The 124384-nt window shown below is 42.7% G+C and overlaps 4 protein-coding genes across 7 annotated transcripts; 2 read left to right on the forward strand and 2 right to left on the reverse strand.

The window, feature by feature from the left end:
• Window positions 1-5942: 5942 nt before the first annotated feature.
• On the forward strand, window positions 5943-17832 carry TP53INP1 (tumor protein p53 inducible nuclear protein 1). Of its 3 annotated transcripts, XM_084201378.1 has the most exons (5): window positions 5943-6061; window positions 9155-9436; window positions 9963-10314; window positions 11968-12001; window positions 14363-14532. In XM_084201378.1, exons 2-5 carry the CDS (start codon window positions 9325-9327, stop codon window positions 14378-14380), a joined length of 516 nt encoding a protein of 171 aa, XP_084057504.1. In that variant the 5' UTR covers window positions 5943-6061; window positions 9155-9324; the 3' UTR covers window positions 14381-14532. The 3 variants fall into 3 exon arrangements, with proteins under 3 accessions (XP_084057504.1, XP_084057502.1, XP_084057503.1); XM_084201376.1 differs by lacking the exon at window positions 11968-12001 and having other exon boundaries at window positions 14363-17832; XM_084201377.1 differs by lacking the exon at window positions 11968-12001 and having other exon boundaries at window positions 9966-10314; window positions 14363-17832.
• An 11569-nt stretch (window positions 17833-29401) lies between these two features.
• Window positions 29402-41520, forward strand: CCNE2 (cyclin E2). 2 transcript variants are annotated; one of them, XM_084211145.1, is made up of 11 exons: window positions 29402-29502; window positions 29598-29706; window positions 29886-29945; window positions 31972-32123; window positions 33872-34007; window positions 36050-36196; window positions 37439-37534; window positions 38243-38377; window positions 39035-39146; window positions 39791-39945; window positions 40316-41520. In XM_084211145.1, exons 1-11 carry the CDS (start codon window positions 29489-29491, stop codon window positions 40415-40417), a joined length of 1218 nt encoding a protein of 405 aa, XP_084067271.1. In that variant the 5' UTR covers window positions 29402-29488; the 3' UTR covers window positions 40418-41520. The 2 variants fall into 2 exon arrangements, with proteins under 2 accessions (XP_084067271.1, XP_084067272.1); XM_084211146.1 differs by having other exon boundaries at window positions 29889-29945.
• An 89-nt stretch (window positions 41521-41609) lies between these two features.
• On the reverse strand, window positions 41610-62958 carry INTS8 (integrator complex subunit 8). The gene is made up of 27 exons (XM_084211130.1): window positions 62778-62958; window positions 61383-61557; window positions 59350-59490; window positions 58854-58925; window positions 57618-57669; window positions 57206-57388; window positions 56546-56653; window positions 55740-55895; window positions 55100-55200; window positions 54619-54760; window positions 52790-52860; window positions 52483-52658; window positions 51497-51630; window positions 50781-50891; window positions 49916-50117; window positions 49248-49369; window positions 48061-48245; window positions 46649-46682; window positions 45933-45989; window positions 45786-45847; window positions 45017-45135; window positions 43756-43859; window positions 43103-43153; window positions 42377-42450; window positions 42236-42300; window positions 42096-42139; window positions 41610-41825 (listed from the first exon to the last, which is right to left on the reverse strand). Exons 1-27 carry the CDS (start codon window positions 62905-62907, stop codon window positions 41709-41711), a joined length of 2988 nt encoding a protein of 995 aa, XP_084067256.1. The 5' UTR covers window positions 62908-62958; the 3' UTR covers window positions 41610-41708.
• A 3951-nt stretch (window positions 62959-66909) lies between these two features.
• Window positions 66910-107006, reverse strand: LOC311151536 (neural-cadherin-like; the record flags this gene model as incomplete). The annotated part of the gene is made up of 32 exons (XM_084202044.1): window positions 106862-107006; window positions 106179-106404; window positions 104659-104863; window positions 104181-104292; window positions 100867-101116; window positions 99820-99962; window positions 99303-99475; window positions 98785-98953; window positions 96893-97063; window positions 93429-93601; window positions 93177-93344; window positions 91999-92248; window positions 90625-90752; window positions 89243-89429; window positions 88978-89121; window positions 87061-87344; window positions 84512-86129; window positions 82545-82638; window positions 81596-81780; window positions 80786-81018; window positions 79577-79854; window positions 77677-77891; window positions 77255-77382; window positions 76293-76420; window positions 75957-76089; window positions 75694-75874; window positions 72723-72889; window positions 71831-72095; window positions 70492-70672; window positions 68812-69065; window positions 67756-67910; window positions 66910-67326 (listed from the first exon to the last, which is right to left on the reverse strand). Exons 1-32 carry the CDS (start codon window positions 106989-106991, stop codon window positions 66910-66912), a joined length of 7545 nt encoding a protein of 2514 aa, XP_084058170.1. The 5' UTR covers window positions 106992-107006.
• Between the last annotated feature and the right edge of the window lie 17378 nt (window positions 107007-124384).

Genomic DNA, 124384 nt, shown 5'->3' on the forward strand with positions numbered 1-124384 from the left:
GTGTGTGGCTTTGTACCCTGAAAAGACTAAGAAATCTTTCAAAAATAATGGTAATTTACACTTAGATGTAATCTTATAGTTGAACTCCAAGCACATCTAAGCATATGATATGATTCATAATACTTGGTGCTAAACTGATGTTGCTAACTCTATTGTAACTTGTCACAACAGAACAAAGATAGTGAGCTCTATTTTAGGAAGCACATGAATCATGGGAGAGCCAAAAGGAAACAAATGGATCACTGGTGGGACTAAAAATGCCTCAGAGATGTGAGCAGTGTGTCTGCTGACTCTGAGGTTGTGCAGAAAAAATTCAAGGAAGGGTTTTAAGCATGGCTAGCCACACAAAAAACACCACATTTTGAGCTGACAATTTAAGGAGGAAGTCATCTTGCACACTGTCCGTCCTTCCTATGTGATTTAAACAAAAGATATGATACAGACAGACACTGCTTATTCTCTCACTGAACATTATCTGACAGTCTTTAAAAGGTAAATCCAGCTGAGGAAAATAAATTATATGACGAAGGCAAGTTCCTCCAAAACAATCTGTATAAAGCAGACTTCCCTATACATTGACTGTGGAGTGCTGATCATCCTAACATCACCACTGAAAAGAAGTACAAAAAAAATGAAGGGTTAATAACCATGGTAATAACCCATCAACATCTGAAGCGTGCAAGAATTTAATAAATGTAACAAATGCATGTTCAATGCCATAATCAAAAATTCACAGGTCATTTCCCCTTTGGATGTTAAGAACACTTTGCTTGGCTGTGTTAGGTGGGAGGTTTGCTTCTGGAAAGGCTTTCTAATCACATGGCAAAGAAGAGAACAGTAGAAGAGTATTCCTGGCTGTACCCAGAGGTACAATAGAGTCTTTTATTACTGAGTGCTGAAGGAGAGGACAGGTTCAGGCAAGAATAGTGAAAATGCACTGGACTTCTAGTACAAGAGAAAAATATGAGAGAGGACAGACAATCCCAATGGAAAATATTTGATGAATGCCTCTGGGCTCAGGAGAAAAATCATTCCCATAATGACAAGAAGAGGCATCTGGCTCTGGCTCTCTGCTGGCTGCCATTGCAGTACAGCACTCCCTACTGTGATGCCCAACACGCTTTAGCCCAAGCTAACAATTCAAATGCTGCCACTGAAGGTGCTCTAGAAAAAAAGTTATTCAGACCACTGAAATCTGTACTGACTTTTGAGAGGATTTTTATTTTGACAAGAAGAAAAGTGCAGCTAATGCTTACCATTATTTTTTCAATCTGGCTATGATTTATAATGGCTTCATGCCAATGGCAATTTGAAGGCAGAGTTGTACCTGGTTTTGCTCTCAAACAATACAAAAAGCAGGATTTGTGTTTTGACAGTTTTGAAGGAAAATGTGTTTTTTCCTAAAATGCACTCTGCTGAAAAGGGCAACAGATTGCCTTAAAACAGATTGTTTTAAGATAATAGTTATTCTGAAAATGGAATCCCTCAACTTTTTCAGTCTGTCTTAGAGGATCATATCCAGTAATTTCTGCCTCCTTGGATCTTGTTCAGCCAAATCATGAGTGTTCTAGTCATGTCTAAATTGGATTCTTGAATTTGCTGAATTCATGCTGTAGAAATACAATAACAGGTCTCTAACACCTGTTTTGCATAAAAGTCTGGAAGGGCCTGCTTTTACTCAAATTGTAATTTGCTGTTTGGGAAAATAGCGTTAGAAACTTGTGACTTATAGCAGAAACAATCAATCTATCCGTGACTTATAGCAGAAACAATCAATCTATCATCTTGAAGCCAATGTTGCAGAAATCTTTGCACTAAATAAAGTCAGGGGGAAAAGAGCAGTAATGTAAGTGCCTGTTTTAGTTGAGACTGATGTTTAAATCTAGAAGTCCACTTCAAAAATGGGATTGACATTTGTACAAGCACACAAATGTCAGACTGTGCTTTTTTAGGCTTGGATCTATTTAGACTGTTCATGTTTTAAACAGCAGGTTTGAAGTGTTTGTACCTAAATTTGGACAGAAGAGTTTGGACTCTTTTGAACAGTACGTAGTATCTTTTCCATAGGAAAAACAAATAAAAAATCCAAACCAACACAACAGTATTTCATTGTGGTTAATCATAAACTTGAGATATTTTTTAAATTAGAAACCCTGGCTGTTTCTGTATAATGCATTCAATAGGACAGACCAGGATCTATCTGACAGCTGTGATCTTGCAGTATCACACAGAATCTCTTCCCATACAGCACAGGAGGTTCTGCCACAGCCAGATGGAAGCTGTAGGGCAGAAGGTTTTAGACTTCATCTTAACCAGAGTTAAGTTCAGAGTATCAGTTTATAACTTACCATTAAACTGAAACTTCCATTTTGGTAGCTGTGCTAGACTGACCTTAAAAAAATGGCACACATCAGCAAAGGTGACTGGTGTGGAGGTTCCTGTACTGCCAGGTTTTTTCTGTATGGGAACAATGGGTGTGTTTATGCAAATCACTCAGAGTGATATCAAGCTGGTTTTTTACACATTGTTTGGAAAGAATTCTTATTTATCTTTGTCTGGAGGATATATCTTGTCCAAAGTTTAGAGGGAGATTTTTTTTTTAGTATGTGCAAGCTCTGTTTGGTGTGGTTCTCCCTCCTGCTACTCAGTATTTCTAATACTGAGACAGATCTGCATTCTCACATAGCCTTGAAACAGGCACGGCTGTGGAGTAGGGCCTCTCCAAGAGGCACAACACATGGCAGTGCTTTGTTGTAAGCTCAATGCACTCATTGTAACTCACAGGTCCTGTGGTAGGAAGGTCACTCTCTACTCCATGGCTAGACACATATTGTGCCTGCTAAATGCTGCTGTAGTATTTCATCGCAGTGGGAACCCAGACAATAGGTCATGCCTTGCATTAATGTGTAGGATCTTGAAAAATCAATACAATTCAAATAACAGGGGACTGCTGCCCAGGCATTTACTGTTCCCAGGACACACAGAGCAGCAATGGCTGTGCCATTAAGCTGCCACTGAGCACACAGAAAGTACAATGTGCTCGCTGCTAACTCATACCAATAAATCCAGAATCATGCATGGGCACATGTTATTGCAAATACGAATGGGTCTCTTCCTCCAGACATCTCTTCAGAATATTTTCTGTAATACAAATATAAACATCAAATTCCTCAAAGGAAGGCCAGCTTCTGAGTAAATTTTTGTGTGCAGCAAGTCCCAGACCTAAGCAACTGTATCTCTTTTGCTGAAGGCCTGCTCTAACAACCATTAGAATCAACAGAAAGGCTAATTGATTTGAAAGGCTTTGGATAAAGCATCTAAGGCCACAACCTGCACTACTGCAATCACCAGAAAATTTATCATTGACCTCAGTGAGTGCAGGATGAAATACCTGGGCTCTTGCCCAGCAGGTATTTGAGTCCACACACATAATTTATTTCATTATAAACCATTCATATGCTTAAGTACTTGTCAGATATGGAATAAAAGTGTGATGGTTGCCAGGCTGAGAAAGAGAGTAACTATCAGAACTGCCTTTCTCCTGCCAACAGCAATGATATTTGGGAGAAAGAATAAGCAAGTTCATTGTTTCCACCATTTTGTTACAATACAGAATTAAGAAATAAGTGTAATGAAAATGGAAGAATTTGAGAGCAACACTACAGGAAGAAGAGAGCTTCTATTCCTTCAATTACTTCTCAGGGGACTTTCAAAAATATGAACAGTGACTTTTTATCTTCATTAGGAGTCTGTGTCTGAAATACAACCCAAGCTTTCCTTGGGCTTGTCTACACTGGAAAAATACATTATGTTAATTGATTAACATTTAATGCTTAATATAACAGTCAGTACAAAGAAAGGCTAAAGCTTTGACATTTTTTGTTGTTGTTGACCCAAGGTAACCCAGCTGCCAAACATGACAGTTCTTGTCTACACTAAATGGTTTGTATCACCTTAATGAACGTGTTCTAACACAATGTATTTTTGCAATACAGATTAGTCCTTTGGGGCATTTATTCTGTACATTTAATTTTCTGTCTCGCCTATCTTGAATTTGCAGATATGTGCTGTTTCTCCCCTCCCCCTTCCATCCTGAAGCCACTATCATTGAAAATTGAAGAGACTTTGTAAACATTCTCATTTCTTGCTCAACTTATAAACTGAAAGTTCAATCAAATATACTATTTGTTTATATCAATTGATAGTGCTGATGTTATAAAAATAAAGTTGATCTTTTAATTCAGGAACTGCTAGTTCTGCATAGAAAAGTATCATCAAATGCTAGCTAATTGAAGCTTTTGCAAAAATACTGCAGATTGTACAGCTAGGCAGTCTCTTGGTCAAGTCACACAGCCTATTCAAAGCCACAGGAAGGCACTCTGCAGCATTTTTCCAAAACCTACTTTCTCTATTTTGTTTTACATACAGAAGCTTTGTCTTTACAAGAAAATGAAGGGGGGCGGGGCGGGGGGAAAAGAGAAAGGAAAAAAGTAGACAAAAAAGATATCATTAAACATTGAGGTTACAAGATCAAGTTTATCTGGACTCTAGCAACTGACACACTCGTGCTGCACACATAGTACTTTATTACAAAATGCTATTATTTTGTAATAAACCAAGTTCCACAGCACAACTAAAACTGTGAAATATCCTAAATTGCTAGGACATGTTGCATGTAAAATGCTGTTTGCATACATATCACTGATTGATTTCAGCTTCTTCTGAAGGACACAGGTCTTTGCCCATCCAGCACTCACTGCAGTCTGAAGTGACTGTTAACTTTCTGATATACTCAGTTATATTAAGTCACTGAAGGTGTGCAGCACAACCACACCAGCTCTCCTCTAAAAAGATGGGGTAAGTGACCTAATGCATGAGTTTTCTAGGGCTTTACATCTGTGACTTGGTAACTTTACAGCCCAGCTAAGGTGCTTCAGCCTAATAAATGTTAAGAGAGAGAGATGTGATTCTTCTCCTATACTCTGCTCTCCTAAGACCCCACTTGGTGTCCTGCATTTAACCCTCAGCACTGGAAGGACGTGGACCTTAGTACAAGAGAGATATGAAGTTCCTGGAGCAGGTCTGGCAGAGAGCTACAAAATTGGTGAAGGGACTGGAGCATCTCTCTTATTAAGAAAAGGTGAGAGAATTGGGCTATTCAGCCTCAAGAGGAGGCACCTGAGAGAGGACCTCATCCATGTCTATCAGTCTCTGAAGGGAGGGTCTCAAGAGGATGGACCAGGCTCATCATGGTGGTGCCGAGCAATAGGACAAGAGGAAATGGGCAGAAACTGATGCACAGAAGTTCCACCTGAATATGAGGAAAAACTTCTTTACTCTGTGGGTGAGTGAGCATGGGAACAGGCTGCCCAGAGAGGCTGCGGAGTCTCCCTCACTGGAGATATTCAAGAACCATCTGGTCACAATGCTGTGCCATGTGCTCTGGGATGGCCCTGCTGGAGCAGGGAGGTTGGACCAGATGACCCTCTGTGCTCCCTTCCAACCTCACCTGTTCTGTGATTCTGTGCCCTGTCGGAGCAAGTTCAGGGGAGTGACACCAAGATGACTGGAGGGATGGATCACGTCTCCTGTGAAGAAAGACTGAAAGAGTTGGGATTGTTCAGCCGTTAGAAGGCTCCAGGGAGACCATAAAGTTTTCCAGGGTGAGGGTGGTGAGGCACTGGAACAGGTTTCCCAGAGGATCTGCGGCTGCCCCGTCCCTGGGAGCGCTCAGGGCCAGGTTGTAGGGGGCTGTGAGCAGCCCGGTGTGGCGGAGGTGCCCCTGTGCAGGGCAGGCCGTGGGCACGCCGCCATGGGCCCCCTCCTGCCCGCCCAGTCCTCCACAGTCCGCGGGGGCGGCCCGAGGGGCGGGGCCCGGCGGCTCCGCCCCGCCCCCTCCGCGCCCCGCCCGCCCGTCACGTGCGTTAGCGACAGACGGCGGCGGCGCCCATTGGCGGAGGGGTGGGGGGGCGTGGCCGGCGGCCGGTCCGTCAGCTGCGCCGGGCCCTGACAACAAAGGGCTCCGCGGAGGCGGCGCGGGCCTGGGGGTACCGCGGTCCGGGTGAGTTCGCTGTGCGGGGAGCTGCGGGCACCGGGTGCGCTGCCGGTGTCCCGGGTGGGATGGTCTTCCGCGGTCTGAGCGGTGGAGACCAGCAGCGGCGGAGCCCCCTTTTTTCCGTGCACCCATCCCGCATTCTCTCCGCTGGGACGGCGCCGGGGCCGGGGGCTTTTGGCGATTTCCCGGCTGTGGAGCAGCCGGAGGTCTCGTCCGTCCGCCCCCCGGCCAGCCTCGGAGCGTGGCCGGGGAGGTGCGCAGCTGCTGCGGCTGTGCCGGGTCAGCCCGCACCGCTGGCCGCGGCCGTGTGGAGCCTCCTGGCGGCGGTGGCCGGGGATCGGCGGCTCGGCTCTGACACCGGACTGCGCTGGGACTGGGAGGTGTCTTTTTGGTTGTGTTTTCCTTTTGTTTAGCACATGCCTCATCTCCTTTGCTAGGTTAGAAACAAAAAAAAAAAAAAAAAAAAAAAAAAGGAAAAAATACTTCATTTTATTGCAGAGATACTGTATTGTTGACATTCATTCGGTGTGTTATCTATAACAGCCTCTTAATCATTACCGTAGCTGAGTCAGTTGTTCCCAGGCTTGTGTTTTCCTGCGGCTGACAGTTCCTGACTAAGAACCCGAACGCCTCTCTCGGTCTCTGTCCTGTTTTCCTCCCCGTACGATGGTCCTTGATAACAGCCTAACTTCTCTTCTGCTGTCTGACTTGCACAATAGCACACAAGCATGGCCTTTTTAAAGGCGCTTGTCCAAAAGGATGTCAAAGCATCAACCGCTTTCTAAATGTGCCGTGGTTTTAAGCCCAGCTGGAGATGAAACCAGGACAAAATGATTCAGATGTTTTTTTGGATCCTCCTTGGGGTGGGGGAAGGGAAAAATGGGACAAACTGCTTTTGATCTACAGAAAGTCATTTGTGGGTCAAAAGCTGAGGTTTGTTTCGCTCACATTCTCAGGAACAGTGATCTTTCTCTTACTTGTTAGAGGGTAATTATTTCATGTTGCTGTGATGCCTTGGGAGCTTTACCAGAGGAGTGTGAGCTCTCATGTTGTTCTACTCTGCACAGAACAAAAAGACAGCCTCTGCCTGAAGGTACCTCCAGGCTTGATCTAGGAAAGAGGCAACACACGTGTGTGGGAGTACAGGGAAAGCCAGTGCTCATCAGCAGCCACACAATGGCTTACTAGTTAGCCTAAAGAAAAAACAAACTCATTTTTTCATAGGCCTGGTGCCAGGAGTGAGTTAGGGAAGGATGTGGAAGGTGACTGGAAAACTACAGACTTGAAGCTTTCACTTAGAGTTCATTTCCTTATCCATAGTAAGCTCTACCTGTAACTGAAGCACTCAAACCTCAAGAAGGTGCTTAGGAACACTGTAGGCATTTGGCATTTCCTTAGGTAACCATCCAGGGCTTAGCAGCCTTAATGTTAAAAGTGTTTCCTGCTACTAACCACTGAAAGTTGAACTTTGCTGCAGTTTAAATCCACTTCTGCTTGCTCTGGGTATAAAAGAAGGCAATAAATTATGTTTGACTCTTTTTTCACATAATTGAACTGTTGTTCAATTATGTTACATAAATGACTACTGTTATAATTTTTTCCTTCCCTCTATTAAGCTTTACCATTTTTAAAATTTTGTTGATTTTCTTTAGACTTCTGTTAATTTTTGTAGCTCTCTTTAGGAGAGACCTGATGTTTCATTTTCAAGTGTGGTCCTTAAAAATAGACCTCTATCACTATTGCAGCTGAGCCTGTTGTTTCTAGTCATGTGTTTTTCTGCAGTCAGTAATTTCTCTTGAGCATAACTTCTTGAGTTTCACTGTACCTTTTCATATTGCTCCTGAAAACTACTTTAAATTCTGCTTCTATCCTTCTGTGCTGTCTGAATAAGGAGGAAGCTGCATAAATGTGTGCTGCATGGAGCAAGTGTTTGTCCTTACCTTGAACAAGTGGGTGATGGGGTCTGGTTTCCTGGGATAAGATGACACAGGAGGCCAAACGACTCCTTAGTGTGGCCTGAGAGTTCTAGGGTGAAGCAAGGTATACTGATCTGTATATAAATAATATTCTTCATGGGTTATATCTTTTAATATCTGGGTTTGTCTACTGTCATGTGTCTGGCTCCCCTTCTGAATGCAGGTACTCATACTGTCTTACATGGATATATTCTTTCTTATTTAATTATCAAACAGGTACTTAATCTGTAATAATTCTGACCTGCTGTGATGATTCAAATATTGCTATCGGCAAAAATAACTTGTTAAGTTGGTGAATATTTTCCCCATAGTTTTTGGTTTTTCACCTGCTTTAATGGCTTCTATTTATTGGCTCATACATAAATATCAAATGCAGTTCTGGGGTGTTTTAAACATTCAATTTCTTGGTACTAATGGGATTTTTCATCTTAACTGCCAAATGCAGAGGTCAGGCTTACAGTAACCAATTACATGTAGATTTAAGGGAGTGAATTGAGAAATAACCACTGGGTTTAGTTAAACATATCCAATATTTTTCCATGTTCCTTAGACTTAGGATACATGACTAGTTGGATGGTTGCTGTGACAATGATCTCACTGGTAACTCTGTGGTGTACTTTGAACCTGAAGACAGGATGTGCCTTGCTACTGTGTTAACTTGCAGTCAGGGTGGAACAGAGGAGAAACACTGCTTTGGGCTTCCTGGGGAGCCCTCACAGGGGCTCCTTGTGTCAGCAGGGGAGATGAGTTGTCTGGAGCAGAGGACATGCCCTTGGTGTCTCTGACAGGGAGGAAGACAGGGAGGGAGCTGGGGGAGTGTAGACACAAGAGTCCTATACACCTCCTCCCTTAGGAGAAGGTGGGTGGGACTGACACCTAAACAGGCCTTTTTTTGGGGAGCAGGTCTGAGACAAAGGCAATCAGCTCCCAGGAGAGATGTAGGATTGTGGTTTTTGTATGTGTCTAGCTGGGAGGGGATGGCAGATGCCACTGAAGCTGCCTCTGTTCAGGGAAAAATGTTCACTGGTACCTCAGACTGCACTAACAAAGGGCTTCTAATTTGTTTCCCTAGGGATGTTACCTGTGGTTTTGTCATTAAGATGCTTGTCATCATTTTTTACAGGTTTCACGTAAACTGTTTACAAGTCATGCTTTTGCATGTCCTGTACCTAAGCTGATAAAGCATCTATGCACTTTAATCTCAAGTCTGTGCCACTCTGCTAGTAGTGTGAGCTGTGCCTTGAACCTTGGATATAAAGACCTACCAGCCAAAGTCTTGTTCCTGCCTTAGTAATGTTCCAGAGGTTAAATAACATGCTCATGGGAGAGATTGATAGCTTGTCCAGCCAAGAGCCAGAGTTCAGTGAGAAGGAAGATGACGAGTGGATTCTGGTTGACTTTATAGGTAAGATGTCTGTCAGACTTAAGTTCTGCCTTTGTCTTGCTCTGGCTCTCACTTGTCTTACTTCCATGTGAACAAACCAGTAGCTTGGGGAAGCTTTATCTCAGCAAAACCAGTGTGGGATTAGAGTGTAGGGTGTCTTCCAAACAAATGTTACATGTTGTGTAAATTGGTGAGAAAAATGATGTCAGGTTTATAAGCCTGACACAGGTTTTAGCAGAACTGCTTGTACAAATAAAATCTATTTGACTTATTTCGCAATTATATAGCTTTACTGATAACAGTTGTTCCACGTCTAACATGTCTTGTCTGGGAACTCCCTTTTCCCCTCTCCTGTTTGTAAAAAGTAAAAATTTGTCTATGTGCTAACAGGGCTCTTTTTTTTTTTCTTTTTTTTCTTTCTTTTTTTTTTTTTTTTATTATTATTATTTCATATCCCCTTTCTGGCTGTGTGCAACTGTGTTGTTTTCGACCTTCTGCTATCACCACCATCCATGGTTCCTCTCCACTGACGAATGGTGCCCTGCAGCAGACACTTGCACTAATTGCTCTGTGGAGGAAGCAGACCTTGTTGAAGCACCGGCCACGGACAGCTCGCCCGTCTTCTCTTGTTTATCGTCTCCCTTGGAACACTTGCCGGAGGCCAGCGAGTCCTGCTTCATCCAGTTTGAGTCATGTCCTATGGAGGAGAGCTGGTTTATTACCCCTCCCCCATGTTTCACTGCAGGTGGATTAACCACTATCAAAGTGGAGACCAGTCCGATGGAGAACCTCTTAATAGAGCATCCCAGCATGTCTGTGTATGCTGTCCACAACACCTGTCACGGCCTTAATGAGACTGGATGTGGGGATGAGGAGTTTCACAGCCCAGGTAGCCCCAGGTATGTCTGAATTCTCTTGTCAAGGAGCTCTGGTGCTGAAAATATCTGGTTTCTCCTTGATCAGCTTAGACACTTAATACTGAATTTTCCAGCTGATTTTAGGGGAGGTGAATAAAGCACACAAGGTGTGTAAAGTGGTCAGGTGTCTGCCTCCTCAGAAAAATGTTGTACAAGATGGCAGTGTTGGCAAACAGTTGGGTAAGCATTTTGGCACTGCAGTGGATATTCACGGAGTCTTATTACTCCCTTGCAGAGTATGTTCCAGTCCTGTGTAAACTGGTGGCAGTTAACTGTATAGCCAGTAACGTAGATATGAAAGCACTTTGCCCCTTCACAGCTCTGCATGTTTTTCATAACTGCTAGTCAGTATTCTTTCAGTCACCTTGTGAGATGAAACATAGAACTTTAATGATCCTGCCAGGGAAGTGGCTTTGGGTTTAGGTGGGAGGCGTCTATGTTTGGTTTTTTTTTTTTCATTCCTCAACCTAGTGATAAGGACAGGATTAAATTTGCCCACAAGTGGCTTGTGGAGCAAAAGTAAACTGAAAGATTCCACAAAACTTAGTCCCTTCAATGTGAAAATCTGTGCTGCAACCTTCTACTTTTAGCAAAGTGTGTGCTTTTGGGTCCTAAAAATCTGTCCTTGTGGGTTTATTGTAGAGGCATGCTTGCCATGCACTGCCATTCTTTGGTGTTGGTGTATGCAGCTATACCAGCATAGTAAACATGGCTGTATGCAAATAGAGGATTTCTTTGCCATTACGACCCCATGCTTGCCTGTGTCTGCATTGGGTTAGAGATAATTGGGTGTTTTGTGAATCCCAGTTAGTAACAGACTGAATTTTCACACCATCTAGTTCTCAAGTTTAGAAGCAATAGTACTACAGAAGAAAATCACCATATACTGTGCTTTGATATATGGGAAAAAATTAGTATAGCACTTGAGTTGCTGTAGGTAGATGCCTGTTGACTGGTCCGGTCAGCCCCTTGCCATATTTAAGATTTTAGCTTAAAGAAACAGGTGACTTTGAAATGACATGCTGCTGTATAATGTTAAAGTGTAGTGCTGATACTATTGATTTTGGTGTGGGATTTGTTTAATTATTTGGGGTGGACAGTTTATGATGTTAAGCATCAGGGTCTAGTTTAAGTTAAATTGGGGGAAACTGCAAGCAGACAGCAGCTTTAAAATGAGGGTCTGAAGGAATCTGCAAGAGGGCTGCAGGAGATGCCATAGCAAAAGACAGTAAGCCACTTTATCTAAAATACCAATTTGCACTGAATAGTAACACTCAAGAGTTGGATACTGACTTTTCAGTCACTTGAACCAGGGATCCTGATGTAAATTCAGCCAGAGAAGGATCCTGTCTTGTGTTACACAGTACAGTTAAGCTGCTTCAGTGGCCAGGGAAGCTAGAGGTATGCTCTTCAGCTGGTGTGTAATTAAGTTTCTTCACACTCTGTGCTGTTGCTTTGTCAGAGGATCTAGGCTCTTGTACAGGGTCTTTTGTGTGACAACTGGGGTGAGACTTAAGTCTAAAGCTGAGGTAGACTGCAGAATTTGGGTACGTTGGTTACAGTGATACTGGAATAAGTTTCAAAAGCTGTTATCAAGTCTCTAGTGGTTTAATGGTTGGCCATTTAATATTGTAGGGCCAAGAAAAGCTGCTTAAGGCACACTGGCACAGTAAGTACTACTGTTTTGGAACAGTGCTTTTTGTTTGATCAGGCTGCTAGCAACACTGCTTCCTCTAGAGCCTTGTCTGCCAAAGCAATACTGGTTTTAGGACTAACCTTTGTGCCAAATGATTACTTGATCAAGCCTAACTACATCTGCTTTAACAAGCCAAAATGCTAAGTGCAGAAAAATTACTGAAATGATTGGATTGGGTGTCTGAAGCCTTTAATGTTTCTTGTGAGCTGTGGTTGTGTAGCACAATGAGCAGGACACTTCTGCTTTCTAGCAAAATAGACACAGGAAGCGCAGCAGCGAATGTATGTAGTGATGGGCTGGCTTAAGACACAGCCCCTCTAAAACTCCATTTTGACAATAAAATGGAGTCTTATCAACCCTGTTCTCTCAGTGCATGGAGCTCACTAGTGCCAGCCTACCAGATGCACCTAAGGTACTGAAAGGCTGCATTTTGGAAGGGTATGTGGCCATTTAGCTAATCAAACCACCTCTGTTATCCCAGTGTCACTTTGATGACAAATAGAAGAGTGTCAGTTTGCAACCCATTGCTGGAAGGGTATTTGATTGGGGGGGGGGAGGGGGGAAGCTAAAGTATTTTCAGCCAGCAAGTTTAAACCAGTTTTTCTCCTTTTGTGGAAGAAATCTCTTTTTTCATTTTAAATTCCTTTCAAAGCAAAAGGATGTTGTATAAACTTCCCTATTTGTCAGATTAGTCATATTTTTCCATAACAAAACCACAACAGTTTGTATTAACAGTTGCTGCCCTTTGCTAGCTAAGGGTATACTTAGGAAATACAGGTTGCAATAACTGTGGTATGGCTTCCTGGCTCTGGAAGAGCTTTCCCTAGAATGGCTTCACTTGCAGTTCCACTCTGTTGGATGCACTAAGGGATCACTCCACAAGGAAAATAGTAGTCCCATATTTGCAGGTACCCTCATATAAATTAAACTGGTGTAATCTGCAAAGAATGTATTTACAAGGCACTGTGAATTGATTTGTGCTTGTTACTCCCTTACTTTTTGCTTGGTATTTCAAGTGCTAGGTTTAGGACAATATCCAGTGAATAAAGAGGGGAAGACCAGCATGTCACATATGACTGTTCTGCAGTCTCTAGTCTTCAGTCAGTCATATCAAACTACCCAAGGATCCAAAAGCAAGATTAGGATATTTCAAATAAGAAAAAAGTAAAAGGGAGGGAGTATTCCCTTGATAACAAGGAGTATTTCTCTCTGATGTAGAGTGGGAGGAGGCAGAAGAGCTTACCTTGTGTCAGGCACCTGCAGCCTCCCAGAGTAAGGCTACGAAGGGTGTACCATGGGCAGGGCAGACCTGACTTATGTCTACAGAGACATCATACAATAATTGCAATTTAAGCTCTTCCAGAGGAGCCTTTATGCTAAAGTCATGCTAATGTTGAAAGACAGACTTCCCAAGAGACCTCTTGCTCATGCCTGGGCAAGTTCCTGGTCTTGCAGACATCTTTCCCAGGTACCACTGACCAGTTGACAGCTGGTTGTTGGGCCCTGAGTGGGGAGAGAGAAGGCAAGAAACTCTGCTGCCACTGGTCTCACACCAGCTCTAGCACTCAGATTAGGGTTTTGCTTTGCTTTTAAAATGGCTAAGCTATTTTTAACTTTACTTTGGAAGTTTCAGGAAATGCCAGTGATTGTTCTGTCAAGTAGGGAAGTCCTTTTTCAATATGTCAGTCGCTGCTTGCATAGGCTGCTGGTTTGTTTTTCACTAGTGCATGATTAAACAAGGGTTTGCCAAAACTGCTGACTCACTGCTCATGAAATTTAGGGGGCTGGTTGAGGAACAATCCTTCTAAGTTATTTTTCATGTGTGTCACAACTGGTCTACCTTTCAATTCCTCTGCATGAACATTTTGTTTGGATTTACTTGTGTGGCTGGCAATTGAAATGCACTTTTGTTAGTGTGCTTCTGTTTTCAGGCTGAACCACCTATGTTCAAGATTATTTTAAACCAAACTTTGCCTAGTGGATAACTCTCAAGTCTTCTAAAGCTGAAGCAGTGTGACACACATTGCCTTATATTTCTGATCTGTATTGCATCTTGGGCTTAGGGAGGTGTGGGGAAGAAAGAGCATGGTAGAGTAAGACGCCGAAAGTCCTAAGGCTGTGGTGGGGCCCTTACACAGAAAGTGATTTAGCAGCACTGCACATTACTTACCAGTGTGGTAAGTGGCTTGACCTTACCTCAGCCCAAATGTCTGTCAAGGAGAATAAGGAGACCTTTTGAAGTGCTGGATGCTGGTGTCCATGTTCTACCCTTTGTTTTGCTTGTCTTTCCAATGCACCTCAATGGTGACTGATACCTCCTTGTTACATTTCTAGACAGGAGGCCCGAAATGAAACGGGACAGCGTGTTCACTGCTATGTCACGGCTCTTGCTACCAGTTCAACTTTTCTGGAAAAAAACAAGAGCTTTCGTCCTACCCACTGGATAAAAGAACATAATGAAAGACACTATCTCAACAGGAACAGTCTCCGTCGCCAAAACCTTACCAGGGATTGCCACTCTCGGCAAATCAAGCACAACGGACTGTTTGTTCACCAGCCTTGCCAGCGTCAGTTCAATTACTGATGGTTCTTGTGGTTTTAATCTATGGTCTAATTGTTTCTTAGGTTGCTTTTGTCTTCATGTGTAGGTAAGTGTGGTCAATCTGAAGCCGATTGTCAATCCCTCAAACACAATCGTAGCTAGTGTTCATTATTTCCAAAAGACACATAAATCTCCAAACATCTTGCATCAAGTTCTAAATGTTGATGTTAAATATCAAGTGTCTTGGAAGCCTATCAGTACGATAGTTTGTGTGCTGTTTTATAAACTTTGATGTATAAATGGGTTATTAGTTGGTATTTTAAAGAAATTTAACTGAGATGGAAATCAGTTACATTTTGCATTAATCAAAACGAAGTTAGAAAATTTGAGGTTAGCCACGTGCTTTAATGACCAGTACTTGACAGCTTGTGTATCTGTCTGTATTCAGCATATATGATTACTTTCTGACAAGGAAATTCTGTAGCTGCCAGTGGATATTAAATAGCTGGGCTAAGCTGTTTCAAGAAGGACATCTCATCTAAATTCCTAGAACTTACTTGTGTTAGTGGGGTCTGTGTAGGTGTGCTGGGTACCTCATATGCATATTGAGAGAGGGTTAAACGTCCCACCAATATTGTTGCAGTACAATATGGCACCGGTGTTACAGATGTAGTACCTCACAGTGGAGTGGGAAGAAAAGTGAACCTTTGGGTAACTTGCAGATGCACAACACAGAACCGAACTGGGCTTTACTAGATAAAGTTTGAGTTTCTCCATTTCTGTCTTTGAAGCATGTATTTCCCCTACCCTATCTCATTTAATCTCTAGTCTAGTTAAAAGAGAAAGATGGTGGATTGACCGTTCTTTTAATCCTATCAGTAGCTGACTGCTCTTCAAAGAAGTCAGCCTGATGGACAGCTATTTCTGAGCTGCAAATTGCTATTAGATTGTCTCATATTCACAGATTGAGAGTAGCTCAGAAGTAGCTAGAAGGAGCTTTTATTCTAAGGTGTCCTAATTTTCTCCCTGTTTTCTCAATGAAAAGTTAATGGGGCAATCCACGTTAATGGGGACTGGAAATGAAGGGCAGTGTGAGGCAGGGAGAAGTGGATGCTGAGCTAAACACAGTGATAACAGTGTATAAAAATTGATCAGTCAGCCATGGTTGTTCTCCTAGCCCACTGGAGGCAGAAGGACTTAATAGCAATTCCATGGGCCAACAGGAAAGAAAAGCCATTCAAAAGTATCAAGTAGTTTTCTTAGGAACACTGAGCAAGATGTTTTGGAAGTTGGCAGGCACTGCCAACTACAACTACAGGTAAAGTTCACCTGTTAACAAAAGCTGTTACACAGCAGCCAGTGGTATGCTGAACCCTGATAGATCAGTCTGGGAAGTGGATTAAATGGGAATGGAAGTAAGGAAGCAGAAATCTTCAGTGAAAAAAGGGCGGGGGGGGAACCAAAAGTAAGTTTATCTTCCTTTCTGCCAGTGCTTAATGTGACTTGCTGTTTTCCCTTGTGTTTAGTGCCTAGGGCATTACAGTGTTAACTTTACACTCAGCTGTGTCTTCCAGTAGTCTTTACACAGAAGTTGGTACAAGGAGTCATGTGAGGAGTCTTTGAAATAAGACAAGGTCAATAATGTGACTAGTTCCAGTCCTAGGAAGTATTTAAATTCAGCCAGATGCTTCAATTTCACTGAAGCAAAACCCCAGCAATTCAAATTGACCTTGATGTAGTGGTACTGTTGTGTGTTCTGCAGCTGGAATTGTTGTGGAACCTACTTAGCATACAGGGAACAGCATTTATAACTTATGTTTCACTGCAGATGTGCTGCTTCACTGCAATTAGGATTGTCACAAAGGGACGTTGAAAATAATTAAATGTACAAAAGGAAGAGATGCTTTCCTGGATACACTAGTTTTTTGGGGTTTTGTTGTTTGGGGTGGTTTTTTTTGTTTGTTTGTTTGTTTTTGACAAATTGAATTCACATGGACGCTGAAAGAAAACAAAATTGGTCACACCATGATTTTCCAAAAGAGATATTTTGTTACTGCTGTTTTAGCAGTATGTGCCCATGTCCATACAACAATTCTCATGTGGTCCAAATACTTTGGTTTATCTGCAAATAGCTGTAGTTTTGCCAGTCTTTTATCTGTTCACAAGTATTCTTACTTGCCTCAGATTATCTACCTTTATCACTCCAACTTTTTGTCTAGCTTAAACTTCCTTATCCTTGCTGCCAACTTTCTAGCTCAGGAAAATTCTTTGCTTTCCTGTATTACTTTTCTTTATATAAAAGTAACTACTTTCCTTCAGCTTTAATTTTCTTAAAGTGCAATGAAGGAAGATGGAGTCTCCACCACCCTGTGTTGGAAGGAATAAGTAATCCCTTAACTCCTAATGGGGAGGTGGAGCTGAGAGTATAAGGCTCCCAGACATTAAAATGAGAGCCTTGGTCTGTTCTTCTCAGTAGGCAAGTTAATGCAACTTTAGACTGCTCCTAGAATTGGGAGATACTGATCTTTTTATACTGCATTACTAGATGACTTTCTGGTGATGAAAACCTATATCTTTCAGGATATAAACTATTTTGTTGCACAAAGCTGTGCTTCTCAATTTGTAATATTGGAAACCGTATTATTGTGTGAGATAGTACTACATCAATGGCTTTTTATTAATTTGTTTTACATATTTATGTTGGTCTAGCCCTGTTTTGTGCCTGGAGCTATTGGGCAATTAGATTTGTTTTGGTTTACTGTTTTAATAGTGAGCTGTGTGGCTTTTTATATGGTTTTTTGAATTGTATTAAAGTGTGTGTTTTTTCTTGTAAAAGTGGAGGCCTTGCACTGTCTCATACTGATTGATATTCATGAATCTTGCTGAAATTGTATTTTCATATGTGTTGGTCAATGGACAGATTTGCATTTTAAACTGTGCCTTCTACACAGCAAACTTGAAGATTCAAAAGGGACATTTCAGTTGGGATTAATACTGTACATCAGTCTATGCATACATGGCAGCTTCTCTCCAGAGCCACTTCTCTATTTGTAGCAGTCCTTTTGATATGGAAGAATCTGTGGCTCTTATTTTTAATAGTTTAACACAAGCTGAAAACAGACAAAATACAGCACTTTGCCAAAAAAGGTAGCATTGCTTAACCAGTGTGTATTTACTAAAGTGATCTTGTGTATTTTGTTTTCATAGTGCGTTCTGCGCACTGTGGGGAAACATGATCTTAACTCTCAATAAAAAATGGCCTATTAAATATTGTCAGTCTGTTCTTTAATGTTACAGGTTAATGAAAATCCAAATACCTGAGCATCCTGTTCAGGTGGCAGGTCCAAGTGCAATGTCTCATTGCTTGCTCCTGTACAGCAGTTGCTCTGGGACTTGGTTTGCATTGCTGATCGGGTGACAATGTGCATCCAAGCAGTGCGGCACATCTCTGCTGACTGCTGTCTTTCCTGACCAACATGCAGGAACTCTGTGGGTGAACAGGACAGAGATAAAAACCACATGTGAAATGTGCACTGTGGGGGGGAATTTTTTCTGTATCTTCGCTGAACCTCTCTTGTTTCAACTCAGGCCCCACTGCCTATCATTTCCCTGCCATGCACCACCATGAAAAAATCTGTATGGAAAGCTGCTGGTACAGGTATCCTATGAGGGGGCAGAGACCCTGTGCAGATGCCTAGGGATGGGGTTAGGGAAGGCAAAGCAAAGCCACCTGCAGCTGAACTTGGCAAGGGATGTGGAGGGGACCAGAATCCACGTGACAAAGGACATGGAGAAGGCTGAGGTACTCCATGTCTTTGCCTTGGTGTCTACTGCAGGACTGCAGGCCCCTCATGCCTGCGGGAAATGTGAAAGCAATGAGGATCAACCCTTGGATGAGATGTCTCAAGGTAAGAAATGCACCATACACAGTTTTATGGGATGCACCCATAAGTGGTGAAGGAGCAGGCTCAGAAACTCAGAGCTTGCTGGGCTGCATCAGGCAGGGTGTTGACAGCAAGGAGGAGGGAGGTGATGTTGCACCTCCACCCTGGGCCAGTGAGACACATCTGAATGGCATGTCCAGTGCTGAGCTCCCACTACAAGAGGCCATGGATGTACTAGAGGGTATCCAACAAGAGGCTAGGGCATAATAGGATTGAAGACTGAAATAACCAGGAGAGGATGAGAGCTGGGATTGTTTTGGCTGGGGAAGAAAAGTCAGAGGGGATCTTTTTAAGGTATATAAACAGCTGAAGGGGGCAATAAAGGCAACAGAACCAGACTATTCTCCAGTGGTGCCTAGTGAGAGGACAAAAGGCAGTGTGTGCAAGCTGAAATACAGGAAATCCTTGAATGTAAGAAATGGGCTCAGTGATCTCCGTGTTGTTATTATGGCTGTTTCTGAAACTGTATGAATCAGTGGGGATTTCTGCCTCCAGTCATTGAGGATCCTTGATCTCTGTGGCTTTCTGAAGATCATGGAGATTGCCCTTGAAATGACATCAGCCAGCTCTCTCAGCACACTGGATACCAGCTTCTATGGATTTGTAGGGGCTCAGTTGTTACGAGTAGTTCCTATTTAATTCTCACCCAACAAACAAGCAGGGTGACAAAATGATCTATTTAACTGACAGCAGTGAAAAGGTATTTGTGCAACAAGACATCCATCTTCCCAGAGCAAGAACTGAGTAAAATCTTTCCCTTTGAAATGTAGATTTTGTCCTGTACATTTATCAAAGCAGCAAGTCAATGCTGAGAGCTGTACAGTATTCCTCAGGAGAAGGTTTGATCAATTATGCTTGTATTATTGTATCTATACAGATAACCTAACATAGTTAAGCTGATAGGGTTCCTTTTGGGGGTGCTTATTTCACACCTGATGCAACTTTTAAAATTTAGCTTGGACAGTCTCCAAAACTCCACAAACTAGTGGTTTTTTGTAACTTCTCTGTGCTGAAGCAAAAATGTTTGTATGAAGGGTTGCATTAGTGTAACTATTGGCTTAAGTTCTCACTTTACATTCTAGCTTTCTGTCTATATAAATCCTTGTATGTCTCTGATACAGTGCCTTCAATTGTGTTAAATGTCAGAGAGAACCATAATTACTACTCTGTTTTCTCATCAAGTAATTCAGTATCTGCTTTCTTTGTTTCATTGACTTCTGGTGCATGGTTATAGCCACAAAATATTGTGACTGTTATTGAGTGATACTTGCAAGGAAGGTTTGGGCTTTTTGGAACATGTAGGAATGACTCATCAAAAAAACATGCTGATGCTGCTGTGGCACTGTTGTTCCCATGGTGTGGTCATGATATGTCAGTCTTAGAGTAAATGAGACTGAACTGAGACTTAACAGGATACATTTTGCAGCCAGCTATTTCTTGATGAAAATACTGTTCTGGAGTTACTGCTGTATAACTAATACTTCAGAAGAGTCTTGACTTGTTCAAAAGTTCTGTGGGCAGACTTGATAGCTCAACACTCAAATACCTTAATAAGGGAAATAACTATTGCAATTTCATGAGTAAGCTAGGGAAAAGGAATAATAACAACAACAAAAACCCCAACAAATAGATAAGAGTAACAAAACTAGGCTAGTGTCCATGAGCAGGGTTCAGATCTCAGCTTGCAGACATGGGCTGTGCCATATGTCTATACTTTTTTCTCTATAGATTTCAAATTGTTGTGTCCAAGCAAGGTGACTTGGGCAGTATAATAAAAAAATGCCATTTTGCACAAAAATAGATCTATCAGAGTGCTAAAAGAACTGTAGATTCCCTGAAATGAGGCTGTACAGAGAATCAGCAGCAGAGAGAGGTGGAAAAGAGAAGGGAGGCCTCAGGCTTTTGGGATATGTGATTATCGGCCAAGAGCTGTCAATTTTTGCAAGGTAAACAAAGGAGATGAGATCTTGATTAAGAAAGGGGGGACTGACATGGGCAGAAGTACCCCCTTGTCTACTCCTAGCAATGGATTTCCATTCTAGCTCTTCTATCTATGGTGTGAGACTGAGGAATGATTGATGGGCCAGAGCCAGAGGTCTGAGATACTGTAAGGCCAAGTGCTGGATCCTTCACTTGGATCACAACAACCCCATGCAGTGCTGCAGGCTTGGGGAAGAGTGGCTGGAAAGTGGCCTGTCAGAAAAGGACCTGGGGGTTCAGGTTGACATGTTTGCATAGTTACAGGCTCTTTGGGAGGGTTAGACATGGCAGAAGAGGTAGGGGTTGGCACTGTATGTAATGGAAGGGATGGAATGTGTGGAGCTCACAGTTGGCAATGGCACAGTTGAGAGACTCTGGATAAGAATCTAGGGGCAAGCAATGTGGATGTCACTGTGGGAGTCTGCTATAGAGCTGTCAGGCAGGACAATGACATTAACAAATTATTCTTTCAAGAACTAAGGGACACTTCCAAATCAACTGCTCTTGTCCTTATGGGGAAATTTAACCTGCCAGAAATTAACTGGGAACATCACACAGCTGGTACAACCTGGGCCAGAAAATTCCTAAAAGATGTGGACAACAATTTTATGGTACAGGTACTAAGGGAGCTGATTCAGAAAGGTGCTCTCCTGGATCTGCTGCTTGCCATCAGAGTGGACGTTGTGAGCAATGTGGTGACTGATGCCATCTTGGCCACAGCAACTACAAAGTGATTGAGATGACAGGAGGAAAAGTGCAGGAAAACCTCACCTCTGGGCATGAGGAGAGCAGACTTCAGGCTGCTCAGGGAGCTAGTAGGAAAAGTCCCCTGGGAAATGTTTCAGTCCTGGGGTCTGTCAGTGCTGGTCACTTTTTAAACATCACCTCCTAAGGGCACAGGAGCAGCAATTCCCCAGTGTCAGAAGTCAAGCAGAAGGCTGGTTTGGTGAACAGGGATCTTCTTTTGGGTCTAAGACAAAAAAGGAAGGTGTGTGCCCAGTGGGAGCAAGGTCAGGTGACCTGGAAGAATACAGAGATGCAGCTTGCCACTGTAGGGAAAAAATTCATGCAGACAAAGATCAGTTGGATTTGAAGCTGGCCAGAAATGTGGGAGACAGAAGTTTTTTCAAATACATTACTGGCAAAAGGCAGCATAAAAATAACATCAGGCTGTTACAGGATGTGGATGGGCACCTCACAAACAGGGACATGGACAAGGCAGAGGTGTTTAATGCATTCTTTGCCTCTGTCTTCAACAGAGATGATGGACCAAGGGGGTCTCAGTGCTCTGAGCTGGAGGACCATGGCCATGAAAATGATCAAATCCCAGCTGATCCTGAACTTGTGCAGGATCTACTCCTCTAGCTGGATCCCTAAAAATCTATAGGCCTGATGGGATTCATCCAAGCATCCTCAAAGAACCAGCTGATGTCATCGCAAAGTCTCTCTTGATGATTTTTGAACTGGGAATCTGGAAAGTCACAGCTGACTGAAAGCTGGTGAACACTGGCTTGATTTCAAAAAGGGCAAGAAGGGGAACCCTGGAAAATACAGACCTGTCTGTCCCACTTTAGTGCTGGTAAAATCATGGAAAAGATTATTCTGGGAGGTATTGAAAAACACCTCGAGGTCAATGCAGTCATTGGTCCCAGCCAGCACAGCTAAATGAGGAGAAAGTTCTGTCTATCAAATCTGACTTCCTTCTGTAACAGGGTAACCCACCTCACTGACCTAGGAAAGCCCTTTTGGATTTCAGCAAAGCTTTTGATACTATCTCTCTGAGGATCCTTCTGGACAAAATGCCCAGCACCCAGCTGGATAAACACATCATGTGATGGGTGAGCAGCTGGCTCAGGGCTCAGGCACAAAGTTACAGTGAATGGGGTGACACCACACTGGGGACCTGTCACTTGTGGGGTTCTGTAGGGCCCCATCCTCAGCCCAGTTTTCTTCAACAACTTTTTTAAGAACTTGGATACAGTGCTTAAAGAAATCCAAAGTTTATTGAGGACAGCAAACTGGGAGGAGCTGTTGACTCCCTTGAGGTCAGGGAAGATCTGCAGAGAGAACTCAATTAGAGAGATGGGCAATCACCAACAGTGTGTAATTTAACTAGGACTGTGCTAGATTCTGCGTGCAGAGTGGGGCAACCCAATGTAAGGACAGCCTGGGGAATGAGAGGCTGCAGAGCAGTGCCACAGAAAGGGACCCAAGGGTCCTGGTCATTGGAAAGTTGAATATGAGCCAGCAGTGCCCTGGCAGCCAGGAGGGTCAACCCTGTCTGGGGGGGCACAGCATGGCCAGCCAGGCAAGGCAGGGGACTGTCCTGCTCTGCTCTGCACTGGGGCAGCCTCACCTCAAGTGCTGGGGGCAGTTTTGGGCACCACAACATAAAGAAGACATTAAACTATTAGAGAGTGTTCAAAGGAGGGCCAGGAGGATGGTGGAGGGTCTGTAGGAGAACCCTTATTAGGAGCAGCTGAGGTAGATTTGTTCAGCCTGGAGGAGACTGAGGGGAGACCTCAACATCCTCATGAGGGGAGGCAGAGGGGTGGGACTGATCTCTTCCCTCTCATGACCAGTGGCAGGACCCAAGGGAACAGCATGAAGCTGAGTCAGGAGGTTTAGGCTGGATATCAGAAAAATTCTGGTTCTTCACCCAGAGGGTAGAGAACATTGAAACAGATTCCTCAGGGAAGTGGTCACAGCACCAAGCCTTACAGAGGTCAAGAATTGTTTGGACAATGCTCTCAGGCACTCGGTGTGATTCTTGGGGTGTCCTGGGCAGGGCCAGTAGTAGGACTTGATGATGCGGATGATTTCTACTCAGCATAGTCTATGTTTCTATGACAGCAGCTGAACATGAACCACCACTTCAGGCGCTCCTTCTCACTGGAGAGACACTGTCCCTACTGGGCTGTGACTGTGGGCTTTGCTCAGGAGATTAAGTGTAAGAATTGTTCTTTAAAGGTGTTTCACCTTTAGTATGTTCACAGCAGGAATTGAAATATTTATGTACAGGAAAGGAGACGTGAATATGAGTTCTCATGGATACAAATAAAGTGCCTTCTGCATAAAAGGGCTTTCAGAACAAGAGATTGTTTTTTCCAAGCTTCCTTCTGATAAGAAAGGTGCATAATCTCAAAAAGAAAGAGGCTACTAATAAGAGCCAGAAGGACATAGTTCATTGGTTTGCTTTATAACTACTGTGAAGTGACAGCATCTACCTTCTGAATGTGAGTTTAAAAGGCTGGTGACTCTGTCTCCCCACTTCCTTTAAAAGCGTGCCTTCAAAATCTTAAAGAGGAAATCCTTGTATCATGCTATACTGTTCAAGGCTTGACACTGTAAATTGTAAGGGAACTAGTAACTTATTCTTGATCTCTAATTGAGTGCTCTTCCTCTATTATTAAAATAATTCTTAGTTATTATCTTTTAGTTAAAACTCTTAGTTTAGATGTCTTAAGCTGATTTGATTGTCATACAAACTGCTTATCAATAGCTGGTCTTTGCCTATGCTCTCTGTTGCTGGTATTTGCCTAAGAAAGAGATATTAATTTGCTTATGATTAAAGGTTTACTCTGCTATGTTTTAGCTAACAGGTTCTTAATAACTGTAATATAAGCTCTCTCCCCAGCAAATCAGGAAAAAAAAAAAAACCACCAACAAAAAACCCACAAAATTAGTTTGTCTTGTAGGGTCTTAAAAACACTCAATGCATATTAAACTGCATCATGCCTTCTTTAAAAATAAAGAGGTTGTGAATATCTCTCCCATTGGAGATATTCAAGAACTGTCTGGATGCAATCCTGTGCTATGTGCTCTGGGATGGCCCTGCTTGAGCAGGGAGGTTGGGCCAGATGACCCACTGTGCTCCCTTCCAATCTGACACATTCTGTGATTCTGTAAAAAGGTCTCTGAATGCAACAAGCAGGAAAGTAGAACACTGTAGGTTCTAATAGAAAACAAGAGGTTTTTAAACCTCAGAGTTTCAAGCTGTCTCGAGCTCTTCAACATAAAAAAATACCTTTATGGAAGGGTGTAACTTCCTGCTAAAGTATTTCTCTTTTGGAGGTATAAAGCTTTAATGGTGCTTTGTTTAGGCTATGTAGCTGAAGCCATAAATAACCTTAAAACTCTTAAAAACAGTGAAATTCATACACAGAAGAGCAGGCCTTTCCCTTAACTACCTTACAGAACAGCTTTGACAAAATGGCTGTGACTGAGAAGGACAAAGCCTGACAGCACAAGCAGATGACCATAACAATACACTTACTGCAAGGTAGGAGGAATAAGCGACATGATATTCCATGTCATTTTTGTGCCCAGATCACAGCGGAGCTGTGTACAAATGTTCTAATGAAATCCGGCTTCTTTCCTTGGGAACACCTAAATGGATTCAGGAACTCCCTGGCAGAAGAGCAGCATTGAGCATACAGTAATTGGATTTATCCCCATAGCTTTAGATCTGTGCATTTTAGATCCTTTGCAGATTCCAGGCTCCTTCAAATAGATCCATAAAAGGATAACCAAGAAAAACAACCTCAGGTGTGTAAACTTGTAAGGAATGCCTTAACACCTCTGGAATATACCTACAAGTGGTAATTGGAGGAAAAAAAAAAAAGGAAAACCACTAGATATCTAAAAGGACTTGCCAGATCCCAACACAAACACTTAGCTTAAAAAAAAATCGTATTTTACATTTGTCCTCTCTAAGGAGGCACCCACACAGTGAAAGAGGATGTACTATGTGTCAATCCACTTGGAAATGTCCCAGTGTGGACTAACCCACTTCAGCTTTATTGCCACATCAAGAGGTCAGTGTGTTAGCTTGCATTAAAATCATTATTTCATTGTCTGCTGCAGGATTCAATTGCACATTAGCTTCTGGGGTTTTGGTTTGGTTTGGTTGGTTGTTCTGTGGGATTTTTTTACTGATGAAAATTTATGGGAAAAGTTGCTGGCAGGATGAGGAATGCTCATGGGACCTGGTGCATATTCCACTACTGAATCAAAACCACAACAATGTGGCAGGTGACCTGCAGCAGCTCACATCAAAAGGTCTAGAAAAATGAGCAGCATAATCATTAGAGTCTTTGTGCTAAGACCTATTCGTGGCCAACCTGACCCATTCAATTTTTAGCTACCATTCCCTTTACAGTATTCTCCTTTCACAACGTGTCATGGAATTTATTCCTGATGTACCAAACCCACTTTGCTGTGTGGAGCCTGATTGCAAACAAACCCTAATCAGGCATCTCTGAAGGGTAGAGGTTTTGTTAGGGAAAAATTATAATTTGTCTCTCTTCTCTTGCTAGCTGAAGTTTCAGTTGTTTTTAACAATTTATCTATGATAGAATTTCAACTTCAGCGAGTCAGCTAAAGGCAGGAGGTCAGTTAGGCCAAGTTTGCCCAAATTCAGGGCACCACCTTTTCTCTGTAGTCAGTGGAGTAGGAGATGAGATTCCAGACAGCAGGATGCATCTTGCTGGTGGATTTCAGTGGGAGTCAGCTAAAAGGTAAACCTGCATGTCTACTACAGGCATCCTGAACTATGACATGGATTAGATTTCTTGCAATGAGGTGATGCAATATATTCAGTTGACAAAAGATTGTTTAAATGACAGTGAGTTTGGGGCTTTTTTGCATTCCTTTTGAGTCACAACTAGCAGATTTTCTTCATGACAAGGTCTAGAACAGACATTTTGCAGAGCTGAGGTGGCTGGCTAGCTGCAATGTCCATCTTGCACATGTCACTGCTTTACTTGAAGTTTGCAGGAATTGTTGGTCCTACTTCATCAGGTGCTGTAAGGACACACAGCTGAGAGATGGCCCTTGGTGCCAAAAACTTGGGACCTGTTAAACTGCTGTCAGTGACCCTACTGTGACATCTCTGCCTTGGTGGGCTGCACTGTTTTTTCCCTTGCCCTTTAAAATGGCAAAGCTACCAGAGGATAAGCACCTGGTTATTGTGTTTATTATTATAATACATACTTGGAGGCAAAACCTATGCTTACTCTTCAATAATGTTACACCTGGGAAAAGAAAAATAAGAAGAAAAAAGAAGAAGAAGTGGATTTACTGGAAGGCGGACATGGCTTCTCTTTGCGCTGTTTTGCAGGATATATGCTCAGCATTGTGAGAAAGTACCAGTTGTTCCTTATCAGCAAAATGGCTGTGGGTGCCCTGCACTGGGTGTTTTAAAGAAAAGCATCTGCTTACAGTATTGCTAGGTATGTGTGCCATGGGGTTTGGTTGCTTTTGGGATAGCGTGGATTTTTTTGGGGGGTTGTTTTGGAATATGAATTAAGAAAACTCATCTGCTGGAGAAGGGGATTGCAGGGTGGGTGCTCCTGCAGTGGGCCCTGCTGCCCTTGGACACCGTGGGACCCTGAGGTGGGTCTGGCTAGAAGGTGTGGAAATCTGCACTGCAGGGAAGAGGGCTTTTCCATGTGATGCCTTGGAGGCTGTGCTGGGGGGAGGCCTGTCTTCAGCTGGCACAGAATCACTGAAATAAATAGGTTGGAAAAGACCTCTGGGATCATCGAGTCCAACCTCCAAACACCACCATGTCAACTAGACCGCGGCACTAAGCGCCATATCCAGTCTTTCCTTAAAGACCTGCAGGGATGGTGACTCCACCACTTCCCAGGACAGTCCATTCCAATGTCTAATCACCTTTTCTGTGAAGAAATTCTCTGTAATATCCAACCCCAACTTCTCCTGGCGCAGTTTAAGACTCTGTCTCTTGTCCTGTCCCTTGTTCCCCGGGAGAAGGGGATGACCCCTACCTGGTTATAACCTCCTTTCGGGCGGTTGTAGAGAGCCATGAGGCCATTCCTGAGCCTCCTCTCCACCCGGCGGCAGCCCCGTGCATGGTGCGGGGTGTCGGTGCGGTACCGCCGGCAGACCGGTGCCGTGAGGGCTGACAGCCGCGGCGGGCGGGGCGGGGCCGTGTTTACATCCCGGGCCGCCGCACGCTGCCGCCGCTCCGCGCGCTCCCATTGGCGGCTCCGCCGGCGGCCCCGCCCCGGGGCGGGCGGGCTGAGCCCCGCTGAGCGCGCGGGGCCGCCGGCGGAGCCGCCGCAGTCTCGGCGGGGCCCGATGGAGCGGACCGGAGTGGGGTGATGGTGCCGGGGGTGCTCCCCGCCAGCGGGGCAGGGCGGCGGAGAGGCGCCGGAGCAGCGGGCGGCGGCAGCAGCAGCGATAGCAGCAGCGATGGCAGCAGCGATGGCAGCGCTCCTCCCGGCGCTGCCTGCCGCTCTGCCGGCGGAGCCGGAGCAGCCGGGCCCGGGCGCGGGGTGTTCCGGGGGGCGCGGGGGTCGGTGCGGCCCCGCCGCACAAGGGCGGCGCTGGGGCGAGCGGGGCGCGGGCGGCGGACGGGCGGGGGAGCCGCCTGCCGCCCTCGCACATGCGCAGCGCGGGCCCGGCCGCGCTATATAGCGGGTTGGCGCCGGCGCCAGCTGAGCAGCGCGGCCCGGGCGGCAGCGGCGGAGGTGCGCGGGGGTCCCGCCGGTGAGCACGGGGGCTGACTGGGTGATGATGATACTAATAATAACAGCAACACTGATGATGATGTTAATGATGGCATCAGTGATGGTGCTAGCGATGATAATGGGATCGGTGGCCGTGTTGAGGATGGCGGTAATGATAGTAGTAGGGGTGGTGGTGGTACCGGCAGACACGGTCCCGGTGCCGGTGGTGGGGGAGGTGTGAAGGGGGCACTGGCAGCGGTGAAGGCGGGAGCGGTGGCCGGGAGCGGTTACCAAGAGTCGTGACCGGGAGCGGTGAGGCGGGCTGCCCGCCCGCCCGGGCAGCGTTTTGGAGGGAGAGTGGCTGAGGGGAGCCTGGGGGGAGATGTCCCCGGGGCGGCCCCATCCGTAGGGAGAGAAGAGTAGCGATGGCCCGGACGGGCATCCCCAGAGGGAGCAGTGCGGTGGGCCGGGGTGTCGGCAGGATCCCGCCATCGGCTGCCCCCCGCCCCACCGCGGAGAGCCCCGCGGGAGGCGGGCTGCCCGGTTTTGGAGGGAGCCCGGCGCGCTGGGGGCGGGGATGCCGGCCGAGCAGCTTGGCGGGCTGACCCCAGCCGCCCGCCTGCGCCGCACCCCGGCGGCACCCGGCTCCCCGCCCTGGCCCTTGGAGCGGGGTGCCTGTGCGGACATCCCCTCATAGCACCGGTCCCTGCACTGGGGGGTCCCGCTGAGGGGTGTCCCGGCGGGGGGTGGGTGTCCCCGCGTGTGAGGCGCCGTCCCGGCAGCCCCTTCCTTCCCCCTCAGGTTTTGGAGGGAGCCGCGCTCTCGGCCAGGCGGGAGCGCGGAGGGGGGGGGGGCGGGGCGGCGGTCCTGCCCCTCCCGCGTCCCCTCAGCACCCTCGGGAGCGGGTGGGTGTCGGATCGGCCCTTCGGGAGGCGAAGGCAGGCGCTGACGGTGCCCCCAGCCCAGCCTGACCCCGGCACAGGCCGCCGCCGCCTCCCCGCTCGCTGGAAATTGGCGCGGAACCGGCGCGGCGGGAGCGCGGGCGGCGGCGCCCGGCCCATCGCGGCCCCGCCATCCTGGCAGGTGTGGGGGCATCGCCCCTGAGGGAGCGGCAGCGTCAAAACCCATGTCTGTGTGGGTGCCTGGAATGGAAGGTGTGGGGGGACTAGAGGGGTCACAGCCCCAGGGACTCCCCACATCCTCTTGTGTGGGAAATGTCCCTTTACAACTTCCCTGCCCCCACCCCCAGGCAGCCTGAGCTAAACTGGCATACCTGGGCACCCTGCAGCAGGACATGGAGCTGCTGCATGTGCTTATATACCACAGTCATGCTCTGCTTGGGCATTCCTCAGGCCTGTGGAATACTTGTGCCCTTCCGTTTGAGCTGTGTGAACCATGCTGCTCTTTGTGATGAGTTCATGACACAAAGTGGGGAACTTGGCTCTAATTTTGTGAGGACGCACTAACGGAGCTTATCCTATTACTTTGATCCAGGTAGAGATCTTAGAGCCCAGAGAAGATGTCAAGGCGCAGGTAAGCTGTTAGCATTGTACTAAAAGTATCTGTGCTAATCTAACAACTGCTGCTCTCCTAACATCTAATGTCTTTTTACTCTTTGCTCTTTACAGTAGCCGTTTGCAAGCCAAACAGCAGCAGCCACTGTCCTGTCCAGAAGAGGCTCCGCAAGACCTGCAAGCACTAGATTATCTCCAGACCAGAAAAAGGAGAACAGCAGAGGTAAGCAATTTGAGCTACTTGGAAAGTTGGGTGATACTGAAAGCTCTCCAGTGCATTTGGATGGGACAGTCTTTACCTTGCCAAGTTACAAAGTGGGGCAGGGGTAGCAAGAGTTTTTCTGAGCTGTAGGAGGGTGTACTGGTCGCTGTCAGTGTATTGATGTGTGTCTCTCTTTTCAGCAGGAGTTTAAGAAAAGAGAAGATGGAAAAATTGCAAAAAAACATCAATACGAAATTAAGGTAATTCAGTTGGGGATACCATTTCAAACTAGGTGAGGGAGTCTGTCTGGTTTGTGTTGGTGGGTGTGAAATCATGCATTCCACGCCAGAAAGTATTGAATAGGGGAAGTTTGTATTTTTAGGTACTAGAAACTATGGGAGCTTAGCTCCTTTTTATCTGTTTTACACATGACTTGGTTGCAGATAAAAGATCCTTCAATGTAAAAGCCACTGCAGAGTAAGATTAGGTGAAAAAAAGAGAATGACCCCTGATATTTCAGAACAATTCCATATACAGAGCAGGTAAGGCCTAGAGGCAAGTCTAAACAAGATCACTGCCCTTGTTTTAACTTTAGGTGTGGTTTCATGGCCACTTAGTTAAGATTCATAACCATCTTTAGTTTCATTTAACAGTTCTTTTGATTATTTAAGTCAATTTAGGAATGTGTTTTCACTAACACAGTAAGCTCTTAAAACTGACAGGTCTTAAGGTTTTCTATTGTAAAGCAGACTAGTAAAATATTATAACTTTCTCTTGCAAACAATATTGTTTGTAATCATTCTGTTTGTAAAGTAAATGAGACTAACAGCTATGGTGAAGCAAAACTCTTCTGATTGTGAAGTTGTCTTTGTAAATCTTGAGTAGGAAAAAATGCTGCATAAGTAAATCAGCTGTACCTGGGGCAAAATTTAAGTGTTAAGTGTTTCAACTTTGCTGAAAGGGAGAAATCCTTTTTCCCTGCCTTTTCTTCCTTGCTAGCTGGCCATGCACTCCATCCCCAGCTTTGCTCCATTCCTTGAACAAAGCAGTAGGCAGGTTGATCTTGCTAATTGGGCATTATAGAAAATAAGTTTTAAAGTTCTGCCAGGTTAGTGAATTAAATCAACCCAGCAGAGGGTCTGGCAAGCATTGGAGTGGAACTTGGGCAGTGAGGATCTCAGGAGATGAGGAGGAGTAGGACCTCCCCTTTGTCTTGGTTGTGTGCATTTAGGTCAGTTCTGCTGCAGTATGTACCTTCACTCTTGGGTTACTTCAGTCTGGCTATAAATAGGTTTGGATATACTGAGGAATCCTCTGTAGCTCATCTTGCAAGTCAGCTGTATAGGAAAAGCTTCTGTGTTCAGGGGCAGGTGTTGCCATTTTTTGTGGATGGGATTCCCTCTCAGCTCCACAGGGAATAATTGAAGTTCTTTGACACCATTTTGAGGGCTGTCAGCCATTACAGCATTGCATGTGCTCCAGGGATTTGATAACTCCTTACTCATATTGGTTACGTACAACTAAATAAGAATTAGTGAAACAAGTTACAGTTAACTAAAGTGAATTAACTAAAGTTATCTGGAAATCCTTCTCTAAGGCTTTCTGTGGGAATACCTTTGCAGTCTTCTCATTTTGAGTCATTGCATCCCATATTTGGCATTGGCAAGCTGAGAGAGAGTTCCCAGCTGCTGCTTGCTCAGTGGGTATCTAGCTCTGGAGCTGAGATGGGTGGCTCCTCTCTGGAGCACTAAAGTGGAAGATAACAAGTTGCTGAATTTCCACTGAGAGACAGTAAAACCTCCACCCCCTCCTTTCTTTTCCCTCTGAACAGATAAGTAGATTGGACTAGCAACCTAATGTCCTGTGTTTTAGTAGCAGTTAATATCTTTGCCTTTTGTACTGTAACTGAGCTTTTCAAGCAATGAATAGGCTACTGGTGGGTTCATAAACTAAAGATGGCCGTCTTTCTTAAAGCTGAGTTCCCAAATGCATCCAATTTATTTATATATGTTCCATCTTGACTATGGAAGGTTTAGTTGGCATTTAATTTTCTTCTTTCTTCAAGAAAATTAAGAAATTTTCTTAATTTCTTAATTCTTAATTTAATTTCACCACAGCATCCTAAAAAACTCACTTCATCTCAAACCAGGACACTGTACTTGAACCAATGCTGAGATCTAGAAAGACTAATTACATATATTGTTGCTGTTACACTAATCCCCCTCCTTGCCTTTCTTGCTCTTATAGTAAACTCAGCATTTAAAAGATACCTTGTTTATTTTGCAGAGTTGTTGGCCCCCCACGATAACAGGAGGCATCTCACCTTGTATAATTATTGAAACACCTCACAAAGAATCAGTAACCACTGACTTCTCGAGATTCAAAAAATACAGATTCAGGAACCTCTTCATAAATCCCTCACCTTTGCCAGAACTCAAGTAAGTTTAACAGATGCAGTAATTGTTAATGTCTGAACTATTCTAATAAAATCTGTTGTATGTGCTTATATAATACATACATCTACTTGTCTCCTCATCTCACAAAAGATTTGATGTACAAGCAAAAGATAGGAATTCTTGGGTTTGGTTGTTTGTATATTTTTTCCCCTGATTTTATGAACACACCAGACATGTAGTTTTCACATTTCAGAGCTGTCCTTTTATAACTTAACACTGGACACTAAGGGTTAAGAGGCACATAATAGTTAAATTAAACTTCTTTCAGTGCTATTGGAACTGTGGCCAAAAAATATTTAACAAAGTTTTCTTAAAGAACTTAAAACGTTCAAATAAACTTGTGGCAATATCAGTGTGCAGGTAGCTTGCTAATGCAATGCAATGTGCTTGGTGCAGTCACAGTTCTAGACAGTTGCCCTTCTGCAGAGAGATAGCTTAGCTTAGATTAGGCTGTATTAGGTAACTACCCAGTTGCTCTTTGTATCAGCCTGGGGTTTAATGAAAGAGGTGATAAATTTACTGCAATGTGTTAAGAAAAACTTCTGCCAAGGTAAATGAGAAGAGAAACAGAACAGGTAGCATTACTTTCGGTGAACCTTTCTATAGATAAATCTTTGTGGTTTTTTTGTGCTGGCCCAAACTGGATCAGAACTTCCAAGATGCTGCCAGGTGATGATTTACCTCAAAGACCTGTTCACATACAGAGTTCCATGCAAGGTGCTTAGTCCTGTTGTTGACAGGCATCTGGTAAAGCTGAACTCCATAATTTCTGATTAGCTGAATGAGAGGATAATTTACTTTTGCCTTCTTCATCCTTCCCTAACTCCTGTAAGAAGATCATAATTCATTTCTCAGTGCCTGTCTGCTTAAATGGAGAGAGTTGTGTATTAAACAAACAAATATCTCCCCAGCTTCTAACTTATGAGGGGCAACAGAGTGAAACTGACTTGGGTTAAAATTTGTAGGCAATACCACTGATCAGCTCTGTCTTTCTGCTTCTGCTTGGGGAAAGGTAGTTACATAACTCCAAAAATTTCAGTAGGAAATCATAACTTCATTGGTTAACATGCATTTCCTCTTAGATGCACTTCTCATCCTACAGGTACTAAGAAAAAGCCCATATGGATTGATAGTAACAATTACAAATAAAGCCATATTGATGATATAGGCATCAACTTCCTAAACAGACTGGAGCACTAATAAATTATAAGTTAGCAATAAAGAAGAACACAATTTTCCTCTAAATAGCTTGCTTCTGAGCCTTGAAATAAGCTAGGAAATAAAGGGATGGATGAGTGACTTTTAAACACTATCTCTAGTTTTTCTCAAGCTAAGCTGGACAACTTATGTATGCTTTATGTTTCCTGAGAAGGAGTATATTGTTCTTTTTTAGGGGAGGGTTTGGTTTTATCTTGCTCTCTGAACAGTCACCAAACTAGGCAAAATAGGGAGCTCTAGTTGCACATGCAGCTTTGAGAGGCACATGTTCAGTTTTACTGCCTGTTCTGTAGAACAGGACTTGTTGGTCATCTTGCCAAGCTGCTGTTGTGGTGATGTAAGATGTTCCAAATGTTCCTGCAGTTTTCCAATTACCATAAGGATCTTATAGTAGGGAATTTTTCTTTTTGTTTTTGAATATCTGTAAATGATAAATAATGTGTTGGTTTTTGGGTTTTTTTTTGTGAATTCTGTATATACTTAATAATGCTTTGTGTTACTTTATTCCATAGCTGGGGAAATTCCAAAGATGTCTGGCTCAACATCCTGACAAAGGAAAACAGATATGCTCACTGCAAACACTTCACATCACTACATTCTAGTTTGCAACCTCACATGAGATCGATACTGCTGGACTGGCTCTTAGAGGTGTGTATCTTCAGTTACTTTGTCATGTGTTATACCTGTGAAGTAGGCAGGTAAAAGCACAGCTTTTACGTAAAGATCTCATAGTAACATGTAAAGTTATAAAGAAGGGCAAATTTTTTTTGCAACAGAACAACTGACTGCTTTTGATCCTCTTGGTGATGTACATCCAGGCCTTCCCAGGCAGGAGGTGCACTGAACTTCCCCCCAGGAAGCAGCAGTGCTTGACCTTTGCTCATGGCACCCTACATCCTGCAAGGGAGAGAAATGTGGTTTTGAGACACTTGTATCAAAATTATGGATCTCTAACTTACAGGGTAGACTTTATCTAAGCCATGAGAAAACTGCATTTGTTGTGGATTTATGACCCTGACCATGTCAAGAGCACTTGAGTGTCAGTCCATGATGCTATTTTCTGATTTCATAGCAAATTTTCAATTTTATCATAGGAAGAGAGCAGAATATGTCAATAGCTGACAGGGAAAGGTTCTTGATACAGACAGCTTCTTATGTGAAAAGGCTACAAATAAGTCATATTAGCAAGGAATTTCAAGAAAAATTAAAGTTGGCTTTTTTTAATACACTCGGAATAAAAAAACTACTCCAATTGTGTGCTTCAGTAGTTCCTCTAATGTGGAATTTACATGTCACCATTAAATTAGTGTGTTGCCTTTTTTTTTTTTAAATTTTGAATTAGGAAATCATCCAGCTTCCAAACAAAAATATCAACAAGGGCATTGCTTTTGTCCAGCTCGGTGGTTCTATATGCCACAGTGGATTTAAATTCCAGCAACTTTGAGACCTCTTCAGTAGTTCCTAACAGACTTCTCTAACATTATGACTGACACTGCTTAACATCACCAAGTGTTATTATGTTGGGAAATACGCTTCTATAGAAACTCTGCCATTTACTTATGGGCAGGCCTGGTTTGTACAGTTTTAGTTCTGAATCTTCTTTGGAGCAGTCGTTAATAGTATCAGGGTAACACATCAATTATCAGGCAAATATATCAGGTTTAAAAGAGTGGGGCTGTGCTATTTCTGCCAATCAGTTGCATTTTTGGTGGTCAGGAAGGGCTTTAATTTGCAAGTGAGCTTCCAGCCTTATCTTGGGAAATATCTTTTAGTAGCGGGGTTTTATTCTGACTTTGTTTCCAAGTAAAATAATTAAGTGGCTGGGATCTATTTCTTGGATGTTCTTTTCTGTTCTTGTTCTTTACTGCATGTAGATTATAAGTAATTAATGGATATCTAACTGCTTTCTAGTTGTGAAAGGAGTATGGAGGTGCAGACGATATGTGGTAGCCCCTCCTAATTCAATTAGAGATTAAGTGAAAAAGTAGGGCTCTCCCTGAGATCTCCAGATCTGGGCACTCTCCTTTCTTGTTTTTGTTGAACTGGCATTTGAAACACTTTGATGCAATGCGAGTATTAAAAGTTCTCCCTGCCAGGGAAACCAGCAATGGGATGGAGCAGATGGCAGCTCCTGCAGTTTTGTTCCTGCTTAGTGAGGCTGTTGGTGTGCCTGAGGGGCTGCAGGCTGTGTTCCTGGCCTGCCAGCACAGCCCACTCCAGCAGGAGCTTCTAGGCTTCTTTGCTGTAGAGCCCAAGATTTTGATTTTTTTAGTGGCTCTGCCCTGGGACAGACCTGCCGGGAATTCAGTGAGGATTTGACTTCAGTTTAGGGCTTGAGAGTATTCTTAATCAAGGTAATTAGTGTGTGTATGTGTAGGTGTTTCTGTTTTGTTGGGGTTTTTTCCTCAACAGGCTTTCTTCTTTCAGTGGAAAAATGGTTGCTATTTCATTTGGAAAAAGCATTTCTTGAAAGTCTGTTAGTACATCATAGGCAATTCACATTGAGGTGGGAGCATGGGAAATACCTTTTCCAATCCCATACTAACCACTGCATCATACCATACCTTGGTATGTGAAGCTTTGTGCATGCAAAAGACGAACCTGCATTTTGCTGTTAAAGCTTGAATACTCCAGTGTGTGTACGCAGAGTTTCATAACAGAAAACTTTTGGGTTTTTTCCTCTGTTGTAGGTGTGCGAGGTGTATGCACTCCACCGGGAAACCTTCTACCTAGCTCAAGACTTCTTTGATAGATTCATGTTGACACAAAAGAACATTAACAAGAGCATGCTTCAGCTCATAGGAATTACCTCATTATTTATTGCCTCCAAACTTGAGGTAAGAAGCTGTGTTACATGGAGGAGGATATTGAATGTGGAGTAACTAAAAAGACAGTTATAACAATTATTTCATGTCTGGATCTTTTGAACTTGGGGGTGTATGTACAACACTGAAGGTCAGAAGCGGAAATTTTTTCCTCTTCCTTCAGTTGTGCATTTTCCTCTTCCTTCAGTCTCTTTGAGAGTAGTTTTTGTCCTCCCTTTCTCCAGCAGCAGGGAAGGAGACCACATAAACTTAAAAGGCATGCAAATGTGCTAGAAGTAGTTTTGTTTTGTCTTGTCTTTTTCCAAATATACAGTAGTTGGCAGACAATCTCGGGAATGGGTGTGGGGCTTGAACAAAACCAGGCCTAAGTCTCAAACTGCCTGTACATCAGGCTGATACCCTTACAATATCCTCCATTTAGTGGAGTGTGAGTCCTGAGTGCAACAATGGTGATACCTTGCATTGTGTGCTGCATCCATGGGCCAAGAGCAGATACTTTTGGATAATGCATAGTGGGCTAGACCAACAGGAAAACTTGGGTTTAAGTTGTTATCTTGGAACGCCCAGATCTCAGTGTGGTTCCCAAAGCAAGGTTGTACACTGTGAGCAGTCTTTCCTGTCATAAGGAATTGCATAGGGCCAGGGTGGCCACAGAGCCAGCTGGTAGGGAAGCAGTTTTGCTGGCAAGCTCTCTTGTACTTACACACCAAACTATGCTTGGCCCCAGCTGGCATGACTGGCTTAGCAAATTTCCTTGACCATCTCTGCACCATGGATTTTGACAGTTGCAGTGGCTGCTTGTGGAATTTTCTCTCATTTTTTGTAGCTTTTCTCTTTGTATTTTTATTTTGTTTAATTTAGGCAATTACATCAGCTCTGACAGTGCAGGTAACCTGTACCAGCAGCCATCTGTAGGAGAATTGGGATGATGTATGTTTTTACAGCATTGGAATGGCTGAGTAAAAAGATCTATAAATGAAAGGGTGTTCTAATTGCTTGGTCAGCATTTATTTCCCCAGAAGCTCAAAGGCTTGCAATAAGTCCATTGCATTGTACAACAGATACTAAAACCCAAGTAGGTTATGTGTTATCTCTTTATCCTGTAAGTTTCATGTCAGTTCATATAATGAAAAAACCACTGTTGTAGCATAAGAAATGTTAACATGTCAATATGGACAGAAAATGATTTCCCAGTATCTTCTCAACCTTTCTTAGAACTGTAAGATACTCATCTTCATTTTCCTTCCTTTAAAGGAAATCTACGCTCCTAAAATACAGGAATTTGCTTACGTCACGGATGGTGCTTGCAGTGAAGAAGATATTGTAAGAATGGAACTTATTATGTTAAAGGTAATAATTTGCTGTGTTTGTAAGTGCTGGGTGAAAGACTGTCCAGCTGAGCCTTGTGTTTTATTGTCACTTATTTGCTTAGGAAGAGGAACCTGTCCTGTTTCTGCACAAGAGTGGAACCTTTGTGTGTGTCTGGACCTCTGACACCCTAGCTGGGATGCAATCCCTGACTGGTAGAAAAGGGCAGGTTTCTCATGCTTGTGTGAATGTAAAAGCTCTCAATAGTGCAGCCAGCCACAGGCAGGCTGGAAGGCTGTCACTGTAATGTACTGCACTTGCCAACATACCCTGCTGTCCAGGAACAGGGGCATCTGGGGAGACAGGCAAAAACTTCACACTGCCAGTGCTCCTCATGTTGGAAAGGATCTGTCTTAATCAGCACAAGACTCTATACGAGCTGCAGGTTCACACAGCTAGCCCAAAAGCTTGAGGAAATAATATTAATTTCCCAGCTTCTGAATGGAGAAGATATCTGAAATCCAACTACATAGGTGAAAGGATACAGATTTTTGCTGGTCCTAATACAGCCTTTTCAAAAAGCAGTGAGGATGCAACCTAAAAAGAATACTTGTACTTAAAATTGTAAATACTTTTTAGCGTCTTTTAAGGATATGTGCAATAATCTCAGGAGAGGTATAGGAAGAAATCAGAGCACAAAACTATCCTTGAGTGGTTTAAGGCACTTAACTGTTTGTTAAATGTTTTCAGGCTTTAAAATGGGAACTCTGTCCAGTGACAATTGTCTCTTGGCTGAACCTCTATCTTCAAGTGGATGCTCTGAAGGATGTTCCAAAAGTACTGCTACCTCAGTATTCTCAGGAAAAATTCATTCAAATAGCCCAGGTAGGTAGTAAATGTTGGAAAATGGTTCTTGGGGCAGTGACAAGTGCCACTGAACATTATACCCTGAATGCCACTTCGTCCTAAGTGTTCCCTTGTTTCCCCCTCACCTGTTACTTTGTTAAGGAGTGTGCAAGTTTGACTCCACCAAAGAAACTCAGTTTTGAGGACAATTAGTCCAGTGTTTCTCATCTCCCTGCTTACACCTTCTTTAAGACCTTTCTGTGAGCTGGAAAAATAAAAAATCCGTTTTATTTCTTTAATCACTCCAGGATTCTGTAAACAGTAGCGACAGCTCTGAGAAGAGGGTGGATAATTTCGGACTCTAGGCTGTTTTTACCTGTGTTGCCCTAAACAGTGTTTCTGTGTAATTACCAAGAAGGCAGCCTGGGGAGTGTTTTGACTATTTTGGAAGAGCTGTGGTTCTCTTGGTATGGGCATGTGTTGTGCCCAGCCTCAGAGAGGCTTACTGCAGCTGGGTAGCTCAGTGGTATAAATACTGCATTAGGTAGTATTTAAATTCAAGACAATACCTTCCTGGAGCTCAGCCCTGTTCTGGGGCACAGGCTGTAGGACAACTGCTGTGTGCATAGCCCTCTCTGAGAAACGATCATGCTAAAGTATCAGCTTGTTAAAATTTGTTACTCTTCATGTCCTCAGCTTTTAGACCTGTGTATTCTGGATGTGAATTCTTTGGACTTCCAGTACAGAACACTAGCTGCTGCAGCGCTCTGCCACTATACATCAATCGAAATAGTTAAGAAAGCTTCAGGTAAGATGCCTCTACAAAGCTTGGCCTTGTTGGGCGGGGAATTCTGGAAGCTGTCACAGACCCAAATTTGCTTAAGGGGGTATTGGTTTTCCAAGCTGCAAAGACCAAAACCTACATGGACACTAATATTTGTTCTGTGTGCTTCTTTTCCTTCTAATTTCACTTCCTACCATTACTTCAGATGTTACGAGGACTCAGAAGAAGGAAACACCAGCAGTGCAGCTTTTGCTAAGGAACTGAAACATTTATTGTTCTTGCTTTTGGTCTAATATTTACTCTATGACTTCCAGGTGTTGGGGGGATCATTAGCTATAGATTTGGCCACTTTTTCTCCTGAAATGTAGTTTTCAAGTAGTCGTGCATGTCTGTCAGCAACACCCAGTGTGTTTTTATAGCATGACCCACAATCTTCTGTTCAAGCCACAAATCACTTCAGCCTCCCCTGGAAAGCAAGAATGACCCTTGTGACCTCCACCACCCTTTTACATAACAAGCGTTAGGAAATGCTGGCTGTTTCTGGGAGGATGTTTCTGAATTTTTATCTGCAGTATTATTTATTGTGTTTTTTAACTCATGGCCATATGGGAACACTGTGCAACTCCCTCGTGATTTCTAAATATATTCTGGTGTTTTCTACCCTTCAGGATTGGATTGGGACAGCATTTCAGAGTGTGTACAATGGATGGTTCCTTTCGTGAATGTGGCAAAAAAGGTCCCTGTGAAACTGAAGAACTTCAAGAAGGTTGCAGCAGAAGATCGACACAATATCCAGACCCACACAAATTATCTGGACATGCTGGTAAGTGGTTTGTGGATGTGCAGTTTGGGCAGCTGAGAGTTCATGACACATCCCTTGTTCTGAGGCAGCTTTGAGTGGCCAAAGCAACTCCCTGCTCACACCTGGCCTGGCTCACCTCAGTGAGTGAGTGCCCAACCACCAGTGATGCTATAAACAATATGTGCTTCACCCTAACAGTCCCAGCACACACTTGTACTGTAGAGCTGTTTGTAACTTTGGTATGCAATGTCACTTCGGTTTTCTCAGTATCCTGACTCTAGAGTGCTTGAATTGTGCGAGTGGTGTGAGGAAGCACTGCTGCCTCCTCCTCCCACAAAAAAGGAGACCTTGTGACAGGTATTAACTGCTGTCTTCTTTCCCCAATACGCAGGAAGAAGTTAACAGTGCAGTAGTGTCTACTGCTCCAGGGCAGTTATCACCTGTGTCAACAGGAGGAATAATAACCCCTCCCAAAAGCACAGAGAAGAAATGAAATACAGTCATGAACAGATTCAGAAACAGGACTTGGTGCTTCAGAACAAGACCACGCTAAAGGTGACTCATGCTCTTTACTGCTGTTAAAGATTTGAGCAGTAAAAGACACAGCAGATGGGAACTGAGACCAGCATCCTCCTACAGACTTGACAAAAAGAGCTCAGCTGAGCATTGCACCCTGCTACCACAAGAGCCTGGACCACTTTGGTCCATTCTGATATGACTTAATGGTGAGAACTGAATTCTTAACTTATGATATTCAAGAACATTTTTAAATAGGGCTGGGTGGCAAGATTGTCCACTCAGCTTACATGGCAGACTTGCTTTAATTTGGGCTAGATGAACAGGAGAATATTGACAGCTTGTACACATTACCTCTTCTTGACCCTTTTTCTTTTCTTGGGAAGGTCAGAGCTCACTCGTGTCAGTCAGTGGCCCCAGCTCAGGTGCAGTATTACAGAGGCCCGTGGGTAAGCAGTTCACATCTCTGAAACCACTATGTGCTTGCAGAACAGTGCAGCCAGCCTTGTATCAAATCCCAGCTCCACAGGAGGCTGATGTAGTTAAGGCCCTTTAGGCCTGCCATAAATTTCAGTTTTAGTGTATCACTGACCTCAGGTAAGAGTACCAGCTAAGAACCTGCTGCTGCAATAACCCTAACTGGAAGAAGTACAGTCCCCAGCTGCCCACTTGCAACAAGAAAGAGAAGCATGAGAACTGGAGAAGGTGTGGAACAAAGGGAGCTGCACGTACTCTACAACCACTCACGTCATAGGAACAGTATTTTAAACTGTGGAGCTGTATGTCAGCAGTGTTTATAAACAGCATTAACTACTGTGTTTGCCTTGGAATATTCACTACCTCTGAGTCACTTCTGTGATGAAGGGCAGTACTGGGAAAGAAGGGTATCATTCCTCTTCCCTCTTTCATGATGCTCCAATCTGTGCTGCACACCCAGGGACAAGTGTTCCATTACACTGAGCAGCCCAAGATGCTGCACTAGAGCATCAAGTGCCACCCCCATCCACATTACACTCACAACAACTTCGCAAACTTGAATTCATGTCTTCTCAAACAAGCCATTGTGGAACTAGCTGCAGTTGCTTCCAGCCTTCTGTACAGTTTGTAAAAATAAGGGGTTTATTGTAAGATTTCATCTATTTCTAAGAAGAAAGATACTAGACTGTAAATGTTGTACAAAAATTTAAATGATTTTTTAAAAAATAATAAAGTCTTGCAAGATTTTTTTTTCACTCTAACACATTTTGTAATAGTCTTCCAGCATTAGCCTAAAAGTAAAGTTTTGCCATTGCTTGAAGAAACTTCTTTTTCCTTCTTTGAGCAGCAAGCTGTAGGACTTCCTCAGGATTGCTGGCATTCAGCTCTGTCTGGCCAATGGCTTTTATCTTGAAACAAAAGAGGAGACATGAGGCCTTCCAGTAGAGCTGTTTCATTTCAAGGCACTTTTAGCACTAGTGCCATGGGTGATTTATTTCTGTATTTATTTCCTGTATGCCCCATCACCCCACCCCTTCAGCCACAACTTTACGTAAGCGCCCAGATTCTAAAAGAATTGTGTGACAAAATTTAGACTGGAACTGAAACCACCTTTTCAGAGGTGATTTCAGGGAGGGAAAGACTCTGTAAAGAAATCCCAGCAGCCTGGGTTAACTTACTGCTATCTGCCGCTTGTCTGTCTCGCCTCTTTTGTGGTGGAGATCTGAGGATGAGTCAAGAAAAGTCAGCTTAGGTTGGATAATGGACTTTTTCCCAGCTGTCAACATCCAGTATGTGTGCTATTCCAGCAAAAGGATACATGTCAAGTACTCCAAGATGGTGACATCCCAGATGTATTCATAGTAGGAATCCATGGCATCATGACTGAAAGACAAGGCAGGTTAACTGGCAGCGTCACATACTCTGTTTAGGCATCTATAAACTTTGTTGTAACATTTACCTGTTTTGTTCCTGCAGTGCCTTAAAAGCAGTTTTATAGTCCACTTCTCTGAGGAACTGGCACAAAATAGCTACCTATAAGGAAAGACTCAGTGATTCTGACAGCCTCAATTCCCCACAAACACACCTTCCACACAATGCCTTGTTCATTCCACTCTCTTCTAGACCTAATCTAGACCTTACTTCCAGAGCAAGCAAGTTTTGAGCACCTGAACACAGATCATTCTGACATAGCAGTAGCAACAGCTACAAGAAAAGGGGATTGACTCAGATCAGGAGTGACTTGGCTTCCAGGTTTCCAAATGCATTTAAGAGCTTTTAAAGCAGAGCCAAGTACAAGCCATGTTACTTCCAGGAGAATGACTGATCCTATGGATCAGCAATAGCACCTGGAGTTATGAAAAACAAGACTGGGTTCTCAACACCACCCCACAGCTACCTTCTCTCTTAAAAAAAAAAAAAAAGAAAAAAAAGTATATTATCAGAGAAAAGTAGGACAAAACATCCTAGACTACTTCTACTTTTTACATTTCCAAGTATGTTTATTTACTCATTTTAGTCCTAAAACTGTCCTAGAAGCAAAGGTAACAAAGCCTACTCTACTGCAGATTGTATTTCCTAGGGAAGTTGAACTCAACTTCCTAGGGAAGTTAAATTTTTAAAATTTATCCCCTACATAAATATTTATTAGCAAATGTTTTAGTTAATACGATGTTTTACCTCTTACCTGGGTATGACAATTGAGTAAAGAGCAACACTTGATCATTCTTTTTATCACCTACAGAAAGGTTAAAAACAAAACACGTTCTGAAATGCTTGTTTTGGAACACAAACTGCAATTTTTATTATTGTTTTCTTTTTTAATTCAAGGGACCACTTAAATAGCTATCTACATTCTTCCACCCCCTAGAAACTCCCAGGCTTTAGCACATCCCTCTTCATCACTATAGACATTTCCAGCACAGTAGGAGCCAGATGTTTTCAGCAGCTGGAGCTCAGGTGAGCACTGCTGGTCCTGAGCAGGTGTGGCCCCAGCCCTCCCAGCATGTGTGGCTCTGCAGGGATGAGCCAGGGATGGTCACACCACACACTGATCATGCTCTGGGCTTTTCCCTTTGCTCTCCACTCCCCTGGTGTCCCACAGTGCTTTCCCAGCACACAGCTCTGCAGGCTCTATGAACTAACAGAAAAGCCTTCTGTGATTCAGCAAAGGAGAAGTTGAAAAAAGGACCGATGAGGACATCTGTTCCTAAATGCATCAAGATATAACACCTCACATACTACAAGAAAGTGTGTGTGCTGGACAGTTTTGTCTCTACATGGAATCAGGATGCTGACTGAATCCAAAGAGAGATTTTTGCAAATCTCATTTAAGCTCACCTGGTCTGTGTACACATCTGGTGGCACCATCTTATTAAAGAAGTCTGAGCATACAGCTCCTGCCTGTAGGTAATAGTGAAGGGCTGCTGAATACTGATTAGTTGCTGCCAAGGAAAAAAAGCAAAATAAGGTCTCAACAGTAACTACAGCAGTTAGTTAATACTCAGATCAATTATTTATAGAATTATTCAGATGTGTATCTCATAGCTGAATTCTACTGGGACAATGACTCTTGTTTCATTGTTTAAAAAGCATGGACACACAAAGTGGTTACACAGTGGTAGATGGAAAAACTACACAATCAGGGAAATAGCACCACAGGCAAATTTTTGCCTTTTGGAGATTAAGTTTTATTTTTTCAGGTAGTTGGTCTTGAATCCATCAACCTTAGAGTGGAAGTTTGTCTTCAGTGAGCCTAGCACACATGGGGCTTGGCGTGAGTGAGAGAACAGCACTCATGGCTCAGCACTACTTCACTCCCAGGAAGCCCTCCCTGGGCTTCAGAGAAGGCAGCAGCCTCCTGGGGCTCTGTGGCAGGAGCAGCCTGCTTGCCCATGGCTGCTGAAACACAGACCACTGCCACTGCTCCCACCACTGCTCTTTCACACACCAGCTTTGAGGCTCCCTACATAAATGTCCTCCTTCTGGGATGCTGCTTCACTTTGTACAGGCAATAAATGATGGAAAACAGGTTTATAACCCTGAATCACTCTCCCACATGAAACATGACAGCACTGAACACCAGATTAAGACTCCTCCTCTTACCCCAAGGATTATAATGCTGTAGCTATTCCTTATTTACAAACCCTTCCTCATGCTTCCTCATTTACAAACCCTTGATACTTCCCTATATAAAATACAGATCCTCTCCACTCCACTCATCTTGTGTACCACTGAAGCTGATCTCCACATTTAAAAGCAGCCATTGTTCACAACTTTCCACTCACTTATAAAACACTGATGTGCCATGGTTTTGCACAATTACACCACTCAAGGACCAACTGCACTAGAAGAGTGAAGTTAAGGGTAACTGTAGAAGTTTTCCTTACCCAAAAGCAAGTCTGCATGACCTATCAGAAGCTCAGGCTTTTTGTGGGCTTAGACACCTTCCCAGACAAATCCACCTAGACCACTGCATTTGAAGATTTTAACCTCATATATTACTTAAACTTCCTTTCATAAAAGAAAATACAAGGAGGGTTATGTCAAACAAACCTCAGAGCAGCAACACACGTTAAACAGACACACTGGTTTCACTTACCAAAATAAATATCTGCCTGAATAATTAACCAGAAGTGGTTGTTTGCATTGATAGTCAAGGCATAGCTGACCAGCTCTTTTACTGTAATAGCTACAGCTTCAAAGTCCACTGATTGAAGACTAAAAGAAAAAAAGAAAGAAAAATAATTGCTAACTTACTGCTTTGGTTTTTTAACCACTAACTTGTTTTCCCATCTAATTGAAGTCCAAAGCACCTTGCCCTAAGTGTAAAGCATAACTAACTCCAGAAAGAATTTCGTGTTGACTAAGACTACTGTTGTTACAATACAGTAAATCTGACTGAACAAATACAGCCTTCACAGGCCTGAACAAAAAGCCAGAACTAAACCAGATTCTGAGATCCCACCCCATAGAGCCTCTAAATTTCAGTGGAGAAATACAGTTTAATAGAGTCAGAATAAACCAATACACACCATTTGCCACTTTCTCTTTTGGCTATTATTCAAACATACCTCAAAAAATATTAGTGATTTCATAAAAAGTACTATATAGTTCACATATAGTGAACATATAGTTCAATAAAGCACAGAGATTTAAAAAAACCACATTTTTTCTTCTCTTTCTTCTTTCCCCATCTCCTTCAGGACCATCAAACTAGGAACAAAACTCTCCATGTACTCAAACCAACCTTCCCAGAGACAGAATGGGAGCAGTGATGCCTCTACATGGAGAAACCACACTAACAGTAACTGGGACCAAACCCATCACATACAGTATATTGAAAAAAGTGTTTTTAATTATCATCTTACTTGGGGATGGATGAGGGCCAGATAGAAATGTGTTCTGCTGCAATATCATTCACAATGTCTTCCTAAGAGAAGAAAGATGGTATGAGAAGAAATCACAACAAGAAACATTCAAGAAAACCAAGAAAGACTTTGATGATGTATACTAACCCGAACATTATGAAGTTTGACAAACAGGGACAATATTGTAGTTAGAACCAATGGTTCCTGGAGGGGAAAAAAAAATATTCCCATGAACTGACAAAACTCTACTTTCTTCCCTAAGCTTTTAAACTATGTAAGAAGTTATGCACTCATTATAGTTTCCTATTGAAATAGGACAATATTTTGTTAAGAGATCTGCAACAAAAGGACACTCACTGCAAGAATATTTCTGTAGGAAGTTTTTAATTACTTCAGATTTTCCTTAATAACTCCTTGGATATAAACTTTACTTTTGTTTTACCCATCTTTATGTTGTTTCTGTGATTACTACCTGACCTTAAACTTAAGCTAGGGTTACTACAACTTTCTATGCATTTACAAACCCAGAAGCTATAAACAATTTCCCTCCTTCTTACTTCTGCTGCTTAGTATGATGCATGTAGCAGCTTCTGTCTCCCTCCAAAAGGAATGCTTTGCTTCATGACAGCTGCAATAAAATACACTCCCAATGTAAACAGATCTCCATCAGAATTCAGGGTAATTTTTTTACAAGCTATTCCACACTGCTGTATGCCAGGTATAGCAAACTCAGACGTTTTTCAGCCATACAAAACACCCATATAACTGTTAGATTTTCTGGAATTTAACACAAAGTCCAGAAAAATACTACACCAAATGGATGTTTTGGTTAAAAACATATTTTGAACACCACTGTGACTTACCCGAAGCTTTTTGATGAAGGACAACAATTCACTCCTAAATTAGGGACACAAATACCCATGTAAGTAATCATCCAAAATAAAGAATATATGCACACTTAAAACACAAGTCAGTAGAGCAAATTCTTCACCTGTTAAAATCACCTCTAAGTTTACAAACGTAGGGCACAGAAATGAAAATACTCAACCAGCCCATTCACTTTTAATACAGTTACTAGCAAATTTTACACTAAAAACAGGTTAAGTATGTTCTTCTATCAAGCTATAAAAGGCATGAAAATCACAGAAGTCAACCACTGACTCTAAAGGGGAAATCAATTGAACTGTACTGCAACTCCCCAAGCTAGGTTTGCAACAATGACCTACACACTTAGAGAAGAGGGAACACAGTGATCACTTATAATGTACTTCAGTTTCCTTGTAATGAACATCAGATATTGTCACCATAGGACAATCCAGACAAGGACAACCTTCGGAAAAGTTTCCACTACTTCTTTTCCATAATAACAAGAGGGTCACTGCCCTTTACTTGCACTTTCTGTTTGAATCAGAGGGACGAGGAAAGGTTCAGTAACCTGGAGTACATCTGTACTCCTTTTCCTTGCCAGAGTACACAACTGGAAGCTACAGCACGTTGGTACCCCTTACACCTGCCCCACAGCACGTAAGCAAACGCAGCTGGCCTTTAGCACACCTTAACCTGATTAGCTCAAGGAAGGCAAAGACAGGCACAGGTTTGACAGAGGCACCTCTCCCAAGGCTTTAACGTGGAAAGCTGTTCAATACAGTCACACAAGCCAAACTGTACCATATTAGACAACTTAGGCTCAGACTTCAGAACAGGCCATGAACACTGGACAAATCAGAGAGTCCTGAAACAGTAATTTGAGGCTAAGGCTGCCAAGGTGTCTGACAGAGAAGACTCTTGACCAGAGTAATTTGATTTTCTTACTCTTTGCAGAGTTTAGCTGAATTAGAATTTAATTTCAAGACTGAGTAACATTTAGCTTTAGACTCAGAAACAAAGCTAAGTATAGATACCCATGCTGTGAGCTATGTGCTTGATACAGCTATAAAAGTATAGAACTGATACACAGTAATTCTATTTGCTGCAGGGCAGACAGCTCCAGCCCATCAGCTCTACTGCCCTCTAGACGCCATTGACTTCACTGGTTATAAAGGGAGCACAGCCATGTACGCTTCAGTTTCTGCATGGAGAGCTGCCTCCCACACACTCCGCTTCTGCCTCTGAAAAGGAAAGTCAGTACATCCCTACTAACATCCAACTCCCACAGTGGATCAGATCTTTAGCTGCTGCCATCACTCTGGCAGTGGAATCCAGACAATTTTTGATGAAAATATGGAATCAAACAAACCATTCAAGTCATCTTCAAAAATAATTTTAGAAACCATACCTGTACATAATACCCAATGTAGATTCCCTGTGTTTTATCAAACTCACTCTTCCATCACTGCCACGTTTGTGCTGGTTGGATACACTGCAGATTTGTACAACGACTTCCCAGAGATCTTTAGCTGTGCGTCTACTTTCTTTGGGACCTGGCAGTTCCTTGCATGTAGCAGCCAGCAACTGGCCCAGCTATGCAATGCAACAGAAAAAATACAGGAACTAAGGCTTCTCTGCATATCATCTACAGCAAAGGAATTACTGGCCTTTAAAGTGGCTAAGCAAGTGATTTTAAATTATAAACTACAAAAGAATCTGACTAAATTTTGCAGCAGATTACACTGATGAAGAAGCTGGAAAACAGGAATTAAAGAGAGCATTGTTCCATTTATTAGCTTCCTTGGTGTGTATTTCATTATTACAAACTTACATAAAATCTAACCCCCATAAAATACCGTTTTACAAAGACTGGCTCTTTGGAACTCAGTTAACTTCCATATAGTAATTAATCTTAACTGAAACTGGCACAACGTTATACAAAAAAGCTGAAACTCAGAACAGAAATTAGGAAGTATCATAGGTAAGCAGAGCAGGGTAAAAATGAAACCATCCTGTAATACAACCTGCCTTCTGCTCCATAGCTTAACTGTGAAGTAGAAACATTGCTGCAAAACAATTTTGAAAACAAAGTTTCAAAGAAGACAGGGCTTGAATGCCTCCAAATATTCAACACCGGTGTTAGGTAAAAGAACTGAACTTTTACAGGGCCTTTGGAACACAAGTATTTCAGGAACAGAAAAGAAGCCAGACTTGAAAACAGAGATCTGCACACTTCTCATACCTCCTACATAAACCTAGGCTGAATTCCAGCTAAGAGGAGAGTCCTTTAGGAAGTGCTACAGTGTTTCAGCCACCAATGCTAACCACACTCCCCTGATGGAACCAACCTTAGCTGGCAGCTGACAAGGGCCAAGATTTCATGTGCTCCTGCAGCACAGTTTCCATGTTTTCCATGTCAAGTGCTAAACATGCTTGTTGCTTAGCCCTACCATGTTCTACCCCTTACTTAATTCATTACAGCCACAAAGCCCCATGCTCTTGAGCAGAAGGGTACTTGCTTTGAAAAGTACAAAATACTTCAACAAAAAAAGTCAATTACAGTCCGAGAAAGCCTTGAGACTGAGCACTTGTTACCTTCACATAAGGATTAGTTTGAACCAGAGGTAATGGAACTTGCATGGTCAAATACTCGTTCTCACACCAGTTTAACAGGAAGGCAACACATTCTTCAGCTATAACTTGTCGAAGAGGAATATCTAAAAGGAAAGGGATTCTTTGTTTAACTTTTTATTTTTGAGAGAACGGTGTTATGAAATGCTGCTGTATGAAAATAAGCATATCCCATTCCCTCTAATCAGCTGTTTTTGTTCCCACAGGAAAATAAGATGCTTAGCCTGACAAGAGACCTCACCTCTGGAAATTAGGAGCAAGAAGGGTTTCATCTAATTACAACAGTACGATACCATTCTCTCATTGTGAAACCAGGAGAAAGCTTTAACAACTAGCAAAACCCTTCAGGCAGAAGTGCAGAGATGTTTATCCTGTTCAAGTCCTTTAAGTGGCACTGAATAGAAACTGTCAATGTTTAGCAACAGACAGGCATCATGCTCACTTCCAAATTCTAAAAACTAATGAAACTTCTGAAGACTTACTAAAACCACCATCAAAGTCACTGTTTTTCCACTTACACACCTAAGTGGTTAACCTGCAATACAAAGTTGTTTTATTTTGCTGTGGATTTTTTCCCATTCTCTCAAGGTTTGTGCTTTACTGCATCCTCAGAAAGACAGTAATGTACTTACCAGGTACTCTCATTTCCAAATATCCTCGGACTCTGCTTATAAGATCAGAAGGAGGACGCTCTCCAGAAGCACCAGCTCCAGCTTCGTGAGTGTAAATGTCCAAAAGCAGCATTTCATTCAGCATGACCTGACGGAGCTTTGGAGAGAACTCTGTCACAAGCTCCAAGCAAGCAGCAAAAAGCTGTTTTGCATGGACAAAATCCTGCAATAAAAATTATATGCATTAATGATTCCTAATTAATTCATAAGGGGAAATACTACAAGCTAAAGTGCATTCAGCTCTATATTGGCTGAACCAGCCTTGGCATCCATTAGCATCAGCACTGTTCAAGCATCTCGCAGTGTCTACCTATGAGTCCTTTGGATTTGTTATTAAGAGTTCCAGATCTTTTGAAAACAAAACAAGGAGTTTAAGCAAAAACATGCTAGAATCAAGTACTGGCATGCTTGGTACAATTTTGTTTAAGCTGCAGCTTAGCAAATTTGTCAATTACAAGGAAAATAGAACAGCATTCCAATAAATTCCTTATGCAAAATATTTATTCAAAAGAACAGCACTTTATATCAGTAAATCAAATCACCACTGGATGTAGATGCCACATGATCTAGAACAACATAATCAAAACTTTACATAAATGAAATTATCTCCAGGCCCAACTCACTGGAAAGCCATTATCTTTGCTCTGCTGATGAAACTTTGAGAGACAGAAATACTTATCCATTACACAACACATGGAACTTGTTACAACACCTCCCCCACCACCCAATTTTTCAGTTATTTTTCTAAAAAAGGGCCTTTCAAATTGTCAATTTCATTAAGATTCAATTGTCCAAACCAACCAGTAAGCTCATATGGCTTGCTCACCTTAATGGCACAGCAGTGCAATCCCTTCGCCATCAGGATGTAGACCAAATCCCTAGTCAGACTGTCTTTGATTCCTAAAATAACACTGCCGTAAACATTTGGTACTTCCCACTGGGAGAGAAATGCATAGGATATTTGCACAGAAACAAGTTTTAGAATTCATATCACTGCTTGAAAGAACACAAACAAACCCCAATTACTGAAAATGACTGCCAATTCCTGTCTTTACATCTAATAACAAGTAAGGTATGGCTCATTTAGAAATCCAATAAAAATGCCTAAGTACCCATTGTTCACACTCTGAATATGCAATAATTAAGGGGAGGAACAAAAAAAAAAAAGACAAGAAATCTTGATTTAAACAAAGTCTTCCTTTCTCCTGCTCCCACCTTCTACTGACAGAAATTTAAGCTAAAACAATATTGCTATCTAGTCAGAACATTCAAAGCAGAAGCTACGAAAACATCTTTTCTCATAAGGAAAGCTTGTGATACAGCCTTTATTCCTTAAAATAAAGGTTAGAGGTTTTGTTGTAATACTCTTCACATAGAATGCGAGTTTAGATATGTATCATCATTCTTATTAAACCACCACTGTGCAGAGAGGGAAAAAATAAGTCACCCTGAAGATCTATGAGAAAATGTTTGTTGTTCACTGCAGAGATACCTAACCAGTCCTTGAATTATAGTGTCTAGTGAGCACATGAACTAAGTTACCTTATTAGAAATTGTCCAGAATTGGCGTTCTGAGGTCATACCATGCAACTCGATCAAGATCTGGCGAATCCTCCAAGGATCCACTGACAGTATGAGCTGATGTTCAAGCTGGCCAATATTGACGCTTGCTGAAGCTGGAAGAAAAGCAACTAGGTCTTCAGCACACTTCTTAATGTAGATACTTCCAATTTTTTAGTATATAACACTTCAATCAGAACATGGTAAGAAGAGCAGATATATCATGCTTCAAAGGTCCAGCCATTCTTTCGTGCCCTCTGATAAACACCTTGTGCTACCTTCACCCTGACCTAAAGGGCTGCTTGCAAGTGCCCTTCCTCACTCCAGCAGCTCTGAGGACTCTTGCTATAGCAAAACAATAGATTCAAGATCTTCATTAAGGGTGTTCCTACACTGCTCTAGTGAAAATACACATTGTCTTAACTGGTTTAAGTTACTGCAGGATTGCATTAGAGCAGAAAATGTAAGGCCTTTCCAGCTCCAGCCACCACCTGGCACCTCTTGTTAGCTTTGACTTGTGCAGCTGCACAGCCAGCCAGCTGTATCAGGGAATTTAACTGGTTGAAAAGATCTGTGGTTTACTTTGGTAGGTTAAAAATTTCATTCAGATGGCACTCCTGGTTCCGCTTACCACACAGCCACGTCATCATTAATGTATGTCAGAGGCAGGGTTCCCTTTCTGGGAACAGCTGCCACAGCTACATTTTGTTCAAACCAATGCTATACTCTCTCACTCTATCACCGAGGGCACATTAATTTGAGCTTATCTATTACACTCACTTGAGATACAAGCAAGTAACAGACACCCTCCTGAACAAGCAGGACATGCACCAACTAACAACAGGAACTACTCTAAAAACATTCTAAACTTTTTTGAGAACAGACCTGCACTTCGTAACCTCAAGGTTTTCATCATGGAAACAGGGCACTGTCTGCTCATAAGTTAATGAAAATGCTGTGAAAGTTACCTGGGATATCATAAAAAGAAGTCACAGGTTTTGTGCACAGATTGATTCGAGGAGATCTCTTCCGCATTTGGTCAATGAGCAGCTTCCGTTCATCATCTTTCAGCAGTTTTATGAAAAGCTCATGAGATGAAATCATGAAGACAAACTGAAGATCTTCCATGCCCAAACACAAGTTTCTAAGCAAATAAAAATGTTAGTACATAAGCAGGAAAAAAGTGCTTATTTTTCCAGTTATAAGTTCTTGAAATATTTATTATGCTGTATTACACTGCTTGCAAATTCATGTTATCTTAGTATGGGTACATACTTGAGAAACGCTGCCATTCTTCTCTTCAGTTCCTCAGAAGCACTTTCCAAGTTTATTGACCCTGAACAAACCTGGAAAAGAAAGCAGAAAGTAACTAAGCAGCCCCTTTGCACATTTATAATATTTAGTTACAGCCAGTGTTACTGACCAGCTTTCTGTCTCACAAGTATTAACAGCCAGGAAATCTCTATTTCAAGCAAGGCAACAAAGCTATAGAATCATGGAACGGTTTTGGTTGGAAGAGACCTTAAAGATCATCCAGTTCTAAAAGTCCTGCCATTGCAGGGACGCCTTTCACTAGAAGACCAGGTTACCCAAAGCCCCATGCAGCCTGGCCTTGAACACTTCCAGGGATGGGGCATCCACAGCTTCTCTGGGCAACGTGTTCAAGTGCCTCACCACCCTCACTGTAAAGGATTTCCTCCTAATATTTAATCTGCCATTTTGAGTTTGAACCTATTACCCTTGTCCTGTCCCACAACAAAATGCAAAACAGCTTTCTTCTAGTCCCTTAAGGAACCTGAAAGTGCTCCAAGATCCCTTCGGAGCCTTTGCTTCTCCATGCTAAACAATTCCAACTCTTTTGGCCTGTCTGTTGTTTTTACTTTGTAGAGTAATTTTTGAATCTGCTCAAGTGCTGTTGGGTGGGAACCAAGTGCAGCATTGCTGGGTAGTTACCCTAATTCATCTGGAATCAAACCAGTATTTCTGTTTTGCTCTGTGTAATCTTGTCATGACTCAGTTACTCTAATTGCAGAGATGAGACCAGCTCTCAAGGGTTTCTTGTAAGCCAAATAAAGATAAGATTTGACTGACAAAGCTTGATACAGAAGTCTCAGTACAACTGTGTGAAATAAGACTGTCTCTGAAGTAAACCTGATAAAAGCTATTGCCATCACATATGGATCAATTTCCTACAACCTCTACACAAGATAGGATGTTTCAGACAACTGTAATCTTCCGTTAGATATAATCCACATTCCTTTTTCTTACTGCTCTGGTACACAAAAGCACTGACACCAAGTGCCACACAAGGTCATTTAGCACATGAGTTTAAAAATGAAGTATTTCTAAGTGCAAAATTATAAGATTCACTAGGACTTTTTTTTTTTAATCAGCAGTTGAAAAATAACTAGATAGTTGAATTTGTCAGCTTGTAATAATTTTTTTTAAAAAAGTATATTTCAGTCCCAATATGAGCAGCTGATGTAAGCCTTTACTTGCTCTGCAGTATAGAGTACCATCAGTTAATTTTTGCCACATGCTTGAAGAGACAAGCAAAAGAATTGGGCTCAAATTAATAAAAGACATTCAAATAATGGCAAAGCAATAAAAGGATTAAGTTTAGTTTAAGCAATATCAGTTTCCTAAAAAGCTTCACTAAAGGTAACAGTAACTCAGGATCACTTTACCACATGCTAATTTCTACAACAAAGCTGATAAGGGAAAAGTGGTCCTCTTCCACAGGTACTTTTTCTACTCATTCTCCCTCTCTTGGAGAATTTGATTCTTTGTTCCACTAGAACAAATATTCAGCAATATCTCTATATAATTTTACAATGTCAGGAATAGCAGTGATTTCAAATACAAGCTGAAGCAACAGCTCACCACTGGATCCTCCCTGACAGATGGAAACAGAGCTATGAAAAGATGCAGAACTGATCACTGAGTGGAGATGTATTAACTGCAAACAAGTTGAATAATGTTTGAGAAGTTACCTTTCTCTGCTTCAGAAATTTGAGCATCACTTGCAATAATAATAGTTATGCCAGGAAAGAAATCTCTCACTAAATACCATTTTCATTTGCAATTTTAGATTAATGTTTTACCTCAAGAAGGAAGTCTATCTTCTCTTTGCTGGGTTTCAGGAACAGTTGACAAAACTGAATATCAATTATTCGACCTTGTAATACATCACAGACTGTGTTGCACACGCAGACTTTGAAACAGACTTCATCCAGAGCCTCATTCCTGCAGGAACACAAAACTGATGATCACAGGATAGCTCTTACACATAAAGAGTGGTATTGCAGCAGGTGGAAAAAATTTTTTAAAAATCAGGCAAGTCACAAAATCAACTGTTAATGTTCATGACATTTTTTCCATTTATGGCCACACTGAGATACAACCAAGGAGCTATGGTGTGATGTAAAATGTAATTTAGACCATTGCTAACAGAAATGAAGGCTGGTATTTTTTGCATGTAAGTAGTTTGTTGTTAAAGGATTTTACATACTTTCCTTAAAAAACATAACTAATGAAAATTGCTCTTCATCATCATTGGACATTGATCATTATTTAATGTCTCACCCTTGCTGAGCTTTTTGGAAGAGTTCTCTCAGCACTGACTGTCTGAACTGTTCAGGTAAACTGAGTGTTACGTTATCTTCAAGGAATATCTTCACTAAGTCCTGCAACAAAAACAGTTGGAATAGTCAATGCATAACGCAAAAGAACCAGACAGAAAATTATTTTATCTGGTAAAAATGAGGAAACTAAGAGAAGCATCTCACATCCATATTGAATAGTAAAATTAATTGATCAAAACGAATCAAGTAACAAAAGTTCTTTATTATCAGAAAAATAAACAAACAAACAAAAAAAAACCCGAAACAAACTTGCACATCTAAGTAGCAACAGCCTCTGAAACCCAAGGAATTAGAACCTGAGAATTAGCTGAAAGAATAATTCTCAATACCCAAAGAATTACCTGAGAAGCCCTTATCTCAGCTGGCAGGTATTATTTAACATTGTATGGAATCCAAAATATTTTAATCTACTATCTACCAGATTATGTTATAGTCCTAAACACATAGGATTTAAAACAGTACGTAAATGGTTAAATTGCCATTTAACATGTCTTAAAATCCATACCAGTTCAAGTGGAATCCTCCACAAAGAATGATAAAAATCCCCTTCAAATATACATGGGTTTGTTTAGGCATTCTACCTGATATTTGCCAGATTTCATACAGCTGTGGATTTTACTGTATGGAGTTGCCTGTTGAGATGCATCATCAGAAGATGAGGTGAGAACTTCACAAGCTTGACAATACCCAGCTAACCGTTCTTCATCTATGGTAAAATGAAGTGATGATGAGCCATTCTGAAAAGTAAGAGTTACAGCAGATCTTAGTAGCCAAAGTACTATGAAATATATGCTTAATTCAGACACAGAGACTCACAATTTCCCCAAATAACAGCAAAAGATCAAAAGAATGTACATGTACACACTTCATTTAAATAAAAACTGGAATTCTAAAGTTTTGGAAATATGAATATGAAGCAAAATAAAAAAGGAAGCATACCATACTTATAAATTAAGATGTACTTTTTAAAAAGATTAGAACATAGACAATCTGATTTCCAAGGAAAAGTTAGATTAACAATAAAACCAGGAAGTGCTGTATGGTTACCTTCCTCAAAAACACATCATCACCATGGACACAGGATGTACTGTTCAGTCAAGCTAGTATTAGCACTGGAGATGGAATTTCTGCATCAATATAATTTGTGTAAAAGACTATTCATTAGAAAATGTAGAACAAAGCAGCAATATACTGCAACCAATTAATACAATTTCAAACTAGGCACAACATGAAAAAAAAACACTCTCAAAACTTCAGGAAGTTTTTTTTTTAAAAAAACGGTGTACCATTAAGAGTTATTAAACTGCTAAAGAAAGAAGCAAGAATTTAGACAAGGGGGTTTTTTTACAAAACAGATGAATACATATGCTAAAAGAACACTTCTTACCTTTGCAATCAACTCCTTTGTTTTGAAAAACTTTTCCTTAGCCTTTTCATGAACAGCTGCATTTGTAGATCCTTGTTGGAAATAGATTGCACCCAAATCATAGCAAACCTGCAAACAGCACCGATATCAAACACACAGTCTTGGACATCATGTTCCGAGTCAAGATTAAGTATTTCAGCTCAAATGTTGCATGTACTATAAATTACTCCTACTTTTATCTAATTTGCCAACATACACTGCACACCTTACCCCACATACTTCCATTGCTTCCCCTTTAACTGCAATCTCAGTCTGAGTAATTCTGCATAAGCATTACAAAATTAAAGAATTATTACCCTATAATAATTTAAAGCAATGCAATAAGCTGTCCTTGTCATATAATGGGTTATTTCAGGGGACTGAGAGGGCAAAAGTGAGAGGTTAGTGGGAAGTAACAATAGTTACAATGATTAAAAAAAGTTCTATTAATGCAAAAATGAAGCCAGTATTATTTCATTGCATTACAAAAGAAACCAACAGACAAACAAACAAACAAAAAACCCAAAGCAACACAGGGAACATTAATAGAAAAAAACTGTGATTTACCTCAAAATTATTACTTAACACTTTTTCTAAAGAAACAGATATAAACTGAAAGCTTTAGTGCAAAACATGAACTACCTGGCACTGTATCTCCTCTGCACTGATTTTCAGTCCAGCTGTGGAACTCTCTGTTTCTCCATTCACCATACCAGGTTCCATGGCCAATAAATCCAGAGTTCTTATAGTATGGACATAAAGATCTTTGTTTAATTTAAGTGCTCCTTCCAGGACCAGGATGGAATCAGCAGCCTGCTCCTTCAACTGTAATAGTTCAAATACATTTAAAAGAATTAACCTCTTGGTCTCGAGTTTAACTCTGGGTTTAAGTTAATGCTACATTTTTAACAGTTCAGTAAAAGGATAGTTTTAAAAAAAGTCCTTTAAAAAAATTCTACACAATGTAGAACTGGCTTTTGTATTTCTTATATAAGAAAGAAATTAATATTTACTTGTAAATTTGAGCAAAAATATGAAGGGAAAAGAGTCTCACCACTTTCAAAATATTTTCAGTTAGTTCCTTTTCTTGCTGAATATGATTCATACTGCAAGTTAGACACAAGAGGTCAAGAATTCAGTTATAAGACAGATCTGCACATTACTTTATTTCATGTTCTAGATCACAATAATTCATAATTCCTGCTTGGATTTGCTTAACCATACTTTGAACCATACTTTGAACGTCAAAATGCAGGACCACTGCCTGCTCTAATCTATCTATATCTGAAATATTGTACAATCAAAAGATAGTTTTGTATGAGAATGTGGTTCAATAAAACAAAAAGTTATCATTCCTTTTTTTAAGATCAGATTGCTAATACCAATTCAATAGCAAAACAATAATGAAGAAAGCTTCCACAGCCTCAAGTCTCATGAAGCTTCAACATTTAAATCTTCTCAAACATGTCAGGGGGAGAAGCATGTTCACATGTTTATGTAAAAATTAAAAGCATTTTTTAATTATTTTCCCACACAGATTTTTTTTAATTCAGGATCAGACTCTGATACATATAGGACAATATAAGATCTATAGTAAAATAAGGAGGAGGAAGAAGAGTATGTTTAATCAACATATTTAACAGACTCTGTCAAACAAGTACGGTATAATGCTTAAGTGTAAAATTAACATAAAGCATATAAAAAGCACCCCTTAGATACTTCCAACTTTTGGAGAAACCTTTAATATAAAAGTCATGGACAAGTTGTTACTAAAGCCTCACAGTTTCTAGAAGGCAAAATGCAAAATTGATTTTAAATTATGAATTATTGCCTAATGAAGCAAATACTTCACTATTTCTAGGGTTATCATACACAATGCTTCCAACTGTTGTAATAAAACAACCATATTAAGCAAGCTACTGAAAGTAAGGGATGCAAAAGGATGCAAGAAATGTACCCCATCTAAACTACAGCATAAGCATTCTGCCAAGGCAAATTGTCATCTCTCTTCCTCTCATGATTTTTCATGCCATGACAAAATCACAGAGATTATAACATTGACAGAGTGGAAGAACAGACAAGTGTATGTACATATGTATCATATGTATATGGAAATTTCCTGTATATGACAGGAAAGTGAGAATATACTTGAAATAAACCCAAGTTTTCCATGTAACAACTAGACATTTTAAGAAACTGTATGTTATTAACATGATTTAATCCACTTAGAAACTACATTCCTGATTATAAAATACCTATGACATCCAAATTAATTATATCTGTAACTTACACATTTAACTGAGGCGGACCAGGCTTCACTTGCTTTACAGGAAAACTACTTTGAACAATGGTCCTTATGGCCCTACACAGGGGAAAAAATTAGGCAAAGAATGCTGTTAGCCTCAGAAGTGTAATAAGCAGATTACAGGCCTCTTGATAATAGCAGTTTACCATTTCAGAAACATTATACCATTAGCATACATCCTTTACCAAAGAGCACACCTAGCAACTAAGAAATGCTCTTATGTCCATAAAAAGCTGAAAGATGAAGATTTTTATATTTATAAGGAGAGAATTCAAATCATTATCTTGACTATTTTTTTAGGAAAGAAAACCAGCTCTAGAATAGCTTTTCAGACTCAGCTATTTTAACATAACCTAGCAACAGATCACAACACTTATTAGTAATTTAGGATTCTTTCTCCTTCTACATACAATTATACAAACAGAAGAAAGCACTGCTTTGTTCCATAATGATTTTATATTATTGCCACGTAATAGTTTACCATCTGTTGTAGAGCAGTATTGCCATTGCAGTGGTTGGGGGTAAGCTGGACAGATCTACATCCACATGTTTAGTTCCTGGGGGAACTTTGCTGATACACAGAAGTTCATTCAATAGCATGTTCAATACAGGAACAGACAAGCTATTAAAAAATAAAAGACAGAATCAGATACTTCATAGAGTAAATCTACTTATGGAAAGTTAAACAATGTACACTACTATTTACAACTGGTTACTGAACACTGTTAAGTACTATTCAGTGCTTAACATCACATGGATGTTTATTCAGCATTTGAGATCAGGTATGTAAAGCAGTTACCAGTATTAGCTGCATAAATTAACCCCAAGAGGATGGGCCCAAGCAGTGGTTCAACTGCCCTGACAGCTGGACCGCTACTCTGTGCCACACAGGCATCGTACCAGAATAATCCAGTCACCTGTAACAGCACGACCCAGCTAACAAGAAGTTCTTCCAAAGCAGCCCCAGATCATACTCCCTCAATGTAAGCAACCCTATTTCCATCACAAATGAAATCTCACTCACACGAAGTGAAGTTAAGACTAGGAACTTTCTGAATAGTGGTAAGTACAAGATACATTAGCTGGACAGAACTCTCTATAATAAAATGAGAAGACATGCAGGCTGGACTGCACTGCTCCAAGCTTTTGTGGTATAATTTAACACAACAAAAATACTATTACTAATTTAGACCTTATTTGAAATTAGATCAGCTACTGCCAAAGTACCTTTGATCCTGTGAAAAATTTACATGCTTTGCAACAAGTATTGAAAACAACCAGTGAAACTACACTTTTAGCAGCTAAAGCCAGGATTTCTGTTTAACAAATTTTAGGTCTTGTGCTCAATCAGAAGCATTCTACAAGCAGCGGCTGAGGGAACTGGGGCTGTTTAGCCAGAAGAAAAAAAGGCTCAGAGGGAACCTTATCACTCTCTACACCTCCACAAGAGGAGGTTGTAGCCAGTGGGTGGTCAGTCTCTTCTCCCAGGCAAGTGACAGGATGAAAGGGAGTGGCCTCAAGTTGTGCCAGGGGAGGTTTAGATTGAATTTTAGAAAAAGTTTTTTACCAAATGGGTGGTCAGCCATTGGAACAGGCTGCCCAGGGAAGGGGTTGAGTCATCATCATACCCTGAAGGTATTTAAATTATATGCAGATGTGGCACTTAGGGACATGGCTTAGTGGTAGGCTTGGCAGTGTCAAATTAACAGTTGGCCTCAATGATTCTATAATTCCATGCAAGTTAGAACCAGGGCAATTATTGTCTCCTTAAGATTTTACATTAAATTACAGATAAAGGGGGCAACAGACCCATGTGAATGAATAAGGAACTTCTGCCATTACCTAAGTGCAAACAGGAAGCTGAGTGTAAACAAGAATCACCCGGACACAATCCTGTGCCATGTGTTTTGGGATGACCCTGCTGGAGTAGGGAGGTTGGATCAGATGACCCACTGTGGTTCTTTCTAACCATGCCCATCCTGTGATTCTGTGACCTGCAGCTCCCTAACATGCACAGCACTGCCAAAGTGAAGTAGCTCTCGACTGTTCTAGCTCATCAGACCATTTTTCAGCTGAAATTTCCAAAGGAAAGATGCAAAACTGGGGTCTGTCTATTTCAGCCACAGTCATTTCAGTGACCTAGGTCACAAATACATGGAGTTATTCACATCAACAACACTGGAGCAAGACCTCCAATTTCAAGCATGTCAGAATGAGGAAACTCATGCTAGTTTTGTCACTGAAGAAACATAACCTCCAATTCATCTTTATGAAGCTGACATGTAGATATCTTACAGTCTAAGATATCTAAGATGCTGTTTTTCCACTCTAAACACTGTTGATTTGTTAAGACACACTGCCTTTATCAAAACCCTTTTCTAACTTACAGCTAAAATAAAACTAGATTTCAATTATCACACCCAAAAGGGAGCAAGACAGATTTCCGTTTTTTAAAATAAGTATCTCAAGCCACTTCAATTTAGTAAACTTAGCATGAAGATATACAGACTGTACCTTTTTTCTAATACATCCAAATCCCACTTCAGATGAGCAGCAACTTTGAGAGCAAGAAGTTTTAGAATGCGGTTTCTTTTGTTATCAGGTGGTGGCTGGACTTGGTTCTGTTCATTCACTGATGGTTTTGAAGCTTGTTCCAAGAACTGAACAATCAGCTGCACAGGTGGAGGGTCTGCAAAAAAACACAGCCACTCCTGAAATTCTTTGTAAATTAATGTTTTTCCCCCAGCTATGAACACAGTTCTTTTATCCTTGGTGTTAATAGTGCTGACATTGTTACCTGGTAGATTCTAATCCCAAATGGTGTCTTGCATGTGCTCACTGAAATCAGACTATCAACATATCTTTGCTTAACGTTAAAGTTCACTTGACCATGGTAAACACATTCTCACACTTTTATTTATTTTCACTATTTTGTATTAATTATGTTTTGATACTTGCATCTACTGAAAATAAATGCTGTCTAGTGAAATGACAAGATATAAAAACTATACATCTACTTGTAATTATCCTCTGCACATAAAATACATTTACAAGTAACTGGTACTTCTGAATACATTTAGAAAACACTTTCAGATTGGTTAAAAAACAGCATCTCTCCCTTACAATAAGGTAGCCAATACCTTTCAGCTGTTGAAAAAAGAGGCCAAACCATAGCTATTACACTCTCACTGAACTTTGTGAAATATAAAGCAAGTATTATCAAATTACTTAATTCATTACAAAGCAGAGTATAAAATCTAAGCATAGATCTAAGATAGATTACGCTTTAATTGACTTTTTGTAGAGGCAACACTGGCCCAGGTTTTCCTGTTGCCTCCACCTCCTCGCAGAATTCAGGTGCTGAAAAAGATGACTACCACTTATGACTGTCAAAAGATCAGGTAATTTTAAACACGGCCACTTTCTTATACTACATCAGACGATATTTCTATTTATTCCTGGTCCAGAGAGCAACTTCAGCACTGAACCTTTCGGAGGACTTCAGCTCCTGCCACTAACAGGACTCCAATGGCAGAAAACCAGCCGCCAACTGCAATGATATGCCCAAGCAGCACTCCCCACCGAACAAACAAACTACACTTCCGCACACAACATTCACATACGCGAAAGGAAAAGCGATCTACCAGACAAGAAAGACAGAGAAATGGAGTTACTAAACAAGAAAGATAAAGTGAAATGAGAAAAACCGCATTACTGCCGGCGGTAAATGCCGCCGCACGGCCGCGGGCAGTGCCCGGCTCCCTCTGCCGCCCGCTGCCCAGCACCGCAGCAGAGCCCCCGCACTGACGCCTCACGGCCCCCAGAACGGCCCTGCCCCAGGAGGGGCCGGGGAGCGGGGCCGGGCCGAACCCGAGGCCGCGGGGAGGCGGCGGCCAGCAGGGCACGCACCGGGAGAGGGCTTCTGCAGGTGCTGCTCTAGCAGCGCCTCCTCCAGCACGAACTCGAACCACGACGTCTGCGGCGGCGTGCATGGCCGGCTGGAGGTGGCGGCTTCCCGGTCCGCCGCCTCCGCGCTCATGCCGGCCGCTCGGCGGGGAGCTCCGCACAAACCCCTCGGCACCGCAGCCACCGCCGGCTGCACAAGATGGCCGCCGGCCGCGCCCCCTCGGAGGCGGCCCGCGCAGGACCCCGCCCGTCGCGGCGCGGGCAGCGCGGCGCCTGTGGGGCGGCTCTGCGGGTTCGCGGCTGGGCGGGCCTGTTGGCTGAGCAGCCTGGCTCGCTTGTGGAAGAGGTGGTTTTCTTTCCGAAGTCACTAGTTCGGCGCATATCCCCTGCCTGTCCCCGCAGCCGTCCCTCTGCCTTTGCGTCCACTGCGGTCCTGTCCCCGCAGCGCTCCCTGTGAGCCCTCAGGCCGATAAATGGCTCGCCCTCCGTGCTCCTGCCCATGAGCCTTATCCATGGAGGCAGATTTAAATAATGGAATCCTAGAATGTTAAGGGGTTGGGACGGACCTTAAGGATCATCGAGACCCAACCACTCCTGCCGTGGACAGACACCTCCCACCAGAGCGGAACATCCACAACCTCCCTGAGTAACCTGTTCCAGTGTTTCACCATCATCACAGCTGATAGGAAAGATGGGTGCTAATGTCTTTACAAATTATTCGATCAGATGATGATTTAGGAGATTTAGGAGAAATGGATGTTACTGTCTTTGAAATGGGTCTCTAGGAACATCAAGCTGCACGGGTTTGTGACAGAACCCAGACGTTTTAAATTCCTGAACTTTAAGGTATTAGGAGAAACGCATCTGTGCAAAGTCTATTGCAGAGCCCAGATGGTCTGAACTTTTGGTGGATCCACAGAACCTAGACAGTCTGAACTCCTGAACTTTAGGGTAAAATGATGATACATGTTTTTGGGGCAAGATGTGGTAGGTGGTTTGGGAGGGCTGTACCTTCCTAGTACCTCATCCAATGGGAAAACGAAGAGGACAACATGCGGTCGGGAGTTTAGGATAAAAGGAAGCTGCGTCCTCCAAAACCTCAAGAGAGACCCCGTGGGGGATTGGCCTAGTCAGCTCTCTCCCTTTATTAGAATAAAATTGCAGGACTCCTCTGCCTCCTTTATGGACATTGGCTTTTCATAGTGTGGCTTTTATGCACACAGTTAAGAATTTTTTCCTAACAATTAACCTAAATTTCCCCTCTTCCCATTTTTATTAACTCCTTGTGCTATCACTACAGTTCCTGACAAAGAATCCCTCTCCATCTTTTCTGTAGGCTCGCTTCAGATCCTGAAAGGCTGCTGTGAGGTCTCCACACAACCTTCTCTTCTCCAGGCTGAACAGCTCCAATCTTTTCAGTCTTCATAGTGGGGATGCTCCAGTCCTCTTATCAACTTCATGCCCCTCCTCTGGACTTGCTCCATGTCCATCTTAGCAGTAACAGCTTCCAGTGTTATTAAGGTGTCAGTATTTGCATGACAGTCTGTGTGCAACTGTGCTACTCTCTCAACTGCAACTAGCCAGGATCTGGATCAGCCAGATTCTGAAGCTTTTCAGGTATCCCTGTTCTTAGAACATACGTGTCCTGGCGAGAAGCAGGTTGACTAGCAGAAGCTTTTATCTATTTCAGTAATTTGGCTGAGTTTCTGTAATGCTTTACCAAGAGAAGCGTTCACAAAGGCTGCACAGGAGGTTTGCAATGTAGATATATGATTTCATACAATAATATTACAGTACTGAAAAAGTTTTTTGCCCAGAGGGTGGTCGGGCAATGGAATGGTCTACCCAGGGAAGTGGTTTCAGCATCAAGCCTGGCAGTTCAAGAAGTGTTTGGACTATGCTTTCAGGCAAACGGTGCGACTCTTGGGGCTGTCATGTGCAGCTCTCAGCTATAAGCATTCTTGCTATAAGTGACCCAAGGAGATAGAGGAAAGTTCTTCTTTCTCACCTTCCATGAGGAGGGAAGTCCATTACATGTCCTGAGTTCAATTCAATTTATCTTCTGTTGTGCATGTTACTTTGTGTGTCCAGTTATTTGAGGGAAAAAATTAACTACTGCTTCAGCTTTCCTGAGTTGTTGTTTAATGCATCCAAATGAAAATGTTCAGTTTCAGTATATGAATTACAAAATAACCCTCAGGGACATCATAGTCTGTTAGCATGATTTTTAGCACATTGTTAAAATTAGTCTCTTCTGGAAGAGACAGTTTATCAATAATTATGCTAAGCTTTACTTGATACCAAGTTCAGAAGAGGCAACTTAATAAAGAGCAATAAAAATGTATATCCACTTCATGAAAATGTTGTAAGAATTCAACACCTGAAAGAGTCACCTTACTGAAGTTCTGTGGCTCAGCAGTTTTCATTTGCAGCAATCACATATGTAATATCCCTTGGTGTAAGAAATGTTGTAGTTTCTTACCACACTAAACATGTATCTTTAGAAAAGAGGAAAAATTTACATTAAACAAGATGTGGCTATATGCTAATATATCCACCATATTTATTTTTAATGACTTCATAAGAACGATCAGTGCCCAGCCATGTGAGGTTTTGGCATGAAGGAGTGGCTCATGGTGACTTGTTCTCCAAATCTTTCTAATAAATATTACTAATTTAGTGTCATTTACACAAATAATTTTATTAAATGAATGCAAATTGTTTAATTCAGTTCACTTTTGTTCAGTCCATTTTTGATCTAAACTATTTGTTCTAATAGTATCAAAATCTTCCCTCTAGGTACAAAACTAATTTACATTTGCATTCTTTATGCCAAGTAAAATAATGAAGAGTGATGAAAGATCTAATTTTAAAATACTAATAATAAATCAAAGCAAGTGTCAAGACTTTGATAAAAAAAACAAACGTTGAGTATCATGGTAATTTAAAAACCCCACTGAGCTGAAAACAGTTAAAAAACCCTTGGTGCTTCAGAGCTTACAAGCACTCTGTAAGCACATATTAACATTTACATATCATGCCATGCATTGGGAGCTGCCCAAGAGGGGAGCCCCAGCTTCAGAGAGTTTAAGAGAGAAAGGGAAAGAACAAGGTGATTTGCCCAAGGTCACAGAGGTGAGTGTTCAAGCCAATGTCAGATTTCAGGAGCTTCTGATTCCCTTTTTTCCATACTAAAACCAGTCGTTTTGTGGAGAGCAGGAGGAGGAAAAGGAATAGAAGCTAGGCTTCCCATGCTTTCTGTTTTGAGGATCCCAATTTTTACAATGACTGTCCTGATTGAAAGAATTCAATTCCAACTTTTGCCTGGATGCTCTTCTAGCTTGTCTTCACACTTGCTATCAGCTCTTGTGTTTTCCAGCAGCACACTTTGAAGAAGGGCTCCATGTGAAAAGCAAAACTGGACATAAAAGTTTACTGAAAATAAACTTTTTCCAGGTCTTACAACTGCCTTTAAGAGTGTAAAATTGTCACAAAGTCATGTTCACAGATGGGATCTTGCTACTCTTTTCCCTTGGTACAGGTAATTAGAAAAGTGTCAGACAGAAAATTCCCACAGAGTTGGGCAGCCTGTGAGTGAGGCAGTGTGTGTCATGTCACAGAACAGCAGAGTTTAGAAGGATACAATAAAAGCTGTCAAGAAACCAGAAATTGTAAATGTTTTATATTTAACATTGGTAATAATTATTTCACAGTCTAAAATTAATTCCTCTTTAAAAAAGAATGCCCTATGCATTGTTACCTGCCAGATAGGTTTCATATTAATACTAGGGAGAAAATAATTCAAGTTCTTGCATCCAGGATAATTCTAGTAAGTCACTGTGGTCTACACAAATAAAAAAGGATATTATAATACTATTCTATAGCTATCCTACATTCCAAATTTTTCAAGAAAATTCATGCTTTAAAAGTCTTTGCACTTATACAATGAAATAACTTTGTATAGTGCATATAAAAAGATTATTCAGATTATCACTCCTGGGAAAAATGAGTATATCGTGCTATTGTACCTAAAAACTTGCATCGTGTAAGTTACTTGCATCAGGTAAGTAACATATATAAAAAAGGGCATTTTTAAAAGTAGTGTCCATATGTCATGACAATGTGTCAAGTTCCTTTAACTATGGTTATAATTATGGTTTTCATTTGAGACTGCATAGAGTTCTTTAAGCTTCTCAAACTTTGACCCCCACTCTTGGAGGCAATTGTAATTTAGATCTTCATCCCCACTGATGGAATCTAATGAGCTAAGGCTCCCTGCTAGAGAGCATTGCCCTTCCAAGCAGTAAAAATGAATGGTGTCAGCTGGAAGACTCTTTAGATCATTGTCTGCATCCTGTATGATTTGAGAAACATATTCCTTGAAGTCTGGGATGCTGGTAACAGCTGATATTGATTGCTTTTGATGTGCATGTTTTGGGATTGAGTCTCTTTTTGGGCCAGTTGGTGTCCTGGAGTGTGGAGCAGCTGCTCGCAAGGAGGAGCGGGGAATTTTATGGAGAGGTTTCTTCAGTTCATCTATATCGTAAGCATTCTGGAAACAAAGAGAATGCAAATATCAGAGAGAAAAAACTCAAAAGGAAACAGTTTCAAAAATGTTTTACAACGCAAGGCAACACAAGACTGAATTCTGTGAGTTTTCTACAAGAAGAGAGTGCCTAGTTCATAGGACTGAATTCAGATCATACCAAATCCCTTTGTGTAATGATAATTTTCAGCTAAATCAACAATGATGTGTCCAGAGCAGCTCCCTTGAGAGTGGGCACACATGACCAGCATCATTAAAGGTACAGACGGGGCTGAAATAGAAGCCTCCCACTTAAGAGGACTTCAGGTTAAAAAAAAGAAAAAAAGAAGAAAAAAGCCAGTTTGATAATAAGTTAACTTATTAACCTTAAAAGGTCTGGAAAAGGAAAGTTAGGAGACGTTGGATTTGCAAAGCTGGATTGAAGCTGCATCATACCTGGTCACGTTCTCCACCTCCTTCTTCATTATAATTGAAGACATTTTCTCTAACATCCTCCCAGCTTTCACGCTCTTCAGGAATGTGGTAAATTCCTCCTTTCCGAAACCCTGAACTTCCCCACTGACTCCACACAGTGTAGGAAACCAAGAGTGCTGGAAGAAATAAAGACACATATTTCTTATATGATGCATGACAAGGTATGTTGCATGTAGTTGCATATAAAAAGTAGTTATATGATTCCTGAGATATTAAATCAACTCTTAATTTGACAACTAAATTTGCAGGTAAGAAATTAGTATTATTAATATATAAACAACTAAAATTCATGAATGTAAAGAATAATCTATGTATATTACATCATAAACTTCATTAAAAGGGTATTTTACTTACCTAAAGGAATCCATTTAAATAGAAGGCATTTTGGCCAATCTCTGGCCTTTCACCAATCCTGAGTAAATAAGATACCCAAAGTAAGTAAACCACTGTTTTAATGAAGGTTACAAGTGTAATATAATAATGGAGTCTTTGCTATTATGAGATGTCCATGCAGTTTATCAACATGAACGCAGTTTTATGGTGTTATTAATTTTTCAGCCAAAGTGCAGCTGAAAAAGGACACACTGTGAACATCTCTCTCTGCCCACACTTTTAATGAGGCTTGACTTTTAAGATCATGAACTTTCTAGATCTCTTCCTTCCTAATCTGTGAAGAGCATGTATAGGTGTAGGTCCTACCTACTATAAATGTAAAGCCTCAGGGCAGGTGGGAGTTTCAGATGGATGTGGCTGCACACAGAGTTGCACACAAAGATGGAAAGTTCTTACTTATGAAGGATTAAAAGTAAGTGACTTTGGAAGAGAAAGGTCCTAACTTTGCTACAACTGTCTTCAAAGCAAGTAAACTGTATCTATGTGCTGATGTCTGTCTCTTAGCTTCCTCAAATAGTGATCTCCAGAAAAGGCGAAATACTGATCACAACACTCAAAGGTAAAGCAGACTTAATTCAGTGGAACAAGATTAAAAATAAGGAAAAAGGGTACATGATCTCCTACCTAGGAAGACAAGGAGGCACATGCTGATTGCCAGAATAGAGCCAGAGCTTAGTCCAACAGGTCTTCCACCCTTCACCTGGCTAATTTCACACCATCTTCCCTTGTAACCTTCGGGGCACTGGCAGATAGTCTTGTCTTGGGATTGAGCCACACAGGTGCCCCCATTCCTACAGGTCCAGTGTCCACAAGGGGATGAGGTACAGTGTCTGAGCCCTGTAAGGGTGTCAGTCACTTCTACTTTCCCAGCTGGGCACCTGAACAACCAAAGCAGATGATATCTTATAGGCAAGCAAAGCATCTGGAGCTGTATGTCATTTTGTGCAAAGTTTGTTACTGTTTCTTTAAAGTAAAGTTTAATTATTCTCAAGCAAACCACAAATCCACATTCAAAGTTTGAAATACATGGAAAGTCTAACTTAGTGAACTAGTAGACTTATGAAAACATGAACACATGTTCTGGTTTCCTGATCAGAAGACATGCAGCAGAGCTTCACTCTTTCCTTAAAAGAGGGAGCCATCACTTTCTGACTAATCCTTTTTCTACATTCATGTTCTAATCAAAGCCCCTGAAAGAAAATGGACAGCTGAAATCAATAGACAAAGAGCTAGCGAGCACGCAGTATAAGTTTAGCATTGTTCCTTTGGACCCTGGGGAGAAATATCATTGACCTCCTCAGAATGACTCGTCTTTTAGGGTTGATTTCTTCTTGTGTGTAAGAGGAGAGGCCCTGGAGGTATAGTGTGAGGTCACAGATTTCTTTCTGCAATCCAAAGAAAAAATTCTGCTGAAAAAATGGCAAAGACTATTGTTCTTTCAGAAGCAGTCTGAAGAATGGAGTGTCCCCAAGCACACTTAAAACCATGTCACAGCCTCTTCTAGCAAAGAATCACCAGATTTCACAAGTGCCAACTTTTGTCTGAATTCCAAGAATTGAAGTGACTCCTCCTCTCAGTCCTGCGTGAATTTACGTTTGGGTTTTTAAACAGAAAGGCCTGTATTTTGATTTACATATTTTAATAGATATTTTGAAATTTTTCTTTAAATAGTGGATCTTCTCCAAGAAACTAACTGTGTAGGATAACAGCTGTTGGGCTTTGGCTCTGGCCCTGGGAAATCAATTCTAGAATCCAGTTTTGTGACAGTCTGATTTTGAAAGTCTCATTGATTCATAAAAATTATTATTAATTTGGGAAAAAATATGATTGATTTAATTTCAATTTCTTTACAGGAAATATATGCAAATATGTATTGTATTTGCAATATACACACATATATATTTATTAAAAAATTTTATGTACATAAATGTATATATCAATGAGTATATAGAGACACACACTGTCTATATACACTCTAAGTGTATATATACATTATATTAGTATTTTCATACAGAGGACAGACCAAGGCTTTTGCAATCCACCTTTTATTAAAGGACATTTAATTTTTCTCTCTGGTGATCTCACCATGGAAAAAAAAAGGTGGAGTAATTAGGTTCCATATCAGACTTGCAGAAAAAGTCTGCAAGGAAATGAGGCAGAAAGAAGGATTTGTCCTCAGAATGGCTCTCTCTGGCCAGCAGCCACAGGGAATTTCACTGTTAGAGGCAAGCTGCCTGGTCAAAGGTGGAAAGGAAGAGCTTCCCAGAGCAGCCATCCCTGGATGAAAACAAAAGCTTGATGTACCGGCACTCGTATTTTCTCCAAAGGTCTACACAAAGGAAGGGGCTGTAACAGGGCTGGCTGCTGCAGGCACTGGAATGGCATCCCATGGTGACCCCTTGCCGCCTCAGAATTAATCCGAACTCTGTGCTCCTGCCCTCCACGAGGAGCGGCTGTCCATCCAGCTGGACGTCACGCATACAGCCTGCAACAAAGCAGAGGAGCGGGCACAGGAGCACATTCAGTTACTTCCCCACCTCAAGCCTTGCCCCCAGCACGTAAGTGGGAGAACTTTAAGCATTGAAGAAAACTTAAAACATTGTTTAAAAATATCCTTATTGTTATCCTTTAGTTTTTTGAGATTCTCTAAAAGCTTTTTGATGTTGACATTCTTGTAAAGAACTTTCTCACACACTTTCTGTAAACAACTCATTGTTTTTGCATTCCTCTATAGAAGAAGAGAGAGTTGATAGACTGTTAGTTAAACCAGTGTCTGTGGAGAGGTGTCACTGTCACCCTCCAATCCACTGTCACCTTTGTAAAACTATAAATGTTAGAGTCAGAAAATAAACTACCTCTTTTCTTCTTCACCCTGAGAGCAGTGTGTGTGTGTGTGTGTGTTCTTTCGTGTCCTACAGCGACACCTTATACTCCTCAGTTTTATTTTAGGTGAGCTACAGAAAACATGCCTGTTGTGCTCTGCTCAATCTACAGATTGACGATACTTCTCCAGGAGAGCTGCACTGTACCAATACCACAGCTCAGAAGAACGGTGCTATGAATCAGAACAGCTCCACTAAATTAATCTAGATTTAAGATATAATCTTAAAAGTGGGGCTGAATAAAAAGCAACAGAATGGGAAAAACTGTCTTCTTGTTGAACGACAATCTCAAAGTCTCAGCACTCAACTCCAGAAAATGGAGAGAGTATCACAAATTGCCTTGTAATTCTTTCTCCTTCTGCCAAAAGTTGTGTTGCCTGTTCCTTAAATCCTTCCAAGGCAAAAACAGGAGTGAAGATCCCACCATGAGTACACTGCTTGAGGCATGAGAAACCCTGATCTAGTGCTCCTGCCAGAGGGTTTGGAACGAGATGATCTTTAGGACCTCCTCTAACCAATTCTATAATTCTATGAAACAAAAAATTGAAGTGCTATTTTTTTTAATATTTACAGGAAATCTCATGTCTTCACTAGAACTAGATACAATGGCACATAGGGTTGAACATTGAATTCCCCAGTAAAGGAAGGGCATAGTAGTCCATATGGGAATTGTTACCTGGGTTTTAGACTATCCAGTATACTCAAAGATGCCACTTTCAGGCTTTAATTCCCCCCTATTAGAAATCCATCCCATCACTTACCTTGGAAATCACTCTCTGAATGACTGGGAAGGCGGTTTCCTAGCACGATGCTTGCCCAATCCATTTCAAACCATCTGTTCACACCCAAGACCGAGGTGACTTCCTGATCACCTCCACCACTGTTAACACGCAGGGTAAATTCATTGTTGTAGCGCTCCATGGTCAGAAGAACCCACTGGCCATTGTTTATACGTAATGTTCTCATTCTCAAAGAGTGGCTTTTGTCCCCCAAACTGAAGTTAACACTAAAGAAACCCTCAACCACCTAGAAGAAGATGATAAAGACCTTTAATAACAGAAATACACTTCTAAATGTTATTACACAGTTGTGCCTCAAGAAATGGATGTGAATTTTTAAAATGGAAATGGCACTCTTGTTTTTAAGTGCTTTATTCCCAGATAAAAGTTACCACAAGAAAAGTACAGGTGCAGGAATTATCAGCTCCTTTTTTTACAGGCCACTCTTCTAACTCACATGAACTCTTTAATCAGTCTTCTCCCTACTGATACCTACCTCTAAGTCTTCCCAGCAGACCCTCCTGTTTCAATTAGAATAATGAGCCTCTCTCTGGCTAGTATAGTCCACACAGCTTTTTCCAACAGCAACAAAAATGTAGAAGCCAAAGGAAAAAGCAAGCAGGACAAGAAGAACAATATTCTTCATTCACATGCATCACATGGATATTTTACAGGCAGTGCAAACTAGAATTTATGCCATGAAAGAGTAATACTGAGAAGGACAACACAAATGAGAGTAATTACCCTCATATGGAAAATTCTTGCTCTTTATTACACGACAGAACAAGTGTCTTTAATCAGAAACTGCATGTTTTTCTCTTGCTGTGGTATTCCATGACAAATTGAGAGCCTCAAGCAGAGCAGCTCTGCTCACCTCCAGTCGGATGTATCCGTTCCCATCGGCAGAGGCCAAGCTGAGCAGGGTGCTGTGGGAGATCCGGGTGCGCACCAGCAGCTGGATCCGCGTGCTCCGAGTGCTGAGGATGCTCCTTGGCTCATAATGGATCCAGCTGTCCCTTCCAAAAGCCCATTCTGGAAGAACTGAGCACAGCACACAAGATCAAAGTGAAAACCTCAGAAATGGCTGCTCCCTCAGATTTCTGCTCCTTGAGAATTTACTAGCTCTGAATGTCAGAGTTAGTTCTTAAGGAATTTTGGCAATACAGTGAAGCATCGTGGAAAGCAACCTCTGTCCCAATTCAAAGGGAATTAAGAGAAAACCAACAAATTGAGGATTCAGATTTTAGGCAGTAAAGGGACAATTAGATACTGTCTCTTGCAGTCTGCCTGTTATAATCTATAACTCCTGCACTGTTATAAGCAATCACTCCTGCACTGCGGCACTGTGCCCAAATCACTTTGGTTTTTTTTAAATCTGAAGCATATTTTCCAGTAAAGTAGCTTATGTTGATCTGAAAAATAGAAAAACCAAACAACTCCCCCCAAAACAAAACTACTGAAGAAAAGAATCAAATATTTCCTTCAGTAGTTTAGTCCCGTGGTTAAAACCCCCACTGTTAAAAAATGTGCACTTTACTTCCCATTTCAGCTGGCACAAGAGAAAGCCTCAGGGAAGGCACGGAATTTTTTTTAACAAGAAAGGGAGATTAAGTTAGTGTTTACTACTTTAACTAGGGAAAATGCACTGAAATTATTTGTTTCCCTATCCCTCTGAGGAATCCAGGTTCCAGCACAGTTTGATGAAGTTGCACTGCACACTTCCATGGAAATCAAACACCATCAAACCACCCAGGCCCCAATGCTCCTGCATAGAAGGCACCTATTTCAGTCTCATTCACTGACAGAAATCCTAGATCTGTTATGGGCCAAGCTTAGTGGAAAAAAAGAAATTTCTTTTCACCAAATAAAGAGATAGTTCAAGTTAGTGAACAGACAGGACAGACACTGGGTCACCAACAGCTCATCAGACGTCAGTGTTATGCAAATAGAAATCCAAAGAGTACCCACTTCATCCTGGGGCATTCAGTTTGGTTCCCAGGACATGAAATATCAAAAGATCAAGAGACTTAATTTCTGCACTCTCTTTTCCTTTCACTGTTTGCCTTCTCTCTTTCCTTTCTTGAAGCATGTTTTCTTTTCTCCTCTAGGTTTCCCCCCCACATTATTTTTCTTAACCCATTTCTTTCTTGTTCACTGTCTCTGCAGCTACAGGTTTTAGCTGATGAGCAGGCATGGGTTTTCCTGGGATGCTCCAGTGACTCCTGTCCTCAGCTGTCTGCTCCTTGCTGTGAGCATGTCACAGTCATGCATAAAGCACCAGCTGCACACCAGCATTTTGTAGCCCATTATATTAGAAGAAGCTGGTGTCAATCAAAGTTTTTCTGTTACATCAGGATATGACTTACAGATTTTGAACAATTGCTTTCTGAGCCCTTGGTTTGTCCCCCAGTAATGAGGGGTAGAACCAATACAGCAGCTGGGCTTGTGAAGCAGCATTTAAAAATAATGCAAAACAGAATAGGATTTGAATCCAGGCAGATGTTCATAAACCAGTATATCTGTCTGTAATACAAATAGCTTAACTATATTAACCAATTTTTTGGTCATTATAAACACCTTAAACAGTGAATGCTCCAGGCCTAGACCATGCCAGTTACAATTCCAGCCTTTCCCCTCATTGGACAGACAGGGCTTCCACTGGGTAATTTACTGTCACACTTTTTAAGTCTTGTGTGGCGAATGGAGAAAGAAGAGAGGGTCTGGTTGCCTGCATAGGGTATGATTGTCCTGTATACAAGGAGAAAAATTAAGTGCAATGAGCTGAAAGGATATGTGTAACACACCATTGTCATGTTCATTAATTCCAACATATTGATCCAACACTAGCTTGTAAGCACTCCTTTCCAGCTGCTCTCTGCTGCTCATCCTCACCTGTGGCTCACTCAAATTAAAGGACTGAGGGGGATAATTCTCTTCCAACAAAGGCCCCCAGAGTTACAAGGCCCTGGTGCTCTTTACAGATTGTTATGATCAACCACGTTGTTTGTTCTCGTACCTAGAGGCAGGTGAAGTCCCAATAAACATCTGTCACTCACTTCTGATTCCTGCTTGGCTGATGAAGGTTTTAAGATAGAAGGGACAAAAGGCCACTTCAAGTGTATATCTCCTGTACCCCAAACATGGATGTGGGCCACTAGGAGTTAAATAATTCATTTCCTACGTTTTTGAATTGTGCTAAAATTTCCCACTTTCTTACAACATCTCTGAGGTTTTCATTATTCACCATGGAAAGCTTTTATTCTCTGATACATATTTCATGCTGGTTTTGTACAGGATAGCACATTTGTTGCAGGCAGCCTGATATTATGCCCCCACATACACCCACTGCTGTGGTCTAGGGGCATTGCTCAACTTGCAATTCATTCTAATGACAGATGCAAATGCAATTATCACCATTTCACAAATGGGAAGTGGGGTCTGAAGATAACAAAAGGGTTATGCCCACAGGTTTCACATGTTCATTAAACTTCATTTTGGAATCAGCATGAGCAGAGGAAAAAGCCACAATGCAGAATATTTCCTTTTTCACCATTGAGAAACAAGATGGTGATAAAAATGACAAAACAACCTGTCGGACCATTTCCCTACCCTGCAAAATAAAGCAGCTCTAAACATAACCCTCATCTGTGGCATGATCTTTAATTAACAAGAGTTAGTAGGATCTTTACATCTTTGAAGATCTAACTCATTCCCAGAGTACAGCATGCTGTTGTTATTCTATTCAGTTCGAAGTCACGGCAGTATGACTTTGAACACTGGAACAGAGTGTCTGAGGCTGTTCCCACAGAGCCTCACCACAAATTTCTCCCTAGAACGTGCAGTACCTTTTTCACATGCTAATCCAGCATATCCTGGGAAACAGTCACAGTGGAAGAAATCCCAGCCACCAGCACACTTGCCATGGGTGCCACAGGAGGCCATCCCCCCACTCTGACACATCTCATCCATAAGGACACAGCCAGGAGCACTGTTCAGGGACTCTGCAGGGTGCTCTAAATCATAGACCTAGAAAAGGTCAAAGAAAACCATCACAGCAGGTGCTTACAATTATCAGCAGTAAACCCAAAAGTGATCTTTGTGGCCCTACCTTACTGTCAACGATGACGTTGCGTATGCAGCCCACAAACCCTCTGAAGTGCCTTTGGGAGTCATGGTAAGGCAAGGTCTTCTTAACTCCACCCAGCTGCAGGGGCTGATGGCCACTGAAGAACTTTCCCATGCTGAAGAGGAGGGAGGGAAAGAAAGAATTAGTGCCATGCAAAATACAGCAGCTTGGCTGATTTCACCACCCCACCCCCACCTTTTTCTGTAGCTCTCTTGAGTAGCTGTGTTTAAATATTTTTGGTTGGTTTTTTGGTTTTGTTTGTATGTTTGTTTGGTGTGGGGTTTTTGTTTTGTTTTGTTGTTTTGGTTTTTTGTTTACCTTTGAGATCCCACAATCTCCCCAGAGGCTTCACAGGCAGACAGATCCATTTGGGAAATCTTCTTAGTGACACTGCCATTGTCTCTAACTGAGACATTCATGCAATTGTCAAGAATCAGCTTCACTTCCTAGAAAAAGGCATTATTTAAAACAATTATATCCAGAGACATGCATATATTTTAATTACATTTTTTTTTCACTTAGCAGAAGACAGAATAGTAACTAGTAATTACAGTGCAGGAAACTTTGTTAAAATAATAAGATACTCCACATACTAATATGAAAAGTTATTGCTCATGGCATGAACCTAAAGATCCACACAAAAGAAAGATCTGACTCTGCCATGACCATGCCAAGTCATTGGTGTAGTAGAGGGAGCATAGGACATTCTTGGAGTTTTCTGCAATATCACAACACAGAGAGATAACCTAAGAGAGCAGAAGGTCTGTCAGGCTGCATCCCAGATCCTGACCTGCCCTTCAGCTTGTCTTATGGGGGAGAGAAGGGGGAGCCTAGCAGATGCCTTCAGCAGTGTTGTATCAGCAAAACATTCCCTGTACACAAAAGTGCATCTACCTCCTTTGTGCTACACATCTAAAGTCCCTTGCTTGGGCAGGGCTTCTCACTCAGATAAAGAGCGAATATTTCACTCAATCACATCAGGAAGCATTTAGCCCCTGGATTATCACAACTCTGTTGTCTAAGCAGCAAGCAGGATAACTAAAGAAAGGAAATAGCATGGCCAGTTTCATAACTGGATCAGACTTCTCCAGGCCTTGTTCTGCTTCACTGCTTCAAGACTAAGAGGATGTCCGAACTGACAAACTTCTACTCCTGCCATTTCAGAGATGATAGAAAATTGATTGACTGAGTTCTACAGAAGAGAGGAAGGATTTGGAAGGAATAACTAGGTACATGAATTAATGCTTACACAGGACTGCCTGTGCCATATTTACACTTGCCTTTCCATCATTTATAATTTTAATATTGTGCCAGCGGCGATCTGCAACATTAACTTTTTGTGACAGCTGCAGGAAAAGCTCACCAGAGCTGTGCCTCACGGTCAGCGACGGGACACCACCAGAGAGCTCTGCAAAGGAAAGACTCTTACTGGATATGCAGTAACCATGTTCCCATTCAAATGAAGTTGAAATTACTGTTGTAGTTAGATCTTAGTTGGAGAAGATCTTTAGACAGCTTTAAAAAAGTCCAGCTTTTACAGTGACACAAAGATATGAATTAGGCATTCTGGCAAACTATTGTGCATTCTCCTTATTCTCCAGAAGTAACTTTCAGAGCTTTTTAAAAAATAAAAACCCCCAAACCTATAAACTAAGTAGAATCTCACCTTCACATAAACATAAATACTTTATAAGGTGCTAACCTAAAGCAAGGAAGTTTTCCTGTTCTCCAGGCTGCCCTTGTGCTACTGGTCCATGGTACAACAGAAGGCCATCAGCAACTTCAGTGATAAACTCTAAGGAGATGCGGCTCTCAAAGCAGGGCTGAAGAGGAGGGAACCAGGCATAACCATGTCCTCTGAAGCTGTGTTTTGTCTGCTGACAGTCTGGTCCATGAAAATTGGCAGCACATTTGCATCTATTTAATAAAAAAATAAAAGCAAATATCCACCATGCAAACAAAAAATGCAAAGGTCTCTTCTGACAACAGGACAGTCCACTTTAAACACTGGACTCCATGTTCCCTAGCCCATAGTACAGGTAAAGCACTAGCAAAACTTCTGTCAAAAAATGTTTTGACTTGTTTGTACAAACACAATATAAATTTAGTCTAAACTATAATATGTCTAGGCAAGGATAATCTGTGAGTAAATCATGGACCTGTTGTAATATATTAAGCCCATGAAAACCTCTTACATCTTCAGCATTAAAAAAAAACGTTTTTCACTAGGCTTAGTTATTGGCTTGTCTGAAGACTTTGTAATGCTGACAGGAAAAGCAAAGGAATCACAGAATGCCAGGTGGAATGGGCCTCAAGTACAACTTGGTCCAACTTTTCTTGGCAAAAGAATGATCTAGACAAGATGGCCTAGCATTCTGGTAGAGTCCTTTGTTGGGTAAACTACCTCCCAACCAACCAACCAACCAACCAACCAACCAACCAACCAACCAACCAGCCTCCCTGGGGAGATTAATACAATGGTTGATTATTCTCATTGGGGAAAAAAATTCTGCTTGTGTCCAATCAGAGTCTCTGCAGGAAGGGTGTGGGATGGAAATATCACCCAGAAAAAGTGGGATGTGGCAGTCATAAATCTTGATCTCTTCGCCTTTATTGCAAGATACTTGATAGTTTATTTCTTTTACACTATCAAACAAGAGACACTTGGAGTTCTTTCCTTAATAAGCTGTAGAAAAAGTAGCCTCAGTATGACACTAACAGAAGCTGTAAGTGGGAACCCAAAGGAACAACAGAAATGGGCAGAGGAACAGGAAGGGAGATAGCTGGGCTCCTGTTTCTTAGTTCCTGTTTCCTGTAGATTGCTAGTACCTTTGAGAGCAGAATGATGGCGGTAGGACGCAAGAAAAGATGACACACAAAACTACTGAAAATGGAGCAAAAGCAAAGAAACCTCTGAGCTGAACAAATGATAGGTGACAGAGCCTACCTAGAGTTTCTGGGCAGCAAAGTTTCCCTGTCTGATTATACCTGAGTAGCAATAAGAACTTTAGCATGACAAGAGCTTCTGTAGCTTCAGTCTGAGTCCTTTCACCCCTGCTAAGGAGCTATGAAGACACTGGCCAGTGTTTCTGCTTTCCTATATTGGGATGATTATTTTTAAGCAAACATGCTGGAAGCCACATGCTGGAATGGGATCAGGCTAATTCTGAGCTAGTACAGTCCTATGATTTTTTTCATCTTTATACTGTATTATCTATCAGATCTCATTTTTGGAGAAACAAATAAGGCAAGAAATGTGGGGAAGAGGTTATTAAGTGACGTAAGAGATGTGATTAAAACATTTAACAGCATAAAAATGTTTAAGGCAGGCTGCACAAACTAAGAGCATTTTGCAGGGTGGCATTAACGGAACTGGTGCAGCCTGGAATGTTCCCAAGGTTTTCCTGAAGACTATCTTGAACATAAAATATATGTACCTGAGAACAGAGGTTCTTTTGCAAGACCTGTGTGTGAAGTAGAACAAAACTTAGATTTGCCACAGTGGGAAGACATGCAGTGACAGTTCCTGAAGCTTTGACTCATCTTCCTTACAGTCTGCACTACATGAATTGTGTTTGCACACCTTATGTAGCTTTACCAACCTGTAGCCCAAATCAGAATCCACACATGTGCCACCATTGAGACAAGGGTTTGTCTGGTATGAGGAGCAGGAAAGGTGAGGATTCTCCCGGGCAGCACAGCCACACACAGCATGGCTCAGGACCGTCACAGACACCAGAGAAACACTTCCAGCTGTGGTAATGGTTGGTACATGGTTCTGTTCATGCTTACTGATGCATCCGCTGCTGTGAGTGCAGTCTGCAGTCACACATTCATCAATGCCAGTCTGGGTGATATTTATGTCCAGAATGCTTTCCAGCTGAAGAAGAATAATTAGTTGCATTCATCTCACTTCTCCACTAAATTCACCAATGACAGCAATGAAAAGGCCAAGCCATATTTATTTTCAAAACTGGTTGCTGTGCCAATTCCTTCCAATGTCTACCTCACCCTATACAGCCAAAGACAGCTCAGTCTAGCATCTGTTAAGCCAAAGCCTTGGTGTAAGTCAATTACAGCATGAATAAGCATTTCAAGGGCAAAAATACTGTCAATATTTGTTAGAGACTGAGTGGATAAATTTTTTATCACTAATGGTTCTGATACATTATTTACAAAGCATCTAAACTATATTTTTAATCTGAACTTCTGACTTAAAGATACTGGGAATTGGCACTGGATAGTGAAGAAATATCTTTCCTGGCAAGATTTAACTCTTTCCAATGGTGGTTTTGTTTCTTCTTTTTTTTTTTTTGCTAGAGGGAAAGGAAATTTGCTGAATTTTAAACACATATTTCCAACCTCGTTTTGTACTGGACAGTGGCTCTTTTATTACTTTGCTCTTTTAAGTCTAAAACCTTTGAAATGTTCGACTGGTTTGGGAGTTTCAACTAACGAACTAAAGATTGAAACATTAAGGCATCATGTAGAAAAGCAACAGCCAAACACATTCTGTACACAGTGTTTTATGGTCTTTTCAATAGGAAAAGGTGTTTACAGTCCTAAAAGCATATTGTGTTTAGGTGACTTAATAGGTATTGGGAGTCTGGCTTTCAGAACATTAGTATTTGAAACTTTCAGTATAAGTGCAAAAGGATTGTTTGATTTTACTGATTAAAACTATCTATTTAAAACTATCACACGGTACTCCCTCAATCATTCTAATTGTTCATATTCACTAGGCAATGGGCACTACCTGAATAGACACAATGAGAAGATGCTGTGGTTTCAAACACAGGATGGATACTTACCCAGGCTCTGGAAGCTGCTACGTTGCCATTAAGTTTTTCAGCTTTATAATAAGGTGGACCATAAACTGCAAACCAAACATCAACCCCTCGGATTGGACTTGGGCTATTCAGTACACTGAAAATGTGAACATTTTCCAGTTGAACTGAGATAATTTCTGAAAGCAGCTTCTTCATCTGGTAGTATTTACTTTGTTTTCCAGGGGACTGGGATATGAACTCCTCTGGTGTGATACCTGTAACAGCAGTTGAAAATTTGACACACATTTCTTGCAACTGTTGTAGCAATAGAAGAAAGGAGCATCACAGAATAAATCATAAGGTTGCAGAAAATGGACTCAACTGTAAATTCAGGAGTATTTTCATTTTTAGGCTCTGAAATTTTCTGTGCTTGCTTCTGCTAAACCTGTGTGTTCTGAAACTTTTTAGACTCTTATTAATTTCCATTTTTTAAAAATTATTTTTTTTAGAAGGAAAAACATGTTTAAGAAGATTTTAATTTTCCACAAAGGCTGAAAGAATTTGGTGATTTTTGGGCAGACACTTGTTCAAATAAAGTTTTTCTTCTGAAATATAAGTTGCTGGGTTTTTTAAAAGTTGGTATAGAAATCAGACAACTTTTCCTTGCTATCTTTTTTCTCCATAGGTGTTCCTTCACATGCAGCATCAGAGGACCATGCAAAGATGCATTTTCAAACACTTACCTAGATAACTATTAATTCTCATCCCATGTCTAAGAGCATTCCAAGCAGAATTCTAAATATCAGAGCAGTAACATTGCAGACCTAGACTGTACTTGAGCACATTGCTTACCTTTTATTCGTACAGAACCAGCATTATGGAGGGCGTCATCTTTGATTTCCTTCACTATAACCTTTACAGTGGAGATAACATCTGGCCAGACTCCATCAATGACTCTGACTCTTATGTTGTATGTTCCCGGTGGGGTTCCTTCTTTAATAGTCAGCAAACCTGAGTTATCATTAAGGATAAAGTACCTGTAATAAGAGTTAAGCCAAGGAACAAGCTATGAGAAGTTCAAAAGCTAAGTACTAATTATCATCACTGGTGGTTTTTCTGAACCACTTTTTATTTATCAAAGAAAACAGATGTGCTCCCTCATGAAGGGACAAAGCAGAACAGAACTTTTTTACAGTCTCTTATTGGCTTCTAATGACTCTTCAACAGTGTATCATGAAGGCTTTGTCCTGCTGCTATGCTGTATTAACTGTGCAGGAAGACTAAAGCTGCAACAGACATAACTTTGGAAATAGTGCAAACTTCTAGTGAAGATACATTCACTGAGAGTGACACCTCTGTCAAAACCTCTGAATGGCACAGGTACATCTCAGCCCCAGTCACAATCCAGACATTCCCAAGTCCATACATATAGTATTAAAAAGGTCTTGAAACCAGTGGTGACATGGAAACACCAGGAGCTTGGATGAAGGAATTCAGAAGTTAGTAGGTATGTTTCCTGTAGTGGCTCACTGATACAGATTGTGGGTGCGACTGTGAACAGGAATTTAGAATTCTGGCCCATGAGGCAGTGGGCAGCAGACTGGTTTGGCATGCAATGTTATTTACTGCAGCCTCACACTCAGAAGGGCTGTTGGAGATCTGCACACAGAAGTGTCTAACCAACAAGATGCTTTTGTACTCTTGTTTTAAAAAAAAAATCAGTGTAAATACTTGCTATGATTTTGTGTGTGCTCAATTTTCCAATAAAATTTATGCAACTCTCATTTTTCTCTCCAAATACCTTGATGTTTTCCCTTCAAATTGGTAGATTTTGCGATCCCAGTCATCAGCGTCAGGGGCACTGACCTGGCCCAGTACAGTCGTGGGGAGAATACCTGGAACAACACAGCACACAAGGGGCACAGTCAGACCTCTCACATGTACACAGACATGTTCTGGTCTAAGCACATGTGTTGTAAGACTAAGGCCTCTACAAAAATAGTTGTGGTAGTTCTTGAGAGACATGCACTGGTTTGCAAATGCCACATGGTGCCCTGCTTGTCACATTTTTTGCTGTATGACTACATAGATTTAATTCTACAGGTGACTGAAGTGAAAAGAAATGGGAATGAAAAAAGGAAAGCCACCTCTGAGAATTTTCACTATTTTATCTGCGTTATCCAACCAACTTACAAAGTTTAGACAGAGATTGGTGTTTGGCAGGACAAATAACCAAAATGCAGACTGGGTCATAAAGGGCAAAACCAGTAGCAATTACAGCAAGATAGAAATTACAGCAAGAAAGAGAGGATGTCCAAAATACAGCGGCCAGGCTTATTTTGAGTAAATGGTGAGACTGGGGTGAGATGGAAAGCAGTATGTATTCTGCTTGTTTTGCATCCTCTCAGCAAAACCGACAAATTAGTATTTTCTGGATTTACGAAACTTACTTCTGAAGGAAAGGTTCCTCCTTATTTCTGAAGGAAATAGTTATCTGAATTCATAAACCGACTGAGTAAAGAATCAAGGATACACCAAAAGGATAAATGTGGGACTTCACCGTAGGACAAGGAGCAGCACAAACCCTGACAAGCGAGGAACTGAATGCAAGGAGAGGAAACTGTACCTCTCTGGCAGCTGTGGTGACACTCACTGGATATTTTGCAGGACACAGTATACAGGATGCCCTGGTGTTTGATTCCCACAGGATATGAATGTAACATACAATGTGATAGTAGCCTTTTGATTCTGTCTCTCCTTTATATTTTAATTAATCAAAGATCTGTGGTCTTGAATAGTCCCTCCCAGAAATTAACTGATGTACTGATGAAAGAAACAATTAAAATGGAATTCAGGCTTAATGAAAATGTTTGGTATTTAGAGTACAGGCAGAGTTTCTCAGCAAGTAGAAACAGACTTGGTTTTAATTTAACAATAAGCTGAACTGGAGTAATCGTGCGACAGGCAGTACAAGGCTTCAGTACAAATAAATGTGAACAGCATCTACTCAGAAGTAGTTCCTAACAGACAGTCTATTTAATGTGCTATCAAACCACAGGACACAGAGCAGAGTAGAAGATGAAGGAATGCCCTGAGCCAACATGGATGTAAACATCCCAAAATATTTTTACCTGTATGTTTTATTTTCCTTATGGGCTTATTATGGGGGGCACCAGATCACAAGAATACTGCTGCCTAATTGCCAAAGCAAGAAGGGAAAGAAGGCTTCTCTCACACTGCATGCAGCCAACATTCACAGAAAATTCCCCCATAACAGCATCTTTCAGCTGAAGACTTAGATGAATGTTTCAGCAGTTTACATATGAGTTCAGTTTAAGTGCATTCACTAAAATTCAGTCTGGAGAAGGAAAAAGGTTTAAGGAGGAGGAAAAAGGTTCTCAGCATTCAGACTCATAATTTCTCAGCAACATTATGAACTTGGGTAATTTTTTCTCCCCTGATATGTTAATGCTGCTGAAAAACTGTATCTGAAATCAAGAGACCATTACTCAAGTTTGACAGAAAGGTGCCAAGAAAAGCAGCCAGTTATGCTCCTTCTTCAAGGCTGGCTCACTTTCTTCTACAAATCAAGTGGCCCAGAGACCTGTGCCACACATACCTACTGCTCTCTGTTGGGGTTTAAACAAACTTCAGTAGCACTTCTACTAACAGCTTACGTGGAACAGGACAGAATCCTCCCGTGAAACTTAGAGCTGCCTCTTTCGGCCTTATGCCACACTTGGAAGCAAACATCAGGGAGTGATTTACCATCATAGCTGTAAATGAGACACTCCATGTAGCCAGCAGAATGCGGGTGGTCATTTTGGTCCCCGATGTTCACGGTCAGCGTGTTGGTGGAGCTCATGGGTGGGATCCCGCTGTCTGTGATCAGGATGGGCAGGTAGAACACCTTGTGCACCTCCCTGTCAAAGGTGCGCAGGGCGGTGAGCACGGCACTGCCGTTGTGGAGGTCCTGCAGGCTGAAGCTGGCCAGGCTGTCAAAATCACTGAGAAGGCGGAAGGAGAAAGGGGCTCCGTTAGCAGCAGTGTCCCGGTCCTTGGCATACAGCAGTGTGGAAGTCTCGTTCATTTGGACAACCTGTGGAGAAGCTGTGTTTTCCCAGACCACTGGGTTATAATGGGCCTCGAACTCTGGCCCATTGTCATTTACATCCTGCAGAGACACTAAAACAGTGGCACTGCCAGTCAGAGGGGGCTGTCCCATATCAGTGGCAATCACAATAAGTTGGTACTGAGCCGCCGTCTCATAATCCAGCAATCCTGCAACCATCAGCCACCCATCACTAGCCAAAGAGAACTGGCCACCTGGATCAGACTTGTTTAGCAGGTGGAAAGAAAACCTCCCGTTCAGGCCAGAATCCAAGTCAACAGCAGAAACCTGAATAATTTTGGTGCCAACTGGTACATCTTCCCCAAGTGCAGCCACTTCATAGAACTGGGGATAGAAGACAGGAGCATGATCATTCGAGTCCTCCACATAGATCACACAGTGAGCGATGCTGAAGAAATCCATGTCCTCTGCTTTCACAGTCAAATTGAATACCCTCTCATGAGGCTTCTCAAAGTCAACCCGTTTGCGCAGTCGGATAAACCCACAGTTGTTGACTTCATCTGTCTCTATGGAGAACTTGCGGTCATTGTCCCCATCAACGATGCTGAATGTCACCATGGCATTTTCTCCCTCATCTCTGTCCACAGCAGACACCACTGCCACCTCAGCGTTAATACTCGCATTCTCGGAGACAAATGCTGTGTAGATCCTTTGCAGGAAGACTGGAGCATGATCATTCACATCAGTCACCAAAATAGTGGCGGTGCCTGTCCCAGTGAGCCCTCCTCCATCTCTGGCCTCAACCACCACGATGTATTTGTCTTCCTTCTCACGGTCCAGGGACCCAAGCACCGTAGAGATGGTGCCACTAACAGAATCAATTGAGAACAAGTTCAAATTAATCTCATTTTTGACGTTCTGAATGATACTGTATGTTAGCACAGCATTTATACCAGCCTTGGGGTCATCGAGGTCCATTGCTGTCATTTCCATGACAGGAGTGTCAGCTGGAGAGTCCTCAGGGATGTGGCCCGTGAAACATCCATCAGACACACAGAGGAAAAGGGGCGCGTTGTCGTTCACGTCCCTCACGTCTATGATCACATCTGCAAAGCCAGTCAGGCCCTCTCCACCTTCATCCGTCGCGAGAACGAGAAAGCGCCACGTCGATCGCTTCTCCCGGTCCAGCCTTGTGTGCGCGCTGATCTCACCTGTGCTCTCATTGATGCTGAATTCACTGCTGGCTCCCTGTCCGTGCAGGGAGTAGCTAATGGCAGCTTGATCTGCTGCTTGGTCGGGATCTGTTGCAGAAACCTGGAACATGCCACAGCAGGCAAGTGTTTATGTTAAAAAAAAGGGAAATCCCACTTCTCTTATCGATGGCAGCTGCTACAGTGCAGGCTAAATGAACAGCGTGCATTTTAACAGCAAGCATCTATTGGCTTGAGTCATTCAAGTACTCTTTCAATAAATATCATGTACAGCCTAGAGAAACAAAACCAGGGCGTTTCCACAGACTAGTACATTCTACTTCCCCGTATATTTTGGAAAGAGAAAAAACTAAAGGAAGAATCAAGTGAAAATAATAACAGTTCTGCTCTGCAAATATTTCTTGTGAAATTTTTGGAGCTGAAGTACAAAGGCAAGCAGAGGCTGATTCTCTCTGAGTTTACAGACTGCTGTGAAAACAGGCCATACATCCAAGCTAATGGTCAGCATATGCCAGAGAGAGCTCCCAGCTCCTGATTTGCATCAAGGGATTGTTTGGGAGATTGCTAGTTGGGTGTACCAAGAGCTGCTCTAACAACAAAACAACAAAGGTGATTGAGCTGGAGTCAAAGAACAATCCCTGGTAATGTTTATTTGGTAGCATAAATTTAACCATTACATGCATGAAGTACACATGCCAACCATTCTGTGCTTATAGAGTTACTCAAAATGATCCGAATCTTCTTTGTAAAGGAAATTATCACATTTTTCAATAATTAGAAATCAGTTTGAAAAAGACCTTTAAGATCAAAACCAACCACTATTTACGTAGGTGAAGAGAGCAAGTCCACCACGAAAAATTACCAGGAAATTACCAGGTTTACTTTATTTTATTCTTTACAGAAAGTTGCTAGCTAAGTCTTAATTTCAGGCCTCACCCACCCTAAATGTACTATCTTTTTGGATTTGTGTGAATGGATGGGATTGAGCTGAACACAAAGCCAGGTTTTGCCCTGCTTTGTGGAAACTGCTTTACCTTTAGGACAAGTACGGGCAGATCTGTGAGCTCCTCCAAGACACTGCCCTGGTATTCATTCTGAGTGAAGACTGGTTCTTCATCATTCTTATTGACAACATTGATGATGATAAGAGTGTGGTTTTCCCATTTTCCATCAGAAGCTACAAGCCGGAGCTCATAATGTTGTTCTTGTTCATAATCCAAAGGCTGAGCAATGAAGACAGTTCCAATCTCAGGTTCCACATCAAAAACCCCTTTCACATTTCCTGAAGTGATCTGATACCTTAGTTTGGCATTTGCACCTATAAGAGAAAGAAACAATTGCCCCCTGTTCACTCTGTGAATGCTCAATCCAACTATGCACAATGGACATGTATCCAAGAGAGACCTTATTTTCCAAGACTGTTGTGGTGTGTGTGAGATAAAACATAAAAATATACACAGAGTGATGCATGCAATTTGAAGGCTTTGTGTGTGGCAGATGGGAGGCTAGGTTTGCGTTTATATTTACAAGTATAATTTACAGACACAGACAAGCACTTGTTGATAACGGAGAAATTGTGTGCCTCTAAAATATTGTGCATTCATTTGCCAATAATAAAAAAGTAACTTACTATGAAAATACAATAAACTATTTTTACTCAATGTTTCCTAAGCTTCACACTCCAAATGCCAGTATTCCTTAACTTTTTTTAAACCACTGGGTGGTGCTAAAATGTAACAGAAGCCCTCTATTTTGAGCAAGAATTCATCTTCGAAGGTTCCACCTGTGTGACAGCAGTTGTTTGATTGCTGCAAAATTTTTAGGAACAACAACAAGTAGTTTAGTGCTTCCTGTTTACTTACTTGGAAAGGTAAAAAACACAATGCATTCCAGTATTCAAAGTCATTTCCTAAATTAAATAGGTGAACTGCTAGGAGCAAAAAGAACATTCAGCTTTTTAAGTTGTGAGTCAGCTGTGGATGACAAGAGTAGAGCAATATGGATGGCTATAAAGTGAGAAGCTGTGCTCAATATTAGTGCTTGGAAGGACTTGGCTGCCTTTGCAGCAAAAGCTTGAGCATCACTTGCTAGCAGCTTTTGTCAAATTCTCCCAAGGGCAGCAGCTGGTTTCAAAGGCCTCTTTACACCTCCCCCATGGGCACTGAGGCACAGGCATTGCAGCACTGTACCTGAAAGGAACAGCCAGCTCTCACCTGCTCCCAGCAACACATCCCTCTGGCTCTCATTTGGGCTCTGTCACCAGCTTGCCTTCTTTTAACCAATGGATTTGTTTCTCTTGAGCAAGTTGAGTTGGACCAGCTCACAAAAGTAACCAAAATGCAAAGACAGGGACTGACTAGTGGTACATGCTGTTGGACTGACTCTGCCCATCTGGTCTCACCACGCTGTAGGGGTAGCTTCACACCATCAGAGGTGGTGTCAGTGTGAGCCCAAATGGAAAGTCTGACTTTCCCTTTCTTCCTGACTTCATTTCTGGCCATGCCATCCCACATTTTCCATTGTTTGTCAGATTCTTCCTTCCATAAATAAGGAATATTTAACCCACTAACTCACCAAAAAGCACTTTTTTTTTTTTTACAATAGTGCTAAATAGAACTGACTTCTAGGGAGATCTTGAAAGCACAGGAGTCAGCAAAAAGCAAGCATGTGCTCTGGAAAGAGTAAGGATAAAGTTACAGCAGTGCTGTGATTCTGACTGATTTCATTCTGCCCCAAAGACATTGCCAGCTAACTTAACCTTTGCACTACAAAACTGAGCACCTATTTAAAGAAAGCACTCAGATGCACCCAGAACTTCTCTCCCCACTTCTACAAATGTTTGAAATTGTCTCCTGAGTGCACAGAGCTGTTTGTCCCTGTAGGAAGCAGCCCTATACACAAACACACATTAACATGAAAAGGATTTAAAAGGACATGCAGGGTCCACTCACCCTCATCTTTGTCATCTGCTGTTGCTGTCACAACAGGACTTCCCACTTCCCTGTCTTCATCTATGCTGACCTCATACACTGACTGAGGAAAGGCCGGGGCGTTGTCGTTCACATCGCTGACAAAAATCCTCACGTAGGCTGTGTCTGAGGAACGCAGAGTAGAAATGGCAGAGGTGGAATACCTTGCATTATTCCAAACAGCTCACATACCTGCCAAGCCTATGAAAGTTAAAAAGACCAATATAGAATTCCTTCTTAGTTTTACCTGTGTTGGGCTTCCCATGAATACCAGGTCTAGCAGATTCTGATAAGTCCTGAGACTGAACTTCAATCAGGTAAGAGGCTCTTTTCTCTCTGTCAAAAGACGCCTGGGTGGAAATAATTCCTGTCTCAGGTTCAATGGTGAAGAACTGATAATCCTCATTAGCATCTTTTAATATTAAGTAGTGAACCTAAAAAGGAAATCGTTAGAAGAGGTTACATTTTCAATTTTCATTTGTATGTCCAAGTGCTGTGATGTCCCCCCTCCTCAGCAGCCTCCTGGTTCTGTCTGCAAAGTAGCAACACTCTGAGGAAAGACAGATCATCTGAACATATTTTTTCTAAGTCTTTTGTTTATTTTGATATAAAAAGAGCAGAATTCTCAGAAGAACATCTGTACCAGTGACATCAAGGCCCATCAAGCTCTGTGTCTAATCTCCAACAGTAGCCAGTAGGAGCAGTTAAGAAACTTCATGAATAACAGAAGGAGAGAGAGTGTATGGACTGGCATTTTCCCTGGTGTGTCCTCAGCTTCTAGTAACTGCTAGCAATCACTGTGCTTCTAATCTCAAAAAAAAAACAAACAAAAAAAACCCAAAAAAAAACCCCCCCAAAAAAAAGCTAGTAATTTGGGTCCTGTTCAATGAGACTGAATAAATGAAAACCTCCACCAATGAAAGCTATTCACATTTTTTCCTTTAATAAAGGTCATTCCCTGAAAAACCACCAGTTCCATCCCCACTCCCAAGTTATACCCAGACCAGCACCATCTGTACCACCACACAGGTTGCTCTTCAGAGGCTACAAAATGACACTTCCAGAACGGCAGAGTTCCCAGAGTCTCCTCTAGCTAGAGTTTCTTCACAGAGGAGCTAGTAGGATTTTTAGAATGGCTCAGGAAAATGCAAAGAAAATGAGCAACTCAGAATTCTGCTTTTTCCTAGGTTTGGGTCATTATTACTATGATGGTCAAATGCTGGTTTGACCAGTGATGGTATTTAATTGACCATATTTAAAAGGCTGTGAATAACTGACAATAATCACTGATGGTCAATTTAAAGTTGAGCTAAAGAGGCAGGAGTTTGAAAACATGTCCTGCAGCCATGCTCCCATGTCTTGTCATGGGAGCAGCCCTGAGAATCATGCAGCAGGGCTTTGTCATGGTTGCTGGATCAGCTGCCATGCTGCAGGACCCTGAGGTCACTTCTGGCCTCTTCTCTGCCTGCATCCCGTGAGATGCACACCAGCCATAAGACAGACAAATGCTTGACAAGTGCTGTAAGAAGTGCTGGTGGCTCACTACCCTGCCAGTGGATTGCACATTCTCACTAATTACAGTACTACAACTTGAGTATTGTGAGGAAAAGAACTGGATTAAGGTCAAACCTCTCCATGTAGGCCAGAATCCAAGTCCATGGCTAACACCTGAACCACGGACGTGCCAACATCAGCTCCTTCTGGCACAGACACCTCGTAGTTAGAAGACACGAAGAATGGAACATTGTCATTGACATCTGGAAAAGGAGGTGATGAGGATCATGGTAAGAAAATATTTGAAAACTTTTTTGTTTACTTTGGGTTTTTTTGGTATTTTGCCCACAGTTTTATTTTGCTTAGAGGAAGAATTTACATTGATTATAGTAATAAGCAATCCTGCTTTGGGCTTTCCCTTTCTCCTGGTAGCAGTCAGAAGACATTTTATAGACACTGGGAAGTTTCTGGGAGACAGTGGCCTAACTCAGCTGAGATAGTGGCTAATGATTTGACCAGAGATGTACTAAGTCCATGAATGCCAGGACCAGGAGGGCTTTCATCCACAGCTAAATTACTGAAAAAGGATTTTTTCTTCTGAGCAGAATGAAGTTTCTGCCAGATTCTGGTACCAATAACTGCACTACAGGAAAAACCTTTTGGGTCAGGGTCCATAACCCACAATGAGGCTCAGACCCTGCTCTACAGCCTGGAGGGGTTTTGCATTGGTGGATCATGAAAGACAGGACAATGCTGTGACAAAGTGAAGCAGGAAAGCTGGATTCCCTTTCAAACTACTACCCCATTCTCATTTCCATGGTGGTGGGCAAGACAAATGTTTGTGCTGGAGACTTCATTTATTCATATTTTGATCTGAATGTCTGCCTAACAAAAGTAATGCCACTAATCCTGCAAAAAGCAGGGATTAATATCAGATTTATAGTTTTATGTGCATCTACTGGAACAAAGCCTTATGAAAAGATCCGACTATAAGGAGGTTTGGATCAAATTTTTGAAAATTGCACTTATCATAAGAATCCTTGCAATTTCGTTTCTGTACTTGTAATCTCAGTGCAATGCAATGGAAAATACCAAATGTAACAAAACACCCTAAACAGATACCCAACACAAACCCAGCCTATCTGAGCTGTTTCTCTTTCTGTAGCACAGAGTATTTCCAGTAATATTAATTTCCTTTCAATAGCTTGGGAACAAGTACTAGCTTTTTCCTCCTTTCAAAAGAAAATCTTTCTAATTACCTTTACAGAACCAAGCACAGTGCTGCCTAAACATTGAAACAGCCCATTTTTGCACTATCACATCTCCACATTTGATGGTTGTACTTAGGAATTGCCTCACACAGAACTCTTTAATGACTGCAGAACTATTTACAGCATAGGAATGTACAAAGCATTCTGAGGTGGCTTGGCGTTTCATGGATGTTACCTTAATTCATGGCATTATACTGAAAATAATAAGAATATTTTTCTGAACAGCAGCAAAGCTTACCTGTTATATTCACACAAACAGTGGCAAAGGAAGCTAAAGGAGTCATTGCTACGTTTTGTGCCCGGACTGTCAGGGTGAAAAACTTAGTAGTCTCAAAGTCAAGTGGTTCAGCGACTAGAAGAGAAGCAGATCCATCAGCTCTGTTTGGCTTCAGATAGAAACGAACTGGCATGTTAGTCTCTGGAACTTGACCCTCCTCCAGGTTATACGTGACCCTGGGATCACCAAGAGGGGATGTGGCTTTGATGGTCTGAAGAAGAAAAGAGCCACCACATACATTCATGAAGCACGGGGTTGCAAGTGTTAGGTGTCGAGTTTGATGGCAGAAACATACACACATGTATGTTCTCCAGGAACATACAGGCCTGTATGACTTGGGTAACAGACAAAATAGAAACATTTACAGACCTGAGTTTTATTTTGCAATATCTAGGATTGGTGCACGTGTTAAATCAACAAGAAATTTATTTGCCTATAAATGTGCCAAGCCAGAACTGCAGCACAGCTATAGGAAAATCCCTCCTCTCTCCTCCTTCCAAAGCAAAACTGATCTGTAAGGAGACCATTTCTCCACTAAGTTGTACACTTTACTCAGCAAGTTACAGAAGAAAAACTCCAACCCTAAATTGTTTCCAAGTGCTTGAATATTACATGCAGGAGGAGGAAGGCAGGAATTATGTGGCAATATATAGAAGATTAAGTCTTCTGTCCTAAAAGTCTCTATGGGTTAAAAAGGAATTGGTTTGAGTTAGAAGAATCCAAAGCAAACTATGTCACTCCACGCTCTTGTGCTAAACTGAGAAAAGCTTTAAGAAAGACACAAGCAGATAGTACAGCCCACTGAGGATGAGGATGGAGGAGTGAGGAGTTGGGTCTTGAAGGGAACACACAAGAATTTCTTTCTCTGGCAGCAAATAAGTTTTGTTCCTGTGGAAGGACACCTCGAGAGCCATTAGTGCAAGAATTCACTGGGAAAACTGCTGCCAGCTGAAAGCCACCCTATTCTGTGACAGGTACACCTGACAAACTTTAATGGGTACCGAGCAGTGAAGGCTCATAAGGGCGTAGTGCAATGCAGTAAGGCTGCAGAGCGAGCATCCATGAACTTCTGACTTGGAGCATAACAGAGGAAGAAGTGGAAATGAAGAGGGAGGGAAGCAATCAAGCTTTTAACATACCACAATCTTGGTGTCACGAGTGGTGTTTTCGGGGATGGTTACCCAGTATGAGCTCTGCTCCCACCGGGGTGGCTGGCTCAGCGCACTGGTGACAGTCACCGTCAGCTCCACGGTGCTGCTTCTGTTCCCACCGTCTGTCGCTACAATATAGCGGCTGATGCGCATTGTCTGGGAAACAAAGGCACAGGATACTTGAAAACTACTGCAGTTAACCCTCTGCAATGGATTTGAGGGGTTGGAGTCTCACATTACCTGGGGTAGTGGGCAATTCACATACACCCAGCCTGTGCTGGGGTTGATCTGGAAGTATTCCAGCGGATGCTCTAGCATTGAGTATGTGACAGCAGCGTTCACACCCTGGTCACTGTCGTGAGCTGCAACTCGGAGGAAGCTCATCCCCACCGGAGTGTCTTCGCTAAGGAAGTCTTTGAAAAGACAAAGATACTGTCAGCAGGTCTGCTCTGGTTTAGCAGGCTATATTTGTAAAGAAATACCCCTGCAAAACATCATTGTTCCCTTCATGGGAGATTAAATGTTTCTGCACTGAAGCAGGTTATAAAGTACTGTCACCAACAGTGTCTGTAGTCCTCTTTCAGCTTCCCCTTCCCTCTCCCCTGCCACGCTGGGTTGTTAAGTGAGCTGCTGGTGATGCAGATTTACTGACACTGCTGCTGCCAGCACTGGTGCCGCTCCATGGCGGTGCTGGCAAGCCCCACAGCAGCTCGCATGCCCACTGCTTTGGATCACAGCCCAGCCTGCTGGGCTCAGCTAATGATAAAAGCAGGTTGGTATCAAAGGGAGTTCTGTGTGAATTGAATTAATTTAGATTATGACTGGTGCCAGCAGTACTGCCAGTGGGAGGCACTAGGTAATTGCAAAGCACAGAGTCAGGTCACAGAAAAGATTCCTCCAACCCGCCAGTTGGAGTTTGGAAAAGCTGCCCAGGGCAAGGGCAATGACCATTTTAGGCATGCCTCTTTCCTTAGGTTTCACCCCTGTTCTCAGAAATCCACCTGTGTCAGAGGTCCTGTCTTTCTGCCCGTAGTTCCAGAGAGACCAATCCTTCTTTGAACCTGCTCACGTAATTGTCATCTAAAGATCTGGTGGCAAAGTCACACATTTGAAGAGCCCACTGCACAGAAGAGTAATTAATTTTGTCTTCCTAAAGCCTGATTTCTGGAAGGGGACACCAACAAAATGATGGGAAATCATGAGCAGTCATTTCCCGTTCCCCTCTACTCTGTGAAGCACAGTTTCTTATGAAACTATCACATCCCTGCTGGCTGTCTCTCTTCCACACTCCATCTTTACATTACATTGATTTTTGGTCCAGCTCTTCCCTCTATCCTTGGCCATCCAGTCCCAGTTCCTCTTTCAAGCAGCCACATGTGCTTGCCTGACTGTGTTTTTGAGCTGTTTCCTTGTCCTAAGGCTCCACCAGCTCATTGTATTAAAACTGACAGTGGGAAGGCTGTTGCAGTTGGGTTAAGGCAACCCAGTCAGTCTGTTAATTTGTGTCTTGTTCAGGAACTATTTCATATCTTTGATCTCCCTTATATGTGTGTCCTTTAGCAATTTTGATGTGGGATAATCAGAACTGCACACTACTTATGGAGCAGTCATGTTTTCTGTTTTGGTCTTCTCCTTTAATGTCTACAGTGTGTAGTAGTAGAGCAGTACAACTTTAAACAACAGCAACCACTTGCTCCATGAGCAGTAATTTCAGATTTAATTGTCTTCACTTGTCCCTGTGTCATTTAATTGTCCTGGGATTCTTGTCTTTGGTATGTCAGTAACAGACAAAGCTAATCTCACAAGAGATTTACCAGCACTAAGATAGATTGATGAAAATTGAATTAACTGCCATAAATCACTGTAAAATTCTCTTTTTTTTTGTTTATGCTTGTGTGTGTGTGTATATTTATGCTGTCTTTAACAGCCAAATTCAGTTAAATTGCATTGTAATAAAAAAGACAAAGTTACTTGGAAGGGTGGTAGTTTCTTATTTCATGTGCTTTGCTTGCTTCTGACATGCTTTAATGTTTACTGTACCATCCCTACTACAGTTTAGCATTTCTTTAACGTCTGTTTGGCACGCAGATGATAAGAAGCATGGCTAAATCAGGAATTTAACCAACATCCTAGTGCTGAGAGTTAAGAACCATCAGTTTCCAGGATGAATAGAAACCTATGACTAATGGCCTTTGATCTTGCTAGGGAAGAAGCTATTTTTAATTCTGTGACGTTCAAGCATTGATCACTTATGTAGAGACGCTGGGAAAGTGCTGGGCATAATATGACCTCGTTATCTGCAGGTTTGCCATCTCAAATTGCTGCCTTTGCTTCAGAACCTTGCCAGTACCCTCTGTTCATGAAAAAAGAAAAAAAATCTCCCTGCTCCTCAAAGTGGTGAAGCCACCATATTACAAATGCAACCTCTCAGCCTCACAGCTTTTGAAAAAGAATCCTGGGCAGTTTCACCTGAAGGACATGTGATGGTAGAATAGAAAGGTTCATCTTTGCACAAACATTACCTCAGGGATTGCTCTGCTCAGAAATATTTCTCTCCAGAAAGACTATTCCTACTCAACTTCTCAGTGCTGCTTTGGCCAGGTTTGCAGAAGACACTGGTAAGACTGTAGAAATGGCTATTCCAAATCTACACATTTTAATGAATTTGGCACTTAGAATTAGTCACTACAAGGTACTTTAAAAGGTGCAACACAATTTTCCTTCTGTCCTTGTAAATAACTCTGAAGTGTGGATGTATATTTAGCATATTTCCCAGCAGGTCACTTCTTGTTAAGCTCCTAATATATAAACACCCAACTTATTTTTGAATTGTTCTAAAATGCTGGCATCTGTGATGTTAAAGACAATTTTCTTATAAGCCATCTTCATTTTAATAGGACATTGGTCACTGCTTTGCCCTCCACGACATTTCCACACAAGTGGCAAAAAAACTCCAAAATGAAGTCGTTGGCAGATGTACAAGCAACAATTTTTTTTCCATTTTCAAGCAATTATGCAAGGAAGGACCTGTTCCAGTCCAACAGCTAGAGATTATACTCATGACTTGTGGATGACATTTAATGTAGAGAGTCCAAGTGTAATGAAATGCAGGATTCTACTGGAGAAGCATCAAGTCAAATTAAACAAAAGACTGATGTAAAGCATATCATGTGGGGATGAAAAAGGGAATGTCACCAGGTCAAATGGGAAAAGCTAGCTCAGCAGGACAGACACAGCAGGCATTGGCTCCCAGCCAAATGCAGCCTAGAAACCAAGGATTCTGTGCTGTTTGACAAGACATAAATGCAACTTCAGTCTATTCAAACAGAGACACTGTGCTACAGAGACACAGATGACAATCGTACTTCTGGTCAGGGTTGATGATTTCCCAGCTAGGATGTCATGTTTTGTTTTCGGACATCAAATAAAAATTCAGTGCGGAAAAAAGCTGGGCAGAGAAAAGCTGCAAAGAGAAGGGATCAGACCTGCCTCATCTGTAGGAGTGAAGGATGTCAATGTTTTTAAGAGAACTGCAATGACTGAAGAGCACTGGTTAATTCTGCACATTTCCACCGATGATGGGTTAAACAGTAAGTGGCTTAGTGGGCAACAAAGGAAGATCAGTCACCTAACAGGCTGTCACTGGGAATAACCTCCTGACAAGATTGCCGTGGCAGTGCTGGGACAAGGACAGTCACACTCACACTGATAGCGGCTGTTCTCAAACTTGGGGTCGTTGTCGTTGAGGTCAGCGATGAGGACGGTGAGCTGGCACACGCCGATCAGCGGCTCCCGCGCCTGGTCGGTGGCAGTGACAGACAGAGTGTGCTCCCTCTGCTTCTCCCGGTCGAAACTCTGCGTGGTGGTGATGACTCCTGCAAACACAGACACCTCCTGTGCCGCCTGTCACAGCCTCAGCACTGAATTTGCAGAGAGCCATCTGCACATCTCCTGCACAAAAGGGAGCTCTGACTGTGCAACACAGCCGTGAAGCTCGATCCTCACCGACCCTGCAACGCATGTCCTGGACTAGACCAACCCCAGTTCTCTTGTCTCTCCTCTCCTCACCTCACATGCCACGTTTTTCCTGCTGCCCTGAGCAGAAGCTCAGTCTGAGTATCTTGTTATCTCATGGCTCATGGAGCACAGAAGGATTTTCTCCTTCTCACTGAAGGGCCTCTCTAGGTTTACTCCAGTGGTAGGCCAAGTAATTGAATCAGCTCATTATTACTTGAGGAAGAGTCACACCACAGAAGACACAAGGGATATGACCAAAGAAACCTCTGCTACAGGAGTTGGAGGCTATCTCATTGAACAGATTAAAATTGGGTAAAATCATAGAGTGGATTAATCAAACAATTTTCTCAAAATCTTCAGGTTTCCCTCCCTAATAATCAAGTCTCTCCCTACCTCAGCTATTTTCTTCTGGTTAGCAGATTTTGAACTGGCCTTCTTGAGGCCACTTCTAGACCTATTTCTCTCCTATGCTCGGAGTTCTTCAGCTCTTTTGTAGTCCCTTCCAATCTCCTGCACAGTCCTGGACATAACAATATCCCATTTTTCTATTTTGACTACAGTAACATCAACAACTACACACACAACATCTTCATTTGGAATAAATCATATATAAAGATATTGTTGCCCTGTTCTGGTATGAGGGTTTTGCCCTGCAGTGCACTAAATCTCCTATTTGTGCATGAGATGAGAAATAAACTGTGGCCACATCATAGGGAAGAATAAACTTTACCTGTAAAAATCACACTTTCTGCTCTGCATTTTTATAGCTGCCCTTGATCCAAATAGGAAGGTTAAGTGATACAGAACACATTTTTATCTTATTGAACTGGGATTGGTTTCCCTATTTAATTTGCATCTGGGACCCCCAATATAAGAAGGATGTGGATCCATTGGAGTGAATCCAGAAGAGGGACATGAAGATGATCAGAGGGTTGGAAACTTCTCCTGTGAAGACAGACTGAGCTGGGATTTTTCAGCCTGGAGAAGAGAAGGTTCCAGGGAGACCTTACAGCACCTTCCAGTACCTAAGGGTGGCTTACACAAGAGCTGGAGAGGGTCTGTGGGCATGTGGTGATAGGACAAGGAGTAATGGCCTTAAACTGAGGGAAAAGAGGTTTGGTTTAGGAAGAAATTCTTTACTGTGAGGGTGGTGAGACACTGCCCAACACGGGTTGCTCAGGGAAGCTGTGGCAGCCCCATCCCTGGAAGTGTTCAAGGCCAGTTTGGATGGGACATTGGGCAACCTGGTCTAGTGGAAGGTGTCCCTGCCCACAGCAGGGGTGCTGGAAATAAATAATCTTTTGTCTCTTTTCCAACCCAAACCATCCTATGCTACTATGATTTGAATCACTGCAACCTTCATTCAATCTAATCTAATCTAATCTAATCTAATCTAATCTAATCTACGGCACAGGTATTTACAAACCCTGATCATTTTCCAGTGTTTATCCTATAAACTGTCACAACTAACCCTGCAGTTACATGGTTAAGCATGAGCCCACATGAACATACTGATACAGAGGCATTTTCATTACAATACATCATTTTCATTTTTTCTCAGTAACCTGAAGCCACTGACCTGTGTCTGGGTCAATGCTGAAGCCAAGGGAAGCTCCATCTCGGTGCATGAGCCCATACTTCACCTCTCCATTGATGCCAAGGTCTGCATCATAGGCTTCCACCTGTAGCACACGTGTGCCTGGAGGCTGGTTCTCCAGAACCCAGGTGCTGTCACTGTAGTAAGCGCACTAAAAACACACCCAAACATCCGACCCTAAATATTACACAGAGTCACGTGAATCTGCTGCACAGTGTCAATATTTTTTCCAGCAGCTCTGGGAAAAACTTGGAAGGAAATCACTACAATTTCTCATGCACACAGAAAAATCGATCTCTAAGGGAGAGGAAGGAAAAAGGAGGATGAAGATTTTACACTTCCTCTGAAGATTTTACACTTCCTTCTGTTCACTTACAAGTTCATTCTGCTACGCACATACAGACCCTTCAGCCCACCAGCAGCCACCAGCAGCTGTGGAGACTCTATTACCCCAGTTATAACTTAGATGGGAAAAGAATATCTGCAGAAAGACATCTTACCTCTCTAAAGACAGGCTTGTTGTTATTAACGTCATTAACTCCTACAATAACCTCAGCAAAACTGCTGAGAGGAGTGGGTCCCCCCGAGGCATTGTCATCTATGGCAGTGACATTCAGGGTGTACTGTGGCCCTTTCAGTCTGGGTGGTGGGCTTCTGCGGAGTTTAATGATACCTGAATTCGGAAGCATAAAGTGTCATGTTAATTTACTCTGTAAGCACACAAAATCAAGGGAGCACCACATTTCTCTGTAACTGTACTGCTGGCTTAGTCAGTGTTTTCGCTGCAAAGCACAGTAATTTGTCATCTTAATCTGCACAGGCTTGGATGAGGATCCCAGGCTTTGGCTGATAGTTGAACAAGCATCATATCAATGAACTAATGCTCACTGATACAAAGCATCCCCATTTGCAGATTATATACATACAGAGCTTTCTTATGGTTCTCGACATACAGGTGGGACAGAGTCAATAGAGATTAGACAGTAAATAACTGAGTTCTAAACCCTCTTTCCTTACCTTTCTGGCTATCCAGCTCAAAGTTGCCCTCCTCATTGCCCCCTGTAATCAGGTAGAGCAGCCCATCTCCATCAGGGTCCTCTGCCCGGACAGTAGCCACCAAGGTGCCGGGACCAGCATCTTCCGAGAGGAAAGTCCTGTAACTGATGGACACAAGGGAGCAATGGCAGCAAACAAAGCATCAGAAAAACATCGCCCTGTTAGCCACCAGCAACATTATGGACTCATTATGAGTGGTTGGGGCATGCAACCATGGAATCTTAAACTGCTTCAAGATATGACCTAGGTCTTCTTTGTTCAACGTTTGGTACTTATTTCAGGATTGTAATCCTGTACTTTTGGTACACATAATTTTGAAGGAGGATAACAATATGCACCATAATACGTTGTACTGTAAAACAGGATCATCTATCTACTAAAGTTGAGTAAAAGGACTGGTATCTACCATGCAGTATTTCTTATGCCCCTATATATTAATGGAAAGCATCAGATACTACAGAGATGAATGTAAAAAAGTATTAAATTTTGTAAATAGATGTATGCATGTTTTGTATTTAAAATATGTTCAGACTTCAAAATTGTGCAAAGAATAGAAATTGTTTTGATTGAGGACAGGAAAGAAAAGGGAGTCTTAAAGAAGCAGGAGCTCATGAAATTAGCTTACAATACAATCTTTTGATGCTAAAATTAAATTTTAGTAGTAGTTTGCTAACTACAATATTTATTTGTCACCTATTTATACATGGATAATCACTTTGAGACCTAGGAGTCAACACAGTCAAAATCATTCCCTGCATTGATAGGTCTCTGTTTCATTCTGTTCTCTTTCTATAAAGTCAATATACTGGTATCACAAATGATATATTTTTTAATATACAATCTAGAAATGAAGGTCCAACTCCTAAAGCCTTTCTGTATAGAAATTACCCTTCAGTTTCACCGGTATTCACAGTTGCACAAAACAAGTGACCATTTAGCCAAGAGCTATTAAGGCTACATGTAGGACAGCATCTTTTAAGAGCAGAGCAGGCATTGGGGGTGCCTTACAGGGCCTGGGAGAAGACGGGAGCCTCGTCATTGACGTTGGCCATGCGGATGCGCACAGACGCCGTCCCCGTCCGAGGGGGGTGTCCTCTGTCCACAGCGATCACCACAAACTCGTACATGTGGTTGGCTCGCTCAAAGTTCAGCCTCTGGTTAGAATTGATGACCCCGTGACGTGTGATGGAAAAATCAGTGCTCTGGATGAAGTAAGAGATCTCAGAGTTGGAGCCAGAGTCGCAGTCTGTTGCAAGCACTATTAGAGAACATATTTAACAGAACAGTCATACTGCAAAGGAGGTTGGGTCATGCTGTTTGCCACCAAGACAACTCTGGTTTTTGTTAGTTTTTGAGAACAGGCATCACCTAAATCTGTTTCATCCATAAAAGTTTTTTTTTGTTGTTGTTTTGCTTTTGTTTTGTTGTTGTTGTTGTTTTTTTGTGGTTAGCATCTGGGAACTTAGCAGGAGGCTGGGAGTGACTCTTCCCTCTGCTCCAACCCAGCCTGAGTGATCTCAGCCAGAATTTGATCCTAGCACTACACAAAATGCTTTGCACAAATAGCAATCAACACTGGTAATTAGCACACAATCAGTATGCACGTTGGTTAACATTATCAGTCACAAACTGGTTCCTCACTCTTTCCAGGAATGCTATGTTCAAATTTAATTAGCTCCCAGCTAGTTATATATTTTTTAATTACCTGGTTCTTCAAGGTATGAAGAGTGATTAAACATTCCTCCCCAGTAAGTGTTTATTCAGTACTCTGAGTTTCCCATCTGCTCAGGAGCAGCAAACCAGCACAACAAAGCATCAAAAGTGATTTTTAAGAGCAGAAGCTCACCTCTCCAATTACCTTGCAATTTTTCTAGCCTAAAAATGAGGCTTCCCATCATACCCACACTGGTAATAAACAAACTCCTATTCTACCAATAGCATCCAGATGCAGCCACTGTGGTAGCACACAGCCTTGTAGAAACAGAACAGTGATTGCAGTGTGTGGACACCCCAGCAAACAGCTGCAGCATCATCCATGGAGGGGTGGCAGAAACAACCTGTCTCTATCAGAATACTAACTCAAAATAGGAAACGAGCAGAGAATGACTTCAAAAGTACACGGAAGAACTGTTCTACTTGATTGCAAAAAATTTCAACTGCATCTGCCTGTGGAAAGTTACTCATTGTTTACAAGGATATTTAGAGTGGTTGTAACATTTTGTTTAAAATCTCTTCAAATCCTGATGTGAATAAATGTTTGTGTTACAGACTACAAAATCAAGGGCTTTAGCGTTGATCACTCTCTTGCTGCACTGACTGACAAAACATATTAAAAACTCAAAGACTAAAATGACAGTGATTTAAATCTGTCAAATATAGTGGCTAAGTATTGTTTTTAGAAAGGCATGCAGAAGGTGAACAACCTTTTTGATTTGAAAAATTCAGATTTAATCTACAGCCATTAGTGAGCCATTTAACCATTCACAGAAATGCATTCCATGTGCTTAACGACATGCTTCTGTTCCCCAAGATGTTCTCTGGCAAATGGGAATATGGCACTTGTACATGACAGAAACGTGCCTTACTTCCCAGCAGCACCTGGGAATCCCATTCCCCATTTCATTCCATCCTGGAAACTGGTGTGCATTGCACAGGATATTTTAGGGATCATATGCCAGCCTCAGCAGCTCTCTGCTGGCTTTGCACATGTTCTGAACTAGCTTAGTGCAAGCTAACTCTGGCTCAAAAGCTGACTGAGCTCAGCTACAGCTCCAAGCCTTGTTCTGCTGGCACAGTGATGCAGCTGAAGGCTGAGGGTCCTTCTGAGAGCACCCTCCATGCTCCAGACTTTGTGTGCTAAAATAAAAGCAACTGAGAACTGAAACCTACATTCACATCATCTACAGTTTTAACAAAACCATTTATCACACTACCTTTCTCAGTGCCACCAACAGCTATAGACATTCCCAGAATGGCAAAAGCTGTCTCATGTTTGCATTTATTTCTGTTTGTGGGTCATTCTGAGGCTGCAGCATCCCATCCCTCAAGGAGCTACAGTGAGGGTAAGAGCTCTCTCTTCTTCCCTGAGATATTTGCCTTGGCAGTCAGAGTTAGTGGCACAGGTCTCATCCTGCACAAGGTGCAGCCTCCTTGCAGGTGCTACCAACCCTGCTCAGCCCTTCCACAGCCAGTGAGTCTTCACACACCCATTTCCACTGACTGGCATTATACTTCCCACCTCACACTTTCTTTTCTAAGATGGCTCTTACTCTTGAAATGTACACCACGTGGCAAGACAACAACATGGGATGCAATTGCACAGCTTGGACATTCTGCTAGCTTTGGACATGGGGCATAAGCTTTTCCCCCCACAAGTGGAATTTTGATGAGCTTTACAAGTCATCTGGACAGAAGAATATTCATCTCTTTAAGGAAAATCACATACTTAGGAATTTTAGGATTTGGTTATTCTGATCAATTTCTTTCTTCCCAAGAGCAATTAAATCTAAAAATTAAGTATGACGAGCTCTGAACTCTCTTTGCAAATGTTTAGAGGAAGCAGGCCCTGCAGCCCCCTGACACAAGGGAAGCTAAACTTCTTATCAGCTCTGCAACCTGCAGAGTTCAGCTCCAGCTTTGGGAAATTTACATTTTCATCTTTTTGCTAAGTCTTGCCTTGGCACATACTCATTTCTCGGAGCTCATACCCCCAGAAGTCTTTTATCAGCATACTATTTTAGCCTCTAAAAATGTCACCTGTGCAGGGTTTACATGCAAGTGACACATGGCCATGTTAAAAACAACAAACACGGGATGATGACTGGTAAGCCACAGCCATAAATATAAGTTCACAGGCTTCCAAAATATTTTTCCTTTAACACTTTGCAAGTCAGTTATAAGCATTAATGCCTATTTGTCAAAACTAGCTATCCATTTTAAAAAGCCTTTTTTTTTCCTAAACACATTAAGGAGAGAAAAACTAATTGCAGCTGCTTCTGGGACACAAAAAGATGGCCAAGATGAGCTAAAAGACAGCTGCAACATTTAAAGGAATTGAAGTCACTTTCTATCAGCCGCTTTAACTGCCCTTGGATACCAGAGAATCTCTCCTTGGGCACAGTGCAGTGATCCTCACGTGAAGACACTCACAGATCTACTTCCAGGACACCTAAAAGTCATCCACAGCCTGCCAGGAAAGCTGCCATCCCCATCCTACCAAGGCAGTGCCTGTGCAAGACAGCTCCTCATGGCCAGGCCATGGAAAGGTAACAAACTAGCAGGTCAGTGGCAGGACTGAAATCAGAGTGACAGGATGGTCCCACCTTGCAGAAGAGAGGTGCCAACAGGAATGGTTTCAGGAACGTTGTCTCTGCTGTAAATGGAGCGCTGGAACTCGGGAGAACAGTCGTTTTCATCGGTGATATGGACCATGACCTGAGGAAAAAGGACACACTGAGAGTGGATTTTAGCTTCCACACTGCTCAAAGAGCACCTCTTTCTGGACACTGCAGCGGCAGTCAGTGCTTTTGCTGCTGTCCCATCCTTTCACCTCTGATGCTACTTTTCTCACACTACTCCTGTAACACAGAGAAGTATTTCCTCCTCCACTCCCAAGATGGGAGGTAAAGCCAAAGAGTAAAAACAAGAGGTATTTGCAGAGCCCAGATGTGAACCCAGATTTCTGCCTGTACTACAAGGCTCCCCCTGCCCAGCACCCTCACGAGTGTCCTGGGCCATCCATCTGTGTAACTGGTCCCGGAGCGAGGGGTTGCAGAGCATGGAGTGAAGAGATTCCTGTACCTCAGTCACGCTGCTGAGAGTGCTCTCCACTTCCATGGCTTTCAGAAGGAGGTGGTAGAGGTGGTGCTCGCTCTCGTAGTCCACGGGGTGGGTCAGGCTGAGCTCTCCACTCTCTTGCCTCACCCGGAAGAGCCCAGAGGGGTTCGTCAGGAGAGTGTAGGAAAGAGGCTGGCTCTGGAAAGAAACGGCCTCAACAACTGCTACTCTGCAAAGAATGAGAGAACAGCCCTTTGCTTCAAAACAATAACAACACAAGCTGTCTCCTCAGCACCTAGAGGAGGAGGAGGATAGGATGAGGAATGGTGTCTTGCTCTGTCAATACTTGGCTCAGTTTTGTACCCAGACTGGAAACCCCTTTTGCTACAGGGAGCTCATCTACCTTCTCTTCTCTCACCAAACTTATTCACTGACATAGCAGTGAATAAAAAACCCATTTCAACCCCCACTAGCACTAAAACATTTTTTTTCTTCCCTACTGTAGCCTTTTAAATACCTGACAGCAGTTACTGGTTTACCCCCAGTTTCTCAGTTATTCAGGAATAAGTGACCTAACATACTTCTGAGTTTCTCTGTAGTTGTATATTTAGAAAAGAAACGGGTTTAGACATAGATGGGAAACCCACGGAGCACAGGGCTTTCCAGATCCTGCTGTCCACCTTGGCAGGACATCAAAGGAATATTTGCCTCCCTACTGTGACTTATGTTTTGAAGCTCCACCTCTCACACCAGTCCTTCACCTGCATAATACACTTTCAGCTCATCTCACTGAAAGCTCCTGTGAAGTAGAGAAATTTCCCTCCTTCTTCTCATTCGGTCTCTTTTAAGGATTAGTGGCACATCTCCAGCAATTTTTTCCTGGGTCACCAGTTTATTTTGAGGTTTCCTGCTCCTTAGAGGCTTTATGGCACTGTTCCACCTGCTCTTTAGAGGCCTTAAAGCCCTTTCTCCTCTCAAGTAGCTGAACAGTGACAATAAATCCAGAGCCAGCTCGAGAGCATCTCCCCACTGTGGCTTGGCCTAGGCTACTGTTCATGGAACAGCAGAGCCCCTTGGAGACTGAGCTTTATCTATTTGTACTTCACACTGGTGCTGTTATCTCAAGAGTCTGGCAATGACTTGTCTTTCTAGAAATTGAAATACAAGTCAAACAGGACACAAGCAACTCCAGATCTGGTTAATTAAAAGACTATTTTTCAAGCATCTGTTTAAATCAGCAGAAGATGCATAGCCAGTAGTTTGGCTGCTCTAATTCACAATGCAATGCACTAAAACCCCAAAAGCATTAAAAATAATTCCAGCATCCCAGACTACACATCACACATGGAGACTCATGTCACACTGGAGAAAAATCAAAAGAGGCAAAATTTCTTTTGGAAAACACAACATTACTTTTAGAGTGTGATAGACAGATGCATATGCATGGCCCTAAGAAGCAAAACCACAACAGTTTCCCCCTGTTGTGCTCTATGAAGCTCCTCTCAGACTGCAGGGAGGGAGTCACCTGACCTAGCACAACTCACTTTTCTCCTGCTGGAGTGTTCTCGGGGACAAACACGCTGTAGGACATGTTGGTGAACTGCGGAGGTCGGGGGCCAGCCAGGATGGAAACGGAGGCGTAGGGGCTTCTGTTGCCCTGCTCATCAGAGGCTTCCACAGTCACCACATACTCCTTGTTCCACGTCAAAGGCAGACCAGTGGTCACGATCATGCCAGTGTCCTTGTCCACTCGGAATCGCTCTTCACCGCCTACCAACACAAGCACAGAGCTGGTCTGACACGTGCCCCACACCAAGAACATTTGCACCTTCACCATCTCAAGGTAAGCCATCCTCAACTCATCCACCTCTGTCCTTGTATGTGCTTCTTTTTACCTTTCCAGCTGTCCACCTTATCTTTCACTCACACTGTTTTGTTGACTAGCAGTGTAAAAGAGACAAGAACAAGTAAGAAATGGAGTCTTGAGCTAACAGTAAAGCTGCCATCAATTTCAAAATAAGCAAAGAAAATGACAAGAAGAAAGATTCCCATCCACATAACTTTTACTTACAGCACTTCCAGCTTCTACTTGCTGTACTTGCTGTATCTTTAATCTCTATTTTCCCCAAGGGAAAAATCTACCCATGAAATTATAAAATGCGAACTTGATAAGAAACACCTGTGACTAAACAGAATTTCACCTTTTTTGTTTTCAGGCTAGCCCTACCTGCAATGAGTGTGTAAGTGATGCCAGCAGTGGTGTTCCCAGGGCTGCTGCAGTGGGCAGTGAGCTGGTAGATGAGCGTGCCTTTGCGCGCATCGGGGTCGACGCGCGCCAGGTACGGGTACGGGTACATGGCCCAGGACAGCAGCTCCTCTTCTGGGGCAAGGAGAGTCACCTGGCACAGGTACCAGTCATCATCTGCAAAAGACACACAGATCTCTAGACAGCTTGGTCACCTACTTAATGTCAAGATCTTATCCATTAGTATCTGTAAACGAACTGAGAAGGAAGCTTGCACTGCAAAGGACAGGTAGAGATTTAATCACAGTATTTTTTACCTCTAGGGAGACCTATATTCAAGCCTTTTTAATTCACAGCAAGTCACTAACAGATGCTTAAGTTATATATGGGCTTCTTGAAGAAATTTTCCTAAGCACATTTGTGTTCTAAAAGTGGCCTTAAGATTCGACTTCAAATTAAAGTTGAATAAAAAGAGAAACTAAATGTAGAAAGCGGATATGTAGAAAGGTACATAGGGGAAATGCACATTTTCTGTTAAAATATGATCACATACTTCAACAAACTGCACTGAGGTTGCAGGTCTGTTAAGGGCTACACCACTACAAAATGAAACACCCACCCAGGTGTATGTGTGTCTCACACAGGAAACCCTTCAATTCTGCCTTCAAGAAGGCCATTTCACACAGGATGGAAGAAGACAGGAGTGTGTGGATAAAATCAGCACCAAAAGCAAGAAGTAAGCAATAAATCCCAAACAATAGTAGGTGTGTGTCTCAGGGATGTGATACTAAATAAAAGGCTACTCACAGACAGACATTCCCTGACACACCAGACCTGTACTTACAAGCAGCCTTACCCTGTAGTAAAAATACATGCTAGACAAATCTCCCAGAGATAATCATTCCCAGGAAGGAAAAAACTTAACTGAACTTCTGTGGGTTTTATAGTATCTAAAATAATTTAAAACACAGTTTCCTTAGTTTTCTTAGATTACATGGTTTCTGGTTTTCTTCAGCACTGCATACAGGAGAACATTGGTTCACTTTTTCTTTTTTCTCTGTATTGCTGTGTAGGACAAGGCACAACTCACAGCATGAGGCAGTAGTTCATAAGAGCAGCTGGAGCAGTCACTATTTTATCTATAGCAAAGAAGGAGGGTTGACCAATAATGTCCTAATTCAGCCAGTTACAGACTGTGTTATTTTGCTAGTAAAGGGATGAAAACTTGTAGGCATGAGCATTTAAAGATATTTTTGTTCATTTATTGGTCTAATTCAGGCAGTTCTAATTTCTGCAGAGATTGAATATCTAGCCAAGTATTTTTCCCATTTAGTGAAATCTGGAGAATTATTTAAAAATTGATAATTATACAGATTATTCTTAATATTGCTCCATGTAGGTGATCCAATTGTTAAGTACCAATCAATAATGAGGTCCTAATCCTGCTGTAGGTATTGGAAAACCCACCAAAAATCAGCAGTAAAACAGAGATTTATGTTTTAAAAAAGACAGACAAGGGAACAAATTTCACTAAGTACAGGGCAGCATGTCGGGGAAAATATTTGTGTTGCTCAAATTAACCATAATTTTCTGGACTTTTATAAACACCTCATCTTCCCTCTCTATGAAAGGTGTATTTAAATAGAAACATGGAAGAATTTAAGTTGGAAAAGATTCTAAAATCATCAAGTCTGACCATTAACCTGGTACTGCCAGCTTCACAACTAAACCTGGGATTCACCATCCCTGAAATGTTGAAAAAGCATGTGGACATGGACTTGAGGACATGAATTAATGGTGAACATGGTGCTAGTGTTAGGTTGACAGTCAGACTTGATCATCCTAAAGGAATTTTCAAACCATAAGAATTCTACAATTCCGTGAAACCATGTTCCCAAATGCCACATCCACACGTCTTTCCAATACCTCCAGGGATGGTGACTCAACCACTTCCCTGGACAGCCTGCTCTAATGCTTGGCAGCCCTTTCTGCGAGAAATTTTTTCCCTAATATTGAATCTAACCTTCCCCTGGCACAACTCGGAGCCATTTCCTCTGGTGCTATCACTTGTTACTTGGGAGAGGAGACCAACCCACCTGGCTACAATCTCCTTTCAGGCAGTTGCAGAGAGCAACAAAATCACCCCTGAGCCTCCTGTGCTCCAGGCTAAACACCCCCAGCTCCCTCAGCCTCTCCTCACAGGGCTTGTGCTCCAGCCCCTTCCCCAGCTCTGTTTCCCTTCTCTAGACACGCTCCAGCCCCTCAATGTCCTTCCTGAATTGAGGGGCCCAGAACTGGACACAGCACTCGAGGTGTGGCCTCACCAGTGCCCAGTACAGAGGGACAATCCCTGCCCTGCTCCTGCTGGCCACACCATGGCTGATACAGGCCAGGATGCCACTGGCATTCTTGGACACCTGGGCACAGGCTGGCTCATGTTCAGCCCTCACTGAACCTTGGTAAAACTGTGACACTTAGCAAAGCCTCAGATCACAGACTCATGGGATGGGTGAGGGTGGCAGGACCTCTGGAGGTCATCTGGCCCAACCACAGCTCAAGATGGGCTACCTCAGCTGAGCTGGCTGCTCAGAGAAACATCCACAAAGCTTTTGAATGTCTCCAATGAGATATTCAAAACCTCCCTGGGCAATCCAGTGAACTAAAGTTCTAGGGGCTGGATTTCAAGAAAGACATGGACCAGCTGGCAAGTGGCCAGAGAAAAGGCAAGAGCATAACTAGAAAGAATGCCCTTCAAGAGAGGTGAAAAGACCTGGAGATTTTCAGGAGACTGCAAGAGACATGTAAACAGTGATATAAGAGGCTTCAGGACTAAGGTATGAAGTCAGTCAGCTGTTCTGTAACTTGCAAACCAAAGAATCACTAGCTCTCATTCAGGAGGAAAAGACTGGCATTAGATGTTGGGCATGGAATCCCTCCCTGTTTTTCATTATAAGGACAATGGAGCCCTTGACAGTGGCCAGAGAGGTGAGGCAGCCTCCACCACTGAGATCTCTAAGACCTGACTAGACAAATATCTGCTGGCACTCACTTTGTTGTGACAAAACCTGCCTCTAGGCTGGGGCACGGAACCAGCAAGACTGTTAAATCCTTTCCATCACACATTAATCTCCCTGCCCTTCAGCCTCTGCATCTCATTGATTTTTGAGGCATCTATGTCCACATGTCACTCATTCCCCTGCAGCTTCAAGGAACTTCTGACATAAACATTCTTTGGATGTCGTGTTTTATCTTTGCTGTTTGCTTCAGGGTAAGAAGTGAGAAAAGGAGTGAATGGCAGTCTAGAAACATCCAGCACCACACATGAAAGGAAAAACATGGGATGAAGCCAAACCTGGAGGGCTGTAGTACAGCAGCAAGGGTAATAAACTTCAGCTATAGGGTGGAATATCTTTCTGCAGCTGAGACCTGACTCACTCCTTCAGGCCCTCAGCATTTATTTCAGATTTTCAGACTTAAAGCTGTTTTCTCCGTGCAAGTAAACAAAATTTAAATTGAAGCAACCTGCAAGCATGCTGACAAAACAGTCCAGGTTATATCTATATAGATCAGAGCTCTAATTCTAGCAAGGCATAAATGGAGGAAAAGATAGTTACAAAGAGCAGATTTTACTAATTCAAGTCCAAAACCCTAAAAAAGCAGCATTGAATGTGGTCTGGAGACTAACAGAAGGTCAGTCAAACAGCACTAATTTCCCCTATCATCCAGAAAGAGCTGCTCAGAAGCAGCACTATGAGTAGGGACATTTCTGTTCTGGTCACTCCCCTCTGCACACCCACCAGGTGTGAGAAACTCAAGGATTTTAAGGTGTTACAGACACATGGCAATCAGATCCTGTGTAAAATTATCAGACTACCTTGAAACAAGTCAGTGAAACAAAACCAGCCTTGACAAAGTAGAGTTTTTCCCCAGGAATGCATTGGGTTTTCAACTGTCATAGCTGCAAAGGCATGAACAGATCAAGCCTCTGAAATCAATAGTGGTTTATTTTGTTCCTGACACAACCACAGCATCCTATTAAATCAGAAAGCAACATCCCCCAGTGATGTTGCAGTTCACCCAGTTTTGTCAATATGAATTATCCACTGCAAGGAAGGAAATAATCAGGAAACCAGACTATCAGCAGGATAGTCTGGCCTCTGCACCACACATTGGAAAGAGTCTTGGTAAGATCAGTCTGGAGGAGAATATTAAGGAGGGCTGATTTTCCTGGAGATCCTGGTGTATCCCCAAGGCTTCAGCTTTACCTCCTGCTTACATCTAAAAAAAGACATGTAAACAAAAGGGATGTCAATCAATCACCAGTTAAGAGCACCCAAAGTAAAAATGTTAGGATGCAGCAAGTGCAAGAGTGGGGGGAATGAAGAGATGCTAAGTTTGTGTCTTGGAGGGCTAAACACTCTTCAGCAGATCAGAGCACACACCCCCACACCTTCCTTGGACAATAATATGAGAGCAAAGAAAGAACTGGAAAGGGGTTTGAAGCTGCAAGTGGCTGTTCTTGCAAGCCTGTATGATTTCACTCATTTGATCATTTAGTTTCCTCCCTCATCAGAAGAAGAAACATAAGAGAAGAAATCTCTTTTCCTAAGATTAGAATTAGAGCTGCACTGGCTGATGTGGGTTTGAGGGGACTAATGCTGGAAAATTAAAAACTAAAAAAAGTGCATTAAAAAGTGTAGTTCACGTTTTGTTTCTATCCCCTCAGGTAAAAAAGAATCATTTGAATTGAAAAGAGAGAGTGTGGTATGTGAAGTGTCTGCAGTGCCCAGCCTGAAATAGAACTCCAAGGTGGGATGCCTGGAAAGCCCCTCATTGTGCTGTCAGCTCACACCACTGGTCCCCAGTGCAGGGCAGGACATCAGGAGCTTTGGCTCACTACTGAACCATGGCCAGGAAATCTACACCTGAGAAATGTTTAAATGCTAAAACCCCCTCATCATCTTCAGGACCATAGGCATAATCTACTTGGGCATATTTAAATTTAAACCAAAATTTCTTGTGGCAGTACTTGATCTTTAACCAGAGTTCATCATCACTTTCAGAAATGCTTTTTTCCCCCAGCATTTTAATGATATTATTAGTGATATTCACACAGTCATGCTGCCCACTGTGCCACTCTGTCCTGACCTAGGGGCTTTCAAATCTGGTGGTAAATTATTCCTGCAAGCTTGACCATCAGCAGCTGCCAGCAGATGAGCACCCCCAATAAAGGCACGAGGTAAAGGAGAAGAGACAGCAGCTCTAACTTGGTCTTGAGGACTAATCCAGTCAGCAGCACCTGTGATGCTCATGCCTCTGCCCCAGCTACAGCATGTGCTGTCACCCCCACTGGGAGAAGTGCAGGGGCATCAAGAAGCTCTTACAGTGGGGACAGCCTTCACAACACACATCTCCCCTTCAAAAAATGAAGGCTTACTTTTATGAATTTCTTTTCCCCGACTCCCTTGAGAAAATTGCAAGGGAGCACCTTTAGCCCAGCTCGTCTGCTGTCATGAGCACGATGGGTCAGCTCCACCTCAAACATTGATGAGAGATTCCTGGGTGTGATGCTTTCATTAATTAACAGATTTGGGTCTCACAAATACTCCTAAGGTTTGGGTACAATGTCCCAGGAGTAACATATTCCTTTGCAACACACTAGGGCACTGGCTGGACTCATGCTGGACCAAGCAGTGAGTACTGTGTCCTGAAGGCAAGGTAACACCCTCACCATCAGTTATGGAAATAGGCTTCTTTATTCCTTTGGAAGTCCACAAACCACTGCAGCAGCTTGGGATAAAGAGCCCACAGCCAGAGTACACCTGGGCAATGGGACTGCCCCAGCTAAAGCTTTGCTAATTTCAATTTTCTTTCCTCAGTTAACCACAACCAGCAAGCTTGAAAAAGCAGCCTACAGAAATCATTCTGCATTATATCTATTGCATATTTCTTAATATACACCAGCACTGGGACACATTTTCTATGTGCACACATCCTCACTCAGTTTAGGAGGTGAGGTCTTGCTTTTCTCAGTCCTACCTCTGGACACCCCCAGTGGGACCAGCAAGCTCAAAGGCAGCTGCAGGTGCCACTGCAGATGTGGACAGCACAGAACAATCTTCAGCCAGTTTTTCCCTTTCTGTGTGAGTGCACAGCTACAGTGGGTACCTCCATCACATGGGGTGTCTGAGAACCACAGCATTTGTCAGGCAGCAAAGATAATTTCCTCAGGCAGATGACTGTACACCACAGGAAAAGCTGCAGGCAGTTTTAGGAACAGGCCTTCGAAATCCATTGTATTTTTGCTGCTATCACATCATCTTGCCTGTGGTGTCCTCTTCCAGTCTTTCAAATCTGTTTTCATTTTGTGGTCTGTTTCCAGAGGAAAGCTCTGAAGCACTCTCAGACCTGAGATTACAGAAGCAGCATTTCTGCCTCAACCCTTAAATCTACTGTGTCTGCTCCTTACCACACAACCAGGAGAATTAGAAACACAGCACCAGAGAAGGTAGGAGGTACAACAATTTACACGATCTCAAAAGCTTCCATACAGCAGAATTCCACATAAACCAAGTTTTTATTGCAGTTTGCCATGTTCACAGCTGACTAATCCTCAGTGAAAATGTTATTAAGTGCTATACAAAAAATAATTATTTGCAGGCACATCAGTTGATGAGGAAGTCAAATCACACCAACGTAATAAGAGCAGCTGAGGAGTCAACAGCACAGAGGGCATTTGGGGGATTTTTGATGGCTTGTAAAGAAGGAAAGTGCAGTAAGACACAGCTACAATAATTTCTTCTTGTCACCCTACCCAGCACAGCACTTGCTCTTCCTCATTGTAGTGGCACTTATTAAGTTTAAAGGAGTTTGTGTGGGACATAAAAAATTTTGTTCCTGAGAGGCTGTAGCAGAGTCTGATTGCTCCAGGGGTTAGGAGTCACTTTGCTCTGATGTTCAGTTTTCCTGTGGAAAAACTACAGGTGTTTATCAGTTGTCATGTTTAACATAGTTAAGTCTCTTCTCCCCAAAGGTTCTTCAAACATTTCTAAAATAAAAAGTTGCTTGCTGAGGCTTCATGCAGTAAGAGCTGTTCCTATGACCATACTTAGAGTCTATTTGCTTGTTTCCAAACACTTAAAAAGTTAATGTCACCAGCAAACTACAATCATTTTAGGACAGCAGATGTGTCTGATATGTACAAAAAGATGCCAAAAAGCATTGCAGCAATATCAGCTTGACCACTTTAACCCCCCTGGGTGCAGCTGTGAGGAGCAGCTCAGGCCAGCAGCACGGCCCCTCTGGAGAGGCTGGGCAGCAGCACTGAGAGGGGTTTGCAGCAGCAGCCTCCAAAGGAGCTGTGTGCTGGCCACTCTGCTGTGCCCTAAGAAATGAGAAGGTTGCTAGATTACCTTCCAGTTCTCCTTCTATACTACATTTCTAAACAGATCCTCTTCCCCAGGCACAGCCCCTGACCTTTGCTGCTCCTCTCTCCCAGATCAGGGTCTATGCCACACAGAGGGTTTGCTGACTCAGGCAAAACTCAGCCTCCCATAGGAACCAATGGCTCCTTGCTTTGTTGTCATCAAACCCTGCTTTCAGGGCATTCCATCAGCAACATTCATGGCAGAAGCAGAATTCCAAGTCCTTTCCATCAGCCTGTTTCATCAGGTCAGGTTTTCAAAGGCTTTTCTTAAACTTTCTGCTTTAACATTTTCTTAACTTTTGGGCAGTTTCCAGCAGCAAGCCAACCTCAGTGCTCAGCCTGCAGCACTGCCCCAGCCAAGCTCTGACTGCTGTGGCCAGGAGCCCCTCAGGCTGCCCCAAAGCAGCAGCTGGGAGGGCACTGCTCTCTGGGGAGGGAGGGCACAGCTTTCCCAGCCCTCTGGGGACACACCAGCAGGAGCAAGCTCCATTCCACTTCAGTCATGTCCCAAAAGAGAAGGCTTTGTGCCCACCTGCCACGGGGAGCTAACATGAACACACTGCTGTGCAAGCGTGGTGTGTGTGAATTTTGAGTCCCCCATGTGTAAGGCAGGTGTGTAAAGGCAGCCAGGTCAGCTGGCTCCTGCCAGGAACCAAAACTCCAACACTGCTGGGCACTGCACAGTGCTCCTGGAGTGTGAGACAGCTCCAGGAGCACGCAGGGTTGTTTCTGGCATGGTGCAGCTTTGATCTGGGTCTAAAACCAGATTTTTAAATGCCTTCCTGCTGTTGAAATGTAATGAAAACTCAGAAATACTAAATCATAGTCTGTATAAAAGGATTCAAGATGCTACTCTTAAGAATAAAGGGCTGAATGTTCTATTTTTAAGGTCTCCCACTGCTTTTCTCTCAAATTTGTTATGCTAGAGGTTTTGCCATCGTTTAAATAGTTTGTGTAACTTGCAAGAATACTTGTAACACAAGCTTTACATTTACCTCTCCAGTTTTAAGCTTTTTGTAGGCTTCTCAAAATGAATGACTTTGTCAGACATTCTTACAACTAATTTATAGCCTCTGGATCATTATGCATGTTTACTTTTTTTTTCTTTTTCACAGCAAGGTTTTTCCAAATATATTTGCAGACATGGTAAAGTAATAACCTTCATCCCAGAGCTTGCCCTTCCATCCAGTGAGCCCTGGCCATTAAAGTGGTTTCATGGGTTAAGTGAAGCAAGCTTTTTCTGTTGGTACCTGAATCTGGAGGTACACTAATGGCATCCACAGATGGTTTTAATCAGTCTGATACCAGGAGGAAACCCCCCCCTGACCCCCAGAGGAAAAAAAAAAAAGCAACATATAATGTGACCTCAATACCTGATCAAGTCAAGTTTCTGTTTCTGGAGTGAGACTTATTTTCTAAAAATGTCAGGAGGTGCCAGGAAGCAGTGGGACATTTCTGGCTTGGTTAAAAAAAAAAAAAAGAAAAAAGAAAAAAGAAAAAAGACCCCCAAACCTCAGCTATGTCTTGTTTTGAAATCACAGCCAGCAACACACATTAATTATTTGTCAGCTTTTACAAAAGCTGTATTACATGGATTAAAAGGTTTCCCTCCCCAGTAGGCATCCTGGTGAAAGTTTCTTAAGAAAGTAGAAGGGACTCAAACCACATATTCTTTCCATGTGCAGTATTTACAGGAATGTCAAGATCTGACAGACATCTTTTTAAAATGCAGTTTGCTTCCAGTGAGTCATAAGAGTTCAACACTGCTCATATTCTTCCATAAGACACTGCCCTGAAGGAATTGCACTATGCTACAGCCTCCTCAGTCAGACTTAAGATCTATCTCCTTGGAATTCACTTACAGCAGTCAACAGTTGTTACCCCACCTGAAACAGGGCAGGGAATGGGGTATCCATCTCACCTCCAAAACCAGGAAAATCCTGAGCAGCCTTGCAACTGTTTCACTCACTTCAGTCTAAAACTACCTGCTGGTGTTCACCCCTCTCTGCTGTCTTGAGGCATCCCAGAGTTAAAGGGCTGCTAACACCAACCCTTTCACCTTTCAGTGCACTGCAGACACATGGAGGGGAAGGGATTTGTCTTGCCATGCTTTTTTTGAGTTCCTACTGCTGCCAAACAAAATTACCCTTTGCAGATAATGGAGTGACTTCTTACACAGTTGTTTTCAGTCAGATAGCATGTGGAGGGTATCTGCAGGGTGAGTGTGTGCAGGAACATGGACATCTCCCACTGGGTCTCACTATTCCCAGCCAAGGCACTGTGCACTCTGTAAGCCCTTTGTAACAGGCTCTTAAGTTTAAAGAAACAAAAAACCAAACCAAACAAACAAAACCCAAAAAACCCACAAAACAACAACAACAACAACAACAAACAAAAACAAAGCCAAATAAAAAAAAATAAAACAAAACACCAGAAAAGCCCCCAAACCAAAGAGAGAGCTTAAATTCTTCTAGAGTTGGAGAACAGGGGTAAGAAATTGCTTTTTGAAGCATAATAGACAAAGTCCTAGACCTCAAACTTCTACACAGTGTGCACCAGTACCTGTTGCCAGCAGAGAGGGCAGCTGAGGGGGCAGAAGAGGAAACAGCATCTGCACATTCCACCCTGTGTAAGTTGGTATGATAAGGATGAAAAGCTGTGTAGGTACTTGTAGGTGTGCATGAACAGAAGCAGACATGGAAGAGAAAGGGAGCTTCAACTCTTCCTCACCACCCCCAGCCTTTCCATGCTCTGGCCACACACTGTTCTGATGGTGAGTCAGTGTTTCCAGGATGTGAAATGTCCCAAAAGAAAATCTGAGTGAGAAATGTTGGGTCTGCAGCTCATACCTTTGTACTGATGCCTTAAGATTTAGCTTTCATATTTTTCAGATTCTGTACTGCTTTAGTGTATAACTGTGAACTTCATATAAAGTGTTAGCAAGTTCTCCTCACAATTTAGTCAGACAAAAAGTCCTTTTCCAGCTTGAGAACCAAGGGTACCGTTGCAGCTTTGGTAAACAATTCACCACTGCTTACCAAAAAGTGTAAACAATGGTGAATTGAAGAAAGCCATCTAGGAGGATGGGACTTCTTGTTTAAACTCCAGGTCCAATCCATAACTATCCATGCACAGAGCCCAGAACAGCAAGGCTTTGACAGACAGATGGAGGCTGCCAGATTCCTAAAGAAGATGCAAACTGCTCTGTGCAGGTAAATAAGACAAGCCACAGAAGTTGTGCCAACACCTTTACAATGCACAGTCCACGTCCCACGTGGGAGAACAGTTGTGTTTTCACAGTGCCTGCTACAGGATCCCCACAAACAGATGGCAGCCCCCTCCCTATCACTGCTGTGTGTGCTACTGAGCAATTGGGAAGATTCAGAAGGGTTTTGTACTCTGCACTCAGTTTATTGCAGTATTTCAACTGTATTGCACACAGAAATACCTTGTCTTCCTAGGACTGCTGTTGCAGAAAACCGTGCTCTAAGTTACTACCTGACCTACTGTTTGATTTTTTTAAAGCTTATTTTTTAAAAAGCTATTCTTTTCTTGAAAAAAAAAAAGAGGCAAATGCATCCAAAACCCCAAGACACACGCTTCCCTGGACAAGCAGCACCTGTGAAATGCCTAAGTCCATTCATGTTTTTTACATAAGAGATGGCAATTAATAAAGGTCTGATAGCTTTGTTTTTCAATTAAAGAGGTTATTAAAAGTTTGGCACATGTTCCATAATATTGATTGCTTTGTGAGTGATTTTTAATTACATTTAGGAAGAGACATGAGGAGAAATGAGGAGCAGACCAGAGTCAATTGTTTGACTTTTGACAGTTCACCGGGTCTCTTCGGATTAAGAAAATGGATGCTCAAATCCTTTCACCATTTCACCATACTTGTGTAAAATAAGCAGACAGAAAAACATCCCAAGTTTGTTGCTGTACAAAGTTACGAGAGAGTTTTGATTTTCGAAGCAGCTTAAAGGAGTGCCTAAATGACCTTGTCCCACTTGATCATTGAATTCCTTTCTCCCTGGGGCTCATCTGTTGTCAATACATTATTAGCACACAGACTGTGGTAAAAACATGATGTGCACTACCAGATTGGAGAGGACAACACAATCATATGTTGAACACTGTTCACAAGGTTATTTGCTTTCATTATAAATTAGCAAGACAGTCAAGCTGTGTGTCCCCTTTCCAGCTCCATCTTTAGCGTGAATGAGAAGTCCTACTTTAAACATCAGGTGATTTGTTTAAAATTAGTAGCTGGAAATACTGTGCAGAGTTTTTCTAATGTTAAATGTTTGTCACTTGCACAACACATCCCATTCCTGCAAGAGCAAGTTTCTCAGGCAGGCAGCTCTGGACTCGCAGATTGCACACAGCAGTCTGGTGAAGATCACAGTCCCCAGCATGCTTCAACACATTTGTTTTCCTCCCAGCTCCATGTTTCACATTTCCTGAGCACTAGACTGTAAAATTCATCGATGTAAATTGGTAAATATTCCCTCTTTTAGTTGCAAGCATCAAAGAAAAAAGACAAGCAAACAATACAAAACAAACCCAAGCAAATGATAACCAGTTACGTTATTAGCGACCCGAGCTGCACTTACAAACGCACTCTAAATCTTCTCTAAGATGAAAGTAACACATGGAAAGGGTGGCTCTTGCAACCACAACACACCTCAAGCTTAATGTGTTTTAAGAAGTTTATCAAGTCTAGCCATTCTCTTTGCTGTTCTACTAGGAAAACCATACACAACAGGTTATGAACTCTTGACACATAGGTGTAACTACAATATCTACATTTAGTTCTCTACACCAGATCCTAGGATTCCTGATTCTGACTTCTTTTTTTTCTTTTTCTTGTCCTAGGCTCGTTGACATCTCTTTTGTAACGAGTCCTTTCCCTTCCCATGCGCTGCTCTGCCAGTGCTGTGGCTGACTCCCAGCATCATTCCGCGCGGTTCAGGGTGGGCTGCACCTGCACTTCTGTAAGTGCCCACACCCAGGACAGCGTCACCTCGTCCTTCTCAGCTCCTTCCAGCATAACCAGAGCGGCAGGAGAGGCTCCCTGCTAGCTGCCCCTGCTATGAAACCAGCTGTCTGTTGTGCCGTGGCCCCTTCTTTACCGGGCCCTAACTGCTTGTTAACCCCTGAGCAGACGCCTCTGGTCCCACAAAAGTGAACCTACTGTGACAACAATTCCTTACAAAACAACATAAGCAAAATACCATTCCCTACATTTCCAACTACGTCTTCAAAGGCAAGAGGCCGAAACTCTGAGGGCGGTACCAGGGAAGAGCCGGCACATTCCCACGCCACCCACCGAGCTCCCGCAGCCTCCTGAGGCTCTGCCCGCCCCACGGAGGGCAGCATCACCGCGGCTTCCTCTCTTCGAATGGCAAATGCCCGGCACGGCCGTGCCTGGTCAGCATCCCCCTCCTTCGGGGCAGCCCTTCGTGCCCATCCGTTCCTTCTGCGGCCATCCCGACCCACTCGCGGCAGCGCCGCGGGGAGAACCGACCCCGTCCCGGCCACCCTCCCCGCCCCCTCCCGGACCGCTACCTCCTCCGCCGCCGCGGTGCACCTTGACCAGCACCTCCGCCCGGCCGCCCGCTCGCAGCTCCCTCCGCAGGTAGAGCCGCCCCGACGTCCTGTCGACCCCCACGGGGGTGGCACCGGGAGAGGCCAGCTCGAACCAGCCGCCCGCCGCCCGGTCTCGGCTCCTCGGGACGGTGAAGACGGTGTCGCCCACCCGCGCCCCGGGGGGCAGGCGGGCCGTGTAGCGCCGAGCCCCGGGCCCCGGCGGCGGCAGCGAGCGCGGCTCCCGCCGCCGCCCCGCGCCGCCCGCCGCCCCCCGCCCGCGCACGGCCAGGCGCAGGCACCGCGCGGGGCTGCGCAGCGGCCGCGGCCGCCCGTGGTCCAGAGCCGCCACGCAGAGGCGGAGCCGGCGCAGCCCCAGCAGCGAGCCCACGGTCAGCACCTGCCCGCTGCGGGGCACCACGAAGAGCAGGCGGCTGCCGGCGCCCGGCGGCCAGGGGCGGTAGGTGAGGCGCGCGTTGGCGCCCTCGTCGCCGTCCGAGGCGCGGAGCCGGGCCACCTCCGTGCCCAGCGGGACCAGCTCGTCCACCTCCAGCGGCCGCGCCGGCGGCAGCCGCGGCCGGTGGTCGTTGCGGTCCAGGACCCGGACTCGCAGCAGCGCCTCCCGGGGGGACCGTCCCGCCCGCCGCCGCAGCCGGAGCCCGTACTCGGGCTGCGCCTCCCGGTCCAGGGGCTCGGCGGTGCGGAGAAGCAGCAGCCCCCCGCCGCCGCCCGGCCGCCGCTGCAGGGAGAAGCGGGAGGCGCCGTCGCCTTCTAGCGCCCACTCCCCGGCCGGCTCCCCGGGACCCAGCAGCCTCCGCAGCGGCACCCGCAAACCCCGCACCCGCGTCCCCGCCGGGCTGTTCTCGGGCACCTGCCCGGAGAAGCGCAGCAGGCGGGGGGACCCACCGCACCCCGGCCCCGCCGCCCCGCCGAGCAGCGGCAGCAGCAGCAGGACCGGGAGCAGCCCGCGGCCGCTCCGCCGCGCCCTGCCCATCCCGCCGAGCGGAGCGGAGCGCAGCCCGGCTCTGCGCCGCTCCCGCCGCGGGCACACGCGGCACGGGCAGCCCTGGCCCGTCCCGCGGCCAGTCACGGCCGTGGGCGGGGACGGACCGAGCCCGCCCCGCGTGGTCGAGCGGGGAGCCTGCCCGTGGCAAAGCGCACAACACTAAGGTGCAAATTCCTCACCTTCCCCTATTCCGTGGCAAAGCGCAAAATGTTGCTTGGCAAATGCCTCATCTTTCCCCATTTCACATTGCCCGTGAGGGTCATCTGTGAATGATCTCTCCCTGTCCCTGTTTCGACTCCTGAACTTTTTGTTGTATTTTCTCTCCTCTGTCCAGTTGCAGAGGGGAGTGACAGAGCAGCTTTGGTGGGTGCCTGCCATTCAACGGGGGTCAAACCAACACATGCATCCAGCTGCTCCCTCCAGGTCTTCTGCAAGCTGACCGAACACAGGATGAACTACACTTCCTGGGGGGGTGACTTGGGGGAAAAGGGCAATTGTCCCCTCCTCTCCTGAGCCTGTGTGAAAAAATCCACTCAGCCAAGCCACAAGAACCACCATAAAAGAAAGAGGAAAAAGCCACTATTGCATAAAGGAGGGACACTTGAACCATAAGAGTAGTTGTCACCCAGCAAACAAGCTGGGTTTGTCTTGGAAGCACAGCCTCTCAGAAGTGCACATTCAGGTCCTTCAGGAAAAATTGCTGCTTCTTCAGGAAAAATGCAATATTTTTGGGACAAGAACAGTGTGTGCTATTGTTGAGAGCAAGACCAAAATGGTCCTTCTGAACGGAGCAAACACATCAGTCCCACTAAATATGCATAAAACAATCTGGGCATGGAACTCATCGCTGTGGTTAGTCTGTGATCAGCGGAAGGGTGAATACAGGCCAGACCACTCCGGTGTCAACCACTGCTCATCAAACCAAACAGTACTCATTTTCTCATCACTCCAAGCACGAGTTCCCAGCAGCATCTTCCTGTTAATAAACAAGAACAAGAGTATCTCCCTTCACATAGCAATGGTAACAGCTCAGGAACAGCCTTTTGGGGAGTCTCCACATCCAGCTGCTCAAACTGTGTTAGTGTTTATCCATCAGAAATGCTCCCTCTTCCTGCTTTGAACAGGCTTGCTAGTTTTACCAGAAGGTTGTTAGGACAGCAGGGGTGTTTGTTGCCAGCTGTATTTTAACTTCAGAGGTGACATATTTAGGCTGGAAGTAAAGCTCTGCTCAAGAAAGCCAGAATCCATTTCACTCATCTTTAGTCAAATATTACAGGCAACAGTCAAAGGTGACAACTGACTGCTAGACCTGCACCTGTGCCACCCGGGGAATTACCAGCCTTAAGGAGAGGTAATTGTTGGGAGATCACATCCCATTATTACAACCTGTCAACCTTTAATTTTTACCCCTTCAAGGTGAAGGGATGATAGCTTCTAAAATGTGGCACAATGCAAGATTTCAGACTGGGAAGGCAAAAAGAAAAACCAAAAGGTTTTACAGAATGGTTTACCAGTAACAACATGAAAGTAACCATCCAGAGATCCATACCTGGTTAATGTGCTGTAGCAAGCTTTGAGTATGCTATCATTGCTCTTTGTGCCCCAATTCCTTCCTTCACAAAGGCACTATAAGGCTCATTAATTTCAAACACTTAATGAGCTAGCCAGTTCAGTTTAGGACAAGCTTAGCTCTGTACAGAGACACAGCACATCATTCCCTCTTCTGAAGTGTGTTTCATCCTTATACAACTTTCAACAAGCAAATTAAATCCTCTCAAAATCAAGTTCCCATTTTTAGCCTACATTACAGGACACACTACCTTTTCTATTCTCTTCTCTTCAAGCACTTAGAAACATGCTGTTTCCCCTACAGCCTGTGAAGATATAAACTACATTTTATTCACAGTATTCCCTCCCAGCCTGTGAACACCTATTAATTTAATGTATTTCTAATACATTAACATACATTTTGGTGATAGAAATTCAGGCTTCTCCTGCATGTTACTCCCATTGCCAGAATTCAGGGCACACCACACAGAGCAAAACCAGAGCAAAGCTCACCTTGTGGATACTCACTAGCACAACTGTGTTATTTTTGACACCCAATTACACAAAACCTGTGTGACAACAAAACAAAAGTACAGATATTTGTGGCCACAGATGCAAAGATTTAAAGAGATGCAAAGAACCGTATTTTCCAAAGGAACTTGTCTCTTGCTGCAAAACTGAAGCAGAAACCACAGAGACTGATCCAGTGTTAATACAAGAGGATTTCTCAATAAAGATATTGGAGATGGTTCTTGGCTTCAACAGGAAAAAACACAGACAAGAAATGAATACAATAAATAAGCTCCTTAGATACTGTCTAAACCAACACAGATATCTTCAGGACAGCATCAGCTTCTACAGCCAAACAATCATAGTGAAATTTAATTTTAGGGTTCTTAAGCAAAGCTGATCTAGTGAATTGCAATCACTAAATCTAAGTACTGCCATTTTGAGGCCAAAACATCAGCAAGCCCAACAGCCTGTCTGTGTCCCTCCATCACAGCTGGGACAAGCCCCTGGAATACAGCCAGCAGTTCGGACTACAGCTCAGATTGTCATAAAATGGGCCAATTTGGGAGGAGAGAAAAAGAAAAAAAAGGAAAGGAAAAAAGAAAGGGGTAGCATTTATCCATGTGTTAACAATACTGAAATAGATGAAAATGACCATGTTTCAGAACTGTATGTGTTTCAGAAAGAGGTTTTCATGATGAAATAAAAACAAGCTTGATTTTAATGTACCTTTCTAAAATTGCTTAAGTTGTTTAGTCACTTCTGCTGCAGTGATTTTGTCTTACTGCCCAGAACTGAAGCCAGATCAGCCACGGAAACCAGAGGTGCACCCAGCAGTTACTCCAGGTTAACTGGAGTACACCACAGCTCTGCGCTCTGTCTCATGGAGAGTGTAACATGAGGCAGTGAAGAATGGAGCTGCATTCTTCCCCGTCCTTTTTCAACTTGCTTCAGAGGGGAGGATAGCTTAAGGCATCACTTTACATTCACCCTCCCCTTACAGAATACTCTGGTATTTACTGCAGTTTAAAAATAAAGTCAGTCTTCACATGTTTTGGGTCTTTCCATTACCGGTCAGTACAGCACCAGCAGGAGTGATGGCTTGACAGCAGGCAGTACAGTGTAACTGTGAAACAGAAGAAATTCCAAGGCATTGTAAAGCTGTTCAAAGTTCTGAAAGTAAATGTACTGATGGTGTGTTACAACCTGCTGAATAGCTCTGTAATACTCAGGATTGCTTAATGTTGGTATATTCTATATATGCAGTTTAATCCATAACAAGATGCATCTCATCACCATTTAAAAAGTCCATGACATTTATTACCTAAGCAACCTGAAAGCATACAGGGGTTGAAGTATGATAGGCTGGGTCACTGCAAAAATGGGAAAGTCTGGGAAACTAGGTCCAACAAACAGATTCCAGAACCAC

The sequence above is a fragment of the Fringilla coelebs genome (genome assembly GCF_963513975.1).
Source record: "Fringilla coelebs genome assembly, chromosome: 1".
NCBI classification, from domain to species: domain Eukaryota; kingdom Metazoa; phylum Chordata; class Aves; order Passeriformes; family Fringillidae; genus Fringilla; species Fringilla coelebs.

Bases quoted from the DNA above. Each gene is read 5' to 3' on its own strand.
- TP53INP1 (XM_084201376.1), top strand. From the start codon at position 9,325: ATGTTCCAGAGGTTAAATAACATGCTCATGGGAGAGATTGATAGCTTG. The intron at 9,437-9,962 runs GTAAGATGTCTG...GGTGCCCTGCAG, and splicing joins GATTCTGGTTGACTTTATAG to CAGACACTTGCACTAATTGC. The intron at 10,315-14,362 runs GTATGTCTGAAT...TTACATTTCTAG, and splicing joins CACAGCCCAGGTAGCCCCAG to ACAGGAGGCCCGAAATGAAA.
- CCNE2 (XM_084211145.1), top strand. The intron at 37,535-38,242 runs GTAATAATTTGC...AAATGTTTTCAG, and splicing joins TGGAACTTATTATGTTAAAG to GCTTTAAAATGGGAACTCTG. The intron at 39,946-40,315 runs GTAAGTGGTTTG...CCCAATACGCAG, and splicing joins CAAATTATCTGGACATGCTG to GAAGAAGTTAACAGTGCAGT.
- INTS8 (XM_084211130.1), bottom strand. From the start codon at position 62,907: ATGAGCGCGGAGGCGGCGGACCGGGAAGCCGCCACCTCCAGCCGGCCA. The intron at 57,670-58,853 runs GTAAGTTACAGA...TCTAACTTGCAG, and splicing joins GGTCCGCCTCAGTTAAATGT to TATGAATCATATTCAGCAAG. The intron at 43,860-45,016 runs GTAAGTGAAACC...TTTCCTTGGCAG, and splicing joins TCAGGCAGATATTTATTTTG to CAACTAATCAGTATTCAGCA.